The sequence below is a fragment of the Diceros bicornis genome, chromosome 38, assembly GCF_020826845.1.
Source record: "Diceros bicornis minor isolate mBicDic1 chromosome 38, mDicBic1.mat.cur, whole genome shotgun sequence".
Taxonomy (NCBI): domain Eukaryota; kingdom Metazoa; phylum Chordata; class Mammalia; order Perissodactyla; family Rhinocerotidae; genus Diceros; species Diceros bicornis.
The window spans coordinates 13,013,210-13,118,625 of NC_080777.1; the positions used below are offsets into that span (position 1 = coordinate 13,013,210).

The window sequence follows — 105,416 nt, forward strand, 5'->3', positions numbered from 1 at the left end:
TAGATAATTTTTATTTTGTTTGTTTTTACTTTTGGCAGTGCAATAAAAGTCGTAAGTAGGTTTTCTTTCGCGCCTCAAAAAGCCAAAAAAAAAAAAAAATCTTTAACATGGTACACTACGCCAGGAAGAGAGAAAATCTCCCAGGACTTATCGACAGGCAAATGCAAAAGCTCACAGAGCCTTTTAAGAATCTAATGAATGCTTTAAAAATAAAAAAGGTAAGCGCCAGTAACACAATCCTGCATAAAGTTGTTTTGTTGGGGGCGGAGTCCACGGACACCTAGTCCGGGGACCCTCTTCGAGGTTAAGCAGCCGCCCGCCGCTGGAGGCGATATCTTTAATCCAATGAACATTCTAAGAATGAACTGTATGTACAAAGTAGACTGGAAGCCGCCTGAAACCAGAAGGACTCTTTAATAGACACACTCTTCGCTTTGACATTAGGCGACTTGGAAAAGACACGGAGAAGTGGAGTTTTCCCGAGGATCGGGAGTCTGACGGGGGGCCCTGGGGCAGTCGCTGTTCTGCGTCTGCGCCAAATTTCCCGCATGCTCAGTAGCTGAGGTAGGTTTGTCCTACCTCCACAAATGACCTACTGACAGGGAGAAAGCGCGGTACTGGACGCAGCGAGGGACCTGGGGCTTGATAACGCGTTTTTTGTTACCCCCTGGAGTGTCGTTCTCCTAACTTTGTTCCAGGCTTGTCACCGTAAGTAAGTGTCTCCCCTGCGGGTCAGGGCGAGGGCCTCTAGGCAGATGTGTGTCCTTTGTTGGTCCTCTAACTCCACCCCTTTGCACAGATATGAGGAGTTTCAAGGGATTTATGGTCAAAAATTTTTTTTACGTGAATCAGATTGCCTCTCTGGATGTTCCAATTTCGGACCTAGATTCTTGAGTGTCAACATGTTAATTGTTTATCTGTGCTTTTATTTTCGTGCTCTGGGGTCCTGTAGTGTAGAAATAACAGGGCAACCTAGACATTGGGTTATTTGTGAGCTCACATTTCGAGACTGTGTTATGCCTAAAATTAAATTTCATTGAAATAGCAGATATTTTTCCTCCTGTCTTTTCTACGTATTTGTAGACTTGCTTGATTTATTTAGGTTTCCCTGCAAATATAATCACTAGTTCCAAAGATGTGTCCATTTTACTTTTAATACGGTTTTCAAAACCCTCCTGAGAGGTCTCACCCCTTTACATCCTTGCTAACAATGGTCAGGAGCATGTTCCCTCACACTTTAGCCAACACCAGGCAAACGTTTTCTTATCTATGCCAATCTTACAAATGAACAATCGTTTCTCATTGTTTTCGTTTGCATTTCTTTCCTAGTTAGTGAAATTGAGCATTTCTTGTATTTAATGGCCATTGCTTTTCTTTTTCTGGGAATTTCCTGTTCATGTCCTTTGCTCATTTTCTATTGGATTATTCATCTTTTACATACTGATATATAAAAGCCCTTTATGTAACAGAAATTATTAGCTCATTTGTCTAGTATGTGATACAAATTTTTCTCATTTTGTCAATTATCTGTTTACTTTGTTCATGGTATTTTGGCTATATAGATATTTTAATTTTTATGCAGTCAAATTTATCAGTATATTCTTTTATGGATTCTTAGTTTTTGTCAACCAGATTTATAAAACATTTTACTCATGTTTTATTCCCATACTTTTATGGTTTCATTCTTTACTTTTAAAATCACGCATTGATCTGGAATACATATTGATATAAAGAATGCAAAAAGGATCTAACAGTTTTTAAAAAAGAATAGCAATTACCCCTGCCATTTGTGCACAGTTAACTTTTCCCCCATGATTTGCAAGACCACCTTTAGTGTTTTTGGATCTATCTCTGGAATTTATTTGACTCCATTAATTTGTCTCTCTTAAGTCTTCCCAGGACTAAACTGTTTTAATTACTATAGTTTTATATCGTGTTTTGATTACTAGTAAGGAGAGTATCTCTGCTCATTGTTCTTTTTTCGGAATTTACCCTGCTCACATTTTTACATTTCCAGATGACCTTGAACTTCAGCATCATTTGGTCAGGTTCCAAAAAAAAAAATCTTAGCATTTTGATTGGGAATGCATCACTCATTTTTAGATCCTAATCCTCATATGCTCACCACCTTTATATTGAATTCAAGATGCCTCTCCTAGGCTATGAGAAGAAATGGATCATTTGATTCTTGCTGTTTTTATTCTTCTGAACTAGCCCTGTTGGCAACTGTAAAAATTTCTTAAACAGATGGGGTGTTAGGTTGACTGCCTTAAGTGTTACACAGCCTTTTTTTCATACGTACTCTAAGCCTTAAGCCCAGAATGTTATGAAAAAGAACCTGTACCGTGATTCAGGATCGTATTGGTTGTCATATTACGTCCTCAGGGTCAAAGTAATGTTGCAGAAGCTATAGGAATTTTTTGCCCTTAACACTGCCCTAATGTCCCTGCAAGATAGCCAGTAATGAGGACAATCATAGTGATAATGGTTAACCAGTATTTTTCCATACTTACCCTCTGCCAGGGGCTGTTGTGTTTTATATGTGTTACTCATTTAATAATTACAACAATCTTATGTGATAGGAACTATTGTTAGCTCCATCTTACAGATTGAGGCACAAAGAAGTTAGGTGGCTTTCCCACGGTCACACAGCTAATATGTGGCAGAGCCAGGATTTGAACACAAGCAGTTGGCTCCAGTGCCTGTGCTTTAAACTACTATGCTGTTTTTGAGTAAGCTTTCAGACAGACGTGTTCACAAAAGGTAGTGTTTTAGGATGAAGAAGGTGTAAAACTGGGAGAGAAGGAGGTATAATCTGAACTGCTCTGAGGGAGTTAGCAACTTGCAGATAGCTTTTTGATCTTGCTCTGTATCCCCCTATACCATCAACAGGTACTTCTCATTTAGGGTCTGGGAGGGGACACAATTAAAAAGGCTAAGGGGCCAGGCTGGTGGTGCAGCAGTTAAGTTCGCACGTTCCGCTTTGGCAGCCCAGGGTTCGAGGTTCAGATCCTGGGCGTGGACCTACTCACTGCTCGTTGAGCCATGCTGAGGTGGCGTCCTACATAAAAGAACTAGAATATACAACTAGGATATACAACTATGTACTGGAGCTTTGGGGAGAAAAAAGAAAAAAAGAAAGAGGAAGATTGGCAACAGATATGAAGCGCAGGACCAATCTTGAAATAAAATAAAAAGGCTAATAGGAACCTCCTTTACAAATTTTGTGTTTTGATAATATGACTATATTTTCTTTTTCTTTTTTTTTTCCCCTTTTCTCCCCAAGGCCGCAGTAGATAGTTGTATGTCACATCCTTCTAGTTGCTGTATGTGGGATGCCGCCTCAGCATGGCCGGACAAGCGGTGCGTCAGTGCACGCCCGGGATCCGAACCTGGGCTGCCAGTAGTGGAGCGCACGCACTTAACCACTAAGCCACGGGGCCAGCCCCAATATGACTACATTTTCTTTATACCAAGAGCCAAAACTGTATTCATTTGTTTAAAAAATATGTAAGAAAAATATTAGGCTAGCAGATAGTAATATTTCATTACTAATTCAGTTTGGACCAAAGAAGTACTTCAGGGAAAATAGTAGAAATTTTGTCTTATTTGCCAACTAAAAGTGATTTGCAGGATCTCTTTATAAATCATTGTGCTTTTATATCAGACCTCATTTTTTACATTCTTATAAAACTGATGTTAGCTTTAAATGGTGGTTCATAAATATAGTATACATTTTATGAGGAATGTAGTAGAAGGACAAAGCTGAAATGTTTTTCTTTGGAAGGAAATACTCTGGACTTGGCAAACACAAAGGGAAGTGTTTTAGTCATATATGAAGCCTGATAAGGCTTAAATGATTGCCTAACTGGCTCAAAGATAAATGATATCTGTGGAAAGTTAGAACTACACCACACAATGAGGGAAAATGATCTGCCTTTCACAAATGGCGTCTTATATAACATGGGGACTGAATGAGCATACCAACACATATGGAAATATCCTCAGTGGTTAAGACACCTGGGTAGTACAAATTAGTTGCCTGAAGACTAGCTTTTTCAGTATGGAATAAATCAGATATATGGCTGGTCGTGGATATAAGGGAGTCGAGGTAAGGCCAACAAAGTGTTTGCTAAATTATTTCTCCTGTTTTCTCTTTGAGGTGTTCCTGAATTAGGAGTTATCATAACCAGTTTTTCCACTTGTAACACCTCGTATGCCAAGAAAATGAATACAGCCTGATTGTGAAATAATAAGATAAACAATTCAAATACATAGAAATTTATTTTATTTTCATCTTAATTCCAGATAGCTATTGGTCACAGTATGGTGTTCGTTACCTTACATCAGTTTCACTTCTGTCTTCCTTGTGAAGAGTTTCAAACACTTGGCTTGTTTATTGTCTCACGTTCATAATCCCTGTGGATAGAATGAGGGTAATAGAAAAAAGATGTAAAGAAGTTAAAAGGCATGTCAAATCAAATATGCAGTCAGAAATTGGTGCTAGAATGATGACTTGCTGAATTGAGGTTTATAATGTCCTTTATATTCTGTATTGTATTCCCTTATTGCATTGAGATAATGTTGATTTGATTAGAGGTGGGGGTTGGTTTCCTGTAAGCACTCTGAGACAGGGATAAAGTACAAGAGGTTTATTAGGGAGTATTCTTGGGATCACTTGTGGGAGAGAAGGGAAAGAAGTAGGGATGGTGGGAAAAGTTGGGTCATGATGCATTCTCAGCTAAGACCTCAGCCGACCCCACTGGGCATTCAGAAGCCAGGATGATGAGCCCATCAGAGTTGGGGCAGCAGCCTAGTTGGGGAGTGGCCTTTAAACCTCCCTGTTGACCAGTTTCAGGTGAAGTGACTCTTCTCAGCAGATAACTTCCCAAAGAAAGGTGACAGCTAAAGGCCGTCTGTTGGCAGCACTCTGAGCAGCTGGGGGCTTAAGTCCTTCAGTCCGGAAGGGAATCTGGGTGTGCATCCCAGCATCAGCACAGTCACTAAAATTGCAGGATTTGAGTTTGTGTTTTCAAAGAGGAATATACTTGATCCTAAAGGCTGTTTTTTTCCCCTATTTTTCATTGGAGCCCAGGACTACTCTGACACTTAGTACTTTTCCAGATGATTGGTCTTCACTCCAATTAGTTATGTTGCTTGTTCTCTTTATTTGGCTGCTGTTGAGGATGGTAGTAAGTAACCAGCAGATGAAATTGTATGTAATCACTAAAGGAATATTCATTGATTTTCAGAAACTAATTGTAATCACATGCAATCCCTCCCCTTTTTAATTACTCCACACATACGCTCACTTCCCTTATGCTATTTATACCTCTCTTGGCACTTACCAGTTTTATGTTATAGACTTTAGGTTACAATATTTTACCCCCAACCCAACAAAATATTAGCTCCTCAAGGGCAGATGTTGTATCTTATATTTTTAGCCCCTGAAGCACCTTCCACAACCTCTGCATATTACACACGTCATACATAAACCTTTTTCACATGCTCATCAGCCTGGGCCAGTGTCCCCATGCCTCAAAATGTCCCATCTGCAGAGAGAAAGAATACTGTCGGGTTTATTGAGAGAACTAATGCTGAAATGGAGTTTTTTCCAAAGTCTTTTTTAGTAAATATTTATTAAAGAACCTTCACAATTAGTTGGGGCAATCCTAGTAAGCACTCGATAAATATTGTTGAATTGAATTCAAGTAAATGAAACCAGTAGTTGTCTTTGAAAGTAACGAAACATTTCTCTGAATTTCCCTTTAGGGCTTGTCATGGCTTCCAGTCACACTGTGTTGATGCGGTTGGTAGCCTCAGCATATTCTATTGCTCAGAAGGCAGGAACAATAGTCAGACGTGTTATTGCTGAAGGAGACCTGGGTATCGTGGAGAAGGTACTGAAAGTGTCATCTCATTTCATACCAACTTTATTTTTGTTCCTTGAGGTTTGGCTAAAGGCTATAATAAACTAGACAGACGTTAATAGTTGAAATAATTGATGGTTCCCTTATGGAGATTGCCAGACCTATAGTTCACATGGGTTCTATTTCTTCTTTGAAAATGACTCCAGGCTTCCTACAACCGAAACCTTTGTATGAATGGGCCTCCTGACCACTGTCTAAGCCCAGAGCATTGTAACCAAGCTTCAAATCCCAAGTAATCTATTACACGCAAAGCCAGTCTATCTATCTATTTTACCATGTTTGGTAAAATCTGGCATTTAAATAAGTTTCCCTTATATTCAAAGCTTTAAATTTTTTTTTCTTCATGGAAAAGAAAACCCAAACCATGGTAATTAAAAACTTAGGTAAATTATCAGAAAGATAGTTGATAGTGATAGTTGATTCTTAAATTCTACCATGCGTGTGCTCTAGTTTAAAATATAATTTCACCCACAAGATTTGATTATTGCTTTACATTATAAATTTTAAATGTAAGTTTCTATGTATTAACTTTTTATCGTAATCTTTAAGGAAGATTGCAATGTAATTTTACCTGAGAAAGTGATAGGATATGATTAATCATTAATATTACAGTGGTTTGAAATAGAGTCATAATTAAGTCACTCCTTTATAATTAGTCAGACATCTAAGGCTGTTAGCATAAAAAAATGAGGACCGTATGTATGAGTAAAAAACACCTTAGTAATAAATTCATTTGAGCTAATTATAGGACATTGAATATAACTGTGTTTAAAATTAAGAATAAAAATCACAAGAACAAGTGAAATAAATCTCATTTCCTTTTTTGATAGGTTTATGGGCTTAATAGTATAGGAAATAGATATAGGATATCTTTTTTTTTTTTTAAGATTTTATTTATTTATTTTTTCCCCCCAAAGCCCCAGTAGATAGTTGTATGTCATAGCTGCACATCCTTCTAGTTGCTGTATGTGGGACTCGGCCTCAGGATGGACGGAGAAGTGGTGCCTCGGTGCGCGTCCGGGATCCGAACCCGGGCCACCAGCATCGGAGCACGCGCACTTAACCACCAAGCCACGGGGCCGGCCCTAGATATAGGATATCTTGATTTCAGAAAAAACTTGTTATAGTTTCTCATTCTCTATTTTCAGAAAAAGATTCAAGCTATTCATAAATATACAGATGATATCTCCCCTCCCCCATCCTGAGCCCCTGTTAGGTATATTCTTAACTGGATGAGCTATGTTACCTAAAAATTTTAATTCATGATTCATTTTCAACCTGGAAAAGATCATTGGTGACAGATCATAGGGCTCCGCCCCTGACTCTATTCTTTTCTCTTTAACCATTAACTTAAATACAGTTAAAAATTCATTGAACGCGTCTTCTCAAAAATATTGTGGAAGAGGAGGATATAGAAAACATACGTACCAGGTTTGTCAATAAAATGAAGCTGGGAGGGGTAGTTAATGTGTTGGATCACAGAATAAGTATTCAAAATAGTTGCAAACTTAGAGAAAAGTGGGCCAAATCCAACAGGATATTGTAACAGGTATAATTATAAAGTCCTGTATTCGTGTTCAAGTAATGAGGTAAATCTGATTCAAATTTATTTGAAAAAGAGGGTTTAGTTGACCATGTACATGCTGAGTGATAAACCAACAGTGTAATAGTGTGACTTGCAGAAGGCTACTAATCTTACTGTCTTTTCTTTTTTGTAAAGCATTTTTTGTTATGAAAAATAGGAAATGGAGAAAAAAAGCAAAAAGTAAAAGATTATCCATCATGCCACCACTGCCAATATTTTGGATCATTTCTTTCCAGATTTTTTCCTTAGCATCGCTCATTTTGTTTAAATTGATTGTATGTTGTGATTATATTAGATGTACCACTTTGTAGCCTATAGCTAAGGAGTAATAGAAATATAGTGTTCAAATTAGAAAAAAAGGTAATAATCTCACTGTCCTCTATACTGGTCAGGCACTTATAACTTCTAGTACTTTATATCCACTTGTTGACCCCTCATTTTAAAAGAGACAGGGCAAAATCAGGTTTGTCACACAAAGGATTCGGAATGGTAAGGTCTGGCACTATATTAGTAGAAAGAGCAGGAGATAGCCTAGAGAAGAAAAGAGTTGGGCTAGCTTTCCTCATATGTAGTTGAATGGCTGTCAGTATTTCTTTTTTCTCTAGAGCAGTGGTATTTAAACTTGATTGATATATGTCATCTTATGAATTTGAATTCAATAATTCTTCTGAGAAGTTTCATTCAACAGATATTTATAGAGCACCTACTGTGTGCCACACACGGTTCTTTAGGGAATAAACAAAGATCTCTAGCTTTGTGGCACTAGATTCTAGCAGAATAGTACTTTGTGTTGAGATAACCAGCAGACTTCAGTGGGGCATAAAAAACTTGGATTTTCATGATCCTTCCTTACCTCATTATAAAGTATTGTAAAAATTCTACTATTTAAGATAATATAATCTGTAAATCCACCTAACCAGCCATATATAAATTACAACATGTAATTCTCTGAAAGCAAACTAACAAAGGAGGTTGTGGCTGTCAGTTATAAGATTTTTCCACTGTCTTTCACTAACATAACAATCTGACATGCAGATTGGGTGAGAATGCCATAGGGGAGCTATATATTAAATATTACTGCCATTCATTTTCATATTTTTTATATTTTAGAAATAGGAATTTTTTCTGTACATTAGTGTATCATCTTGAGGACCTCTTGAATTATTAGGATTAAGATTAGTGAGTGGAAGTTATAGAAGGATCCATGTAAGGAATACCTTTCAAATAACTAAAGGTACAGGTTTTAGCTTTGACTGCCTTGAAAAGTTATTACTTTCCTATCTCTTAACCTGTTTAAGCAAAAGATTGATCTAGAGATCTTATGAAAGGAATTTCTAAACTAGGGGAGAAAATGTTCTAATAATTCAAAAGCTCCTTTCCAAACTTTAACCACTATAAATCCCGCGAGAAAAACCAAACCAGGAAACTAGTTGGCTCATTTGGTGTTAAGTTCCATGAATCTAAGAACAGACAGTGTAACTTAAATGATATGGACACTCATGCATTAGAAATCAGAGGACAACTTATTTCGTGTTGGTTTTACTAAAATTTGCATTCTGTGTTGCAGACCTCTGCAACAGACCTGCAGACCAAAGCTGACCGATTGGTACAAATGAGCATATGCTCTTCACTGGCCCGGAAATTCCCCAAACTAACAATTATAGGGGAAGAGGTAAGACTTGTCAGGGATATAATATTTTTTTAATGTCTGTTTACCATATGGATTTATAATTGCCACTTTAATGATTTATATACCTCTATTATGATTTCAAGCATTATATCTAGTGTTTTAACACAAAAGTAATTATTGTATTCCTTGGACTTGAAGGAAATGTCTGATTATAAAATATTTTGGTCCATTTCTAGGCCAGATGTCTCAATTCTTGGCCATAGAAGATATGGTTGCTGTTATAATATTCAGCATACAAACTATAAGATGGGCAGAGTTCTAGAACTTTGGAATAAAATGGGTTTTGTTGTTTCTGTTTCTGTTTTGGTTTTTGTTTTAAATTAGGCTTACTTGCGTACTTATCCAAAGACTATAACACTGTGTAAGTGAGGGAATTGACATCTCATGTAATTGAGCGAGAAGTATCTGATGTCAGAGCCACTTATTAAATAAGGTTACAATATGTAAAAATTCTTTTCTTTTTAAACTCTGTTCAGGATAATGAGTTTGTAATCAACTTTGATGAGACGTATACAGTCATTTTTGCAATTTTATTCGGTTTGCTTTAAAGCTCTAAACATAAATGTTGAACGGGAAGGACTAGTAAAAACTATGACGCTGCATTTCTTCTGTTACTGAGACGGAGGGTATTGTGTAAACACTAAACAGCTTCAGTAATGGTCAGTCTTGTCTGCTTTAGGATCTGCCTTCTGAGGAAGTGGATCAAGAACTGATTGAAGATGGCCAGTGGGAGGAAATACTGCAGCAACCATGCCCATCACAGTACAGGTCTATTAAAGAGGAAGATGTATGATCCATATTATTACTTAACTCTCTGTTAATCTTAATTTTTTGCCATAGTAAGGGGAATAAAGTTTGCCTATAATGATGAAAGCTGGTAATTATAGAGGCAATCAAGAACTTGAAATCTTTCAGAGCCAACATGGAAGTGTCAGGCAACCACGTGGAACATCTCACCTGTTAGTTTAGAGTTCAGTTGCTTATCCTATTGGTTTCTTCTCCACTCTAAAACTATTATTAAAAATACTTTTAGGGAGAATATCTAATTTGTTATTTAGTAGATTTGGTAGTAAAACATTTCATTGGTAATTGGGGCTGGAAGGAGATGAAATAGATTGCTGCCTTGTATTTTTGGTAGGCCATAAAAATCACCCCCTTTACTTTTTATAGTTGCTGAGATTAAATGTGATGTCAAATAACTATCAGACTTCTTTAGTTTTTGAATTTTAATTTATTTAACACATTCATTGACTACTTACTATGAGTAAGGCACTTTACTCTGTGGTTTGGAAAATGGAAAGAAGACGAGATGTTATCTTCCAACAGAAATATGTCCTCGCTCACAATTTCACATCAAGCATTGTAATTCTAGTGGTTAATGGCCACATATCCTGAATCATGTTAAGTCCTGCGTAGAAGGGATTTCTTTTTCAGTCAGTGTCAGTTTTATAACAGTTCATTTTTCTTTGCCATATATAAATGGTATCCTTAAGTTAATCAGACTGTCATTATTTGTTTTCTTAAGGAGCATTTATATATAAAAATGAGTAGCAACCACACATTGTTCAAAACATTTTTGGTGTGTTATGGCATTGTGTTTAGTATTCAGGTAACAGTAAGCTTTAATCAGTTAAGCATTTCATATTTAAAATTCTTAAATCAGACTTTTCTCTAATTTAAATGGAACTTTTTCCATGATTACAAAACAAGTTTTTTTCACTATCACAAAACTGATGACATTGGCTTAAACCATCCATAAAATAATTTCAAAAATGATAACAAAGGGTAGTTTGAGTTAAACTATTTAAATCTTTTTTTTTAATTTTGTCTGCTTAATTTGGATATTTTCTTTTTTTTAGCTTGTGGTCTGGGTTGATCCTCTGGATGGTACCAAGGAATATACTGAAGGCTAGTATCTCTTTGGTATTTGTATTTGATAGCAGTAGGACTAGTATATGATGTTTAGTTGTAAACATTTTATATTTCATATGTTGTAGGAAAAGCTGGTATCATATTTTATGTCTATGCCCTAAAGCTGTATTTGTGCTCACCCTAGCTAACTTACTATAAATCAGTGATTGTCAAGACAGAGAGGGAGAAAATTCATCCCCTTCAATTAGGACTCCCCTCCCCCGACTCTACCAGCTCCACAATTCTCATATCCCCCAGATGAGAATAACGAACACTAAACCAGTATTGCCAAAGGGACTATACTGAACCCCTAGCCTTATTGGGGTAGAAAAACAATGAAAAGCACGGCTGTCTGTCTGCCCTTGCTCTGCCGCCACCACCATCACATGCCCATCCCACTCACTCTCTCCTCATCTGTGAACCCCTTCTCACTTCACAGCCTCGCCTTTAAAGATGGATTTGGAAACATAGTACAATATTTCTCCTTTCCGAAATTCTCTAAGATGAGAAAAATTAGAAAGCAGCAAATTAAAATAAAATTGGCAACATTAAAGTAAAAAAGACCAGGCTTAGAGCCAGAGTTTTAGGTTTTAGGAGCATAGTGTAGTCTTAGAGTTTTATTTTTGAAATAAAGATCTGCATAGGTTTTCTTCTATTGGTTCTCAGCTTCATGGCTTAAAAAAAAGAAAATTTCTCATGATTACTAGAAAAACCCTTTCTCCGTCCTTGGGTGAGACATATCTATAATGAGAGAGTCACGCAGTGTGTGTGTGTGCGTGTGTATGTATGTGTGTGCACTGAAAACATCTCTGTAATCCATTGAGAAATAGGGAAGCTCTAGACAGCTTTAGTTTGTGTAAGTGCACCTAGACAGCTTGTTTAGATCTCGACCCCCACCTCCAGACATTTTGATTCACTGGCTTTGAAAGAGCCAGAGAATCTGTGTTGTAAAAATTACACAAGTTAATTCTAATCTTGCTTGATAGTCCATGGACTCCACTTTGAGAAACCTTACTTCAGAGGTATGAAATGCAAGTCTGGAGAGTAATCATGGAATAGAGAGTGATCCCACAGGTGAGAGTGAGTCGGATGGTGGCAGAGGGGGCACAGGAATTTAATGATAGTGGCTGTGGAGTTATGGCTGGTTTGGTTAATTGGTTTACAAATTGCACTAATGAGACCATGTGTATCAATTCAATTAAGTGGTCATAGACCCTTCTTCTGTCTCTAGCCAGCTCACTCTTTTAATTTGTGCATTTTTCCAGAAGTAAGATTGGTCATGGATGAATCATTGCAAATTCTTTACCTTTACTGCAAAAATAACTTGGAGCAATTCATGTGCTGATGATGAGTCATAACATGAGAAAGTTACGTAATTGATATTCATTTCTTCTTTATAGGTCTTCTTGACAATGTAACAGTTCTCATTGGAATTGCTTATGAAGGAAAAGCCATTGCAGGAGTTATTAACCAGCCATATTACAACTACCAGGTATTACTATAAATGATACAAAAATATTTTATTAAATAAATAATTATAGTGTTATGTGATTCCTGATGTTATCTAATCCAGTGGTTTCTAGCTTGGTTGCATGTGCAATCATCTGGGAAGCTATACAAAATACAGATTCCCAGGTCATACCCCAGACCTATTGAATCAGAACCTCTGAGGGTGTTGATACCAGGAATGTATAGTATGTATGTGTGTGTACAGAGACACCCTCTATATTACATATATATTTTTATGTACGCCTTATGATTCAAATGCAAAAGATGGGAATTACTGATATGGTTCTTGATTAGCTTGGTCATTGAGACACCTGATTTACAGGTGGTTCTTGAAGCACATTGAAGAAATGAACCATTTCAACCAAGAAAAGATGCTAACCATGTTGTTTTCCAGGTAATACTACGTAGTGCCTAAACTATAGTCAGCGTTGATAGCAGAACTCAATATACTCTTACGCTCTTCTCTCTTGCTTTGTCTCTCTATTCTGCTTTGACTTTCTATTATGATCCCAGGAAATTGTCTTCCTTAGAAGCAAGAGACTAATGTAATTCCAAAGCAGGAATATACCATTAAATCACATTAAATGTTAAAGGAAATTGTTGATATAAAATACTTAAGGTATTTACATTAGTGTGACCTTGATAGAACTTTGGAGAAACAAAGTAACCAGAGTGGGGACTATTACTTTGGAATTTCCAATTTGAGTTAAGAGCAGAATTACTCTCTACTTTTAAGATAAATCTGTTTATTTCTGCCATTTGTATGATTATAACTTTATAATCATGTGCTTCTTAACATTATTTAGCAAAAATCGTTATGCATTATTGGGAAAGTCATATTGAATTGCTTAAGTGTCCATTAATTCTTTTAATATGACTTTAATTTTGTATAGTATTATATGCAGACGTAAGTTTGTGGTTATTACGTAAACTTTAAAGTAAGTTAATACTATTACGTACAAGAGGGGCATTTAATTCAGAGATAACATTGTAATGCATGGCACCCTTCATCAAAAAAAGATAGGAGTTGTTAATTTCCATCACTTCTTTCTGAGATTAGAAAATTGTATTCATTTTCCACAGAACAATGAAAAGCAGAAGTTAAGGGAACACAGGAATGAAGCAAAGGTGAGAAAAATAGCTAGGGTTTTGGCTGCACTATGAGGTAGAAAAGAGGGGGGCAGCCAGTGGTACCCCAGGTAGATGTTGTCCATCCCACGTGCCAGTTCACTGTCTCCTGTCCTGCTTTTCCCCTTTGTTACCTCATTCACCACGTTCCCTCTGTACCCTCTTTTTCCTCTCTCTTCCTTCTCTCACTTATGCCTTAAAATTTGTTGCAACAACTAGAAAAGTTGATCAATTCTGTTGGTAGTATTCAAGGCTGAATATTCAATTTTAAATCATCATTATAATAATAGCCAAAATTTATCAAGAGCTTACTGTGTAGTGCCAGACTCAAGGGGTTTACATGCATTATCTCATTTAATACTCACCATAATCCTTTAAGGGAACCTTTATCCCTGTTCTAAAGAAGAGGAAACCGAGGCAAGTAACTCGCCCTAGGTCAGCCAGTTGATCAATGGCAGATCTGGGATTCAAACCCTGGTCCAAGCTCTGACCCGTTACTCTATGTTGCTCTCTTGAGCCAGGTAAAAGACATTTAACAATTCAAACTTTATTATTGATTCTAGCAGATGTGGAAGCTGGTAGGCTGTTAAAGGAAACAGCATGGCTTAGTGCAGAGACCCAGTCTGTCTTCATGTCAGAACTAGCTTCTTAACCGTCATGAATCTCAGTTAACTCATCAGTAAGGTGAAAATGTTAGCCTTTATTACCCCCAGAAAGTTGGTGTGGAGCCATTGAAGGAGAGAGACAGTGAGCGAGACTGAGAGATCAGGAGTGCAGAGGAAGGCTAGCTGGCTGCCTCTTGGGAGTGCGTGTACCTCCCCAGGGTGCCAGATTCCTTGGTCCCATCCTCTCGGCCTACAGAATCATTTACAGAGGAATGTGACATTAGGGACCAGAATACTCGTGTCCACTATTTAGTATGCTTTCCTTTCTTTTTCAGAATAACTAGAGAGCTGAATTAATAAATAGGTTTCTTGAGAGCATGAAATTAGTCTCAGCAATCAAGCTGAGCTTAATGAGCACCCAGAGCCACCACAGAAGCCATCCTTCTGTCTCAGATTCCAGCCTCTCCTGTAGCACAGACTTGAGAGGGAACAGAGGAAGCACAGAAACATATATTGAACACCTGGTGCTTGTTCTTTGGTTCCTTTGTTGCCTCATTTGCAGGAGTGCTATCAGCAGACAGCCTTCAGCTGTCAGCCTCTTCGGGGATTCCTCACCTGTGAAGAGCTGCCTCACCCAGGGACACATCCTTTCCCAAGGCAGTCCATATCCAATTACCGATTATTGCAGGGATATAAAGGCCTGATAGTTTATCCCAATCTGGTACAACCCTGAAGGGCCATTCTCCATAGGGTCAGCTGAAGCTGTTGTTGGGTCTGTATCACAACTCGGTTTCTCTCTCTGCCCAGTCACGCTGCCTTCCCTCCCTTCCATGGGTGTTGATCCCAAGGGCACTCCTTAATAAACATCCTACCTATCTCAGAGTCTGCTTCCCATGGAACGCATCCTGCAACATCAGCATATTCCACTGTAACAGCACCCAGGGTACTGCTACAGGACAAATAAGATGACGTTTTTGAAAGCATGTTGACAAGTAAACTTAGACAGGATAGTTTAGAAATGAAGAATATTGGCTTTGAAAACAGATTAGCCTGAGCTTGGTTATGATCTTCCAAGAGTCCGTGGTCAAGTTACTTAATGATTCCAAATCTCATTTTTCTCATCTGTAAAATAAGGGTGATAATACCTACTTCATGGGGTTGTTTTGGGGATTAAATGAGATAATGCATGTGAAGCACTTAGTATGGTGGCTGGTACGTACTTAGTATTCAGTAAAATATATGTCTGTATGTCTACAACATATGTCTACTATATTAATATAATGGTATTTTGATGATTTGGTGTTAATCATTTTATGCATCAGTTTTACGGTCCATGAAATACAGGTTATGTTTTTCTATATGAAGTGTATAGTTATAACAATGTGGTTGAAAATTCTTTGAGCTCTGCACAGGAAAGTACAGATTCTAAGATTGCATCATCATTGTCATTTTACCACTACAATTGTCAGTGAAATCTTTGACCCTGACCCCATTATCCATGGCTACTCTTCAGTAGCGGCCTATTCAGCTGCGTGCTCTGTCTCTGTAGCAGCAGAGTACATTATCACCATTACCTATTCCTGGAGTAACATGATCCTTTTCATTCCTTAGATAATGAAAGGTAGTAATCAATACATGGTGTTTCATTTCCTGGGGACTTCAGTCCCTTTTGCAAACGGCTATTTTCAAATACAATAATGAGATAATGGGATGATTCAGAGAGGAACAGGAATCAGTATATGATGTTCCCTTTGCTGAGAACTCCAGGACATAACCAAAAGTTCCCTTCAGTACCTTTGAAACCCAGTTATTAACCCAAACAACAACAAGAGTAATCAGTTGATTCTCTTGGGAAAACTTCTTTGTCGATGATATTGTTTTTGTACTTTATACCATTATCATGTTTTTGTTTTTAAAAAGTCATGTTGCTAACGTGACTAAATATTCTATTTATGGCTAACGTTTTTCTCCAAATGATTACAAGCTCTGCTGTTGTTTCACTCATTTACATAGGCAGGACCAGATGCTGTGTTGGGGAGGACAATCTGGGGAGTTTTAGGTTTAGGTGCCTTTGGCTTTCAGCTGAAAGAAGTGCCTGCTGGGAAACACATTATCACAACTACCCGATCCCATAACAGCAAATTGGTTACTGACTGTATTACTGCTATGAACCCTGATGATGTGCTGCGAGTGGGAGGAGCAGGAAATAAGGTATGAAAAACTGCTGTCATCTGCTCTGAAATTCAGTTGAATCATGGAAAGAAATACTGAGCTTTTAAAAAATGTGAAATAAGAGTTTGAGAGAAGCAACTAAAGATTGTAATTTGCTGTTAAAAGCACATTTCAGCAACATATGAATTTTACAAAAATGTTAAGATTTGAGTCTTTTTAATCTGAGAGAGTTCAGTGGTAATAAATCATAAGGATAAGACCCGGTGCCTCTTGCCAGCCCTTGTTTTCTCAAGGACTCTCTAGGATTACTCCCTAGACCTTTCTTCTACAGACTCTAAGGATGGGCCTGGCTGCCCCTTCCTGGAATCTTCCCCCTTCTTTCATCTAGGCTCCCCTCTTCTTGAGAAAATTGTGAAATGGAACACAATTTGATCTACATCCTTAGCCCTGATCTCTTCTCCTCTCATTACCCGCTGAATATGATCAGGATGACGTGCTTCAGGTATCTCAAATTCAACATGCCCAATATGAGCTCGTCCTCTACTACCTGCCCCCAGATGTGTTCCTCTCCCTATTTCCTGTCTGGTTAATGGCACCACCATTTTCCTAATTGTTCCAACTAGACACCTGAAAGTCATCCTAAACTCCTTCCTTCCTTACATCCTATCAATCTGGTCCTACCTATAGATCTTAATTCTTCCCTAACATCTCCTCTTGTCCATCTCAACTGCCAGTGCCCTAGTTGAAACCTATCATCATCCTTTACCCAGACTTTACAGTAGTTTCCAAAGTGGTCTCCCTGTTCAGCCCCAGTTTTCACAGTGCCACTTAGAGCAATTAAAAATGCAAAACACGGGGCCAGTCCCGTGGCGTAGTGGTTAAATTCAGCACACTCCACTTCTGCGGCCTGGGTTTGCGGGTTTGGATCCTGGGCTCGGACCTACGCCACTCATCAGCCATGCTGTGGCAGTGACCCACATACAAAATAGAGGAAGATTGGCAATAGATATTAGCTCAGTGACAATCTTCCTCAAGCAAAAAGAGAAAGATTGGCAACAGATGTTAGCTCAGGGCCAGTGTTCTTCATATTCACACACACAAAAATGCAAAACTTACCATATGTCATTCCCCTGCCCCAAATCCTTGGATGACTCCCCTTCACAACAATTTAAAATCCAAGCTTATGAGAATGGAATGTAAATTCCTCTATATCCTGACCCCTGAATGCCCCCAAGCCTTATCTCCTACCATCCCTCACTCACCCTTAGGGTCTACTGATACTGAACTGCATGTACTTCCTGATACATGTGTGTTTCACACTTGTGTCCCTGGCGTGGGGAAGACAAATGATAAATATTTATTGAACTGAATGGAATTCATTTCTCTTCACCTACCCTTTAGAAGCAATAATCAACTATTTTTAGATTTTCTAAAAACGTTTACTGACAAGAGGATGAAAAATCAGAGTTTAAAAATAACAGTATTTTGGTGCAACTATGACATACAACTATCTACTGGGGCTTTGGGGGAAAAATAAATAAATAAAATTATTTAAAAAAATTAAAAAAATAAAAATAAATAAAAATAACAGTATTTTGAAAAACGTCTAAAACTTTTCAAAGTAAAAATATTTTTGTGGTATTCACTGAAATATGATTTCTCTTTGCACCTACTTTTATAACCACAAAACCCCATTACCTCTTTTATTCCCGAAGAGCACCATTCTCCTTAGGAACAAAATCCCCATCCTGTACCTCCCCCACCTTTTCTCCTGTGAAAAGACCTTGTTGGGCAGTTATTAACTTTTTTACATCAAGGACCTCTTTGAGAATCTAATGAAGGCTACAGCCCCTCTCCCCTCAAAAAATATACCTAGCATAGTTCTTGGCACATAATAAGACTTGACACATATTTGTTAAATGAAAGAAAAACCTTTTACTTAAAAGCCAGCAGCAAGGTTTAATCGTTTGAAGGTGTTCTTGAATAGTGCTGAAAGGAATAATTGGTTACATTGTATTCACTGAGATTTTCTTCATTTTCCTAGTCTGGTCTCTTCTGAATATTTGAACTCTTGAGTTTCACAGTACTAATTATTTTACAGAATAACTAAAAGAAAAGTTGGACTGATGAAAACTTGGTAGCAAGTTACTGTTTTGAGTGATGGAGTTTCTATCGTGACCTCAAGTATTATAGGAATTATTAAGATGACTATTTAAAAATTCATATTTTCGGGTCAGCCCCTGTGGCCTAGTGGTTAAGTTCAGTGCACTCTGCTTCAGCAGCCTGGGTTCAGTTCCCTGGCATGGACCTACACTGCTGGTCGGTGGCCATGCTGTGGTGGCAGCCCACATACAAAATAGAGGAAGATTGGCACAGATGTTAGCTCAGGGCGAATCTTCCTCAAGCAAAAAGAGGAGGATTGGCGATGGATATTAGCTCAGGGCAAATCTTTCTCAGCCAAAAAAAGAAAAATTCATATTTTGGTAGTGGAAACAGCAATAGATATGATTCCAAAGACTTGTGAAACTACTTGTTAGACTGGTAAGCATCATACATCTGTTAGGACTTATCACAATTTATACATTATTGCACTAGTTGATATTTCTCTATCCTTTATATAATAACAGTCAATTTTTTACATGGTGAAAAAACTTCAGTTTTTCTTCAATAAATATATATTGCCTTTACAGAAAGAAAGAAAAACAACATAAAAAAAGAAAACTTTATTTTGTCTAACTTGGAGTGTGGAGACTGTTCAAATATCTTCCTTATAGCTGATTTGACCACTTTTTTTTCTCTCAAATCACTATATTATGCATGTATCCTAGATAGTTCTTCACGTACTCATGTCATTTAAACCTGCTAAAGGCTTTAACCTAAGCTGAGTCTGACAGAGGAATTGAAATATACTTAATAGAAACAAGCAGTTTCTCTTGTTTGTACCTCAGTCATGTCATGGTCGAGGGATAATTATTGTCTTTACCGTTACAGATTATTCAGCTTGTTGAAGGCAAAGCCTCTGCGTATGTATTTGCAAGTCCTGGATGTAAGAAGTGGGATACTTGTGCTCCCGAAGTTATTCTACATGCTGTGGGAGGTTGGTCCCTTATATTTTGGGGAATTACAGTTTTTATATTATGCTAAGACATAATATTTCAATAGTATTACTTTTCCTAGACTCTTAGAATATAAAAATTAGAAAGTTAGAGATTATCAACCCTGCATTTCATAGGTGAGAAAGTAGATTTTCAGCAAATTCATTTTTCTTTATAGTTTCTCTGTTGGACCTTGATCTGCATACAGTTACTTTAATTAAACCCTTACTAATTTATGGCTTTAATGCTTTTAGGGTTTTTTCCTTGAAAAGTAAAATATTCATTATCATTATCATCACGTCACTTAGTTTCTTTTAATCCGTATGGGTAAATATCTCAGTACTGGTGCTAAAAATCATAGAGTTAGAGTTTTTTAAATCTGACTGAAAATGTATTACAAATATATACATAGTAAGATGATTTTACGATTTCAAATAGATATCAGGTCACATCTGCTCTTAACTACTTGATTTTTATTCTGTCATTTCTCCTGGTATATTATTGTATCAATATCTCATTAGCATATTACATGACAAGCAAGTTAAATTCATCACAATCTATTCTCTTTAGAGTGTTAAATGTAACTGTATTATACAGTTTCATTTTATGAACATACTTCACTTAAATTCTTACCAAATAAAGCCTTAATATTAAATGGCAGAATGAAGAAAACAGTTTTGAAAATGGAAGTAGTGATGATGGAGTATAACCAATAGGGAAAGTAATCAACTCAGGAAAAGAGAAATTAATTGATCCTGAGAAATATAAATTGAAAATGCTAAATGAAATTATTGTAATCAAGGAGAAAAATAATGTTTTATCCTTCAGTTAGTCAAAATTGCTCTATAGTCTTAAATTTCAAGTGAATTAACACTTAACCTTTATGGTCACTCATTATCTTTCTTACTTTATTCAAAATTTATTGGATATTATTATATAGGGAAGCAAGAGGGTGCTTAAAAATAACTAGAAACATAATGATCCAATCAGCCATTAACGTTGTATTGATGTTTTTTTCTATAGGCAAGTTGACCGACATCCATGGAAATGCCCTTCAGTACAACAAGGAAGTGAAACATATGAACTCCGCAGGCGTCCTGGCCACACTGAGGAATTACGACTACTATGCAAGTCGAGTTCCCGAATCTGTTAAAAATGCACTTGTTCCTTAAAGGGAAATCTTATTTACTTAGCTAGGAGAAGGACTTTGTTCCAAAATAATACGTTTTAAAACTAATTGGATGGAATTACAGCTCCAACTTTACTTTATTCATTGTCAATCAGTGATTTATATTTAGTGACTTAAGGGTAGAAAATAGAAATTAAAAATTTCTTGATTAATTAATCAACCAGATCAATTTTGACATCTGGAGAATTTGTAAAGCCAGTATGTCACATTTCTTTGCCTCCTTTTATTTGGAGAAATGAAAGAAAAGTTTAGTTCCAACTGACTGTCCTGTCAGTTGTTTAATCAACATTCCTATTGTGTAAACTAGAGTTCTTGAGGGCACAGAACCACAAATGTTCATTGTTGCCTACATCTCATTCTTGTTTTAAAAATTTTAAAAGTTTTCCCACTCTAATTATGAATACACGAAAATGTCATTATGTATGTTGATGAAACATTTATGGGAAAAGTTTCTTTATAATAAATTATTTCAGTCTACCTCTTTATGTTATTCACCAGCTGTTTTTACTTTTAAGTATTTGAAAATTATATGTTCTCTACTGTGGGCGTTACTTTATTCTTACGGAGTCATCATAATGCCTAACTGTGGAAAGTTAGGTAATTAATTGCCTTTATTCCTTCCAAAGGGAGATTATAATATATGCTCTCAAAATTATTCTGACATTCTGCCTAGATTTTTATTTTTTAGGTCTCTGTCCAGGCCTTTTAAATAAATTTCTCTGTTTTTGGATTAAGCAAGTGATTTAAATTAATAGTTCTCAAACCCAACTGCATATGAGAATTACCTAGGAAGCTTTTCCAAAAATACAGATTCACGGGCTTCATCTCAGCAATTTTGATTCTGTATATTTTAGGAAGGCTATTCCAGCGACTTCAATAATCATTTAAGTTTAGAACTCACTAGATAAAATAATATAGTAGTATTTTACAGAGTAGCTGTAATCTAGCAGGAAGAAGTCTTTGTGTCTGTGACACCTTTGACTACTCCCACTTGCAACTATCTTCTCATTGTCCTGATTTTCTTCCTTGCCCTTCTAGCCACACCTACTCAGTGTCCTTTCTTGGTTTCTCTTTGTCTCTGTTCCCTAAATGTCAATATTCACCAAGATTCTGTCCTAGGCTCTCCCTACTGTCTCACTAGACGATCTAATCCACACATATGGCTTTGTTTAGGGCCTTTTGCCCATAATTCCAAAATCTATACCTAGCTTAGAACTCTCAAACTCTAGATTTCTATACCCAAAAGCCCACTTTGATGTTCACAGGTGTCTCTGAATTATTATGTCTAAAAAACTCTTCATTCTTGTCTACCCTTCCTTAAATTATTTTACAAATCCCCAAGGTGATCGTGATAATTGGCCAAGTTTGGAAATCACTTCTTTAATCCATTTACCTCTTCTAAGAACAGAGTTCTCTATACACAGTGGACTAAACTTAATTTAAAAAAATCTAAGTGCAACATGAGCATAACTTTAAAGGTATTTTCTACAGGCTCCTCTATAAAAACTTGAGTTATCCAAGTGACATATTTGGAAGTCTACGTCCTCTCTCCATTCTCATTGCCTCTACACCCTCTTATTAATTTACCCCCTCATACTCTTTATTTCTTCCATGGATCACTGCACTGTCTCCCTAGCTAATCTTCCTGCCTGCACAGTAACTCCTATCCAATCCATCTAGCATTGTCTCCAGGGTGATTTTTTAAAAAATCAAATCTAGTAATGCCATTCCCTTACTCAGAATCTTTTATGGCTTCCTATTGCCTTCAGGATAAAATGCAAGTCCCCTGTAACGGCATATGAACCTCTTGATGTTATGGCTTCTTCCATCTCCAGCATCAACTCTGATCATTAACGTGTACTCCAGCCTTGCCCAGCCATTTAAAATTCCCCCAAAATACCATGTTTCCTTTCACCTTGGCCTCCATTTATTTGATCATTCATTCATTCAACAAATTTTTTTGAGCACCTGCTAGGTACTGAACATTTAACAGTGGACATAACACATAAGTCTGTTCCTTTGTTGAACTCACGTTCTTGTGAAGCAAAACAGGTAATAAACAAGTAAATGTAATTATTTAGATTGTGGTAAATGCTATAGAGGAAATCAAGTAGGAAGATGAGCTAGAAATTGACTGGGGCAGGGTGGAGGGCTGGAAGAGGGTCTCCTTTAGATAGATTGGGAACATTCTCTCTGTGGAGGTGATGTCTGAGCCGGAAACTGGATGAAGAGAGGTCAACCATGTTGAGAGCCGGGATTTCTAGTGGGAATAACAAGCACGATGTCTCTGAGAAGAGAAAGAAAAAAAACCAGAAAGGAAGCCAGAGGAGGCCGAAGTAAGGTGAACAAGGGGAAGAGTGTTATAAAATGAAGTTGGGGAGGCAGAGGCCTGGTCATGTATAGCCTTGAAAAATTTTTTTTAATTTTCAGGATTGAGGGGAAATGCAAGTGACTACTCAAGGGTGCAGGGTTTCTTTTTGGGGTGATAAAATGTTCTAAAATTGATTGTGGTAATGATTGGACAACTCTGAATATACTAAAAACCATTGAATTGGACACTTTATTTTTTAATATTTTATTGAGGTCACATTGGTTTATAACATTGTGTAAAGTTCAGGTGTACATCATTATATTTTGGCTTCTGTATAGACTGCATCATGTTCACCACCAAAAGTCCAGTTGCCCTCTGTCACTGTACATATGTGCCCCTTTCGCCCTCCCCTGACTCCCTTCCCCTCTGGTAACCACCAATCTGTTCCCTGTATCTATGTGTTTATTTATTTATCTTCCACATATGAGTGTACACTTTAAATGAGTGAATTGAATACTATGTGAATTATATTTTAATGAAGCTCTTAGAAATTAAGTAGCCATATGTGGCTAGTGCCTACCATATTGTAGAGCACAGCTCTCTATCCTCTTCCTGGTTTATCTCAACAATTTAACAATCACTCATATCTCCAGCAAGACATTTCAATTGAGGCTGATTTATAATATGCAACTGCTACAGGATATTTTCCTTTAGATATCTTACAAATATCTCAAAGAATCAGTCTGGGACGAAATACTTTGCCAAACCTGTTTTCCCTCCTGTCTTCCCTTCTTAGATGACATAACCATCCACCCAGTCATCCAACCTGAAATGTATCAATAAACCTAGACACACCTCCTTCTCTCTCACTGTCCCCTCCGCCAGCATCTCATCAGTTACCATTGATTCTACCTCCCAAATATGTCTGAAACTTTTGTTTATTCTCATTTCCACTGCCTTAGGTTAGGTCTTCATCTTTTACCTTCTCTCATATGGACTGTTGTAATAACATCTTAACTGATCTGTCTACCACCAGTTCTGCCCACTCCAATCCACCTGCTATGCTATTGTCAAAGTGATCCTTATAAGATGCAATCCTAATCATATCTCTCACTGCTGCTTAAAACTCTTCACTGACTTCCTATCACAGGATAAAATCTAGCTCCTCAGCATGACATATAGAACTCTTCACAATTTACTCTCTGCCTATCTTCCAGCATTTTAATCTCTCATTGCCAAAATATTTTGTATTCTGGCGATAACAAACTGATCGGAGTTTTCCAAAGACACACAGCTTCATGACCCAAGGCTTTAGCTCATGTTCTTCTTTTTTCTATCCCCTAGATATGCCAACTCATTGAAAGCTTTCCTTTACTATTCTCTTCTCCCTCCCCCACCCACCGTGGACACCATCTTCTGAGCTAACTTTGTACTTTGTGAAAACTTTTCTTTCTTTCTTTATATTTATTTATCATTTTTACTCTCATTTCAAAATATTTTTAAGATGAACATATTTCTAGTGCTGCACGTACCCCACTGTATAGCAATTTTTATTTACCTGTCTCTCACCTACAAGACTAAGCTCCTTGAGTCAGAGACTTTGTCTCTCATCTCTGTGTCTCCTGTTCATATAGATAATAAGAAGGGTTTAATATGTGGTCTGAATCTCAGTAGATGCTGATTTTTTTTTAAACCTTGGTTAAAACAAAATCCTGTTAACCTAAGAATAGAAGCAATTTTCCTTAACTAGATAATGAGTATCTATAAGAAACCAGTAGCAAATACTATTCTTGATAGTGAAACAGCGACATTCCCACTAAAGTCAGGAATAAGACAAATATGCTCTTGTTCAACATTATTATTGCTCCTATTCAACATTATTCTGGAAGTCCTAGACAACGAAAGGGATAAATACTGGATAGAAAGAAAAAAAAGTGTCTAGAAAATCCAACATAACTGAAAAAGCTATTGGAACTAATAAAAGCATCTAACAAGTTAGTGACTCTAAGACCTAAGACTCTTACTGCTATATCTCTTGCTTTGCTGAAAGCAGCTTTCTATTGTGTGCCACAGTACTACACTCTTTTCGTCCTTTTATCGATGACATCCATTTCCTTGATTCCATGCTTCTCAAAATCAACAATGATATGTATCTGGGACTGGGGAGAAGAATAAAATTGCAAAACTGCAAACAAATGGAAGGGTTATCATTACTTCCTGGCTCTAATCTCTGACCTCCCCAGTAAACAACCCCACTCTCTTCTGAACTCTAAAAGCATTATGGACTCAACCAATCATTGGGCCCTTGGAAAGTTCTTCTTTGTATTGCAATCTTTTCAGAACGTTTGGTATTGCTTTGACAACAGTAGATGTACTGACTGACAGAGATGGAACTAAAATGACCTCAGAAGTTAAAATTTTGCAATGATATTTAAAATGAGAAAATTAGATCTCTCAAATCTTCCATGGATCAAGACAAGGGTAGCTCTCTCGGATTTGGTCACAGCTTACCTCCACGTAGTAAGCAATGAATTCACACAGTGCCAATGCTATGATACATTACTTTGATGTTTTGAAGCTGCCCCCTTCCAAGCATACTCCTTTTAGTCAATGTGACTTTTAAAATTTCTTTGATATTAAGTTTCACAAAGGATCCGACACAGTTTCCCACACATTACAGATGTACACCCACTAAATATTAGGGAGTGATTGAATCTTATACGATATATAGGGAAAAGATTGCTGTTTGCTGAGAAATCCTTGGATCTTTTTCTAAAATTCTTTTCATACTGAGTGTCTTCTACCATATAATGCACTAGGGATACAGAGATTCCTGGAATCATTTATGCAACAAATGAATAACCAAATAACCTGTTTTTGAACACCTTCAGTGATGAGGAATGTAATACTGCCCAAGGCAGGCCTGACTGGTTCTAAACACCTGTTACTATTAGATGCACCTAAATCTGCTTTTCTGTACCTCTGTCCACCATCCTCTAAGGCTATACAGAGCAAGTCTAGGATCCTCCACATGGCAATCTTTCATATATTGAAGGCTATCATGATGTCTCCCATGCCTTTGCTCTCTAGGCCAGATGTCTCCGGTCCTTTCAACAATCCTTCAAATGATAGTTTTAGTCTATCCCAGATGCCCTCTTCCAAACGTATTCCTGTTAGTCAATATGCCTTTTAAAATGCGGTACTCAGAACTGAACAAAACGTTCTGGGCGTGGTGTGATCAGGGCATGGTGCAGGCGGAAGCATTCTCTCTTTTATTTTGCCCGTCACAATGCTATTAACGTACACTGCATTAGCTCTTTACAGCCACATTAAACTGTTGACTCATATTAAGATTGTAAACAACTAAAATCCCCAAAGTTCCCCATTCTCTAGTTATCTAATATAAGAAAAATAGCATGCTATTTCAACTTTTAAATTCTTAGTGATTACTATGAAATTGGAAAGGAAAACGAATCAAAGAGAACCTGTTATTTCTAGCAATCAGTTTACTGGAATGACTCTGTGAACTTTTCTCAAAAGCTGTGACAGGCTAATACCATCTAAGGGGAACAGGCTCTGCCAAAGAAAAGGATGTTGTTCGTCTTACTGTGCTTGATGAAGAACAGGAAAGGGTGATTACAATGGAAATATTCATAAATTGGTAATCATGTTGGAACAGTTTCCATGCCAGTGGCAGCTGCAGCCTCCATGCCTTCCTCAGTCACCTCCACAAAGGACTTGTGTAGGATCTTAGACACCATGACACCATAGCTCCTGGTCATGCCTGAGAAGTTGGTGTCCTGTTGACTGAAGGTGTCCACTGTCCCCATCGCTCCCAGCATGGCCTTGAGATCATAGCTGTCTTCCACTTTGAACTGAGGTAAGTACAAATCCACATCTCTCTTGCTCATATTCTGTGAGCTTGCCCAGGCTATCAATTTCTCAGTGGTGAGGCTATCTTCAAGCTTCTGCAGACCATTTACTTCATTTGGCAGCAGCAAAATCATGCTCAGATCAGCATGATCAATCATGCTTAGGTCAGCAAATTCATGCTTGCTTTGTATAATAGTTCCAGGATCTTGGCTTGCACATCCTCCAGGAAGGTGAAATTAAAAGACTTGCTTTGTTTCATCACCTGCACAGATTTGCTCATATCCTTGTCCAGCCAAAATTTCCCCTCTTTGGTATTTTCTTTATCAAATTCCTGGTCCCACTGCCCTCTGAAACTGACTACATTCACCAGAACCAGTATGATGGAGCTGCTAAGAGAGCCACTGGGAAATAGGTCCTTGATTATTTTCATTTGTTTGGCTTTCCACCCAGGAATTAATCTTTTGACTTTCCTCCACAGCATTTACAAATTCAGCAGATTTCACACTGGCTGGGTAAAATTTCTTAGCATTACCCAAGAATTCCTGATGAAATTGATAACGTCATTTCTCCATAGAGCCTGTAGGCGAATTTCAATTCATATGCATCAGTGAGTTTCTTTAACTCAGTCAGAAGATTTTGAAATTGGTGATGCACATATCCTGACTTTGCAACATGATCTGTTGTAGCTCTTCCTTTCGTGTTTTCTGCCACTTAATTAAATTAAAGGACCTACTCAATGTTGAGTGCAGTGATTTCTCAGGCCCCTAAGCAGAGCAGGGCTAATGCTGATGAAATGTTGACAGAGGAAAAGAAAATGTTGTCCTCCTTTGATTTTCCAAAACCAAGGAGCAGACAGATCAAATGCAAAGTGGGTGTTTGCTTCACGAGTGATACGCTAGCATTTTCAAACTAAGGACCTATTATAGTTTTAATTTTTTGATCCATATTTTCTTTATTCAAGCTCTTCTTTTCCATGGGTTATTGAACTGCAGAATTTTTGTCTATAATATTTTAAAATAAAATGTTACTTTCTTTGGCACATGTGTGTGGTGATGGGTTGTAATTAGTATTTGGGTGGTGAACATGATGTAATCTATGCAGAAACAGAAGTATAATGATGTACACCTGAAATTTATACAATGTTATAAACCAATGTTACTGCAATAAACAAAAAATTTTAAAAAAATGTTCCTTTCTTAACTTATAAAATAATACCTATTCACCAAAGATATTTTGACAGTGCACTTAAACTTTTTAGTAGTGCTTTCCACAGATGTTATGAAGAAAAATAAGTTAACCACAATCATCTTCTTTTTTTGTATCTGCTAATAATATGGCACATGACAACTTTTATAATTACAGTTTTCTCTGCACTGTCTTCTGTAAGAAAGAGACACATCCAAGAGTAAAGAACTGTATCAATGAGACTATTGTACATGATAAAAGATCTGTATAAAGTAAGAAATTGGAGAACTTTTAAACTTTTGTAGTAGATAGTCTCCAAAGATTGCTTCTCTATTAGTTTCCTAGGGCTGCTGTAACAAATCACCACAAACTGGGTGGCTTAAAACCACAGAAATGGATTCTCTCACAGTTCTGGAGGCCAGAAGTCCAAAATCAAGGTGTCAGCAGGGTTGGTTCCCTTTGAAGTCTCTGAGGGAGAACCTCTGAGGGAGAATCCATGACTCTCTCCTCACTTGTGGTCCTTGCCAGTTGTAATCCTTGGCATTCCTTGGCTTGTAGCTGCATCATTCCAATGTCTGCCTCTGTCTTCACATCTCCTTCTGCTCTGTGTGTCAAATTTCCCTCTCCTTTCTAGGATGATGTCATCTCAAGATCTTTAACTTCATTATATATGCAAAGACTCTATTTCCTACTAGTCACATTTACAGGGACTGGGGGCTAGGACTTGAACAAATCTTTTCTTGGGGGACACAAGTCAATCCACTACAGCCCCCAATGAAGCACATTTCCTGGTATTCCTGCCTTTGTGTAGTCTCCTCTTTTGTATCAGGGTGGGCCCTGTGACTTGAGCACCACAGAAGTGATGCTGTGTGACTTCAAAGCTGGATCAGGAGAAGGCTTGCAGTTTTCATCTTGGTGTTTTGGAACCTTCACTCTCGGGGCAGCCAGACACCATGTAGGAAGTCTTACTACCCTGCTGGAGGTATCAAGTGGAGAGGACCCGAGAAGATACAGAGAGAGAGTGAGGTCCAGCTGAGCCTAGGCTTCCAGACTTCTTACTTCAGGCATCAGGGAAAGAAGCCCTTTTGCAGTTAAATAGCAGAGTGACCCCACTTGATGCCACATGGAGCATCTATTGGTTACTCAGCCAAGGACCGCCCAAACTCCTAACCCACAAAAACATGAGCTATAATAAAATGTTGTTGCTTTAAGCCACTAAATTTTGTGGTGGTTTGTTAATAGCAACAGATAAAAAGAACTTATTTTTAATTTCTATTTTTCTATTGAAAATAAATAATTCATATATTGAAATAAGGGGACAAATAATAGTAATATGTAAATTTAATTACAAAGAATCAATTTCTAATTAAAGCATCAAGAATCTTGTTAGAAAAGGAACTAAATTATTCCTTCTCCAGTTCCTACATATTCATATGTGCACTTTATGTACATTTAACTCACGTCTTTAGTTTTTAAGTCCCGACATGTGTGTTATTACGTGGGTTATGAAGCAAGCATCATATAGTATGGATTACTTTACATTCACTCATTCATTAGTTCAAGTCAACATTTATTAAGACCCTGCTACAAGCCAAGCACAGTGCATAGTGTTGGAGACTCAAAAATGAATAATACATAGTTCTTGGCATTGGAGAGCTCACAGTCCAGGGACAATAGTGGGCTGGGTTGTATTAGAGATACGCATATGAACGAGTCTCCAAAGCAGATCTACAAAATTTTTTTGAGAAATAAGCAAATCAATGTTTTCTCTCCAGCGATGAAACATCAGATCTTTGAACAGTTGGCTCCTTCTCATTGAACTGGTCTCAGTCCAAATGACTTCTCAAAGAGGACTTCTTTGACTATTGCATCTGCAATTCTCCTTCTCTGATTCCATTCCTTTTAATCCCATCACACCCTTTTATTGTTTTCACAAAACGTATTATTTTGTGAAATTAGCTTGTTTATTTTCTGCCTCATCCCACTATCATGTAATCTTCATGAAATGAGGGATCTTGTTTTTGTTCACTACATATTCCTAGCACTAATAACAGTGCCTGGCACATAGCATGTACTTTAAAAATACTATTGAATGAACAATGTACCCAAATTACTGTAATATGTTGTTGAAACCTTTTATGGCGCCCTCTCTATGAGATACCTTGAGAGTGTATCTATATTTAATTTTATTTAATTCTAGTCTCTCTCTTAGGACAGTTGTGCTTTCCGCATTAGGTAGTAGATAGTTTTCCTCTTGGTTATCAGTCAAATTTTGTAGCTCCTCCCAAGAAGGTGAACAGGATTTCATGGCATCTATTTAGTGTTCTAGCTTCTCTCTTGGTATCACCTTCCTTTTACATTCTTTTGTCTGCTTTCTTCAATTAAAATGATTTGTTTTATCCCATGTTTCTAAGTAAAGTAGATTAAATCCTTCTCAGAACAAGATGAAGCTATAAGTAAACAAGTATAATTTAAACTTGATAAGATACCAGATGATTTTCTGTCTTCTGTTTTGCAAGTCTCTCATAGACCTGGTTTCCTGCTATCCCTCAACCTAGCAAGTCGAAGAGTAAGCCCGCATTACTGCGTGGGCTCCAAAATGGAATGAATAAAACAGATTCTACTTTGTTAGTGAGCCACTAATACGCAAAAATGTGGAAAGTTTTGTTCTTAAGCACTTTCCAAGCACTGTGGCAGTGTTTTCTACAAGGGCAGCTCTTTGGCTCCTGGCCCGGAACTCTCGCCTCATCCCCTCTGCTCAGCAAAAACCAAACAACAAAAAGAAACATTCAACATTTATTTTTTGTTCTAAGAATTAACACATAGTTGCAAGAAAACCTAAATTTTGTAAGATAAAAGATGTTACAAATTTATTTTCATTGTTTCATAATTCTTATTTACATTTTTCAAAGTAAATTTTGTATCACTCTCCTCCCAACTCCCTCAGCATCAATCGCTTTGTAGCCTTTTCCTGGTACCAATTATGATAGAGTAGGAAGGCCCCCTAGTATGTGCTAGGAACTGTGGGGAATCCAAACACGTCTAAGGTTTCAGCAACAAGAATCTTAAGAGCTAGCAGGGTGTGCAAAAAACAATCAATTTCAACAAAGGGAGTTAGAAAGGCACAGTTTGATGTGCATAAAATCCCCTGGAGAACTTGATACAATGAGATTATGGATCCCATCCCTAGAGATTCTGATAGGAAGGTAGGGGTAGGGGGAGAGCTCTCCTCCTAACTCAGATGCCTTAACTACTCTGGACGGTGGCTATATAAAAAGATAGCCATCTTTCGCGGTGGGTTAGGACAGGCACCGACAACCCTATAGTTGCCTTAAGCACTCGTCTCATATTTAATCTAAGTGTCACTCCCTAGCGAAAAGAGGGACGTCTTTGGGAGGTTAAGAGAAAGTGGGGGTGGTGATGAGTTCGAGACGTTTTTCGGAATCCTCGGCCCCTCGAGCTCGGACACCAGCCCTTGGAGTATGCCTTAAGAGCCCCTCGTCCCTCTTCCACTCCCCCCAGGGTTTAAGAGGAATCGGATGACCCTCTGAAACGCAGGCTGGCACAGTCCAGGCAAATAAAGCCAAGACAAACTGGGGCAGCGGCTTTTAGTAATGCCTTTTATAAATAAACCCTTTCTTTTAACAGTTATTTTCAAGTATGAAAATAACTCGAAAATACATTCTTTCGGAAAAAAATGAGGAAATATTAGAAAAGCTTGCCCCGCTCCCCCGTGTAACCATGGCTGGCTGTCTGGCATGTATGCTTCCAGGACTTTTGCTGTTCATGCACACACACTACCCATCGGCGATACACAACATCACTTGCACATCTCATTCCGTGCTTCACGTGAACGCGCACCACACTGCAGAAAAAGTCTCGCAGCTTGCTTCCCTTGCTTTACGAAGTGTCGTAACGTCTCGCCCTCTTCAGCGTCCTTCCGACGGCGGCTCCGGGCGCCACGTTGGCCCTTCTGACCCTAGCCGCCGAGGGGCGGGGTCGAAGAGCCTGGAGCCCGCGGCGTGGCGCAGACGGCGCGCGGCGATGACGCACTGCGGTGTGCGCGAAGACGGCGGCGGCCACGGCGCAGGGGCGGGGCCAAGGCTGCGGCAGCGTCAGGCGCGCGCACACGTTGCAGCTTTTCGCTTTCGGCGGGTCGGGGTGGTTCCGGCGCCAGGCAGGCGCACTGACAGGTGGACCCGCAGACGGTGGAGATGGCGGCGCTCTGTCTGACCGTGAATTCAGGAGACCCTCCCCTGGGTAAGGGGCCTAGGCCGCCGACCGGCGTGGGTTGCATCAGCCCGGGAGGGTGCGGGGCAGGGAAGGTCGCCGCGCCCCGGCTTTGCGCAGTGGTGGGGTCGGTCGGGGAGACTGGGCCTGCCCCTCTCCCCCGAACTGTGCGCGGAGTGGGCTCCGCGCCCCTCGCCCTCTGTCCCCTGGCGGCTGCGTCTGCTCCTGAAGACAGTTTCCCCGGGCGGGGAGGGAGGCGCGGCGTGAGTCCCTGCAGGGCGACACGAGGCTCAGCTTCGGACCCTCTCTCGCAGAGGGATGCCTCCCAGCCAACTCCCTTCTCCCTCTTTTGAGTGGTTTTCCCTGGAGACCGAGAGCTGCTCGTAGAAATAACACGTTAAAGCTTAAAATACTGTTACCTTCTCATTCCCCTCTTTTAGCATTTTTCCCTATTCATCTCACTTCCCTTTCTCCCTCCTCTCAGAAAAGATCTTCAATCCGCTTGACTTAACTTTTCTTTACGTTTCATTGAGTTTAAAGGCAACAAGGCAGACGATCGCAGTAGCATTTAAAATTTCAGCTGAGGTTGCATTTCTGTGTAATTAAAGGTGCAGAGTAATTGCTGGAACACCCAATTACGCTGCGGATTGGTGGGGTTGCTTTACTACATGCCATATGGATGTAGTAAACGTCGAACCGTCACCTTCCTGATACATCTTAAGTTCGATTTAGAATTGCTTTCTCAACGTGGCCGAGATTATTGTGGATAGATAGCTTAGAGTTTCTGCCTTTTTATTACTTTGGGAAACGACACGAAAGAATTCAAGTAGTTTATTGATCTCGTATTTGTTAACGCGTATATGTAGTATAGACGCACATTTCTAATGTTCCAGAAGCCCAGAGCTTTAGATACAATTGGCCACATGGGGCTGATAGAATTGCTCATTACGTTCTCAACTTTAGTGTTGTTTTGAGTCTGTTGGAACAAAACCCACAATTTAATAGCCATTTTAAATATTTTAAAAATGATAATGTTCTGGCATATTGATTCCAGTAATTATGGGCTCGCCTCACACAAATCAATAAACTCTAAAAGAAAGGGGTTTGATTCTTGGGCTGGAAAGCACTAGACAATATGGCCTCATGGTTGAGAGCAAAGACATTTGGTTCCTGGAGACCTGGGTCCAGTTCTGGCTACCACTTACTAGTTATGGAACCTTGGCAAGTTCCTTGTTTGGCTTCTCCTATAGTTTCCTTGTTTTAAGAAAGGAGGAATAATATCTTCCACAAAGGGTTGGTTGCCGGAATTAAATGAGATTGTAGGTAAAGTTCCCAACACATTTTAGATAAACAGCTATGGTTTTTACTGATGTTACTTGGGTGATTTGTCCTTCATTGCAGCCCATTATTTGGTGCATGAAATTTAATTTTTCCCCTATTGATGATGATTCTAACCTTGATTACTTAAGATGGTATCTGTGAGCTTTCCCCACTACAGAGTTTTCCCTTTGTAATTAACAGGCATTTTGTGGGGACATGCTTTGGGATCATGTAAACATTCCACTCCCCATGAAAACTTACTGGTTTCAGCATCCATTGATGCTTCCTGCCCCACATGATTATTATTAAGATGGCACCAAATGGTGACCTTCCCATTCTACCATTCCTTCTGCATGTATTAGTCAGCATTTTTCTGTGAGAAGAGCTTTCTCTTCCCCATTAAAAAAAAATTCATAGCAAAATGTACTCAATAGGTTATAATCTGTTATTTATTTTCATTTTCTATTTTTAAAATTTTAAAACTTTATTTTTTAAGATTAGTTGTATTGAGTTATAACTTGTATATAATAAAGTTCACCAATTTTTTTTTTTTTTTTGGTGAGGGAGATTGGCCACGAGCTAACATCCGTTGCCAATCTTCCTCTTTTTTTGCTGAGGAACATTGGCTCTGAGCTAACGTCTGTGCTCATCTTCCTCTATTTTGTATATGGGACGCCACCACAGCATGGCCTGATGAACGGTGCATAGGTCCACGCCCGGGATCTGAACCTGCGAACCCCAGGCTGCCGAAGCAGAGTGTGGGAATAAAGTTCACCAATTTTAAGTGTACAAATTGATTGCAAATATGTACAGTGTGTAATCTCCACCACAATAATGATATAGAATATTTTTGTTGCTTCAGAAGGTTCCCTCATGCCCCTTTGCTGCCAGTCCCCTTTCCTCATCTCTGGCCTCTGATAGTCACTGATCTGCTTTCTGTAACTGTTGTTTTGCTTATTCTAAAATTTCATACACATTGAATCAGATCATATGTATTCTCTTTTTCTTTCTTTCTTTTTTTTTGTGAGGAAGACCAGCCCTGAGCTAACATCCATGCCAATCCTCCTCTTTTTGCTGAGGGAGACTAGCTCTGAGCTAACATCTATTGCCAATCCTCCTCCTTTTTTCTTTCCTCCAAAGCCCCCAGTAGATAGTTGTATGTCATAGTTGCACATCCTTCTAGTTGCTGTATGTGGGACGCAGCCTCAGCATGGCCGGAGAAGCGGTGCGTCGGTGCGTGCCCGGGATCCGAACCCGGGCTGCCAGTAGCGGAGTGCACGCACTTAATCGCTAAGCCACGGGGCCGGCCCAGATCATATGTATTCTTTTGTACCTAGGATAAAGCTTTGAGATTCATCTATCTTTTTGCCTGTAACAGTAGTTCATTCTTTTTATTTGCTGTATAAGATTCCATTGTATTGATACACTAAAATTTATATCATTTACTTCAGTGGTCAAATTGCCCCTATTTGCCAGTGGGAGCCCCTCCAAGCTGGCCTTTGTGTCCTTTTGGCATAGCTCTTATCCATTCTTTGTGTACTTGTTGCTTTCTAGCACAATAAAATTTTCCAGGTTTATCTTGTACCTTCCTTGCCACAGCCCTGTTTCCAGTGGAGCATATTTAGAAGCCAATATCTGGGTACTGGTTGTCCATCTTAACCAAATTAAGGGACAGAGGAATAATGAATCAATTTAGTCAACTTTGTTATGTGTTGAGAGGAAGATTACGTTTTAGAGTTTGAGTCCTGGACTGCCTTAGACCTGCATTTAAATACTGACTGCCACATATTTAGTCAAGGACTTTGGGCTAATTATTTAATCCTTAGAAGTCTCAGTTTCCTCTTCTGTAAAGAGTCTACCTCTTAAGGTTACTACAAAGATTAAAAATTATAAGGACTGTAAAGCATTTAGCACAGTGCCTACTAGATAGCAGTCATTCAAATACTATTAACAATAGCATTTATACAAAATACTATTCTGATTTCTTCTTGTCTCCTGATGGAGGAAGAGATTAGTTTCAGTGTCCCTCACTGGAAGCTGAGCATATTCAAAAGCAGTTGGGCTGTGCCAGTGAAGGGATTCTGATTTGTTATTTCTCCAAGACCAGATGACTATGCTTTCTGTTTAGAGACTGCTGAGAAAAAAGTTTACTCCTTGCAGGATTTAGTATTGGTTTGTTGACTCATCTTTATTGCTTTATGATTCATGTTTTAAATACTACATTGTTTATAAAGAGAAATAAATCTTTTCATCTCCTTGTTTTTTAGGAGCATTACTGGCAGTAGAACATGTGAAAGGCAGTGTCAGCATTTCTGTTGAAGAAGGGGAAGAGAATATTCTTCGTGTGTCTGAGTAAGTGCTTTTATATCTCTGTTTTCAGTGCTGCACAGCATTTTTAAAATATTCAGGGTTAAATGTATGCTTGTTTTACTTGCTAATTGGTAGATCGTCCCTAGAAAGAAGTATGGTTTTCTTCCTCATTCTAAAAGAACTGTATGTACTCAGAAACTTAAATTTGTCAGCAGGCTGTCTGATTTCACTTGTTTAATCTGTTTAAAAGAAACTAGAAATGTACAGAAAGATTTATATAAGGGTTTTTAATTCCATTGTAATTTATTCTAGTGGAAAATTGGAAATACAGTCATGCGCTGCATAATGACATTTGGGTCGACGACAGACGGCATATATGATGGTAGTCCCATAAGATTAGTACCGTATAGCCTAGGTGTGTAGTAGGCTATAGCATCTAGGTCTGTGTAAGTACACTGTGTGATGTTCACACAACAAGAAATCGCCTGACGACGCATTTCTCAGACTGTATTCCTGTCATTAAGTGACACATGACTGTATTTAAAATGAATAATAATAAGAAATTAATAAATTTCATAAGTCCACAGCATGGAATATTAGGCATCTACGAAAAAGAGGCTTTTGAAGAATTTTTATGGATATGTTCATAATCTAATATTAATAGAAAAGCAGGACATAAATTTAAAATTACATATCTACATAGAAAAATGTATTTGAGAAGTGTACAACACTTTTAATAGTGTTTGTTTCTGGGTGATGGAAGTATGGGTGATTTTTTTTTTTTCTTTTTACTTCTCTGTTTTCAAATTTTTCTGCAATGAGCATATACTATATGCTCTTGATTAAAGTGAATCATTTGCATCCAGGATATATGGAAGATTGAGTGCCCTTGGACTTTCTCTTTCTTTTGGAACCCACTGAAAAGAACAAAAAGAACTGGAAAGGGAGACATTATTCTCTTATGAATATGAAAGTAAGAAATAGATGCAACTTGGTTTCAGATTCTTTTAAGAATACTTTACCACATAGTGGAATCTGGACCAAATTAAAAGAGGGTTTCAAAGGTATTCTCAAACAGGGTGCAGATTTTGAAATATGTTTAAAAGGTCCGTAGTAAACTGACAGAAAGGCTTGTACTGGGGAAGGGGCAAGATAAACAAAATACATATGACAGACACATCCTTCTACTCCCCATCTCCTCTTTCCTGCCGGTGTAGTTGTATCATAGTTTTGTTTAGATCACCATTCAGTGTTTACATTATAATGGCTCTGTAAGTTTTATTCACTGCTGAGCCACATGTTATGATTATTTTTCATGTATAACTTTTACTTCCCATGAAATAATTGTTTGCTTTGTTCTGAAGCCTTTCTGATTCCTTATCTTTTCTATGTGACTTCAGGAAGTTTACAGGAATCTTCCTTTAAGATTCAGTATTTGGAAATTTCACAGTAATATGCTTTGGTCTGGGTCCGTTTTTCTTCTCTTCTGCTGGGCGCTTGGTTGCTCCTTTCAATGTGGAAACTTGGAAATAATTTTATTTTGGGAAATTGAAAATTTTTTTCTGTGATGATTTTCTCCTCTCCATTTTTTTTCCCTTCTTTGGATGTTGAGATTAGTCCTCTTACTTTCTTAAAGTATCACCTTCATCTTCCATCTGTTTTTTTCTTTTTTCTTTACTTTCTGGAGAGTTCTTCAGCTTTATCATCTCATTCTTCTATTGAGTTTTTCATTTCTGCTTTTATGTTTTTAATATCTTAGAATTATGGTTTTTGTATTTTCTGGATACTTTTGTAGTATCCTGTTCTTGTTTTATGATTGCGATAGTATATTGTTTCATTGTCAGGGAATTTATTTACTTTTTAAGCTTTCTTTTCCTAATTTGTCCAAGTTACATTTTTCTGTGTGTTTATTTTGATTATTATCCTTCAAGTTAAAGGCTTTCTTCAAATATTTGTTACCTCGTGATGCTGTTCTCAGATTTTTGGCTGGGAGACTAAAGCTGTTTACAAGTTCTGAACTCAAGGGTGGGCTTGTCAGCTCTGAGCTTTGCTCTGGGATGATCCGACTGAGCTGTTCATTTGGGGGAACTTCTGATGTTAGTATCCTTAGGTCTTTCTTCTTGGGCTGATCAGAGTATTCAGACAAGACTTTGAGTCTCCTGTTTGGAAGGTGAAGAAGAGCTGGTGCCAGAATATGCTGGGAGCTGAGAGTGGGGAGAGGGCTAAGGATCTCAGCATCCAGTCTGCCTATGGTTTATCTTCCCTATTATCCTTGTAGGCCAACTTGCATCTGTGCCAGATTTCCCCCAGTCGAGAGACCCTCTGTTTCACTCTTTAGAGAATAAAGCTCTGGTTTTTGCCAGGAGTGGGTAAGAGGAGCAGCCCAGCTATGCAGAATAGGGTTTAATGGTATATGTATTTCTGACTCTTTTTTTTCCTGACTGGTTCTTAAATAGACTTTTCAACCAGTCCCTCTTGTTTTAGCCCCAGTTCACTCTCACTTCCAAAGGTACCTGGTTCCATTGATTAGGAAGATTTTGAGAATTCTAAAATTAAATTGGATTGGTTTTCAGCTTCGTTTACTGTCCACTTAAGATTCAGTTTTTTCAGGCCTGTTAAATCCATCTGCTTTCTAGTTTCTGAAATTTTATTGCTATTGTCTCTTCTCCTTAGTCTCTTTTTCTTTCTTAGTTTGTGTCTTCTTAAAAAATAATTTGTACAAAACAATTTTGATGGGGGTTGAACTTTCCCTGAAAGTTGATAAAACTGGTCTCTTTATGACAGTATGTCATTGGCTTCTTTGCCTTGATTTGTTTTAAATCATTGTTATTCACAGTATCCCAATTATATTTTCACCACCGAATAGACATGTAGAAACAAATAGAAGGATGAAGCATCATACAGGTAGTCTACTCTGAAGTGAATTGTTGGATTTAGTTGAACGTTTCAGAACAAATTGTAAAATTTGATAGAAATAAAGAACAAAGTAGAAAAACCTGTTTTTTTTAATGTAATGGAAAGTACATGGTAATTATGATGAGTTCTATTTTTATATTTCTTTGTAAGTCTCATGACTTACTGATTTGCTAGAGCAACAGTAATATTTTATTTTGTATTCTAGAAATGTGGTCTTCACAGACGTAAATTCCATACTTCGCTACCTGGCTCGAGTTGCAACTACAGCTGGGCTCTATGGCTCTAACCTGATGGAACATACTGAGGTAAGGAATGAACAGGTCCTGGGTGGGGTTGTGTTTTATTTTAGTTTATGCTTCTGTTTTTTTGAGAACCTCATCATTTTATTGTTGGCTTAGGTACTATTATTCTATTTAAGGATATTAATGAAACGTTAGTTATAGATCAAGTTAAGGAATTCTCATCTTGTTTTTATTTTCAGAAAAAAACTCTTAGCTCCTGAGTTTGAACTTTTAATCCCATACCAGCTGTCCTATTGGGTCATTGAGTGCTGCCTTCCTCTTCCAAGATTCCTAGAATTTCATAGCTGGATGGGACTGTATAGATTATTTTATGCAACTCCTTTACTTTACAGATGAGGCAACAGGCTTAGAAAAGTTGAGGTTTTTTCCAAGGTCACGCACATAGTTTGGATCCATTTTCCTTTCTAAGTATACCTTATTTAATTAATTACAACAATAGTAGATTAAGTTTCAAAACTAAATTCTGTAATCTGGGATAAGAAAAGCTTGGTACTAACTGATGTTGTTTTTTATTTGTTTGTTTGAATCTAAACCCTGGGGTGCATTTCTCTTCTGTCTTTTGTATTGACAGATTGATCACTGGTTGGAGTTTAGTGCTACAAAATTGTCTTCATGTGATTTGTTTACTTCTGCAATCAACGAGCTCAATCATTGCCTGTCTCTGAGAACATTCTTAGTTGGAAACTCTTTGAGCTTAGCAGATTTATGTGTTTGGGCCACCCTAAAAGGTATCAATAATATTTCTTTTTTTTTTTTTTTTGTGAGGAAGATCGGCCCTGAGCTAACATCTACCAATCCTCCTCTTTTTGTTGAGGAAGACTGGCCCGAGGCTAACATCCATGCCCATCTTCCTCCACTTTATATGGGACGCTGCCACAGCATGGCTTGACAAGCGGTGTGTTGGTGCGCGCCCAGGATCTGAACCGGTGAACCCCGGGCCACCGCAGTGGAGCACGCGCACTTAACCGTTTGTGCCACTGGGCCAGCCCCTCAATAATTCTTCTTAAAGAATGTTCTGTTTTAATTATTTAATATTTCGCTGGATAAGAAGTACACATATTTCTATGTGTACGAATGTGTGTATCTGTATATCTATATCTATAGGCAATCACTTAGGACTTTCTTACAAAGGAATGACCACCCTGGCTATGTTATTCCCTGGGGGTCATCTCTCTTTCAATACCCAAGCACCTCTCTTGCTTTTGGAGCTGACCTTGTTCCTGCTAAAGAAGCTCTGATCATAAAGAAATCATTTATATCAGCACCTCTCCCATCTCAGCCGTTACTTTACTCCAGGCCCCGTTGTCTCTGACTTGCTTATTGTTCAGTAAGTGTGAGTATGTGTGTGGGGTGATGTGGGGTTTTTCCTCTGGGAGGTCGCTTTTTTCCTCTTCTATGACTAGTTTGCAACAGGTAAGGAAATGGGATTGATGAGAGGAGAGGTACAGGGGGGACTTGAATTTTGTTAGTACTTTTTCTTTAAAAAAAACCTGAAGCAAATATGCCAAAATGTTTTATCATTCTTTAAATCTGGGTTATGTGGGGTAGTTTTTATATTCTCTGTACTTTTTTGTGGCTTACACTTTTCTCCAAATTAAATTGTTATAGTAATAACCAACATAAAATAAAGACCTTTTCTAATTAGACCTTTTCATGTATAGGTTTATTTTGGACAATTTTGTATATTTTGGACAATTTTGTATATTTTGATTTTTGACTTAATGTTCATGAAAGAAAGATAGTATCTTAAGGATTTAGCATTGTGATGTTAAAGGGTTAAAGATACTTTTATTCGGTACCATTTTTGATGTTACATGTGAAGAACGAGCTGCTTCTACTTCTTGATGTTGATTTTTATTTTGTTCTCTAGTCGATTTACTTAAAGCTTTTTCTTCATTATGAAATGTAGCATTGGCCTCATAGTGGGGGTGTGGCGGAGGTGAGGGCAGGATTTAGTATTTACTTCAGGGAGTTGAACTAAAAAAAAAATTTCTAATTAACTTTTGTGAGTTCTGTAAAATATATTAAAGTATTAGAAAACCTAGATTTTAAAATTTGCGTTATAGAAGCACAACTTTAAGCCATCTCATTTACTTAAATTAACCGCAACTGAAACTTTGCTTTTGAAGTTGCAGGTTTATTGAATGGTGGTAAAATTGTGTTTGCTAATAGGACATGCTGCCTGGCAGGAACAGGTGAACCAGGGCAAAGCTCCTGTTCATGTGAAGCGCTGGTTTGGCTTTCTTGAAGCCCAGCAGACCTTCCAGTCAGTAGGTACCAAGTGGAATGTTTCAGCAACCAAAGCTAAAGTGGTAAGCCTGTTTTATTTATTTTTTTATTTTTTTAAAGATTTTATTTATTTATTTTTTCCCCCCAAAGCCCCAGTAGATAGTTGTGTGTCATAGCTGCATATCCTTCTAGTTGCTGTATGTGGGACGCGGCCTCAGCATGGCCAGAGAAGCAGCGCGTCGGTGCGAGCCCGGGATCCGAACCCGGGTCGCCAGCAGTGGAGCACGCTCACTTAACCACTAAGCCACGGGGCCGGCCCGATGTTTTATTTTTTTTTAATGCTGACGTCTCTGTCTCTCTGAGACCCTAGGTCTGAAAAAAAATTATTCCTACTCATAGTTTATTTTTTTTTCATGAATAAGAGATCTTGGAAGAATCTGCTGTTGTTAAATCTTGGTTTGACTTTAATTGTTTAACTACGTAAAGCCTTAATCTTTGTAATTATATGTTTAAAAGATTATGATCATCCAGCGTGTGTCCCCCCAAACTCCAAGTAACTAAAATCTTGCCATTTCACAGCTATTACAATCTTTTCTTCCTCCTGAATCTTCTATTCTCTGGTTTTTGAACCATTGACCATTGAGTCCTGGGCTTGGGTAGAGGCTTTGTGTTGATTCTGTAGGAGGATGTGACATAGAATACAGTAGAAAAGGTCCTCTTCCCCAGCCAGAGTCCCTCTACTTTGATCTGTTTTACATACTGGGCATGTGTAGTAAAAGTTTCAATTTAAACGTGTTTTGATGCAGTAAAATTTGAAAACTATTGCCTGTTTGTATAAAGACACTACAATCTACTAAGTTGTTTTGGCTAAAAATCTTCACTCATCTCTCACCACTTTTCACATCTAGTCGGTCAACAAGTTCTATTATTACTTTTCATATCTATAGATTTGTTTTCTGTTTCCCCTGCTGTTGATTTTTATTGAGGCCTCATTACCCCACTGCTTGTTTTAATACCATGAGCTCATCACTGAACTTCCTTCCTTTGGTCTCTCTTTTTCCTAGTTCAGCACCTGCACTGTCTGAGTATCATTTTAGAAAATACAAATAAATGGTCCCATTATCTCTGAGAACTCCCCCTTGCCTAAAACTTAAAAGCCAAGCTAATAAGGACCTTTATGTCTTTGGCCTAATCAACTATTTCAGCTTCCTTGCCCACCCACCCAACATGCATTCCTTACTTTCTGTGGACATTGCACAGTTCTTCCCTGCCTTTGTGTCTTAGCTGTGCTCTTATTCCTTTTCTTAGAATGAATGCCCTTATACACTCTCCATCTGATACATTTCCACTTATTGTTCAAGCTCCAGCTTGCTTCTTAACCTCCTTTTAAGCTTTTTTGATGACCCTAGATGCTGTTGGTTAACTTCAACTGACTGCTGTAATAACACCCTGTATATATATATGTACTTATATTTCTGTTATTGGTATTTGGTTTTACTTATGTCCTTCACAAGATTTGAGTCCCCAGTGCAGGGATGGTGTTCTAGTCCTGATTTTTCTCATAGCCATGCCTGGTACATAGTGGGTACTAAGTATTTGTTGAATTAATGTATTCTTAAACATTTAACCAGATAACTATTTTTGTTGTTCTGCTTTTTAGGCACCTGAGAAAAAGCAAGATGTTGGGAAATTTGTTGAGCTTCCAGGTGCTGAAATGGGAAAGGTTACCGTCAGATTTCCTCCAGAGGCTAGTGGGTAAGAAAATATAACTTATAATTGAATGTATTTAGTGGAAAAGCTTTAAGGCAGTTATTAAATACTTTTAATATTAATAGGTTCATAATATAGAAGAAAATAAGTAAGATTTTAATTGTGGGAGTTAAAATTCTAAACATCTTAATAGTTTCTTAATTATTTACAGTTAATGTTAATTTATTAAATTTGTAGTTTTAGTTTATTAAAGAATAGGAGAGATGACATTTTTATTTTACCCCACACAGAATTTTAATTATAAATAGAAAAATATCCATGAAGAGAAAGGCTTAAGTTTTATTTATATTTTGAGATTTTTAGACTTTAATTTAATAAGAATTTGCATTTGTACCCTGGGCGGTGATTTCAGTTAGCAGTAGAAGTTATGGTAGAATTATTTTAAGTTATGATTTTTTTCCCAAATAAGGGAAGGGGAGTCCTGAAAAGCCCATTCCTCTTCAACTCTTTCTGTTATTAGCAAGTTCCCCAACCCCTTTCACTCTTGGCACCTATAGAAAATAATATTATTTGAATAGCTCATTAGGAGAAGAGACTGCTCTGGCTGGAGGCCTCCAGCCTGCGGCTACCTCAGACCTTGCCCAGCATTCCCCAGGGCTGAGGGGAGTCTCTGCCCTTGCACACGTGTCAGCCTCTTTAAAGCATCCTGGACAGGCTTTATAATAGAGCCCTTCCAGTGATATGAATATAGTAAAATGGCTCTTTTTAAAGCAGTTAGCCTCTCTTAGAAACTTAACCATTAGGAAAGTATTGTGCCATATTTTGTAAATGAGATGATTATTTTTTTCCAAATTTTGTTCCAGGTTGTGTATTCTGTAACCAAATTCTTACACATCTAGTAAATGGAATATGTAGACAATAGAAAGTGGCAGATTAGGAAGCAATTTTATTTTAGCTTTGTATTAATAGTTCTTCACAGACTATTTCATAAGCGCCATTAACAGCACGATCAGTTTTAGAATTCCACATTTTCTCTCTGCTTTTCTAAGTTTGGTGATTTAGGTGGTGAAATAAAGGATAGGTAGAAGGAGATGAAGGAGAAGTAATGATTCTGGAAAATTCACAGACTATATCATTAAATGATTGATTGGTAGTTGATTGAGTAGAATTAGTCATAAATAATACTTATCTTACATAGGTTAATTCCCGCATCTTGGGTCCCTGCCACCCAGTATTCTGCTCTTGTGTACTTGGTGTGAGAGGTCATGGTTGTCCCGTTGGGTAGTGACTTTAATAGTTTGATAAAACCTTCTTTTTTAGCAGTGGCTATTTATAGCTATGCTATTTGAACATTTGTCCTTTTTGAATCTATATTTTTTGTCTTTGTCACTTCTTGGAATAGTGAGCTCCTCATGTTGATTATTTACTATATAAAATACATTTATCTGTTCTAAATTATGTCAGTTTCAGAGACCATGCTCTTGACCGAATACAGTTTTGGGATTTGGAATATAAATCAATGTTCAGGTTTTTAAAATATTCATGATTTTGATCATATCCCCTTATACTGCTAAAGAATTCTTCTGTAATTATTTGTTAATCATTTTTTTTTTCTTTTCCGTGTCTTGCTTGAGAGATCAGATGGCTTCACTTGCGCGTCTTATTCTTAGCTAATCATATATATAGCACCTGTTATGTGCAGGTACCACCAACCGCTTTACGTAGAGTGACTTATTTAATCCTAACAGCCCTGTGAGGAAGGCACTGTTATTATCTCCATTTTACAAATGTTTTAGCAACATTCATATAACGTTTTAGCAACTTGCCAAACTCAAACCTACGCTGTCTGGCTCTAGATATGACTAAAAATTACACTGCCTGTGTCTGTTATGTGTGGCAGAAGCCCAATTCAGCATCAGTACTAACACAGCATGAATCTTATTTTCTTTTGCTGTTCTGATTTAGGTTGTCTCTTGAGTTGATTATTTTAGTTACCTTGTGAATATTTTATAGTCCTGTTAGCTTTCTTGAGCTAATGTTAGAACTGTATACATTATTTCAGATTCAGAAATAATATCTTTAAGATAATGGTTTGATTTCATCACCCCTCTTAAATTAATTACTGTATGTAAAGCATGTTGTCAAATAGTAGGTAATCAGTGGTTGTTAATCTTTTCTTTTTTCGCTTTTTAACAATGGGTATATAGCATGTGACTAGGGGTAGCACTTTCAGGGAAAACTGTGCACAGTATTTCTGTTTCTTTTTCGGAACTCACAGTCCTTTATTTCATTTTTAATAAGCTTTTATTTTAGAATAGTTTTATATTAACAGGAATGTTCCAAAAGTAGTAAAATATAGTTCTCATATACCCTGTACCTAGTTTTCCCTAACGTTAGCATCTTACATTACTGTGGTACCTTTGTCACAATTAATGAACCAATATTGATACATTATTATTACCAAAACTCCATGCTTTTTTTTATTTCATTAGTTTTTCCCTGATGTTCTTTTTCTGTTCTAAGATTTCATCTGGGATATCACTTGCAGCCCTTTATTTTATGCAGAAAGTTTTGTATAACTCTAAATGCATTGCCTTATACTTGTCTGCATTAACCTGTGCATATAAACTCTTTAAAATTGAATGATTGATCTAGAATGCTGCATGGATTTCTAAAAAATGGATTGATTTAAAAAAGTGCTATAAAGACATACAAGGAATATGACTTTTCCTTCCCCATTGATATCAACTGAGCATAGGTGTGCATGAAACTGGGTGACTATCTGTAGAACAGTGTGACTGCAGCTACCATTATCAATTGAAACTAATAAAAATTAGTGAGAGCTGATTATTTAAACTTCCTTGCTTCATGGCTTGTTTGATGCCCAATGAAGTGTATTTTCAGCAGTAGTGATATAGGATATTGCTTTTTACTCACTTCATTGATAGAGGGGGATGTTGATGTGTAATTATCAACAGTGCCTCTGATTTATTTTATTCCTTATAATTGTCATAGGAACAGAATAGTGTTTTCATAGATTGTGATTCATGGAGTGTTCGTACTAGATGAGATCTTCAAGATCATTTGGTTAAAATTCTTTTATTTTGGCGTTGGAGAAAACTGAAGCCTAGAGAAGTAAAGTGGCTTTTCTGTGGCTCCTAATTCTCATGTACTCTTTCGTTTAGTTATCGCAGTGACAGTGGCAGTTTCAGAGGTGCTTCTCTCTAATGGGCATTAGCCGGGTGCCCAGTCCTCAGTAGCATCGGGTCTTACAAAAGACACTACCTTGTAGCCTTGGAAACAGTTTTGAAAGCAGTTTTCCTCTAACTAAATGACCCTTTATTCCTTTGTAAAAGCAAGAAAAAGAAGATTCTCCTTAGTGTTGTAATATTTGTAAATAACTTGTACCTTTGTCAGATTTTGTATGTGAAATTGTTTCTTATGATTATTTTATAAATGTTGTAGTCTTTTTTCCTTCCTGTCAGGGTCAGATTTTCTATCACAGTACTTCTTGCTAGAGAATAAAATATGACTGGAGTACCAACTAGAAGGATTTTTGTTTAGTTCTCATCTCCTCAAGAAGGTTAAGTTTAAGTATTTAGTTAAAACATGTTAATGAGTTTCTCTGTGAAATGTTTTTGTTTTAGTTACTTACACATTGGGCATGCAAAAGCTGCTCTTCTGAACCAGCACTACCAGGTTAACTTTAAAGGGAAACTGATCATGAGATTTGATGACACAAATCCTGAAAAAGAAAAGGAAGATTTTGAGAAGGTAATTAAAGGTGTAGTGATGACCCTTTGTCAGAAAAGTTAATTAAAATTAGAGGGTGACCTGATACCTTCATGGTATGAAAATAAATTAAGTTTGTTCTCATAGCTGCTTTTTTTCCCCTCATCTGTGTATTCTGTGTCTGAGACCTAAGCCAAGAAATGTTGAGCTCCCATATGAAAAAACTTCAGTTTATTTTTTTCTTCCTCAATTGTTATTGAATTTACTTAAGTGCTATATTTTCATATAAGTACTAGTTTCTTAAATGAATTGGTCACTAGAGGCAGGTTTCCTTTTTGTCATATGATCTTAAGTTTGTGAATGAAACAAACATTAAGTAGGTATTGGAAAATGTGAAGATTTCCTAGCCTCTTATATCATCTTTGTTCAGAAGCACTGCAATATATTCAAAGAGAAGGTAAATAATTGTCAGTACGACCAATAATAACCAGCTTTTCCAGAGTAAATGGGAAGCTCCATCTTGAGATCAGCTTTCTCAGCTGAAAATTTAGAGGCTAGTATAATGAATGTCTTTTTTTTTTTCCTGATCTAATATCATACAACTTCCACAACCATTTTCAGGCTGTGTAAGACTGATGGTGTATTGTTACATTTGCCCAAATGCAGTATCAAGGATTGAAAGTGCACAAGAAAATGCAAAAGATAAACCGATGGTTATTTTGGATTCTTATTGCAGGTTATCTTGGAAGATGTTGCAATGTTGCATATCAAACCAGATCAATTTACTTACACCTCGGATCATTTTGAAACTATAATGAAATATGCAGAGAAACTAATTCAGGAAGGGAAGGCTTATGTGGATGATACTCCTGCTGAGCAGATGAAGGCAGAACGTGAGCAGAGGATTGAATCCAAACATAGAGAAAACTGTAAGGCATATTTTTTGTTTTTATGTTTTAATTGATATTCTTCTTGTATTCTGCTTCTTTAGTAGAACATGCTTTCTTTTCTATGAAAGATGCTGGTCTGAGACACATTTGGAAATGTGATTCATAGGTTAATTCATCTCTTAGAAATCTTTTTTCTTTCTCTCCCCTTTACATTGTTATTACTTTGTCAGCGTCACAACTTCACGTGAAATGTGTGTGCCCTGAGCATCTCACTCATTACCTGCAGTCTTTTGTGTTGTATTCGTTCCCTTTGAATGATTCCTTCTGCAACATTTTGTAGTTCTCTCAATTTAAATACTTAGCCTTTCCAAAATATTTGACCATAATGTTATTAGTACCCAAATCTTCCTTTCAGCATGTCCGTAAATGTGAATATAATATATAAGCTTGGTACTACCCTATATTGGTGGTCTAGTCGTTAAGATTTGGCACTCTCACTGCCTTGGCCCCAGGTTCATTTCCTCTCAGGGAACCACACCACCCATCTGTTGATTGTCATACTATGGCGGCTGTTTGTTGCTGGGATGCTGAAAGCTATGTCACTGGGATTTCAAATACCAGCAGGGTCACCCATGGTGGACAGGTTTCAGTGGAGCTTCCAGACTAAGACAGACTAGGAAGAAGGACCTGGCCACCCACTTCCGAAAAAATTGGTCATGAAAACCCTATGAGTAGGGACCAGCTGGGAGGTGTAGTGGTTAAGTTTGTGTGCTCTGCTTCGGCGGCCTGGGGTTCTCAGGATCGGATCCCGGTCGCGGACCTATGCACTGTTCTTCAAGCCATGCTGTGGTGGTGTCCCATATAAAGTGGAGGAACGTGGGCACAGATGTTAGCTTAGGGCCAGTCTTCCTCAGTAAAAACACAAAAAACTATGACTAGTGGTGGAGCATTGTCTGATATAGTGCTGGAAGGGGAGAGGATGGCACAAAAAGACTGGGCAGGGTTCCACTCTGCTGTCCACAGGGTCACCAGGGGTCAGAATCCACTCACTGGCACTAAAAACAACAAACTACCCTATATCTCTGAAATATCACTTGACAAAAAAGCATGTCTTTCTTATTCATTACTTGTCCCCTGAGCTTCTGAATTGGACTATTTTCATTCTGTAATTATGTTGTCAGAACTTCCACACTAGTATATTTAAATCTTGAGTGTCACATTTGGGAAGTATAGTAAATTCAAATTGTTACAGAAGTCTTTCTTTTCTTTCTTGCTTTCTTTTTTTAAGTTTTTTACATTTTCAAAGATAGTTAACAACTGGACTTTTAGACCTAACTTGATTCTTCGAGGGTCGGTAGAGTGTCCATCATATCTTCAGTAGTTTCCACAGAGAATCCTTAACAGTTCTTTTTTGTCCGTGTGGGGTAGGTTTTCAATGTTCTGACATAGGTAGGACCATAGTCACTTGGGATATAGAGTTCTTTTTTCTGGGATTAAACTTATATCACTATCTGTTTTCTGTTGTCTCATTTTCTTGGGTCCAAGAGTATCCTGCTTTCCACTGGAATGACCGAAGGGGCTTTCAGGGAGCCCACGGGCTCAGGCTCTCAGCCCGAGCCGTGTTCTTCAGACGGGCACGGGCTGCAGCGCCGACGCCTGTGGGCCCCATGGGCCAGGCCAAGCCGGTCTGTCCCCTGGGCGTGAGGCGGCAAAAGAACAGACTGCTTCTGCTTCACAGGCATAGTGTTAAATTGAGGGGTGGGGGCCTGTTGTGTCATGATGGGAAAATGGAAAACACTGGATGGAGAAACCTCGAGGCCTCATACTTCCACTCTTACCCTTAATCAGTACTGCATCAGTGGAATATATTGACTTGACTTCTTCTAAAACATTTATAGAGTACATTTCCTAAGTGTTTTGTGAGACTTCTTCATTGAAAAAACGATGCATTTACTCTTGGTGCCAGATATTGGAACTATTACAGTACTTTTAAACTAACAGAGTGTGCTTATAATATAAAACGGGAACATGAAATTTTGTATCAAATTACAGGACTATTAAAATAATTTGAATTCAACCAGGTTAGTAATACGTTAAATAAACCGTAATATAACTATCATTTTATAGCTATTGAGAAGAATCTACAAATGTGGGAAGAAATGAAAAAAGGAAGCCAGCTTGGTCAGTCCTGTTGTTTGCGTGCAAAAATTGACATGAGTAGTAACAATGGGTGCATGAGGGACCCGACGCTTTATCGCTGCAAAATTCAGCCACACCCAAGAACTGGAAATAAATACAAGTAAGTGTATCTCTTTCATTATGCTAGGTGGCTTACTGTGATTTTGCTTTGATGCTCTCTGTTAACGTGGAGTAGGTGCTGAATAGTCAAGAGACCTGGATCTTTGTTCATCCACAGATTAACTGGCCTTCGGTAAAGCATGTAGCCTGTCAGGGGCTGTTTACTCACCTATCAATTTGGATTATACTAGGTTATTTCTAAGATCACTCAATGACTGTAAAAGTCACCAAATCTGCCTAAAGTTGCTTTTTATATGTATTGATTACTTATTATACTGTAGTGTGTATCCTTAGATGAAGATACTTTTCTTCCTCTTATAAACTTTGGTTCTGCTGGACATAAATGTGATAGAATTGAAAATTTACAGAAATATGAACAATACAATAAAGTATCATGTTTTTTTTTCTAGTTTCAGTTAGTTTTCTGGATAACGTATTTTTTTCTTTAAATGATTACCCTCCTACCTGCCATTAATTTACTTTATAAAGTAACCATAGAATATATTTTCTTATACTTTGAAGAAGCCTACTACATACAAATGCTGAATTATAACTTCTGAAGAGATTGGTGAATGTAAATGATTGCCTAGTTAGCTAATGTGACTTTCTTTAAACTTGTGGATGTAGATGTGTGTGTCTGTATATAGACAAACACTTATGTGTGTGGTTGCATGGGTATATGTATTTCCTTCATTTTTAACAGGGTGATTGCTCCTTGTTTTACCAAGCAAATACTTGGAATACATTTGGGAAAGCAAATTTGGATACACGTTTTCAGTATCAAATAATTGCAAAGCATAATGCAGTAGCATTTTAATGAAGTTGTGTCTTAGAAATTAGAAGGTATAATGCAATAATATATCTTTTATTTTTATTTATTTTTTTATCGAGGTAACATTGATTTGTGTATTTTTTTGAAATTAAAATTTTGTGTGTGTTGTGTACATTATTTTAGGCAGAAATTGTTTTCAAGACTATTCTATCTTAAATGAAGTTTTAATTAACTTAGTAATTTTCTTCTCTTTTACTCGTCAGAGGAGGAAACACTATTCTTCTTGAATGCATTTAATTACAAAGTGTTAAGCTTAGGGATTTACTTGAGTGCAGTATTAAGATATTGAAAAGCTAAATTCCCTCAAAATTATTATGTATATTGTTTATTGCTTCCTACCATGATATACATTGGCCATTACAGAAATATGCCTGTAGAATTTGCTATGCCGATACCCAATTGTCTATTAAATTGCAAATTTGCTTTTTTTTTCTTTGTTTGAATATTAAGTGGGTAACTGATTCATTGTCTTCAAAGACTGATAAGGTTCCTAACTTGTGAAGAATTATATTTCAAGTTAGTATTACTGCTTATAATGCCTTATCTAAGATGGAAAGGTAAAATGCTTCATGTTGATATTCAAAACATTCCTTTTTTTTCTAGTGTTTATCCGACGTATGATTTTGCCTGCCCCATAGTTGACAGCATTGAAGGTGTTACACATGCCCTGAGAACAACAGAATACCATGACAGAGATGAACAGTTTTATTGGATTATTGAAGCTTTAGGCATAAGAAAACCATATATTTGGGAATATAGTAGGCTCAATCTCAACAACACAGTGCTGTCCAAAAGAAAACTCACATGGTTTGTCAACGAAGGACTAGTAGATGGATGGTATGTTTACTGTTACCTATATTTGAAAGGAAGTAAGGACGCGATATATCGGTGATTTTTAAACTACTTTGAGGGGTGGGGAGGATGGATGGGAGGAGGTGGAATGGGAGACCTGGAGGGTTTCTGGTCCTGGTCCTTATTTCATCCAATAGAAACGTGGCTGTGCCTGTCTGGTCCTTCATAGATCTGGTTACCACTCTCCACACTCTGCTGAGGCTCACAGGTTTTTCTTTTTACCTGGGTCCCAGGAAGGCCAAAATGCCCTGAGTTGAGGTGAACACATAAATGGTCTCTGCCTTGGTGGTGAAGACCCACCTTATGGAGCAGTTGCCTAGAGGATTCAGCACCTAGAAAAAGTTTGAAAATCTCTGTATCATGTTAATAACCTATATGGGATTTCCATGAGAAAGATGAATATAAAAATTAAAGTGATTTTGTAGCCATGTGTCATTGAAACCTGTTCAGATGGGTTACCATGTTTATAAGTCTGTTTTTTTACCTGAATTAACAAGAATGTGTATGCTAATTTATATGTCATCATACAATGGTGACATATGTTAAGTATTTGTTGAATAATATGTGTTTTATATTGTTTTACTCTGGAGCTGAATTTGACAAAAGGCAAGTTTATCTTGCACCCCATACAAAGGGTATTATTGCAAACTTACTGAAGTTTGCAAATCTGCAGAATATTAATAACCAACATGCATATTTTTCCAACCCAAAAGGCTTTATAAAGTATATTCATATGTTGATGACATGATACCATCTCTCATCTGATTCTCATGGTCACATGTAGAATAGGGATCATGAATGTTTGTTAAATAAAAAGCAAGAGGGGCTGGCCCGGTGGTGCAATTGGTTGGGTGTGCGCACTCCGCTGTGGCGGCCCGGGGCTCGCTGGTTCAGATCCCAGGCGCGCACCGAGGCACCACTTGTCCGGCCATGCTGTGGCGGCGTCCCATAGAAAGTGGAGGAAGATGGGCATGGATGTTAGCCCAGGGCCAGTCTTCCTCAGCAAAAAGAGGAGGATTGGCAGATGTTCGCTCAGGGCCAATCTTCCTCACAAAAAAAAAAAAAAAGCAAGAATGTTTTAATGCTTGGATTTTCCCTATTTCAAGATGTCACTTTTGTGTCTTTTTTCAAAAGTGCTTTTTACTGTTTCTAGTAGTGCATTTATTTTACTGAGCAGTACTTGACTGCCAAGCAGTTTTCCTCTTCCATGAGCTTGGGCTCACTGGTATTGTTATCTATTCAGTCAGTATAACCGGCTCTTAGTCCTGATATTTAACAAGCTGTATATACAGTCATGTGTTGCTTGACGACAGGGAAATGTTCTGAGAAATGTGTTGTTAGGCGATTTCGTCATTGTGAGAACATCGTAGAGTGTACTTACACAAACCTAGATGGTATAGACTGGGCTATATGGTACTAATCAAGTGGGACCTCCATCATATATGTGGTCCATTGTTGACCGAAACATCATCATGTGACACATGACTAATTTATTATTCATTAAGGTATTTTGTACTCTCTGCATCTACACATTAAAAAAACCTTGGTACTTAAAAATTTCTCTATTTCCCAGGGATGACCCAAGATTTCCTACGGTTCGTGGTGTCCTTAGAAGAGGGATGACAGTTGAAGGGCTGAAACAGTTTATTGCTGCTCAGGTGAATTAGAGTTTCTTTTCCAGCTTCTCTGTTTGAATTTTCGAGTGTCTATTAATATCCCTTTAATCTTTTTTTTTTTTTTTAATAATTTTTATTTATTTTTTCCCCAAAGCCCCAGTAGATAGTTGTATGTCACAGCTGCACATTCTTCTAGTTGCTGTATGTGGGATACGGCCTCAGCATGGCCGGAGAAGCAGCGCGTCCGTGTGCGCCCGGGATCCGAACCCGGGCCGCCAGCAGCGGAGCGCACGCACCTAACCGCCAAGCCACGGGGCCGGCCCATTATCCCTTTAATCTTAATTATTTCTGTTGTTCTTCCTATTCCTCATTTGTTCCTTATAATGCAAGATCAGAATGGTTTTTTTTTTTTTTTTTTTGTGAGGAGGATTAGCCCTGAGCTAACATCCGATGCCAGTCCTCCCCCTTTTTCTTGAGGAAGAGTGGCCCTGAGCTAACATCCCTGCCCATCTTCCTCTACTTTATATGGGACGCTGCCACAGCATGGCTTACCAAGTGGTGCATCGGTACGTGCCCGGGATCCGAACCTGCGAACCCCGGGCCGCCAAAGTGGAGTGCGCGCACTTAACCACTTGTGCCCCTGGGCCAGCCCCAGAATGATTTTTTAAAAAAGGAATATAGTTAGCATTGTTTGTAATAGTGGAAAATTGAGACTGTCCTAAACTCCTAAGCTAGGGTTGGACAGAGGCAGCTGTAGTATTTTTACCCAGTGAAATATGACTGTTGACTCCAACTATTCAGGGTAACCAGATTAGTTTGTACATATTAAGTGTTATATTCCAATGGAAGTAAACTTGCAAGTATTTATTGGATTTATCTTTTCTTATATGCTTAAGTCAAAGAAACTGTTCTGTTAATACTTCTTGCCCTTTAAGTCATTTTATTATTGTTTTTCTAGGGCTCCTCACGTTCAGTTGTGAACATGGAATGGGACAAAATTTGGGCATTTAACAAAAAGGTATATGTTTTGACTCTTGGTCCTCCTTTCTCATGCCTAACTCCTGAATAATATAATACATGTAGAATTCATTAGTGTGCTCATGGTAGAGAAAATTTCATGAATAGTATTACCATTTTGCAGACTTCAGGAAAATGGAATGTTTTCCTTTTTTAACATGTAAAGAGCATTAAGCCTATTAACTATACCAAAGAAATAACAATGATTAAAACAAACAAACTTGGAGTTATGGGGAATGGTAACAGTTTTTTCCTTAAATCTTTTATGAACGCTCTGCATTTCATTTTTCTGCTTTCAAGCTGCGAGCTCTCTGTAAGAAGGTATTACTTAATGCTTTTATTTGCCTTACTTAGCACGTAGCTTTGAGCATATTACATGTTATAACCTGAGATGTTATACAGCTTTGAAGCACAATCACATTTATATAAAAGACTTGCTTATACAAACTCGTTGAAAATGCATTATTCCTAGTTTAAAAAAAAAAGTCCTCTGCTTTTCTTAGTGGCAAAGGGAAGATTTGGCTAACTTCATTCTACTGTTCCCTTGTGTACTGAGAGGACATGAGAGTTTTAAAGTTAACGTTATTTCATTGAGTTGTATCGAAGGTTCATTAATTATAATTCCTGTGTCTTACTGAATCTAGCTTTTTTTTTTTTTAACTGTTTCTTAAATGAAAATCAAATGAGGAATACTGCATATTGACATTGTTAATTACTAATTAGAAGCAGATGCTTAGACACTATAATAAGGCAAATCGTTAAAATGCCGTGTTTTAAACTATGGTTTCTGTGATTGTGTTCTGTACATTCTTTTTTGGTATTGCTGCTTGATTGTGCTGATGCCTTGCCTCAAGAAATAGTTGTTTGTCTTGCATGTGTCTTGAATTTATTTTATTTAGTCTTTTGTGTTCAGTCAGTTTTTCGATACGTAAAGGAATATTAACTGGTTCTTTCTGTTGCTGCAGTTACTAAAAATAAATACAAGTGGAATTTACAGGTGAAGTTAACATTGGTGTACTTTAATAATCCAATTTTTAAAGGTTTTAAGTTTTAATAAAATTATACATGTACACTTAGCTCAAATATATGAATTATTTCACTATACTCAGTTCCATAGGGTCTGTTAAGATTACAGCATATTCTTGTATCTTCTTTCCTTCCATTATATCTCCCTAGAGAAATAATTTTCAGCTCTTTTTGGTAATTCTTTTGGTATTTATTGCCCATATATCTAAATGAGATACGTGTATTGCTACTTGTTGATTTTTTAGTTTTAGGCATTGTCAGTTGACTTCCCACAGTGGAAGATGAGGATTTTAAGTCTCTTAACTTTTTCTCGTAACTTGTTAGTTTTCTTATAGTTGATCATCCCTCTCTCCCTTTAATTTGTTTAGTTTTCTGATTCTGTCTTAAACTCTCCAAAAGTTGTCAAAATTTCCTACCAGAATGTTCACACACCTCAGGTTTTTTTTCAGTTTCATCTTGGAGACATGTCTGCCGGAGCCTTCTGTGCTGCTCTGATCTGATCTAGATTAGTAGCCTGTTAACTTCTAAAGCCACAGCTGTCTTCCCAGGTCAGTCTTCATCATCGTCTTGGGAATTCCTTTTGCTTTTGTTCTGCAGTAGATCATCTGGTTCTTGGATCTTTCTTCTCTTTTTATTACCTTCTTAGTTTGCTCTACTGTATCCCTTGGTAGTTCCCTGAGAAGGGACCTGGGATGACTAAGATTTTTGAGACCATCCTTGTATATGACCTGTTTTTTCACTTTGAAATTTCATGATGATGTGCTTTGGTATGGGTCTGTTTTCATCCCTATCCATTGGAAGAACATGTAACTTCCAGTGTGGAAACTCATTCCTTTAGTTCTGGGAAATTTTCTTGAATTCTTTCTTGTTCTTTCTTTGTTTTTTCTCTACTACGCTTTCTTCTCTTTGGAACTCTTTTTGAGCAGATGTTGAGCCTCCTGGACTGGTCCTCTAATTTTATTTTTTCTCTTATTTTCCGTCTCATCTTTTGGCTCTACTTTCTGGTAGATCTACTCAACTTTATCTTTCCACCCACCGTTCTGTTGAGTTTTTCATTCATCCTGTTGTTTTTCCAAGATTTCTCTTTTGTTCTCTGAATTTTCAAAATAACTTCCTGTTCCTGTTTCATGGTTATAATATTAACATTAATAATATTTTTTTTCTTGTAACATCTCTTTCCTGTAGGTTGTTTATTTTGGTTTTTCTTTCATATGTTTGGTTACCCTTGGTTATCTGCTCATGTTCATCATGGGAACTAAAAGAGTGATTGGAAGCCTAAGAGGAAGAGTTGGGCTTGTCAACTGAGCTTCACTGTAGGATGACCTGACTGGGCCAGTTAGGTGGAGAACCTCCATGTCAGAAACTTTATATTTTATCTCTTGGATTAGGCAGTTTTTCCAGAGGAGTTTCTTTTAATCACCTGCCTGAAGTGTGAAGGCCTGACTGCCAGGGCTTTGGATCCCAAAGGGGGAAGACTGCTGGGAGCCTTTACCTCCAGGATCTTACATTCACTTCATCCCCTTGTCTCAGTGCAGGACCCTCACCTTCAGCTGTTTCCAGTGTCTGCTGGAATCTAGACACCCTCTTTTTCACAGAGTAAACTTCCATTCTTTTGTGGGGGTAGGGGAGAGTTAGTTGCCTGATTGTATGGAGCAGAGAGGGGTTTCCATATGTTTCTCAGCTTCCAGAATTTTGTTGCTGTTATTTCCTCTCCTATTCTACTGATTCTTCTGGATTTGTGCCTTTAAACAAAACCAGGCACTCCATGTCTTTCTAGTGGGGATGTGGGAGGGAATGAAAGGAGATGACTGTTTTTCAGTCTGCTTTGTTTATCCCTCAGTCTGTGGGATCTTTCATCATTAAGCACCATCTTAAAAACAAAGTACAGTTTAAAATTTTGATTGGTAGTAAAAAGGAACTCGTTCTGATCATGTACATTTTTTTTTTCTATTGCTGGCCTTCCTGCCATCTCCCTACACTTCCTTAACTTTCTCATTCCCTCTGACCCTTGAGGTGCAGATCTCTTGTTTAGGATTCATGTCGCATTGGATCTCTAATTACTGCTTTGTTACTTTGTAGCTTGCTCTTTCTTTCCAAACTCTGCAAATAAAATTTAAGTGAAGCATCAGTGAACTGAATTTAACGCCATGGCACTGTGAAGTAATCATTAAGCACAGAGCTAAAACATCATTCCTTGGACTCTCTTCCACTCTTAGTAGCTTAGCAGTTTTTTTTTTTTTTTTTTTTTTTGTGAGGAGATCAGCCCTGAGCTAACATCCGCCAATCCTCCTCTTTTTTTGCTGAGGAAGACGGCCCTGGGCTAACATCCCTGCCCATCCTCCTCCACTTTGTATGGGACGCCGCCACAGCATGGCTTACCAAGCAGTGCGTCGGTGCGCGCCCGGGATCCGAACCAGCGAACCCCGGGCCGCCGCAGCGGAGCGCGCGCACTTAACCGCTTGCGCCACCGGGCCGGCCCCTAGCAGTTTTTTAAAAGCATCTTCTGCCAGAAGACAAGGGGATTAACTCCACATTAGCTAGAGCTCTTTAATTACATGCTTCTTTGGAGAAAGAGCTTTATTTACAGGGTATATTATACATCGTAAAGAAGAGAAGGGAGAAATAGATGAAGGGGACAATGAGATGTGGAGTGGTTAACAATCTCAATATCCCTCTGAAAATACTATGATCTTTGTTTTCTTAGCCTGACTTTTCATCTTGATAGGAAACTAGTACATAATTTTTTTGTATCGTAATTAAATGGAATATATATAGTTACATTAAAAAATCTACCTTGATACTAGTAGGAGACATTTCAATAGCTTACTCTACATAAACCTCACTGATTTTCTTCTTGGTTTTATGTAAGTGTTAAGATTTAAACTTTTCAGTCAAGGCGGAAGAGTCACAGCTTTAAGATGTTCGTTGCAGAGCTATTATTTGCCTCCATCAACCTTTATTTACTGCTTTAATTTTAATATTTGTGTTAGTGTTTCAGTGGTATGATAACATAACATTTTTTCCCTCAACTCTCATCCCAACCTCTTTGCATCTGTCCCCAGCTAGTAAATTAAAGTATGTAGAGGCTTCTCTCCCTGCCCCCCAAATAAGGAAAGTCTTCCTTCACATGAACAATTTTTCAGTAAACCCCGATAAATAAAAGGGTAGGTATTCTGGTTGAGGTGTGTTAAGGGGTCTAGCATCCTGTTCTCTTCAGTCACATGCCTATCCTTCCCCTTCTGCTTGGTGTCTACTAGGGCAACTTCTTGAAATCCTTAGGACTTTTAGGAGTAATTTGAAAACCACTGATCCAGAGATTTTTAGAATTGTACAGTTTTAGAGCTGAAAGAGACTTTTTTTTTTTTTTTTTTTTTTTTGGTGAGGAAGGTCGGCCCTGAGCTAACATCTGCCAATCCTCCTCTTTTTGCTGAGGAAGACTGGCCCTGGGCTAACATCCATGCCTATCTTCCTCCACTTTATATGGGACGCCACCACAGCATGGCTTGACAAGCAGTGCATTGGTGCGCGCCTGGGTCCCGAACCGGCGAACCCTGGGCCGGCGCAGCGGAGCACGCGCACTTAACCGCTTGCACCACCGGGCTGGACCCTCTTAAATCTTTTAATCCAAGATTTCCCCAACTTGTCTGATCCTAACCATCTTATGGAATGCTTGTTAAAAATAGACTTTCAGGCTTTACTTAAGACCATTAGAATTGTAAATCCTTAGGGTTAAGTGGCCTGAAATTTGTGCTAGCTAGTACCCTAAGTGATTATTATAATTAGTCAGGTGTAAGAAACAGTCTTTTACTCTTTTTGTCAGTTGAAGAAAGTGAGCTGCAGTGAACTGAAGTAAGTTTCTCGGGTTGGGTTGTCTAGTTTTCGTTTCTTTAAAGAAATTGTATGTTACTGGCTTAAATACCGAACTGAGTAGTCACAAATGAAATCTGTGATCATTAGCCTAATAGAAGCTGAAAGAAGGAATCCTTAACCTAGTAAGAATGACCTTGCAACCTCAAAGAAGGAAAGAATCAAACAGTAAATTTAGAGAGAGGCTGGTACGAATTTAGTACCACTATGACATATAGCAGATGAGGAGTAGCAGACAAGGGGAAGTTAAATAGATTTTCAAACTTTTATAAGTGACCCTCTGGGGATGGTTTCTTCTCTGAGTTCATTCAGAATTTCCACAATATCATTCCTTTCAGAAGCTGAAAAATACTATCAAAGCAAACCAAAAAACCAACCGAACAATGGCAACAACAAAAAACCCAATACAAAACAAAACAAACCCAGCTAGGTTTAATTAGCCACACCACTATTTCCTGCATCCTTCCAATGGGAAAAAAATAACTTCTGTTACTTTACTTCCCTATTTAACTCTACATTTGCGTCTGTCTACAGTTTTCTTCCATATGCTTTGTTTAGTGTCTAAACACTGCTGTTGTGCTTGGTCATCATGGATAATTTTAAATTGAACAGTGAAGTGAGAAAAATACATCAGATCTAGAGGGGATGCTGCTATTGCTTTGAAGGTAGAGTAGGTTAGAGCATAATGAGTACCACCATTCATTCAGCTAATCTGCAAATATTTATTGATGACCTATATGTGCCAGACCCTTGCTAGGTACTGGGAATACAGTGGTATCTATATGTAGAGCATGCAGACCAGTAGAAATAACTTATTTATACTTTTAATCTATAGAATTGCCTTATTATAGTGACCTATGCTATTTTGCTTTTGATGGTGATATGTTGCTTAACACTGATTATAGAAAATGATACTAAAACACATATGTCTATATTCCTTCAAAATGGACTTCTCCAACAGTACAAAATTGGGTATCACGTTTACCAGTAGGATTCATATGTAACCCCACAGGATAATTTTTCCTCACCTTCTAATACCAGAATTAAAAATTATTTTAAAAATATTTCCAATATTCTGCTTTAACTAATTGGTTTCTTTTCACCTGTCAGTAGTTCTTGGGAAGGAACTCTAAATCCTTCACGTAGTCTTCATTTCTAATTGTTTTTCTTTTTTCTGCCTGACAGTTAAATGTTAAAGAGTTAGCAGGTAAACCCAAAAATTAGTAAATGCAGTAACAAAGAAAGCCAGTTACTATTCCTGTGCTATTATTTAATTTATGAAGTTTTAAAAAATATCTGAATGTTGTAACACGAGGATGCGTTTGTTGCAGGTTATTGACCCAGTGGCTCCACGGTATGTTGCATTACTGAAGGAAGAAGTGGTCCCAGTGAGCATCCCTGAAGCTCAGGAGGAGATGAAAGAAGTAGCCAAACACCCAAAGGTCACCCTGCAGTTTCACCAGTGGTGTTCTCTCTATCAAAATATGGAGCAGGATAAAAAAAGGGAAAATGTGTTTTGGTGGCAGTAGCATGGTTTTGGGATCATTTTTTACCCAACATTATTTGTCAGGATTTAATACTAATCGAAGTAAATATTTTTGTGAATTTCTTGCTGAAGAAATTTATTATAGTAATAATTCACAGCATATCGCACCAAGCTATATACTCAGTTGGTACCTATTTTTTATTCTGTAGAGATAGCATATTAGTATATAATAAGAGTTTATCTCTTGCTGGAGTCATTTTGAAGGATGAGGTATTATAATTCATGCTCTTATCTTTATCTGGAAGGTGAGGTGTGTTCTCTATTAACTAGGTTATTCACTAACTGTTACCATTGTCTTTAAGCCAAAACATTAGACCTAGTAATAATTGAATCACAGCTTGGGTCCAGAGTCTATCACACTGCCATTTGCTCTGGTTTAGAAAATATCAGTGAAGTGAAAATGATATCTGTCCATCTAAATTCAAAATATAAATCTTAAATACAAGTAGCAGGAAGTTCTTCTCAGTTAAGCCATGGTTGTTGTCTTAGATAGTCATGACTGCTTGGTTGACGGTCATAAAGCAAAAGTAGGTGCTTTTATTCCAGCTTCGTGAGTTGTCTATAACTATCTTCACTGTATAGTGAAGATTATGTTTATAGACTAACTCACTCATATACTTATAGTCTAATATACTCAAACCTTACTCATAACTGTGTTATGTTCATAGACTAACTCATGAATAAGATAATATGCATCATGAAGAGCTATAAATATCCTAAGTTGTAGCTTTATATGATTGTTTTTCTAGATATGACATTATCTGTTTTTAAATTTTTTTGAGGAAGATCAGCCCTGAGCTAACATGCGGTGCCACTCCTCCTCTTTTTGTTGAGGAAGATTGGCCCTGGGCTAACATCTGTGCCCGTCTTCCTCTACTTTATATGGGACACTGCCACAGCGTGGCTTGGCAAGTGGTGCATCGGTGCGCACCCAGGATCCGAACCTGTGAACCCTGGGCTGCCGAAGTGGAGCACGCACTTAACCACTGAGCCACTGGGCCGGCCTCTGTATTTTTTAATTTTAAAGATTTGAGTTCATTTAAAGGGAACCCTAATAAGATTTGGGATGTGTGTGTGGGATTGATTGATTTGGCTTTGCCTTTATCTTACATCTGATTGGTTCAACCAGGTGACTGGTGGTATCTGATATATCACCCACTACAGTTAGCTTAAATGTGAAGCTTTCTGAATGGTTTAAAATTTGAATGGTGAGAATAAAACTTTTTAAGGATGCTTATTTGTTAAAATGACAGCTGTGGTCAAATAGCTTAGTTCATAGTTAAAGAAGTAGTAGTAAATAATAAAGAATATGTTATAGTTAAAGAACTGATTGATTAGGAAACACTTTAAATGATGACTAGATTGCTCACTTTGATCTGTGGAATTTTTCTTATTTCCTTCACAAAATGTTCCATATTTAGCCTTGTCAGTATTCTCTTTTGAGCCTAGCATAGTATAAGTCATTATAAAATGCTGAGTTTTCTCAAATGCATTGGTGCATTCATTGAACAATTATTAAACATATGCTGTTTAACGTTTATTTCAAAGGATCTCCTTAAACTTTCTTTTGAATTCTGTCAAAGAAAAACTGAAATTTAACGAATATAGCATTCTTTTTATTCCCCAGATCTTTTTCGTCTTCATGTAAAACATACTGAAAAGGCAGAAAATTTATACGTATATAATACTATCTTTATACTTGTCTTCTAAAGTATGAAAGGTCCACAGTTTCCTGCTCAGGTGACATGTGTTTTGTAATGGTCTGCAGCCACTGATCAGGAATGACTTTATTTTCTCCTTTGCTGCAAAAGCAGTGAGATTCTGGGGATAGCAAAGTCGATTCTAGTTGGAGGGACACTAAGTGACAAATAATACTGTCTTAACTCTGAAAACAAAGAATGATTGTTTTAGGCTGGAGTAATCTCAGGGGCAGGCTACCTTCTCTAACTCCATTAGTATTATTGGTCAAGTGGCTGACCCAGTGTCACAGAGCTGGGATTTAAACTAATACAGATAACTTTTGTTTGATTAAAGAATAAAATGAATGAATGTATAAATTTGCATACTAGATTCAATAAGTTGTTTCAACCAACACTCTCCTTTTTTTATCAATCAGAATCCTGATGTTGGCTTGAAACCTGTGTGGTATAGTCCTAAAGTTTTCATTGAAGGTGCTGATGCAGAGACGTTGTCAGAGGGTGAGATGGTTACCTTTATAAACTGGGGCAACATCAACATTACTAAAATACACAAGTAAGAACTTTTTGTTTGTTTTCAAATAAATATAGAAGAAAAGTCTTTTATGTTTATTCACTTATGAAAAATGACCGAATTCATACCCACTCAAAATGCTGACTGGTAAATCTGCCCAGGCATAGATAGTGCAAATTGTGGACACGTTAAAATTTTCTTCGGTTATGTTCCAGTTTATTAATAGTGTGTCAGGATATCTTTTGCTTGTGATGTTGAAAGTTACTACATCTTGTTATAAAAAATAGTTCTAATGCTTTAGGTCTCCTTTTTATCATCTAATTCTCATTATACAATTGCTGGTGGAGGGATCCTTTGGACAGAATTGTATATATAACATATTCTTTATCCTAAAATCTACTTTAAAATTGTTTCATGATGAATATGAACTTCCAGTTATTATAATGAAGTACACTTATCAATTTGTTCTTAATGTTATGTAAATGGAATATAGTATGCTAAGGTTAATTTGTGTAAACTCTGAAATCTTAATTGTTCAGTCATTGCATATGATTTCAAGTAATTGTTAAACGTTTTAAAGTATAGTATTTTAGATTTGCTAATGCTTAATGTAGGTGACTTTAAAATTTATAAATATGTTCATACTCTTTATCAGGTATATGTGGATCTGTTCTCCAGTGGATTATTAATGTCTTGATAGCAGGGATTATATTTTATTTATCTCTGGTATATGCTGGCACATATTAGAAGCTCAAGTGAATATTTGATTTTAAATTTTTTCAAAGAAAATTCCTTATCTATTTATTACAGATACAGAACAAAGAAATGCATTTATGGCAGTTATGCCTTCTTTTCTTTAAACACTTTTCAATCTTATATCTAGAAATGCAGATGGAAAAATTCTCTCTCTTGATGCACAATTGAATTTGGAGAACAAAGACTACAAGAAAACCACGAAGATCACTTGGCTTGCAGAGACTGCACGTGCTCTTCCTGTTCCCGCCGTCTGTGTCACTTACGAGCACTTGATCACAAAGCCAGTGCTGGGAAAAGATGAGGACTTCAAGCAGTATGTCAACACGAACAGTAAGGTAGCCTCCAAAGAAACCATGTTTCATCTTTCCCTGTTATATAAACTTTTCTTTAGAATTTTAAAAATTAGTTTTAAGTATTTGGTTCCTCAAATAAAATGGAAAAGATTTTCTAGACTTTTGTTAAAAGAACAAGATGTAAAAGAGTAATGGTTCCATTTTACAGATGAGGTTAAATGTTATCTTTTAAAAATACAATAAGTGTAATTGTTATTTTAATGCTTCACTGTTTCACTGTGTTTGCTTAAGTAGTAAAGTTGTTAACGTCTTTTTTTTTGGTGGGGAAGATCGGCCCTGAGCTAACATCTGCCAATCCTCCTCTTTTTGCTGAGGAAGACTGGCTCTGGGCTAACATCCGTGCCCATCTTCCTCCACTTTATATGGGACGCTGCCACAGCATGGCTTGCCAAGTGGTGCATCGGTGCCCGCCTGGGATCCGAACTGGTGAACCCCGGGCCACCGCAGCGGAGCACGCTCACTTAACCGCTTGCGCCACCGGGCCGGCCCCAACATATCTGTTTAAAATGGGAATATTCCAGCTACTGGAAAAACCGCTTGCACGTCAGAATTGTCTTCAGTGCTCTGATTTTTAAGAAAGTGTATTTTGGTCTTATGTTATCTTTACAGCATGAAGAACTAATGCTGGGTGATCCCTGCCTTAAGGATTTGAAAAAAGGAGACATTATACAACTCCAGAGAAGAGGATTCTTCATATGTGACCAACCTTATGAACCTGTTAGGTAAATAAATGTAACTGAACATTTAAATGAACATGCTTAAAGCTCTTATAGTAAATAGTATTTTAAAAATTGAACTTCCACTAAAATACTGTACCTGACAGTTCTCTATTCAGTTTGATTTGTTCTTTTTTTTTTTTATAATTTTATTTATTTATTTATTTTTCCCCCAAAGCCCCAGTAGATAGTTGTATGTCATAGCTGCACATCCCTCTAGTTGCTGTATGTGGGACGCGGCCTCAGCATGGCTGGAGAAGCAGTGCGTCAGTGCGCGCCCGGGATCCGAACCCGGGCTGCCAGCATCAGAGCGCACGCACTTAACCGCCAAGCCATAGGGCCGGCCCTGATTTGTTCTTGTATCTTTAATATTTCAGACTTTATTGTAACAAGTGACAACTTTGAAACAGCATAATACTAACAAGTTATTCATTTCTAAAACTAAACCATCCTATAATTCATCTTCATGTAGTCCGAGTATAAAGAAAAAAATTATAGTATATCTTTGGGTGAAATTATTACCATTACCTTTTTCTTTATTGTGTATTTTCAGTAGATGTATTGTAGAATATAAATAGTACAGCAGGTACATTTGGAGGAAAATAACAAATGCTTATTTCTTTCAAACTGTGAAGTAACAGAATTATTATTAGAACTTTCAGTTTCTAGATTTTTGTCCATGTTCCTTTCGGTTTTCTTTTTCTCTCTGCTCTTTTTTCATTGCATGTCTTTAACTGTGTGATCAGACCTCTCTCCTGAGCTCCAGACTTGTGAATCTAATGCCTGTTAGACATCTCTGAATAGATATCTTTTGAGTACCTCAAACTCAGTATCTTCATAATTCTAAGATTCTAGGTACCATCTCTGACCTGTTCTTCTCCTTTATCCCCCGTTCTAATGAGTAAACTTTGTTGTTTGTACTGCCTGTTTAGTCCATCTCAATCATTTGCTGCTCTGCCTTATTTCAGGCCCTTAGCATTTCTTCCTTGATTGCCAAAACAAGTTCTAAAGTAGTTTCTTGTGTCTCCAGCTTTACCCTTTTCTGATCCACTTTTCATATGGCCACCAGTATAAAAATTTCAAAGTAATAATTTTATCACATTTCCTCCCTGCTTAAAAATTCTTGTTAGCGTCAGAGTAAAATCTAAACTTCTTAGTTTGACATGCAAGCTTTTTCATGTTGTGGCCTCTCTACCCTCCTGAGCCATATCTGTTGTAGTTTACTTCTCCCTGATCCCTTCTGTTCAAAATACTGGACTGCTTGGACTTCCAAAGGCATCAAGTGCCTTTTAACCTCTTGCCTTTTCCTGGAATGGCCCTGCTTTTTTTTTTCACATCTGGGTAACCTTTCAAATGTTACTTCCTCCAGAGCTTTCTTGTATTCCTCTAATGTGGATAGGCACCCAACCTATATGTCTCCATAGCATCTAGCCTTTTCCTCTTCAGAATATTTGTCACGGGCCGGCCCCGTGGCTTAGTGGTTAAGTGCGCACGCTCCGCTGCTGGTGGCCCTGGTTCGGATCCCAGGCGCGCACCAAGGCACCCCTTTCCAGCCATGTTGAGGCCGCGTCCCACATACAGCAACTGGAAGGATGTGCAACTATGACATACAACTATCTACTGGGGCTTTGGGGGTAAAATAAATAAATAAAATCTTTAAAAAAAAAGAAAAAAAAAAAGAATATTTGTCACACACTTTTAAATCTATCTGTCTGTTTTGTTTCTACTGCTGGAATTCATCAGGGGCCTATACTTTCTTCTTATTCATCTTAGTATCACATTGCCTTAGTCAAGTAAGATCACGCATGTAAACAGCATGTCACAGGGCCTGGTACTTACTATGTTGTCATTAAATATTTAGTGATGATGGTGGTAGTGGTGGTGGTGGTGCCACCAACTAGAGTAATGCCTAGAACAGAATAGATTCTCAGTTTATTCTAAAAAAAATTGTTGAGCTGTGCAACAAATGGTACTGGATCAACTGGATAGCTACATGCAAAAGAGTGAAGTTGAACCCCCAACCTCATACCGTATATAAAAATTAACTCAAGTATGGATCAAAGATTACCTCAAATATGAATCATGTTCATGTCTATAAAATTTAATAAATTGGAAATTTATAATGAGCATTGTCAATTTTTATTTATGTATTTGTTGTCTTTAAACTATTCTGAAGAGCCTCTGATTTGAATAATAAGGGAATGGACTATTTATACTTTGAAAAGTATTAACACGGTGCCATTGAATTAATCTAGGAATTAAATTTTAATTTCTGTCAGATAATTTTGTTCAAATAAACTTTCTTGGCCCTTCATTTTCTTTTTAGCCCATATAGTTGCAGAGAAGCCCCATGTGTTTTGATTTTCATTCCTGATGGGCATACAAAAGAAATGCCAACATCTGGGTCAAAGGAAAAGACCAAGGTAGAAATGACAAAAAGTGAGGTAAGTTTTGACTTTAATGGATATGTCTCAAATCAGTGATCCTTGTATCCTAGGGTTTAAATCTACTTCTTTACAAATGGTTGTCCTTCTTATTGTTGAGAATGAAGAAGACAATAACTCTTAGACTTTTGGGGGTTTTGTTGTTCTTTCATAAAGTTTTCAAAATACCTTAAAAACAAGATTTTTAAAATTTAATTTATGTGAAAAAGAAAGAAGAAAGACTAGATTAAAAGAATGTTTTTAGAAAAAAATTTTTTTTTTCCTAGTAGAGATGCAGTAGATCTTTTTCTTTTTAATAGCCTGTCTGCTTTAGTCAGGAGCATTGTGCAGAGCTGAGGAGTAGGTTGAGGACTACCTATTCTTAGCTGCTCATCTTGTGAGAAGGAAAAAAAAAAAGCCTTGCCCAAGATAACAAAAGTTGTCATTGACAGAGTCAAGACAGTGACCTGGTTTCCTGGCTCCCTGTCTGTACTTTTCTGTCAAACTCCAGTGCCTCTGGGAGAAGAGCTCCTGGTAGTCAGTTAGGTTTGGAAAAGAAAAAAAAGAGAGGAACTGCTGTGTTGTGGATGATCGGAAACTGTTTTCTTGTTTTTTTCTATTCCTTTTGCATTTTGGAGGTAGTGCTTAATCTCTGTCTGTAAGAATGTGTTAGGAATCTGCCTGGCAGTCAGGGTTGGGAGGGATGTTCCAGATGGAGACAGAACTTCTGTCCTCATCATACAGTATGTGGATTTGAGAGGTGGTGACATGTCTAGAGAATTAGGGGGTTTCTTGTGTGGGCCAGAGGTCCTCAACTTGCTCAGTTCATAGCACCCATCGTTTCTCAGTAACTTTTTCATGGCACCCCTAGGCTAAATGAAATTTCTGACAGTTCTCTTTATTAAGTAGTTAAGTTCAAACAACTAGATAAATATTTATCTTCCAGTAACTTAATAGCCATTTGAAAAAAAAAGTACATGTAAATTGAAAGAAAAGAAACTTTAATTTTATTCTTAAAATATTTTATTCTCAAATGTTAAATATTTTCATTTTATTCTTATTTTTATTTCATTCTTAAAGTGATAGACAAATTGAAAGAAAAAATAATACTTTTCTTTCTAGAACCTTGGACTCAGATTGGATGCTGCCATTGATTATTTCCTATTCCACAGTGATTTTCCTGTGGTATTTGATTTTTAACACAGCAGCTGTGGAAAATCCAGCTTTGCAAAGATATGACATCACTGAAAGGAATGTAGCACTCTCTAATGTTAAAACTGAACCACCTTTAGCTTGTAGTACATGCAGTGTTTGACAGATGTTTGGTATATTGCTCTGTTTACCTGAAATATTAAAAATATCCTATGGCACCCCTATGAATTTTCTGTGGCACCCTGAAGCAGGTTCATGCAACTCTGATATACCTTGAGGTGCCTCTTAGCTGTCGAGGCAGAGATGTCTTAAGGCCCATTCAGAGTGCTGGGTCTGGATCAGGACAGAGTTCTGGAGGAGAGATGAGACATTTTTGAGTTTAATACACATGACGCCATGAGTATGGATGAGATTATTCTGAAAAATTAAGTAGAAGACCATTAAATAAAAAAGTCACGAGGAAGATATGATATGAGCTGGGTTACATTTGGAAGGGTTTCAGTAGGGAGGAAAGCATTCTAGGCTGAAGGAAAAAGCATGACATAGAATTAGAGTAGTATAGTTATTCACTATCCAGAGATCATTTTCGTGAACATATTTCTGGATTTGTTGTGTATACTTATATGCAACCATATGCCTATAAACATGTAATTTTATACATGGAATTGTTCCACGATAGTGAGTTAAAATTGTATCAGTATTTCATGGAGCTCTTGCCTTGTCAACAATCTACATATATCTTATCTTTTAAAAAATTATTATTAATAATAGTTCCTAACACTTACTGATGTTTGCTTTTTCTCAGCCTTGGTAACTAAAAGATTTACACAGATTTATTACCTTTTATTTTCTCATCAACCTGCTGGGTTCAATAAAATTACTATCCTTCTTTTACAGTTAAAAAACAGAAACAGCTTAGGTATCTAATTCAAAGTCGCACAGCTAGTATGTGGTGGAGCAGTGATTTATTCTCAGATTTGATCAGTGTGTCATGATTTCTTTAACTAGTTCCCTACTTGTAAAGATTTAGGTTATTTTCCGTTTTTTATTATGATAAAAATGTTCTGTTGAGTATCCATGTACTTCTACCTTTGTTTACTTCTGTCATTTTTCGTTAGGATAGATTTTTAGAAATGAGGTTATTCATTTAAACTTTTTAAAGGATTCAAATTTTCAAATTTTATTTTTAGCTTGACACATAAAACAATCAGCTTCATATAATTTTGTGGGAAGACATTTAACATGAGTTAATCATTTACTTTTGGTTTTCTGCCTCTATAGACAGCTACTCCTTTTAAGGAAAAACCAGCTCCTTCTTTAAATAATACTTGTGCTACATCTGAGGATTCCTTGGTCCTTTACAACAGAGTGGCTGCTCAAGGGGATGTGGTTCGTGAGTTAAAAGCCAAGAAAGCAGCAAAGGAAGATATAGATGCAGCTGTAAAACAGCTTTTGGCTTTGAAAGCTGAGTATAAGGAGAAAACTGGCCAGGAATATAAACCTGGAAATCCTCCTCCTGCGGTGGTACAGAATGTTTCTTCTAAATCATCAGCAAGTATTCTGGAAATTAAATCTCTGCATGATGCAGTTGCTGCACAAGGGGAGGTGGTTCGTAAACTGAAAGCTGAAAAAGCCCCTAAGGTCAGTATGCTGGAGCGAGTCAGGACAAGCTTGTAAGGAAGCTCATGAATTCAAACTGCTTGGGGTAGTCTCATCTTATAAGACACGTTGTTTATAGACTGTCTGCTTGAATATTTTGACATTAAAATCAACATTTACTGATACCTGCTATTTGGCAAGCTCTGAAAGTATTAATAAGAAGCAGCTCACCATCTAGTGGGGGGAAGGCAGCTGGTGGGGAAACAACACACTGACTGTGATCGTGTGTGATATGTATAAATTGCTCTCAGAAGTGTTTGTGGTTATAAGTCGCGGGGAAGGAGGAAACAATATAAGGGATATTAAAAATAGTCCTGAAGTAGAAGAAGCCCTTTATGGGTGAACAAAGTTCAGAGGAAGGTACTCTTAAGCATAGATCCATGGTTCTCAAGCCTTATCTTGTATCAGAATTAATGGAGCACTTGCTAAAGCATGTATTGCTGGGCCCCACCTCTTAAGTTTCTGCTTCACTAAGTCCAGAGTATGCAGAGAATATGCATTTGTAAAAAGTTGTCCATGTGATACTGCTGGCCAACCACTGGTATAGAAGATAGTACCAGAAAAGGCAGACAGGTATGAAGGTTCAAGGTGTATTTAGGGTATAATTGGTTGTCAAAAGGTTTTTGACCGGTGACTATTTCAGGTTCTTCATAGGGGAACCCTCAAGTGGTACCAAATTTTGACTGAAGTATAAATTTTATTCTTCTTTTAGTGATATCTTGAGGCAAACATTTAGCCAAGTGGGTGGTGGCAATGAGTGTGGAACGGGATTGCTTGCTGTAAGTAAGAGACAAAAGGAATGGCATCTGTGATAGAGAAAGATCCATGTTTAATAATCAAGATCTATAGATTTACTCAAATAGTAGCATAGTTCTAAAACATGATCAAATAAATAGTGCTGTAACTGGATAAAATTCAGTCCCTGATAAGCTATCCCAAATAGAATTTAGGCTGGCTGTGGCATGAACACAGAGAGGTGTGGTGAACCACGGGCTTGATTTATGTGGCTGGAGGAGGTTTGTTCTAAGATGCTCTCAGGCATCTGTGGTCTCATCAGCATCCTGGGCTTTGGTTGGAGAATGATCTAGTAACTTGAGGTTGTAAGTCCCTCACCTCATTAATGAGTTGCTAGGCTTCTGACTGGAAACCCTGCACCCTAAGATACTTTGATTCATGGACATTTGACCTCTGCTGAGGAGAGAAAATTATTTGGGGAGACCTTGGAGTTATGCTCCAGAAGTTAATATTTTTCTGTCTTTCCATTGTAAAGTGTGAGAAATGTTCTTTTGTATCTTTAGTGAGCCTATTGAAATCCTGCAGAGCTATGATGATCCAAAACAGCTTTGCTTCAAGGAATAAAGGCTGCTAGATGTATGGGTTTAGGGTATAAATCTTTGATAGCTCCTACCCTGTGGTGAGGTTAGGAGCATTTTGTTCTGTATGTCAGACACTAACTGTGGACCCCTTTCTAGATGTAATTTGGGGGGAAGGTCTTTGGTGTTTAAATTGCTTCATTCTTAATAGAGTACATTGAGATTCTGTGCTGATTCTTGGTCAGCTAGTTGTGTGTGGGGTAGTAACAGCAGCAACCATTATACTTAGAGCAACAGCCAACTACATCTCCCATCCCATTGGATTAACGAATTATATCATGCTTTCCTGAAATTGCACTGTCAAGGTTATGAACAGTCAGCATATGGGTAAAAAATGAAAATTTCTTTGGTAATCGGGCAGATACTATTCCTTGGTGCTTTTGGGTAACGATAAATGTTATACTAAAATGAATCTGACTTCAGTTTAGTTTAACCTACATTTGTTGAATGCCTACAAATGTTCTATATCTATGTTTCAAAGTATTGCTTGTATTATTTTTCTCTAAATGCTAAGAGTAGTGAACAGTGCCCTCTTCTGTTCTAGAGAACTAACCCCATTACTGGGAATGGAGGTGTTATTTAGACCACATCTGGCTCTGTTTATTATACACTGTTGCTATTTTTATATTTAATCCTCACAACAACCATGTCCAATAATATTGAAATAATATCCCTTTTTTTATTTGTTGGTTTTAGTAACCAGTGAAAAACTGTGAATATGAAAGTAACTTCCTGCTGAAGTTTGCAAAGCCTGGATTCCAATTTTGACTGAATTCCAAGTTATTTCCCATTAGAGGTGGTAGTAGTGGGGCATTGCCGTCTAAGCACCAGAGAGTTATGGTTTTACTGGTTCATTATTATTTATTAAGCAAGTCTGTGCTTATTTTACATTAATAATTTGTTAAGGCCTCTTAGCCATTCCATTTCCTACAAAAGTAGTTCTTTCACTGCGTCATGTTTAGTGGTGAGGAAGGTGATTGGCTGAGGTTTTATAGTCACAGGTTTCAATTAGACTTTTCTTTCTCTGTTTGTTCGCCCACCCCCTTTTCTGCTTCGGGATTAGATAGGTGATTCTGTGTAAGACCTTTTAAGCATAAAGGTAGAGTGTAAGCAAAAGGTGGGCAAGGAATAAAAACCTGGAAGGCCCCCTTTCATTCCCCTTTCAAGTCCACCGTCTGCTCCTCTCCCTGTTCCTCCTGCTCGGTAGGTTGCTGCGTTAAAGTAGTGGATCAAGCAGATATAGAGGTGCATATCTGAGAGTACACCAAAGGTGTAGTAATTCTGAGTGCTGAGTTAAGTTAAAAATTAAAGTCACTTTTCAAAAATTAAGTCTTAACTTTTAAAGTTCTCAAGCTATAGTTTCAAAAAATAAAATAAAATTTTGATTTTGAACAGATTTCACTGATTTGAAATTTAAATGAGTGCAGTGTTTTGAACATAAAATTATAGTACTGCTTGAAATGGGAGTCAGAAAATAGTAAGTTAAAGGCTTTATGAAATACTGGTGACACTTTCGACTCGAGAACAGGGTTCTGCAAACTATGGCCTGCATCTGTGTTTTGTAAATGAAATTTTACTGGAACACAGCCACACTCATTAGTTTACATGTTGTCTAAGGCTGTGTTCATGCTACAATTGTAGAATTGAGTAGTTGCAACAGAGACCCACAAAGCTAAAATATTTACTCTCTAGCCCTGGCCCTTTATTGAAAAAGTTTGCTGACTCCTCCCTTAGAGGAAAGATTTTTGAGAACCCTTATGGTTAATAATTTTTCAAATTGAAGTAATAAAGGGCAGCAAAATCAAGTGATTATTACATTAAATAAAAATAGTAATTTACAATTATTTCATCTTGTCATTAATAGTCTCTTTTTGTCAAACTCCATCTCTGGATGGGTGCTGATTGCCTTTTCTTTCTGCAAGTGCAGCATTTTAATTCAGAGCACCTTGTATTTTATACCCCTGGTAATTCGTCTTAAATATTTTATCTTTGCTCTTTTGTATTTTATGCCAGTGCTTTTAGTTTTAAAACCCAAATCACAGTTTATCAGGAAAAGAACCATATTGTTATACCCCTTTGTCCAGAAAACAGGCTGTTCTAGAAAACCACCTCCCTTCACCCCTACCCCAAATAGCCTTAAGAATTCTCAGGCCAAAAAAATGAAGGTTGTGGCAGGAGGGGACGGGGCGGGGCGGGGCGGGGGGCAGGGGGAGTCAGAAGAAACAAACTCATCCTTTCCCTTGATGGTTTTTGAGCTTCCTGTTTGGAATTTGTGTACAGTGGGTTCCTGCTGTATCTGTTTTTATGGAACTTAATGCAAACTTGCTTTAAATAAAATAAATAGAATGAATGAAATCCGTCCATCTTGTGAGACAAGACATTTCACAAGACTTACTTCTAGGTAAATCTGAGGAATTTGTATTGATCGATTTGTGTCAGAGAAAAGTAGCAGACACATTGTGATTTAGGTAAGTGAACCGGAGAGCCCAATTGAGAAGCGGCTGAGCAGCTGTTCTAACCCAGACTGACTCCAGAATCTGGGCTCTGTACTGTGTTTTACTGGCTCCTGGATCATGGTGCAGTGATTGGGCTGTTTCTGCAGGGTTAGGCATTTAAGCTAAACACAGATTTCTAATCAGTTGACTTAAAAAAAAATGCCTTTCTTTAAAAATCTGTGAACTTTTAGTTCACTGAATCTCCTAGCAGGCTTTTATATCATAGAGACTTAAGCACTCGCCCTCCCCCACTTGGAAGAATTCCCTCTTGTGATTACCATTCGCGTCTCACCCCCACCAAGTGAGAACCTCTGCTGTGGGGCATCATCACCACTGCTGTGTGTGGGTGTAGTTCTCTCAGAAGTGCTAGTAAGGAGCAAAGGTGGGTGACCATTAATAGAGTTGAAAGAAATAGATAAACTTTGAAAAAAGTTTTTTTTTTTTTTAAAAACAGCTTTTTTTCACTGAAAATTGAAGTGCTCAGGCCATTTTGCAAGGTTGTATTCTTATAACTTTAAATTGGTAAAGTTCTAGGTTTTTCTTTTTGTTCCCTTCTTTTCTCTTGGAGAAAGGCCATCTAGTGGCTGCTGCAGAAATAGTTGAGTACTTTTCGTCTAAATGTAACCAGGTGAATTCTGTTCGCTTTTCTCCATTCTCAATCATATTTTGAGGATCATTTTTACTTCCTCAAATTTCCATCTTAAACCTTTACTGAAGTCTCTTTTGTAGGCTGTTCAGCCTTTCTCATTCATCTACAGTAACAATTATTTATTGAAAACTTTTCGTGTTTGTATTGGCATATGTTAGATAGGTTTAAATCAGTCTTTGTCATTAAGAGCTTAAAATCTGTTAGCAAGTCCTTTATAAGCTTCTGCTGTTATATAAGCTTGTACCGGGTAGTACCATCTGATTTCTCTTTGTAAATGCCTTTTAATCCAGACAACTAGAATGTTACAAGAGATTATTTTTTCCTTATCTTAAGAGACATACTCAAGTAAGAATCAAAGATCTCTTTTGAGAAAGCAGTGTTCACGACATGTTAGTAGGATTAAAATGAACATTTAGATCATCGTCTCATGCCTTCTCTAATGCTGTGCAGACTCTAGTGGTCAAGATCGCAGGCTCTAGAATAAACCCTAGATTCAAATCCTAGCTCTACCACGTATTGTGTAACTTTGAATAAGGTACTTAATCTTTCTGAGCTTTACTTCTATAAAATGTGGATAAGGTTTGTTTTGAGAGTTAAATAAGATGACCCATGTAAAAGCACTTAGCATAGTGTCTGGCATACTATGTCTGGCCATAAAATGATAGTGATTATTTTTCGTATTGATAATTCTGATTCTCTCAGGAATCTTTGGTACCTTCTAAATCATCAGAGAAGACTGCATAGTGCGTAGTATAATTTCACTCTATTATGAAAAATAATCTGAGTAGATTACTTAGTTATCTAGAATATTCCATTTCCCAGTTGGAGGGATATAGGTATATGTAATTTTACTCTGTTTTTAGAATGTCTCATTCAATAATGAAGTAGTTTGCCCATCTTCATTTTCTCCTTTATAATGTTTCTCGTTGTAATCTTGCCAAGGAAGGGTTTTTTTCTGTGTGAAACATGTGCGCCATCTGACTTTAAACTTTAGTGAATACCTACTTAGAGTATAAAATGGAACTTCTTTCAAATAGGCCTCTTTTTGTAGAAATAGTTGCAGGAAAGTCCCTTAACTTCTTTTCCATTTTCTTCTTTTGGCTGCTAGAAGTTTCTTTTTTTCTTGATTCTTGTGTGTCTGATTAACTATGTCTCTTTTGTGAGTACTAGGTAGTTTTTGGTGTGAAAATGCTTTTAATTCTAAAGACAGAGTATAAATATGAGACAGATCAGGATTATAAATCAGACAACCTACCTGCTTCTCTTTGTGTGATTTCTCCTCTTACCTTTACTTCCTTTGTGTGGTGCCTGGTAGGACAGACTCTAAGTCACTAGGCAACAGAACACTGTATCATAAAGTATCTGGACAAGGAGATGTGATTTGCTGTCTCATAGGTGCAAATTCTTTGAAGGTATACTAATGTTTCCCACAGTCCTTTGATACCATTTCAGTATTCTTTCTGGCTTCCTAGCTGTGTGGAGCACTGTTAGTTATAATGTAGCAGGAAAAATTAGATAAGGAATTTGGAGGCACTTTTTCTCTCTGTTTTGATTGATGCCTTGGCTTCCCAGGGGTATGTTGGTCTGTGGTTGGATAGTACTGCCATTCAGGTACAGCGTCCAGCTTAGCTCCTTGCCTGCATTGCTGTCCTTGTCTGCTAGTCACAAGTGTCTCAATTGGGTTGGTTATTTTGTTTTTCATTATGATTATGTTGAAGTATCAGAGGATGCGGTATGTAGGTAAATGTCTAATTAAAACCTCAGCATACCTTCTCATTTGTAAAAGAGTGATGTAACTGTTCTTTAGTTGGGCCCAAGCTGGGTTTTTTCAATGCTGTATTTAGTGTCTGTTTTGTAGGCTGAAGGAAATAAGGTTTGTTTAGGCAAAACTGTGGAGCTGATCTTTATTCTGATTTTGTAAATTCTGACTACACTATTTACAGACATCGAGCTTGGACACTGACATTTTGCTTGGATGTTCTGTTATTTGTCTGTTTACATATGTAAAGTGGAAAGTTACAGTGTTATCTGCAAAGTTAGTGTTACATGCATATGTATGTTTATGTTTATTTTTATGACTTGTATATAGGAGAGTGCATATGATTTATATTTTTAACTTTTCTTTAGCTTTGATCTTATTTTAGGCTGATGACTTCACTCCTTTATGCTTGGGTTTCTCCATGATGAACTTATTTATAGGAATACTGTGGTGGTAATTAATGATTTTTAAATGACATTGAAATTTTCAGAAATTTCAGAAGATATTAAATATTTCTTTTTTTCTCTTTTATCTCAGGCTGAAGTAAATGAAGCTGTAGAAAGCTTACTCTCCCTGAAAGCTCAGTATAAAGAAAAAACTGGGAAGGACTACATACCTGGTCAGCCCCCACTATCTCAAAGTTCAGATTCAAGTCCATCCAGAAGCTCTGAGCCTAGTGGTCCAGAAACACCGGAAGCCAAAGTACTTTTCGACAAAGTAGCTTCTCAAGGAGAAGTAGTTAGAAAACTTAAAGCTGAAAAAGCATCTAAGGTTAGTTGGTATTTTGTTTGTGTGCTTCTGTTTTATACATTACAGGCTGTGTTCTTTGCCTGGAACACTTTCTATTTTTTTGTGAGGAAGATCAGCCCTGAGCTAACATCCATGCTAATCCTCCTCTTGCTGAGGAAGAGCGGCTCTGAGCTAACATCTATTGCCAATCCTCCTCCCCCCCCCCCCCCCCAATCCCCAGTAGATAGTTGTATGTCATAGTTGCACATTCCAGTTGCTGTATGTGGGACGCAGCCTCAGCATGGCCGGAGAAGCGGTGCGTCGGTGTGCGCCCGGGATCCGAACCCAGGCCGCCAGTAGCGGAGCGCGCACACTTAACCGCTAAGCCACGGGGCCGGCCCTGGAACACTTTCTGCCCCAACAGATTTCATTTCTCAACTCTCTGATCTTGCCGTTTAGAGAAACCTTTGTTGGTCTTTTCTCCCCACAACTAGATATGAGTGTGAACGTTCTCATACGACACTGCCCGTCTCTGACATAATAGACACACTTTGTTTTAATTGTTTGTTAAATTGTTTCTCTGCAGTCAGTAAGATCCTTGAGTAATAGGGACCTAGACCCTAACTGGGCCTGCTCATTGTAGACCATTAGTGCACACTCTTTGTTTGATTCAGTCTGCTAAAGCTCTGTCCTTCTCAGATGGCCTGTTTTATTTTGGGCTCTGGTGTAGTTTGTGCTAATTGCATTATTTTTGTAGGAGTAGGATTTTTTGGTAAAGATTCATATGAGTGGAAAACAATAAGGCATCATAAGTTTTGAAGTTTAACCATAATATAGAAACTTAATTACTGTCATCTTTATAATTGTGAAATGTTCAACTTACGTAATTATTGGCTCTTAAATTGCAGTAGAATACATGTTGTCTATTAGTACTTTTTAGTAGAACTTTCTGTGATGATGGAAATGTTCTATAACAGTTCTGTCCAATACAGTCGTCACTGGCCACATATGGCTATTGAGCACTTGAAATGTGGCTTTTGTGACTGAGGAACTGAATTCTTAATTTTATTTACTTTAATTTAAATCTAAATAGCCACACGTGGCTAGTGACTGCTGTTTAGACAGTGCAGTAATGGACTGTACTGTTTTCCATTCACTCTTTTGCACAATTCTGTCCCTGTTTATCATATTCTTTTATTTATTTTAGCAGTTAATATATTTAACATTCTCTAGCCCTACCCTGTACCCCTCTGCCTTTAATTATGTTTTCAAATCTGCTTGTAAAGCTTTGGACACTGTATTTGTTTAAGTGTGCTTAGATGGTTATTGGAATTAAATCCTATCTTTTCTTTTTCCTCTTTTGTTAAACTAAAGGATCAAGTGGATACAGCTGTGCAAGAACTCCTCCAGCTGAAGGCTCAGTACAAGTCTCTGACAGGAGTAGAGTACAAGCCTGTCTCTATCACTGGGGCTGAGGACAGAGATAAGAGGAAGAAAGAAAAAGAAAATAAATCCGAAAAACAGAATAAGCCTCAGAAACAAAATGATGGCCCCAAAAAAGACCTCTTTAAAAACCAAGAAAGTGGGCTGTCATCAAGTGGACCAGGAGAAGGGCAAGGGCCTAAGAAACAGACCAGGTAATAAAACGTGGAAACTTCATCTGAAGTGAAGCAGAGTTTTGAATGAATTCAATTCTTAAATTACTTTCTAAAAAACGAGTTTTGGTTAGTTTGACTGTGACGTTGAGTTGGAGAATGCTAGAGCTATAATATCAGCAGATAGCTTTTAATTAATTAAAATTGGTAACATTCATGTGCTTGGTTCAAGAATCTCAGAATATAGAAAGTTCAGTGAAGTCTCCCTCCTACGCTTGTTTTCCATCTTCCCAGTTCCCTCTGCTGCCATAATGAATTGGTAGCCACTGTTAGTAGTTCCTTCTGTATCCGTTGAGAGATTTTCATTTGATTACACAAGTAAATATAAATATGTATAAATGTTCCTTTTTTTCCTCCTTTTTAACATAATTGGTAGCCTAACTATATACATTGTTTTGCACCTTAAACAGATTTTTCTAATGAAAATTTTTTGTGGGGACTAAATGAGAACTTCATTCTCAATAAGATTTTAAAATTGGTAGTTTAAATGTAAAACAAAGCTGGTCTAAAGACAAAACAGTGGAATAGATGGTGTTTCAAGATCTTCTAATCTGTATGAATAATGTCATTTGTTGTCGATAATCCCCATCCCAAAATTAGAGTGAACTTTGTGCTAGGTTCCTTTAATGGCTTAATAAGAAGAAAAACTTATTAGCAACTACTATTTTGAGATACTTTGGTTTTAGATTTGTTTAGCTGAATTTCAAATTCTACCTCTCATCACTTACCTCATACACAGGATGTCTTTTTTTTGTGTGTGTGTGTGAGGAAGATTGGCCCTGAGCTAAATCTGTTGCCAATCTTCCTCTTTTTGTTTGAGGAAGATTGGCCCTGAACTAACATCTGTGCCAGTCTTCCTCTATTTTGTGTATGGGATGCCGCCACAGCATGGGTTGATGAGCAGTGCATAGGTCTGTGCCCAGGATCCTAACCACTGTACCCTGGGCCACCAAAGCAGAGCTTGTGAACTTAACCACTACGCCATAGGCCACGCCCCCATAATGTCTCCTTAAACAAGAAAATACAACAGTTTTTTTTCTTGTCTGTTGACTGGGTGATGAGCCTTATAGAATAGTGGAGGAGAGACTAGAACTTCTCACCTTTGACCTTCTGACTGCGTGTGAGAGGGCCAGGTTTCATCTAGGCCTTTTGTTGAGATGTGTCAAAGTGAAACAACGGAGAATGCAAATGCAAGTTCATTAAGGTTTTAAGCTAACAAAGCCTTGTTTTTGAACTCAAAAAAGATATACCTTTTGGGGCCGGCCCGGTGGTGCAAGCGGTTAGGTGCGCGTGCTCCGCTGCGGCAGCCCGGGGTTCGCTGGTTCGGGTCCCGGGCGCGCACCGACGCACTGCTTGGTAAGCCATGCTGTGGCGGCGTCCCATATAAAGTGGAGGAAGATAGGCACCGATGTTAGCCCAGGGCCGTCTTCCTCAGCAAAAAAAAAAAAAGAGGAGGATTGGCGGATGTTAGCTCAGGGCTGATCTCCTCACAAAAAAAAAAAAAAAAAAAAAAGATATACCTTTTATAAAACATAGCTAATGGGTAGATTTTCCTATGTGGATCATAAGATCACAGTTCCTTGAATAGTTGTTGGTGTTTCAAGAAAAGGATTATTGCCTGGAATAGTTTTTTATTACAGATCTAAATTATTTTGGAAGAATTTACCTCTGCAACTTTTATTTATTGCAGTGAGAAGAACTTGTAGAATATGTAAGGATATATATACCTATATATACACACATGTATACATGTATAGTCATTGTTATTACTTTTTACATGTTACTTTTAGTGAAACACTGATCTTACTACCTTTAATTTTGCCTGGGTTGAGGTCAGCAAAAGATACTTCTTTTTTAGTGAGAAAATAGTATGTGAATAGGCTCTGTATTACAAACACATGACCTTGTAAGGAACTTTATAAAAGAGATGCCTGCATTAAAATCATAGCTTTTGTTAGGGTTGGCTTTCCTAGTTTTTTGTGGACATTCTCTCACCATCTTTTAAGAGATGACTGAACTTTTTCTAGGTTAAAAACATTATCTTGGGAATGAATATACAAGAGATATAGAAATAACTCGTATTGGAGAAAAACTAGTCTATTTTGAACTTTAGAGGTTTATTTCCATTCAACCTAAAAACAATTGCTGATTGAAGGGATTTATATTTTATTTTTCATACCTGCAGGTTGGGTCTTGAGGCAAAAAAAGAAGAAAACCTTGCGGATTGGTATTCTCAAGTGAGTATGAATTCAGTTGATTTTTATGTTTTAAATTTCTTAAAGGCTACTTTATACTTAGATTCTAAAGTCCAGACATAAAGTAATAATGTGCCATGCCTTTAATAATAATACATAGTATAGTCAGGTAACATGTCACAGTTTTCAAAGCATGTTAACATAAAGTATTGAATGGAGAAGTAGCCCTTTGAGATAGTCATTATTTGATTTCTTTTTATGGTGAGGTAAAGGGATTAAAGTCACGAAGATAGTAAACGGCAGAAGCACGATTGGAATTCAAGTTGTCTTCAGAGTTTAGAGCCCCAGTGTTTCTCAGAATAGAAAGGTCCGTTTTATATGCACATTAAGAGGATATACCAACAGTGGAAGCCTCCAGATTTGAAGCTGGGTTCTCATACTCTTGGCACTTGTACTATAATTTTGGTTTAATTTAGGTTTTAAAGACTATATTTTTCTTTTAAAAAGGTCATCACGAAGTCAGAAATGATTGAATACTATGATGTAAGTGGCTGCTATGTTCTTCGGCCGTGGGCATATGCCATTTGGGAATCCATCAAGGACTTTTTTGATGCTGAGATCAAGAAACTTGGCATTGAAAACTGCTATTTCCCCATGTTTGTGTCTCAAGGTGCATTAGAGAAAGAGAAGACTCACATTGCTGACTTTGCCCCTGAGGTAAGTTAGCTTTCTTTATTTATTTTTGCAATTTTATCTTATAAACTCAAAAGTATATTTTCAGTTCACACTTGAATGATAATTTAAAACACAAGTTATAATAACCAATTTAAAGAAATGTAAAGCCATTTTTTTAAAAAAAATTATATTTCTACTTTCAGAGCATGTTATAATTCTGTTTGTTACGTTAATTACTTGGGTTTTACTTTTTGCTAAATATTTATAAGGACAGTAGGTTTCCACCTTTTCTTGCAGTGAACAGCAGCAACTGTTTTAACTTGCCTTAATATAGCAAAATTGAAATAGAGATTTGCTTGTATTTGTGTTGATTCTCAAAAATGCTGTTAAAAAATGTATGAAAAATGATTTTATTTTACTAGGTTGCTTGGGTTACAAGATCTGGTAAAACAGAGTTGGCGGAACCAATTGCTATTCGTCCTACTAGTGAAACAGGTGAGGATGGGCCTTGGAGCGCAGGAGAGAGCTCATTGAAACATTAGAAACAGCTTCTAGAGTTGAGTCTCAACTTTTATTTTGTGATATTTATAATCCTTATTGACGATATGAAGTTTAATGAATGTTGATAAAGATGAATGCAAATTTAAGTTGTACAGAATTTTATTCTCTGCACACTATTCATGGCAGAGCTCTTTGTCATTAGGATAAAGATGGTTTTTTTTTTTTAAACACTTGCATCATTTTTTATTTCATACTATAATTTTTCAGGACTTTCCAAGCAATTTTATTCTTGGAATAATTTTTATTCTTGAAATCGATTATAAAGTTGCAAACACTAATGTTTTATGCCAAATTTAGTTATAAATTTTGTTAGTCATTTTAATATTACGTTTACATTCATGTAGGCTTTTTGTAGGTTACGAAGTGATTTCATTTACAACATTTTATATTATTTTCAACAACAGTGTAGTGAGAAAGGTAGAGGCAGCTGTTGTTACCTCCATTTTGCAGGGAAAAAAGGTCTCTGAAAGGTTAAGTGATTTTCCTAAATTTACACATAGTAAATGGGAGTGCTACTTGGAAGTTTTGAGCCTTTGGTCTTGTCAGTGTTTTCCAAAGTGATTATCCATCTTCAGAATTAAGGGTTGTTTGCTTTTTATGTGATACTGCTAGTGATCCTCTTGTATAATACTTAGATGATGGATTGTTGAAATTATGACACCAGCTTTGTTTCACATACCAGATTGATTTGCTAATTGTAGATAATCATGAGTAGGCTATAAGACAGGCACCTTCACGTAAATTAGAGTTCATGGCATTGTGGTTGGTAGGTGCATCAGATAGATTTAACCTAAATTCTGGTTCTAATAGGTAACTGTGCTGGATTCATTAAGTTATTAAATTCTCTAAGCTGAGCTTCCACATCTTTAATGTTGAGATTATGATGCCTACTTTGTGGGTTGCATGTAAAAATTGAACAGGATAATGAATGCAAAGAACTTAATATAGAACATCGTATATACTATAAGATCTTCACTTAGTGTTTTTAAAAACAAAATAGCTGAAAAGCAGTCAAGTTAAATGTTAAATGTAAATCTCATTGTGAAGAACATAGAATATGGTCAAGTTTAGATAGATTTATTTCCTTGACTAATTTGCTTTATGAATACCATTCACTTACCGTTACAAACATTGGAAGCACATTTGTACAAACACAACATTTTAATTCCTATTAATTATATTACCAGTTTAACTCTTACCAGTCTTCAAGGAGAAATAAAACCTTCAATGACTAACTGCCTGTATTTTCCTGTGTCTTTTCAGTAATGTATCCTGCATATGCGAAGTGGGTACAATCACACAGAGACCTGCCCATCAGGCTCAATCAGTGGTGCAATGTGGTGGTAGGTGCACACCCCTTCTTATATTCTTTCATTCTTGTTCTTCTTCTTTTGTTTAAAAAGCACTTTTTGTTTCTCATTACTTTTATATTCAAAGGATTGGGAGGATGATGGAAGCATTTTTGAAGTGTTTTGGGTCACAGTTATGGTTTCTGATTACTTAACCACATGACATTGTTAAGAAAAATTGAAATGCTCTCTATAATGACCAGATTGTCTTCTTGCCTCTTGCAGCGTTGGGAGTTCAAGCATCCTCAGCCTTTCCTGCGTACCCGTGAATTCCTTTGGCAGGAAGGGCACAGTGCATTTGCTACGTTTGAAGAAGCAGCAGAAGAGGTATAAAAAGTTGTCTTCCATGTTAATTATGTTCTATTTCTTTGTCCAGGCTGTGCTTTTTTTTTTTCTTTTTTCAACTGTAAGTAATGCAGTGCTATCTATTTTACATAGTAATCATTCAGTAAATGACTATAAGTTGAAATTTGGTCTGATCTCAAAATAACATTAAAAGATAACTTGCTGGTATAAATTATGTTGTTACTTAAAATTTATGTATCACCTGTTGAAAGAAAAAAACAAGTTAATTCAAATGTACATGGACTTAAGAAACTGCTTATTGAAATTTTATTAGAAAATGTGCTGTTTTAAATTTTCAGATGAGAATATTTTTGGACTTTAATCTGTAGGAGAAATTATAATCCCATGGGTGAAATTAATTATTCTTCAGATTTTCACCCTGGTTACTGTGTATCTTTCATAAACATTTATTTTCTCTTATATTGTAAATTTACGTGCATTTTAAAAAGTTATTCCATTTCTTTTCACACTGCCTTGTTGAATGTCTTCCTTAATAAATACACACTGTCTGCATTAACCTTTCCATAAAAAGAGGTTTTTACTGTTTAAAGTGCTTTTTCCACCACAATTAATCTTAAGTAGTATAGTTTTATAATCTATAATAAATATGCCCTAAACTTGAATGTTTTTACATTTAATATGTTGTTACAGGTCTTGCAGATACTTGACTTATATGCTCAGATATATGAAGAACTGCTGGCAATTCCTGTTGTGAAAGGAAGAAAGACTGAAAAGGAGAAATTTGCCGGAGGAGACTATACGACGACCATAGAAGCGTTTATATCTGCTAGTGGAAGAGCTATCCAGGTAGCTGCTGTGTGGGCACATGGGCGACTGTAAGCGCAGCCTGCGGCAGATCCAACACATTTCTGTCGTCAGAGAAGTAGACTCTTTTAAAAAATCAGTATTTCATATGCTTTCTAGACCATATTATAATTTCAAGCGAATCTGTTGCCTTCTTCTAAATCTCCGAGATCAGTTGAGTCAAGGCTTGTATCCTGAATTACCAAAGCATGGATTCCTTTTTAACCTTTGTAGTTAAAGTTACTCCTATTAAAGGGGCTACTCACAGCAGTACACATCTAGTACTTTTTGACTAATCCTAGTCTCTTTGTTGTATCAGTTATGCTTTAAAAACTTATTTAATATAAAAAATCAGGGAAGATAAAACAGGTCTAGTGCCATTTTAAGGTGTATGATCTTGTAGTAATCATTTTCAAAGGCATAACAGGTTGTTAAAGGTTATATTTCTCTCTTTATTTTAGGGAGGAACATCACATCATTTAGGGCAGAACTTTTCCAAAATGTTTGAAATCGTTTTTGAAGATCCAAAGACACCAGGAGAGAAGCAGTTTGCCTATCAAAACTCCTGGGGCCTGACAACTCGAACTATTGGTGTTATGACAATGGTTCACGGGGACAACATGGGCCTAGTATTACCACCCCGTGTAGCCTGTGTTCAGGTAAGGAAAACATTCCTGTTTATCATTCTTTTTATAAAATACAAGCCATATTTACTAAAGAAAATTTGAAAGGGTGATTTTCTGAGTATCATTCAGGTAGATTTCACTGATAAAAAAATATAGAAGCAGTCTAGACCTTAGTATTGTGTAACTATGTCTGTCATTTGCATTATTGTTTTTTATTCTTTTAACTTTTTTAGCTACTTTATATAAAACTTTTTTAGAAATAATTTTTTGAAATGATTTGTAATAGGTTAAATGAAAAAAAAATATAGAAGCAGTCTAGACCTTAGTATTGTGTAACTATGTCTGTCATTTGCATTATTGTTTTTTATTCTTTTAACTTTTTTAGCTACTTTATATAAAACTTTTTTAGAAATAATTTTTTGAAATGATTTGTAATAGGTTAAATGAAATATAGTAGGTCAAATGAAAATGCACTGAGCATGAACAAGCAATATGCAGCTAACTGGTAGACATTCTTTGTAGATTAAAAATCACACAGGTTGGTTTGTGTTTAGATTTATAGTCACTAGTATGTTTTGACTCCTGGATATTAGTAGTGATATGACTTCATTACTTCTGTATGCTATTTCTTTGTATAAATGTGTGATATTGTGCTGGCTTCTAGGTGGTGGTTATTCCTTGTGGCATTACAAATGCACTTTCTGAAGAAGACAGAGATGCCCTGATTGCAAAATGCAATGATTATCGAAGGCGGTTACTTTGTGTTAATATTCGAGTTAAAGTTGATTTGCGAGATAACTACTCGCCAGGTTGGAAATTCAATCACTGGGAGCTGAAGGTAAGTTCTTCAGTTGCATCTTTTACTCCTGCACTCCCAATTTGGATTTAGATTTTCTTTATATATGCTTTTATAAAATGTAGGGCTTTTTCATTACTTTTCTCTACTTTGATAGTTGTGAGTTCTTTTCTTCTTCACCTAAACTAAATGTTGAGCACAGACACAGTTCAAGGCATTGTAATAGTGATACCTAAAGTTTGTTTATGATTCGTAAACCTCATGTGGTGGTTGTACTAAAATGTTTATGCTGGGAATTCATATAATAAATAAGTTATGTAAACAGTAAGACAGTGAGAATAATGGTCCATGGACATCACCTAGCTGTCATTGTTACAGTTAATCAGTAAAATATCAGAGATGCATTTCGTACTTGGTTTTTCACACCACATTGTTTCAGACCAGTTTATTGGTTTTTATTTTATATATTCAAGGCCCCTCTAAACTCTGGTTTAATATAACTTTCTTTTATTGCACATATCATTAATAGATGATCTATATTCTTAATTTCATTCTTCAGACTTCTGGGATTTGACTTTTATTCTTATGCTTAAACAGGGACTCGTATTAGATCTAGCAATTAGGAGTCAAGAATTTATAAATGCACATTACGGGAAGTGGATAAGAAGACGTAGTGAGGTTGCAGCTACAAGGTTTCAAGTATGGAAGCTCAGCAATATTGGGATTATTGAGTATTAATACATGTAGGGTTCCCAGAGATGCTAATATTTATCCCTTTATTTGTTTTAAATGGCCCCTAAGGTAAATCTCTTGTGCTGAAGAATAGTAATTATATTGATATTGTTTCCTTTTTATGTAATATATCTTTTCCACATGCTCTCCTACCTTTAATGAAGACTTTAAAAATGAATATTTTCTCTGTGTCATTTCTCTTTAATTGCAGTTTTTTTTGCTTACTTAGTAATAGCAATTGGGTGATTCTGGTAGCAGCTTGTCTAAACCCGTTTGTACTTGCCTGAGGTACCAAATGTTAAAGAGGAAACCTAATTTCTTAGTCTTAGCTAGTTTGAAAGGGAAAAAAAGTCGTCTGTACTTCACTTGTATATTTTTTTTCTTCCCCTCCCTCTTTTATCTCACTCCTCTTCTAGGACTGACTTGCCTTTGTCTCTGTCGCTCTTATTTTTAGTACCCTGATGAACCTGCCTGTGTGGGGGAGATATCTTAGTATAAGTTGGTTCTGCTACAACTTCCTTGTCTACATTTCCCAGGAAAGAAAACAAAGCACCTAAGCTCTAAACTTTTTTTTTTTTTGTGAGGAGGACCAGCCCTGAGCTAACATCCAATGCCAATCTTTGCCTTTTTTCTTGAGGAAGAGTGGCCCTCAGCTAACAGCCATGCCCATCTTCCTTTACTTTATATGGGACGCCGCCACAGCATGGCTTACCAAGCGGTGCGGTGGTGCGCGCCCGGGATCCCAACCTGCGAACCCCGGGCCACCGAAGTGGAGCACATGCACTTAACTGCTTGCGCCACCAGGCCGGCCCTTAAGCTCTATACTTGATACCTAAAATTAAAGACCACTAAGAGGGTTCACTAGCTAGTGAAAAGTACTGATAGAACTTTTTAATGCCATTTTAGTTACATTTAGTCCAAGAATTCCTGAGGAAAGAAAACATTTTGAAAGATCTAGATTTATATTCATTTGATGATGACTAACTTTGTAAAGTGTGTGTGGCTGTGATGTATGTATGTATTGTGAGACTCACTCACATTAATAAATGAGGTATATGGTTTGGTTGCCAGACCAGAACCGAGGGACTCCCATAACTCTTGAGTATCCCTTCCTGTATTATGAAAATAGAAAGGGGAAAATAATATGAGTGAATTAGCTGCTTTTCCTTTTACTCTGTTGGATGAATAAGATAATTTTGTGTTGCTATTGAACAGAAAAACGAATAAAAACAGGAGTCCTTTAGAAGTAAATTTATAACTAGTTATGTTCTTAGAAAAACTACCAACATAATGTATGCCTCCTGTATGATTTGGCCTCAGATAATGTTTACAAGTTTTATTTTTTGTTATCCCCATTTGTACATCCTTTTTTTTTCTTCTCAGTCTGTTTTTCCACCTCTGTATCTTTGCTTGTGCTATTTCTTCCACTTGAGTTGTAAAATTTTTTATCATGAAACAAATCACAAATTTACAAGAACACAAGTATAGTACAAAAAATTGATTTTTCCTGCCTGAACCATTAGAAAATAAGATGCTAGTCTGATGCCCCATCATTCCACAAACATATGCTTCTACATAATCACAATACAGCCAACAAGATGAGGATGTTAACACTGATACGTTACTACCATCTAATTCTAGAATCCATTCCCACTAGTGTCTTTCATAGCAGAAGGATCATAGTTCAGAATTATTTGTTGCACATAATTGTCATTCTCTTTAGTCTCTTTTAGTCTGGAATAGTTCCTCAGTTTTTCTTTGATTGTCGTGATCTTGACACAGCACATTTCTCATTAGCTTTTTAATTAATTAATATATTTATGCAGCCATGGTTTCTGATATTATTCAGTCGGTTCTAATCTGTTACTACCATTATTTATTTTGATGCTTAGATTGTCTTTGGTATAACTGGTAGGATCCCTTAAAGCTGACTTTTGTGTTCTTTTGAGCACTTCCTTGCTTTTTGGTACAAGATGTTGTAGGGCTTATCTTGTGCCTTCTCTGCCGCAGTCCTGGAATTAGCCATGTCTCTAAGAAGCCCTGGTTCTTTTTAGTGGAGAATGGTATTTAGTGCTGGGTGTGCTCATCTCTTTTGAGCTATCACTGCTTCCAAGTCTTCTCAGTAGGTGGAGCTATAGAGTATGTGTATTCATACATACACACATGTACTCACACACATTTACATCTATATTTCCATGTGTGTCTATGTAACTTGATAACTGTAACTTCACATTAATACCTTTGATTCTAATCAAAACCCACAGGACTCATTCTAGTTTTCTCCCATTCCGTATTTTAACTCCCTTCTCTGACAGTGAAAAACCTAGCTCCCGTTCTCCTTCCTGTGTTTATTTATTTGGTCAGTCCCCCTGTATACAACCAATCTCTCATTGTCACTGCCGTCCAGCCCCCTGCGTGAATGCCCTCCTCATCCCGTGTGGGCTCTTGCTCTATGCCAGGCTGTTCTCGTGTGAAGATGCCCTCTCAGGCTTTGACGCCCTGCTCTGGGCTACCACGCTTCTCTCCTTTCCAGTACAGGATCCAGTCCTGTTGCATTTAGTTGTCGTGTATTTTTAGTTTCCTTTAATCAGGAGTAGTTCCTCAGCCTTACTTTGTCATCCATGACATTGACATTTTTGTAAATGTAGATCAGTTTTTTACAGTATGTTCTTCAGTTTTGATGAATTTACTCACTAAGTTTTGCCTTCTCCAGTAACTTTTCTTCTCTATTCCAGCTGAGGCTGGTCTCCCACTTCTGATTTTATCTACTGATTTTTATTATTTGTATGCATGCCTTATTTACCCTGCAAAACATGAAGCTCTTGAAGACAGGATCTATTTCTTATTCGTCTTTTAAATCTCATTGCACTTAGCACTTTTTTATATTTGCATACATTAGACGAATAAAGGAAAACAATAAAATAATGTAATATTTAACATACAACAACTTGTTCCATAGTGCTCATTATGTTATAAAATAAGTCTTCTCTAAGGGTAAGTCACTTTTTCTAGAGTAACATTTAAAATTTTTCCTGTGACTTTGATTTGTGGAACCGCCAATCAGCTAAACTGTGTGTGGAAGCTCCTAACTTAAATTTGAAAACCTTAAATTAGTTTTAGAGGATCGTTCAGTCAAAAAAATTGTTAAAAACCTACTGTTTATCAGATAAGGTTCCAGCTCCAAAAAATGAGGTGTCTGTAAGCCTTAGTACCCTCACAGAGCAGACTGAGTATATGCATTCACTGGGGTTGAACATTCATCAGCTTATACTTGCATGTAGTCCTTAAGCTGCTTTGTAAAAACCCAGGGTATAGGAGAGTGGTTCTCAGAGTGCAGTCCCAGGACCAGCAGTCTCAGCATCATTTGAGAACTTGTTAGAAATGCAAATTCTCAGGCCCCATCCCTAGACCTACTGTAAAGAAACTCGGGGGGTGGAGCCCAGTGATCTGTGCTTTAATAAGCCCTTCAGTGATTCTGATGCATGCTAGAGTATCCAGAGCTAGGGCTTCCCAACCAAAGCTCACCATTGTGCCATGCATGAGTCAAGGCTGTGCCAAGGCTCTGATCAGTGGCTTGAGATGGCTTTAGCTTCAAGAAGCCTTCTCTGTTTATTCCCATGGGACGTACATATGTAATTTTCTATGTGTGCTATTAATCATATGAGAAAAGTTCGGAACGCTGATCTAGACAGCTACCCTCATGATTCTCCGTTAAGTACTTTTTTTAGAACCACTCGGGCAGTGCATTTTTTTCTTTGGTTTATGCCTTCTTATTGGAATAGGTTTCTGTAGTATCTCAGGAATATTGCCTGCTTTTTGTATTGTTTGCTCATGCCTTTGTTTTTTGGATTTTTATGATTTACATTAGATAAAGCTGTGCATAAATATATTCAATTGGAGATATGCATGTATCATTTTAACTGCCTTTTTTGTTTTCTAGGGAGTTCCAATTAGACTTGAAGTTGGGCCACGTGATATGAAGAGCTGTCAGTTTGTAGCTGTCAGACGAGATACTGGAGAAAAGCTAACAGTTGCTGAAAATGAGGCTGAGACTAAACTTCAAGCTATTCTGGAAGACATCCATGTTAACCTCTTTACAAAGTTAGTTCCTTTGAATTGTTTATGTCTCTCATCTTCAAATCTACTCAAAGTTTGAGATCTGTACTGAGGAATTCTTTGATCACCTCAACAGAAAGTAATCTTTCCCTCTGAACTCCCATGGTTTTTAATTCGCCTTTCTCTTTGTGTTTTTGACTTGTATTATGATTATTTTTCTAAGTGCTTTCTGCTCCCTACTAGGTATGCAGTGATGGACTGTCTGTCCCATGGACTAATTTGGGTTAATTTTAGATCCAGGCTTTTATGACATACAAATTTGAAGGATGAAGGCATTGATTCTCACCTGCTGGATACACATTAGCGGCACCTGGGAAGCTTTAAAAAAAATACCAGTGCCTAGGCCCTCCCAGAGATGTTAATTTAATTGGTCTAGAGTGGGCCTGGCAACTACAGTATTAAAAGCCCCCCAGGTTATTATGATATGCAGCCAAGGCTAAGAACCTCTGGATTGGGTTTGGGGGTGAGGGTGAGGGGAGGCCTCGGGGCTGCCCTGACCTTTGGGGAGCGGTCTTTTAGAATCACAGATCTCAAGACAGAGGTGCTAGAAGATCGGTGGCATATGTGTGGCACCTTATTTTTTTTCCAGCGTACCCGACGCACCTGAAGCAGAGAGGAAGGCCCACTGCCACTGGGGAAAGAAGCCTAATTTCGGGGAGGGTAGTGCCTGCATCTTATTTATTCATTTATCTTCTGATACCTTGTGCCTAACTTATATTAGGCCTCAATAAATCTTCCATTTAAGGGGTGAACTAATTTTAGCCTTGGCTTTAGTGCTTACTTATGTGTTTTTTTTTTTTTTTGTGAGACCAGCCCTGTGCTAACATCTGCCAATCCTCCTCTTTTTTTGCTGAGGAAGACTGGCCCTGGGCTAACATCCATGCCAATCCTCCTCTACTTTATATGGGACACTGCCACAGCATGGCTTGCCAAGCAGTGCGTCGGTGCGTGCCCGGGATCTGAACCGGTGAACCACGGGCTGCCACAGCGGAGCGCGTGCACCTGACCGCGTGTGCCACTGGGCCGGCCCCCTTACTTATGTGTTTTTAGGCAAGTGATTTTGCTTCTCTTGCCTTGCTTGCCCTAACATGGGTATCATAATAAATCTCTTAAAGGGTTACTTCAAGGGTAATGCATTTGAAGTTCATCTGAACTCAGAACAGGTAATATTGTCAGAGACGAAAGATTAGAAAGCTGCCTGTCCTTCTTGCTGCCATTCAAATAGCGCATTTGGTGCAGTGGGTTTTTCCAGGAGTTCTCTTCAGAGTCACTTGGGAGCTTTGGGAACAGAAACATGCCTGAGCCGCACTCCTGGAGGTTCTGGTTCATTAGTTTTAAGATAGGTTCTGGTTGTTTGTAGTGTTAAAATACTGTCTGTGTGATTCAGATGCTCACCTGTGATTAGAAAACCACTGCTTTAGTGGCTAAAAAGCAGTTTTTGTGTTGACATTTTTATTCAGTAAATTTGTTAATATAACTTGCATAAAGGTGCAATTTTTTTCCACCTTAAGGTGTAAGCCTGGTAAAGTGGCATATTCCTTTCTCTGGATCTCATTGGCTATAACTTAGTCACATGGGCTCATCTCACTACAAAAAGGTCAGAAGAAGAGGGAACAGATTTGGTGGACAGCTAGCAGTTGCTGGCACAGAGTTTACATGGTCTTAGCCGTCAGATTCAGAAAGGAAAAATATGCCTTCTCTTCCTTGGTCAGCACCCACTAGTGGTCCTCCTGTAATGTGTGACTTTGAATTTGGAAGAGAATAATATTTATTTCCATTTCTAAAACCTGAGGTTCGTACAGAAGAATTACATGGTATGTGAAAATAGCTTGAATAACATATATTTGTGTTTTTTATTTTCAAAACATTTTCATGCCTTTGTGTTTGATTCTCACAACAATTCTATATGGTAGTTAGACTTACTTAAGTATTTTTCCAGTTTCGTAGAAGGGAAAACTAAGACCAGAGAGGTTTAAAAAATAACCCAGACTCTCATAGGTAGTAAGTGGTATGGCCAAGAATAGAATGTTGGTGAATAGAGATTTAATGGCAGTAGAAAAAGTAATTATTACCTGTTGTGTGCTTGGCAAATTCCCCATTCGTTTAATGTTCACGGTAATGCATGAGGAGTTAACTCAGACGTACTGAATGTTGCTGCTAGTGACAAAGCTGAGATTCAAATTGAGGTCTTCTCACTTCCAGGTTATGATTTTTTAATTAAATTGTGCTTATGTTTTTTTAAAAGTTTGTCATATTAGTAAGAAAAGAGACATATTCTTTTCTAATTATTTTTTGATAGGGCTTCTGAAGACCTTAAGACTCATATGGTTGTGGCTAATACAATGGAAGACTTTCAGAAGGTGTTAGATTCTGGAAAGGTAAGAGACTTCTGAAAAGTTTTGAATATAAAAATATTTCAGTAAATGGCATTAAAGACTTATTGAACTTATGCCTGTATTAATCCCTTTTTCAAGGCCAGCCACACAAAAGGATTATATATGACTCAGCATTATGTACTTTGTTTTCCACTGGCTTGCCTTAAGCATTACAACATTATATCACTGTTGGATAATGCTGTGAACTAATTATGTAAAAGCTTTTTCTCATGCTTGATAAGCTGGCAAAACAACATTCATTCTGTATGACCCCTAGTGTTTTCATTATTGAGAATTTTCATTTTTTTTTAGCTTGATGTAAGTTCCTAAAGCATTGTTCTAGTTTTAGAAATGTAATGTGCAGATTCCTAAAATAAGGTTAAAAGTCCATTTCTTTCAATTCTCTAACCATATATACTTAACCCAAATCTTAGTTGGTTGAACTTTCTGAATAATAAGGAGAAAAATATTGCTCATGTCTAAACTGTTTTTCAGAATGAGTGGGTACTTCTGGCTCCTTAAAACTGCATAGGTTTTTCTGATTAGGTGGTTAATGGCTCTTTAAGACTTTGTCAGCTATGTGTTGTGCGTATACAAATGTTCCTAGCTGAAACTTTTAATTTTGATAAAGAGGTCCTGATTTGCAAAATTATTAATCACTGGAATGAATCACTTATGAACTTTAGTATTCTGGTATGCATGTTTGATTATATAACCAGTCTTGTGTCCCCAGGTTCTAAATGAGAAAACCATGGACCAGAGTCTAAATGAATTACCCCAAGCTAGAGAGAAGCAGACCTGATACTAGAACTTAGATCTTTCTTCCGTTTAATGTACTTTTCTCTGTATCTTTTTTTTTTTTTTAATTCATGCTGAGAGTATAAGGCAAAGTTTTAATTGGTTATGGTCATAACCTCTTAATATATCTCTTATTGCATGAGCTGGGAAAATGGTAATCTCTCTAGCTCTCAGTTTACTGATCTGTAAAATGAGTACAAAATAGATAATCTCAAAATCCCTTTCAGATCCATGATTCTTCAGTGTTTAGCCTTTTATTATTCTTGGTTTATTGCTTTTGTAATCTTCCACCTTTCTGCTTTCCATAATTTGTCACTTGACTCAAACTATGTACTTCTAATAGAAGGCTAGAGAATAGATAGCCATCTGATGCAGTGTATATTTTTCCTTTCACTGTAATTTATTTATGATTATTTAATTTTTGTTCCATTAACTATTGAATTTAAAAATTTCCTTTATTATAGAAATATGGTCGTCACTTTTGCACTACAGTCTATTAAAGACATTGCATAAGAGTTAATAAATCAATAAAGTAAATATTAGTTAATCCATTGCTTTCAAAAAAATGAATCTCAGCAGATACTAGTGGAATCTTATTGTTTGTTCTAATATTAGATAAGGTACTGGGGAGATTTCAACATCTATTCCAAAGCAGAATATAATATTTTAGTTGTTTGCCCAGAGAGCACATAGAGACCAAAGCAAATTTTGTTTCTTGTATTCAGTAGTTAGTTCCATCCCCCATCTCACCTCATGTTGGTCAGCTTAGATGTGTTGACTGACCATCAAGTAACCTTTGAGGCTCTTGTAAATAAAATTGTATTTACTAGGAGAGGAGAAGGAGGAAAGGCTCTTTGGAACTTGAATGTAGGTGAAAGTTTGATTTTTTTACTCTTCCTTGTTGCTATAAATAAAATTTTTTTTTATATCTTATTTATATGACTTGATTTTAGTAAATTTTTCAAAGAGGATGATCTTAATTAAATGAAAAATAAATGTTATTTATATATAATGTATATTTTTTACTGCTGACATACATTGCTAATTTGTTAATCATTATGGTTTTTGAGTATTGATATTTCTCATCAACATTTTCTCCTACAGAATTCAAGATATTATATATTGCAAAAGATTGTCTTTTTAAAACAGATATAGAAATAATAAAAAATGAAAAGTTAAAAACCTTTCCTATGGCTGAATAAATTAAGCCTAAAAATGCATACTGTCCTTTCATATTAATGGATTACATGCATAAATAATCAGAAATTTCAGGTCTTAATCATCTGAACTTTACTTTGCAGCTAGAAAGAATTAAGACATTCTTTACAAAATTAACATTTTTTTATAAAATTAACATTTATGAGTCCAAATACACTTAATAACAACTTTAGTTGAATTTTTTTCACGTTCTATACTGTTTAAAATTTAAAATTATAAAAATTTCTATTTTTATGGGGCCGGCCCTGTGGCACAAGCAGTTAAGTGTGCATGCTCCGCTGTGGCGGCCCGGGGTTCGCTGGTGAGGATCCGGGGCACACACTGACGCACCGCTTGTCAGGCCATGTTGTGGCGGTGTCCCATATAAAGTGGAGGAAGATGGGCATGGATGTTAGCCCAGGGCCAGTCTTCCTCAGCAAAGAGAGGAGGAGTGGCAGATGTTAGCTCAGGGCCGATCTTCCTCACCAAAAAAAAAAAAAAAAAAAAAATTACTATTTTAAAAATACCTTCTGAAAGCTTTGTAATTTTTTTTTAGAGAAAAAGAAAAGACTGCTGTAAAAATTGTTAGTTATAAAAGATATAGCTATAAGTGTAGTGAGTTAATAAAAATAAAATTTTCTAAGAAACTAAATTTAAATGTATTACCCAAAGACATTCTTTGTAATTGTCTTAATATTTTTACCATTGCGTAATTAGAGACAATGATTAAAGTTTTTCCCTTATTCTGTCTTTGTAATAAATTTTACATAATACTTTTATGAATGTACATTTTTTTCCTGCTTTTTGTTTGTATAAATGCTAATGATTTACCAAGTTTCGATACAGGAAAGTAACTTTGTGTTATTTCAACTCATATCTCTAGGTTTGTTTTTACTTCAGTTTTCATTGCACAATTTGTATATTAAAATTTTTCAAAATATTTATTATTATCATCTCTTCCACCTTCCCTCTACCCACACACTCCCACCCCCCCAGGATTTGCCTAGAAATTTATCATCTCTTTATTATCTTAAAGCAAATTATCAAAATAACAATTTATCCGTTTTGGGAATTAGGCTAACACATTCTGCTGAATGAACATAAGCAATGTAGATAACTAACCCTTCCTCACCTTACAATAACATTCACCTGATGAATTAAATTACTCGGTTTTTGTAACTTCCTAATCTCTATTTACTCTCGCTTTACTTCTTATAGAGGAGCCTTTTGCAACGTGTTTAACCAAATCTCAAGTGCAAGGAAGAGTTCACAGGAGGGACTCAGTTTGAGCATAGAATGGGTGGCTGGGAATCAGAAGTTTATGAGGAAGCTGGATAACACTCTAGCTGCTTCCAAACTAGCATTTCTAATGTATGGGGATTATCCACACCTTTGATCTCCCCAATACTAACATTGGTCTCCAGGAATTTTTTGTGGGAATATTACCTAATTGTTGTTACAGACAAACCTCATTTTGAAATAGACATGCAATGAGAAATTTAGGATTCACAACTGAGAGAAATCTTAATTCTTGTCTAGTCCAACATCCGCATTTTACCATAGAAAACGCAGAGCTGTGGATTTTCAGATAGGCAGTGAATTTCAAAATTAGGATGAAATTCCAGGTCTCTTGTTTCTGCCCATTATTCTATATGGTGTATGAAAGAAAATTTGAGGTTGTTTTTTCCAATACAAAATGATTTTTGACTTTCAAATATCCTTGGACTTTAAAAATGATTCACTTACCTATAACGTGTTAAAAAAAAGTGTGGCATAAAGTGAGGTTTACCTGATTGTTAGTTGTTATTGTTAAAAACAGTTTAAAAATCAGTTAATTCTTTGTCGCCTCCCCTCTATCCTCCTGATGACCATTTAGCGAGGTGGGGCAGGCAGTAGTACAGATTGGAAATGAGAGAGGTAGAACGGGAGTCTGCATGCAGGTCTACTCACCTTTTGTTCCTTCTCGTCAGGCGCTGTGTTGTAGCCAGTTTATTTGGAGGTGTAAGTGTATTGCAAAGCTGGTCTTGTTGTGTCCTGATGTTCTATGGTGTGTGGGTTTGGGATAGTGGAAAAACATTCTTCCCCATCCCTTGCACCTCTGAGCAAAGTCCTAGCAGGTTTGCAAAGGTACCGTGGCCTGAAAAAGGCTGGGAGACCTGTCCTTTTTGCTTGTAAGTTTAATAGAGAACTCAAATGTTCCTTTTATAGAGTAGAAGGAGTTATAAATACTGAATATTTTTCCTTTTCTTGTTAGATTGCTCAGATTCCATTCTGTGGGGAAATTGACTGTGAAGACTGGATCAAAAAGACCACTGCCAGGTAAGTACAATTAGCAGGTAAAACACGTGAGGTATTGCATTGAAAAAGTATAGAAGTGCACAGCATCAGTGAATGGAATTCTTATTTGTTTTTAATTTTAGGGATCAAGATCTTGAACCTGGTGCTCCGTCCATGGGAGCTAAGAGCCTCTGTATCCCCTTCAGACCACTCTGCGAGCTGCAGCCTGGAACCAAGTGCGTCTGCGGCAAGACCCCCGCCAAGTTCTACACCTTGTTTGGTCGTAGTTACTAAGGGATAAAACAGAACCCCCCCTCCACCCCTCCTCACTTTTTAAAAAGTTGATTCTACTATCTTCCCAGATATATCTAGACTGTTTTTTGATTTTTTAAAATAAAGGTTCTAAAAGGAGGTCACAAGAAGCAAACACCTATTCTTATGCCTAAATTAACAGTAGAAAAAAGACTTTTATGTAAACAACCCCAGTAATAAATATCATGAACTGAGACTTTTATGTGTTCATTTGTTTCTGAAATACCTGAATTACGTACTACAAGGACCTTCCTACAAAGAGATGAAGGTAACTGAAACCTGGGGAATTGTTCTGAATCTAAGCGTCCCTCATGTTTCAGACCTTGAACCACCAGTGATCCTGCGACTTATATGCTGAAGTACTTCCTTTCCTTAACTCCTCCTGCTGAATCTAAAATTGCCCTAAATCTTTCTGTTTAAAAAAAACCACAAATGGACCAAAAAAAAAAAGCTTTGCCTTGGAACTTCTCTCTCCCTCTTGTTACTTCTAGTTACTTTGGGGTCTTCAAAAAACAAGTCATGATTTCTGAAAGAGTGATCAGCCCTCCTCACTTCTACTTCTCAGTCTGCACTCTTCCTCACCCTCCTGCCCCCGCCACACCACTCCTTTCACTGGGATCACTCATACCACTTCTGACCAAAGCGAACTTCCTAGTTTCTGGTCTTAGCGCATGGCTCTGTGACTATAAAAAATTTCTCTTTTTACTAAAGTTACTCCTGTGACTTGCCCTCCTACCTCTCTGACTCTTGTTCTCAGTTATATGTCTTTCACTGGCTTTTCTTCCTTGGCCTGCTTCTTAGACATTGGTATACTAAACTTCGAGACTTGGCCTTCCTCTCAGGCTTCGTAATCAGCCTCATCTAATCCCATGATTTTAAATCGCATTCATAGGATGATGACTCCAACATTTTTATCTCTAGATCTGAGCTCTCCACCTCTATTCCAACTGCAAACTGAATTCTCTTGAGTGTTCCATCAACACTTCAGGTCATCCTGTCCCAAAAACCTCATTGCATTCTCCACTCCCAGACCTGCTCCTCCTACAGTATTCCTGCCTGAAAGATTAGCATTACCAAAATGTACCCAGTAACCTAAAACAGAGCCCTGAGTCATCCTAGTCAGGATCTCCAGCACACCACCATCCATGTTCACTTGACTGGCAAAGGGTACCGCTGTTACCTCTTCTGTCTTGTGGGCCTCCTGTTTCACAGGGTTCTGGATTGCAGTCATACCTGGTGCCTGTCATGCTGATTACTGTCATCTCCAGGCCCGTCTCCCTGTTTCCACAGGTGTGTTTTTTCCTAATGTACAATTTATTAAGATGTTTTTCTTCCCCTTAAAATCCTTTCATGGCTTACCATCACTAACAGGATAAAATTTAACCCCTTTAGCCTGCTCTGGTTCTGCCTACCTGTCCAGTCTGCTCTTCAACCAATCCAGCAAAGTCTTTTGCAACTTAACCATTTGAGGTTTCCTGTAAACAACATGCTATTTCCCATCTCTGACTCTCTCCCTTGGCCTGGAATGCCTTTTTCTCCTCTTTTCTAGTCTACTTGGTAAATATCTCCCTGAAATAGGGCCCTGTTCCAGTATGCTTTTCCACTTGGTAGTGATAAGTACACCAATAAAGGGAAAAGGCTTCAAAATGGGCTTGAATTTTGATCTGTGCTTTGAAGGATGAGTAGAGTTTTAATAAATAGAAGAGGAAGGACATTCCAGGCAGAGGGAACAAGATGCAAAGCCATGAAGGTATATGCTGTGTATGAGAACACAGCAAAACTGGTCTGAAGTTGGTAGGAAATGAACAAATGAAAGCAGAATAAATACAGCACGCTTTCAAGACTGATGTTTTGAGGGCCGGCCCCGTGGCTTAGTGGTTAAGTGCACCAGCTCTGCTGCTGGCGGCCGGGGTTCAGATCCCGGGCGTGCACCGACGCACCACTTCTCCGGCCATGCTGAGGCCGCATCCCACATGCAGCAACTAGAAGGATGTGCAGCTATGACATACAACTATCTACTCGGGCTTTGGGGGAAAAATCAATAAATAAAAATTATAAAAAAAAAAAAAAGACTGATGTTTTGAGTATGTGTATTCATATACCTAACTTTATAAGATAAATATCTGAGCCACATTTTTATACTTAGAATCAATTTTTTATTGACCTATGGCAGTTCAGAATACTTGTTTTTCTACCCTCAGTAGCTGTGTAAACTGCCTAGTTCTTCAGTTGTAAAATGAGAAAAGTCTTAATACTTAATACTTAGAGTTACTCTACCTCATAAAGTACTTAGAACAATGCCTAGCACATACAAAATAATAAATAATAGCTAATGTTAGTTAGGACAATGATGCAGTCAACTGGAAGTTACACCTAATATATAACTCTAGTTAACGGTAATTACTTTAGCTTCTCCTTTTTTCCTGAAAACTAGCAAATGCTTTAAAGGACAAGGGTTTTTTTAAAGCCGGTCTGTGACAAAGCCTGAAGAGTAGATCAGAGACTAATAACCACGTTTTGTCCTGTAGTCCCTGGTCATTTTGGAAGAGGTGGCCATCTCTGGTGCAAAGACAAAGCCCCAGGCTATTTTTTGAAGCTTCAGATGAGTAGAACTAATCACAGAAAAGCTTGAAGTCTGCTGCTTTAAAGGAATTCACTATTTAAAGGAACTCTACAGTAAGTAACTATGTTAAGGAAGGAATCCTTCACTCGAAATCTGATTGGCTTTTTTCTTAAATTGAGGGTCAGCTAAAATATCAAAACATTTTCAAATTGAGTGGTGGGCTTTTCAAGAGAACGCATAAACATGAATCCAAACAGTATTCTTTAAGAAATGATCACTGTTTTACTTGCAGATGAGAGCTGTTAGTTAACTAGATATATGACTGACAGTCACAAAACTGTGCCTAGTGTTCATTGCAGCAAAAAGAAAAACAGGTCAAGGTGTATTGACTACTGGCTCTGCTCACTGAAACTACTAGTGTATGTTACATGTTAGCAGTTTCTAGTTCATCCATGACTGGGTGTTTAAAATGGTTTATAATAGGTCCGTAAATCACATGAAGCCTTTATGAGAATTGGACAATAACAGCAACTCATTTGGCCTGCTAGTGGAGAGGCTTCGAGCCCTGAGATCGGCAGAACACTCCATAAAACAAGCAAAGAGAAGGCATTTAGACTGGAGAGTCTGGACATATCACCCTATTATATCTGATTCTAGTTATAAATTAGTCATTTGTCATATAACAATGGTGTTCAGGGGTTGTCAGTAGCATCAAAAATTTGGGGAGGCAGCTACCACTACCCTGTTATTTTCACCTCTTTGGCCCTTTGCTTGTCACTTTTACTATGTCTAGAAAATGCTAGCCATTTATTTAATAAGTTTGAGTGCCTGCTCTGTGCAGAGTGCCAGAGCAGACAGTAGAGAGTAAAACCAAACATGATTTTTCCTCTTCTTGGCTTTATCTCCTGGAAGTTGTTCTACTTTAGATGCAAAATGAGGCAATCAAGTGGACAAAGAGACGAAGCAATGAACCTGGCTGGGCATTGTTAGTAGGAGGCCCTTGCCTTCCTGACCCTTCCTGAGACATCATGAGATTATCCCTGCCAATAGCAGCATGCTGAGAACTATCCTGTACTTGAGATGATATCTGGAAAATAAAATCAACCGTATTATGCGGCACCATAGGCCTAAAATAGCAGATCAAGCACATTTCTATGGCTTAATAGGTAACATTAAACCAGTGTCTTTGCTCAACTTTACTAGAATTAAGAGTTTGGAACATCAATAGTACTAAAATGATACAAAAACATTTTATTAAATAAGTCGTGTAACAGGGATATTTCAAAATATATTTTAAGTATGTCACCAAAACCAAATTCTGTGATTAAGAAATACTTGTTGAATGAATGAGGAGTTTGGGGGCTATACAGGCTGGTGATGATGGTAACATCGGTATTACTTTCTATGTGACAAATATGTAATTGTACTATATTTCCCTCATTCATCATTCTCTCACTCTCCTAGACAATTATTTCATACTTTTTTCTCCTCAAGTTTTCAATACTTCCCCTCCTGACTTTCAGTTGATCATCTTGATTTCTGTTTCACTGAGAAGATACAAACAATAAGAATAGACCCAGCAGAACCTCCCTCCAACCACATCTGCCTTCCTCATGTGTCCATCTGTTCCACCTTCTCTCCTGTTTCAGATGAGCTGTCTTCTCATAGCAAAGAGCACCCGCTCTGCTTGTGCACCAAATCTCACCCCCTCTTGCCTTCTCAATGGTGGTACCTCAGCAATTCTCCCCTATGTATCATCAGATTTTCTGTCTCTACTGGATCTTTCCATCAACTTACAAACCTGCTGCAATCTTCCCAACCTAGAAATACCCTTTCTTGACTCCATAAACCTTTTGCTTTAAAGTAAAACTCATTGAAAGGATTGTCTGTACTTGCCATCTCCAATTTCACTCCTCTGTTTTCTTGAAGCCACTTCACCTTTGTCCTTCTTGTTAAAGTTACCAGTGTTATATATATGGTGTTAAATCCAGTCATCATTTCCAGTCTTCATTTTTCTTGCCCTCTCAGCATTTGACCCAGCTGATTCTCCCTCTTCTTTGAAGTACATTCTTCCTTGGCCTTCAGATTTTTCCCTTTTGTCTCTCTGGTCCTTCCCTCTCATCCCTTTTTCTTTTTTCTTTTTGCAGGGAAAGATTCGCGCTAAGCTAACATCTGTTGCCAATCTTCCTCTTTTTTCTTCCCCCTCCCCAAAGCCCCAGCGCATGGTTGTATATCCTAGTTGTAAGCCCTTCTAGTTCTTCTGTGTGAGCCGCTGCCACAGCATGGCAACTGACAGACGGGTGGTGTGGTTTCATGACCGGGAACCAAGCCTGGACTGCCGAAGCGGGAGCACCGATAATCTTTAACCACTAGACTATCAGGGCTGGCTCTCTCATCTCTTTATTTCTTCTCTTTTCTATTTTCTCTCATTTCCTTGGTGACCTTGTGCAATCTTATGGCTTTTAATACTGTAGACTGTCAACTCTCTAGTTCATATATTCCCAGCCTGTCCATCTCCCCTGAATTACCGACTCTCTCATTCAGCTCCCTACTTTGCATTTCAGCTTGGATGTCTAAGAGATACACCAAAATTAGCATCATTTCTAGCCCTTGCTCCCATGCTATTCTTACACCTGTCATCTTCGTCTTACTTTCTTCTCAAATGCGACATCATTCTTCCAGGCTAAAACCCTTAGTGTCACCTTGACTGTTCTCTTTCTCTCATACCTCATATCCAATTGCTCAGCAAATGCTGTTGACTCTAACTTGAAAATATATCCTGGATATATTCATGGGTGGGCAACATGTACAGTTGTATAGGGCCCCATGTTTGGTTTAATGCTCTCCTATTGCTGGTTTGAACTTCTTATGAAAAAAATTGTGATAAAATAACATAAAGGTTATCATCTTAACCATTTTTAAGTGTACACTTCAATAGTCAGTCTATTTGCATTGTTGGGCAACCAATCACCAGAACTTTTTCATCTTGTAAAGTTGAAACTCTGCACCCATTAAACAACAACGCCCTCATGTCTCTCTCCCCTCAGCCCGTGGCAATGGTCATTCTGCTTTCTGTTTCTATGAATTTGACTACTTTAGATAGCTCTATGTGAGCTCCATATGAATCATACAATATTTGTCTTTTTGTGACTGGCTTATTTCACTTAGCATAATGTCTTCAAGGTTCATCTATGTTGTAGCATGCGTCAGAATTTCCTTCTTTTTTAAGGTGGAATAATATTCCATTGTATGTATATACCACGTTTTGTTTATCCTTTCACGTGTCAGTGGATACTTGGGTTGCTCCCATCTCTTGGCTATTGGGAATGGTGCTGCTATGAACATGGGTGTACAAATATCTTTTGAGACCCTGCTTTCAATTCTTTTGGATATATACCCAGAAGTGGAATTACTGGATCGAATGGCAATTCTATTTTTAATTTTTTGAGGAACTGCCATACTTTTTCCCATAGTGGTTGCACTATTTAAAAATTCTTAATAATTTTTGAACAAGGGATCCTGCACTTTCATTTTATACTAGAATACTTGAATTATATAGCTGGTTCTGCCTGGATGTTTCCACTTCCCACCTGGTCTAAGTCACCAATCTTTTGTTTAGATTATTGCAATAGCCCCTTAACTGGTATCTTTGCTTTGATGTGATCGCAACACTGGATCCAATGATTCTTTTAAAACGTAAATTAGATCTTGTCATTCTTCTGCTCCATGCTCTCCCCTCTCAGGACCTCACATGATCGGCCCCCTCCCTCCATCACCTCTCTGACTTCATATCCTATTTCTTTCTCTGAGCCGCTCCTCTCCAACCATGCTGAGCTCTTTTGGTGATCCTTAAATTTCCCATGCTTTTTGGTCCCTCTGCCTAGAAAGATCTTCTTTCAGATGTCTTCATGGCTCAGTTTCTCACCTCCTTCAGGTCTTTACTCAAAGAACATCTCGGTAAATTCTTCCCTGACCACTCTGTTTAAAATTACAACCCCACTTCATGCCGACACTCTATGCCTCTTCTCTGCTTCATTTGTCTCCATCATTCTTATTACCATCTGACATTCAGTATGTTTTATTATTTATTTTGTTAATTATCTGTCTCCCCCCACTAGAATGTAAGCTTCATAAAAGCAGGGGTTTTTGTTTGTTTTATTCACTGCTGTCTCCTCAGAGCCTAGAACTGTGTCTGACATGTAGGAATTCAGGAAGTATCTGTTGCATCAATGGATGAATGAGATCATCTTAGTGCAGTGATTCTCACAATCTGGTTCTATTAGAAATCTCATTGTTAGAATATCAGCCAAATTAGAGATTATTTATGAGACGCTAAAGAAGTTATTAGGGTTATATCTAAGTTGTCAGGTGTTAGTCAAAGTAAGTGTATTAGTCAGGGTTCTCCAGATAAATAGAACCAATAGGATGTGACTATAGATAGAAAGATTTATTATAAGGAATTCGTTCATGTTGTTATGGAGGCTGAGAAGTAAGTCCCAAGATCTGTAGCTGAGTCAGCAAGAAGGAGACCCAGGACAGCCAATGGTATAGTTCCAGTCTGAAGGCACAAAGGCTTAAGACCCTGGAAGAGCCATGTTTCAGTTTGAGCCTGAAGGCAAGAAAAAGCCAATGTCCCAGCTTGAAGGCAGTCAGCAGGAGGAATCCTCTCCTACTTGCAAGAGGGTCAACCATTTTGTTCAGTTCAGGCCTTCAGCTGATTGGATGAGGCCCACCCACGTTAGGGAGGGCAATCTGCTATACTCAATCTACCATTCAAATTCAAATAATCTCATCCAAAGCACCCTCACATGGGCCGGCCCTGTGGCTTAGCAGTTAAGTGTGCGCGCTCCGCTGCTGGCGGCCCGGGTTTGGATCCCGGGCACGCACCG

General features: G+C 37.5%; 3 protein-coding genes across 4 annotated transcripts; 2 read left to right on the plus strand and 1 right to left on the minus strand.

The window, feature by feature from the left end:
- The first annotated feature begins 583 nt into the window (after window positions 1–583).
- BPNT1 (3'(2'), 5'-bisphosphate nucleotidase 1) lies at window positions 584–21,306 on the plus strand. 2 transcript variants are annotated; one of them, XM_058533686.1, is made up of 9 exons: window positions 584–712; window positions 5,773–5,900; window positions 9,083–9,187; window positions 9,885–9,992; window positions 11,065–11,113; window positions 12,517–12,608; window positions 16,372–16,569; window positions 19,522–19,627; window positions 20,649–21,306. In XM_058533686.1, exons 2-9 carry the CDS (start codon window positions 5,781–5,783, stop codon window positions 20,795–20,797), a joined length of 927 nt encoding a protein of 308 aa, XP_058389669.1. In that variant the 5' UTR covers window positions 584–712; window positions 5,773–5,780; the 3' UTR covers window positions 20,798–21,306. The 2 variants fall into 2 exon arrangements, with proteins under 2 accessions (XP_058389669.1, XP_058389670.1); XM_058533687.1 differs by having other exon boundaries at window positions 584–708.
- Window positions 21,307–26,790: 5,484 nt separating this feature from the next.
- LOC131399584 (serpin B4-like) lies at window positions 26,791–27,278 on the minus strand. The gene is made up of 2 exons (XM_058533923.1): window positions 27,183–27,278; window positions 26,791–27,147 (listed from the first exon to the last, which is right to left on the minus strand). The coding sequence occupies exons 1-2, from the start codon at window positions 27,276–27,278 to the stop codon at window positions 26,791–26,793; spliced, it is 453 nt and encodes a 150-aa protein (XP_058389906.1).
- A 5,036-nt stretch (window positions 27,279–32,314) lies between these two features.
- EPRS1 (glutamyl-prolyl-tRNA synthetase 1) lies at window positions 32,315–98,160 on the plus strand. Its single transcript, XM_058533688.1, has 32 exons — window positions 32,315–32,443; window positions 36,001–36,085; window positions 39,165–39,264; window positions 39,833–39,989; window positions 41,434–41,573; window positions 43,151–43,245; window positions 46,848–46,974; window positions 47,669–47,861; window positions 49,950–50,121; window positions 51,556–51,789; window positions 53,378–53,462; window positions 54,379–54,438; window positions 60,662–60,772; window positions 62,993–63,129; window positions 63,971–64,178; window positions 64,806–64,918; window positions 67,239–67,356; window positions 69,769–70,128; window positions 76,960–77,193; window positions 78,526–78,788; window positions 80,992–81,043; window positions 81,509–81,718; window positions 82,099–82,171; window positions 83,501–83,580; window positions 83,812–83,913; window positions 84,583–84,738; window positions 85,197–85,394; window positions 86,026–86,199; window positions 90,830–90,990; window positions 93,305–93,383; window positions 97,630–97,694; window positions 97,796–98,160. The coding sequence occupies exons 1-32, from the start codon at window positions 32,398–32,400 to the stop codon at window positions 97,944–97,946; spliced, it is 4,539 nt and encodes a 1,512-aa protein (XP_058389671.1). The 5' UTR covers window positions 32,315–32,397; the 3' UTR covers window positions 97,947–98,160.
- The last annotated feature ends 7,256 nt before the right edge of the window (window positions 98,161–105,416 follow it).

Excerpts from the sequence above, each read along its gene's own strand:
- BPNT1 (XM_058533686.1), top strand. The coding sequence starts at position 5,781 with ATGGCTTCCAGTCACACTGTGTTGATGCGGTTGGTAGCCTCAGCATAT. Across the intron at positions 5,901-9,082 it reads ACCTGGGTATCGTGGAGAAG|ACCTCTGCAACAGACCTGCA; the intron begins GTACTGAAAGTG and ends TCTGTGTTGCAG. Across the intron at positions 19,628-20,648 it reads TATTCTACATGCTGTGGGAG|GCAAGTTGACCGACATCCAT; the intron begins GTTGGTCCCTTA and ends TTTTTTCTATAG.
- LOC131399584 (XM_058533923.1), bottom strand. The coding sequence starts at position 27,278 with ATGAGCAAATCTGTGCAGGTGATGAAACAAAGCAAGTCTTTTAATTTC. Across the intron at positions 27,148-27,182 it reads TCCTGGAACTATTATACAAA|CATGCTGATCTGAGCATGAT; the intron begins GCAAGCATGAAT and ends AGCATGATTGAT.
- EPRS1 (XM_058533688.1), top strand. The coding sequence starts at position 32,398 with ATGGCGGCGCTCTGTCTGACCGTGAATTCAGGAGACCCTCCCCTGG. Across the intron at positions 41,574-43,150 it reads CAGCAACCAAAGCTAAAGTG|GCACCTGAGAAAAAGCAAGA; the intron begins GTAAGCCTGTTT and ends TCTGCTTTTTAG. Across the intron at positions 64,179-64,805 it reads ATGTCAACACGAACAGTAAG|CATGAAGAACTAATGCTGGG; the intron begins GTAGCCTCCAAA and ends TTATCTTTACAG.